A 144,179-nucleotide genomic window follows, 5' to 3' on the forward strand; every position below is an offset into this window, starting at 1 on the left:
GTTTGTCTGCATGGTTTATGTAAACCTGGTCAAAATGAGAATAAGCAAAAGAAGATTTCAACAAAGATAATTTACAGTTCTTTCATGTCTTGCAGAATGATTGAAGAAAATATATTTGATCGGTGGGATTAAAAGTCAACTTATATTTCCTTTCTATATGGAATATGATGAAATGCATGTTTGTTATTATTTTATTTTTTTTAATGAATTTTTTTTATATGCGTATGTTATGATTAACGATTAGTGTTAATCTTGATGCAAGAATCAATCGGTCACGATTTGAATGTGTATTTAGTCGTGTTTGTACGTGTTAAAAAGCTATATCACAAATACACGTAGGCATACTTATCGATTTCATACCAAATACATTTTCACAAAATAAATTTACTTTCATTACATAGCTATACCGATGGAAAGAAATGAGGGATCACACGACTGACAGCCGATAGTGACGGCAACCAATACCTTTATTCGTGATGTCAGGAAATTAACAGGCCCAATGGAACGATATCTGGAGAGGGGGCACATTTTCTTAAAGAGTTTATTCCATAAAAAATAATTGCCACATTTACATTTGCTTTATACTCACGTGGCTTGGAGTATAATTGGTAACATTTTAATACAGATTATTTTCTACAATCCTTTATGCAATTACAATGTAGAAACTAAAAATTCATGGAGGGTACACACTTTAGTCAGAAGTAAATAAATTTAGATATAAAACAGAAACCAGGAAGGTTTTCTAGGGTCTATCAGTGTTATAGTTTTGTAATAACAAAATAATATTTAATAGAATGGAATGGAATGGAATGGAATGGAATGGAATAGAACAGAATAGAATATATGTTTAACGACATACCAGCACGAAACATACATCGGCTATTGGGTGTCAGTAATATTTAAAACAAAAACAACCTATAAACTTAATGTGAGAGGACAATCTCTAGTCAGTGGGCCATAACCTTGGGATGGGGTGGGGGACACAGACCATATTTTTTTCTTTATTACTAGAGTAGGACAAAAAACCTACATTTTCGTCCTACAGGCGTGTACTCATTTCTATATTATAATTACTGACATTCAGCCGCGCATTACATCTACTGTACAAACATTACTATGCTGCTAGTCAATGTTGTCCAAACAAGTTCCCTTATTTATTCTCTCAGTATACTTTTCAATATGAACTTCATTCAACAATAATATCTCTTTTTCTCTATTTCCTGAACATTCACTACAACACGCCGTGCATTAAATATTTAAGCAATAGCAAATATAAATTAAATACGTTTCTATTTAGTTGGGCAGATAGAACATTTGAGTCGATATGTGCAGGATGTTAAGATAAAGAAAGAAAGAAATGTTTTATTTAACGACGCACTCAACACATTTTATTTACGGTTATATGGCGTCAGACATATGGTTAAGGACCACACAGATTTTGAGAGGAAACACGCTGTCGCCACTACATGGGCTACTCTTCCGATTAGCAGCAAGGGATCTTTTATTTGCGCTTCCCAGAGATAGGATAGCACAAACCATGGCCTTTGTTGAACCAGTTATGGATCACTGGTCGGTGCAAGTAGTTTACACCTACCCATTGAGCCTTGCGGAGCACTCACTCAGGGTTTGGAGTCGGTATCTGGATTAAAAATCCCATGCCTCGACTGGGATCCGAACCCAGTACCTACCAGCCTGTAGACCGATGGCCTGCCACGACGCCACCGAGGCCGGTAATGTTAAGATAACATACTGCATGTTTATATTGGGTGATTAAAGAAAAACTGTCCCACTTTTTCAAGCTGAGTAGTCAAAGAAAAAAAAGAGGTATATGAAGCAAAACATTGATATTTTGCACAAAAGCTGTTTGTTACAGTGTGAACTGTATTGATGGTGAAATTTTCATTTTGATACATGAATGGTTGACTTTTAAAATGACGCGCCATGCATCACGCAATGTCCAAAAATGCTATACCAGTGTGAACCTAAGAACTCCACATCTACAGTTTGTCCTATTTGTGCTATTTTTTCCCCAAACATTTCGAAATATCCTTTTTATGAGTGCAATCCATATATTTTCAAGATGAGATTGTAATCGTCTCTCCGAAAAAGTCGACATCAATCGTGCGGTCAATTTTACCTGTAGAAGTTCTTTAAAAGGAAATCACGACAGATTGGGGACTAAAATAAAACTGTAACATAACATACGTTTACAATTATTTAGAAGAAAATAAATGCCTGTACATGTACATAGTTCTTTGGGGGGGGGTGGAGTTATTCAATGAGGCTTATTGTATGAACTTGAAAATCGCCATGCGAATCAGACATTGGAGTACTCACAGTGCTAGCCTTGTGCTATTAGTGAAGTGGTAGACTGCTATGTAATATTAGTGTACCCTTTTATACAATATTGAAGCGGCTTAGCTTAAACCTGAGATGATAATAGTATTGTTTTAGAAACAATTAACCTCACTAAATATTCCTCATGGGGCTCATCTCAAACTGTATTATATAGTTTTAAACTATCTGTAGTTAGCAAATATTTTTTTTATGTATGTGAGAAATATTTGTTTTTTTATTTTGTTTAACGACACTACTAAAACACATTGAATTATTAGTCATCGGCTACTGGATGTAAAACATTTGATAAATTTGACATATAGATAGTTTTGAATAATGGACTGTCGCAGTTTCTGAGATGCTCCGAAGAAAATAGTGTACGGATCTACTTATAACCAACCAACCTATAGTTTCAGCGGGATCTTTCATTAGGCCTAAAACTCTAAACTATAGTCTGCCTATATTAATGACACCTAATATTCAGTGTTAAATATAGAATACTAAACGAGATTGCCTGTCATACCATTTTTATAAAATATATATTAAAATTGTCTTAAAAACTATCTAACAATCCCAACGTTTCGTTTAAAAACTTTAAACTTCCTCAGGGGAATAAAACACACACAATTTTTTATTTTTGAAAAATGAAATGAGTTAACAGTTTTGGTATCTGACGAGCGAAAGCGCGTCAGATACCAACACTGTTCACGAGTTTCATAAAAATGGTATAATAGGCAAGCTAGTTTAGTATTTTATTTATTACAAACCAACTGCAAACAAGCTGCAACGCAGACGTAAGTAGATGTCGAGACCTACTGCACGTTATTTGTCTACGAATTGGTTCAGCAAATGATCTACGTCACGCTCACGTCACGCCAATATTACACTAGTTAGATACTGAGCGATTGTTATGACATTAGCAATATCTTACACTGATATGTAATAATAAATAAATATACCCCCTCTCCCATTGCTGTCGAGTTTGTCTTCTCTTGGTTCGCCTATCATTGGAGGAAATCTGTTACAAACGTAAAACAATGGCAGCCTCCATGAAGTACATGATCTTGTACAGAGGTTGCAAACACACAAAACGATGGAACAACATGCTAAGGAATTGTCGTACATTTTGCATGACACATCGCAAGGTTAGCTGGCAGTATTTAAAAATAAAATTTAGTGGCATGTGCATTCACACGAGTTTAATCTTGATGAACTAGAATCTAGATGCATGCCAGTTGCTGAGTTGACAGTCACTGTTTGATGGTCTGAGTGTCAGTTGTCTGTCATGATTAACACTCAGTTGTTGACTAGTGCAGGATGCACATTAAGTTCCTACGTTTCTAAGTTGTTGACAAGACTTGACAATTGTCGAATTGACATTGACGATGGCAGTCACATTACAACGTGTAGTCCGTCCCGCGGGGAACGTTTTTTGGAAGGACTTTCCTTTGGCACTGTCACTAGCCCTAACCCCAACTATTGGGATAATATCCGCCCGCACCCCCCCCCCCACCCCACCAATAAAAGCACCGTATTGGAGGAAATTTTACAAAGAATAGTCAAAATGTCTAATTTTTCAAAGGCAGAATGTAGTGATACTAGATTACAAAATATAAATATTATGTTGCTTTTATAGAACAAAATGTTTAAAAAGGTATTGTATATAACTAACACTAACCTAGCCCGAGTACTCTGACTGTAAGAGAGCTAGACGGACATTTGGACATAAATACGCTCTCATTACAGTCAGAGACCAAGCTATGTATTTTTTTGGCAATTCCCGACAACCAAAAAGTTGGCAAAGATTTCCGCTCTAATAGTAATATCACAACAATCCTATGTTTGATGTTAAATACTTTTACATCGACCATTTTTGAGTTAATTGATTAAAAAAAATCCACATATTAATCACTAATACACACACTACAGAAAGAAACCCGACAGCACCCACATTCAGCTAAGCTTCGGCAAACTCCGGACAGCAGAATTCTAAGTTCGCCGACCTATATCGTGACGTTGCGTCACATGATCGCCCACTCAGCCATTCCGTCTACTAGGCAGAATTGCCCAGTGGGCGATCACATGATCTACGTCACGAAATAGGTCACCAAGCTTTGTAATTCTTGCGACGGAGTGTCACAAAGCGTAGCTGAATGTGTGTGCTGTCGGATTCCTTTCTATACTATGTGTATTAGTGATTAATATGTGGATTTTTTTTAATTAGTTAACTCAAAAATGATCGATGTAAAGGTATTTGACGTCAAACATAGGATTGTTGTGGTATTAGAGCGGAAATCTTTGCCAACTTTTTGTTGTCGGGAATTGCCAAAAAAATACATAGCTTGGTCTCTGACTGTAATGAGAGTGTAATGTCCGTCTAGCTCTCTTACAGTCAAAGTACTCGGGCTAGGTTAGCGTTAGTTATATACAATACCTTTTTAGACATTTTGTTCTATAAAAGCAACATAATATTTATATTTTGTAATCCAGTATCACTACGTTTTGCCTTTGAAAAATTAGACATTTTGACTATTCTTTGTAAAATTTCCTCCAATACGGTGCTTTTATTGGTGCTTTTGGTAGAAATATAGCACAGAAGACACAATGAGGCATTATGGGACTAAAGGTTCGTTTTATTCCGTAAACACTCAGTTCATTCCATCAAAATACATGCTATGAGATTTAAAAGTATTAAAATGCAGTCTCACTTGTTGATCCACTACGTGGCCGAGTGGATATCGCTAATTCAATACCCCAAATGGGGGGCTGCGGGCGGAAATCTTTCCGAAATTATAATTATTATTTACAAAACATATTTTAAAGGTAGGGTCAACTCAAACAAGAGCCTTATGTGTTGGAAAGATGCATACCCGGACCACCAATGCATACTGACACTTTAGCAAATGAAAAACGCGTAATTTTAGAGTTAATAAAAAACCATGATTATTCCTGCTAACTGGGGGCAGCCATTTTGTTTCGTTTTTGTGACGTCCGGTGGGATAGCTTGGGGCGAAGTGACATCAGCTCCTGACCATCTGTATGTACAGTGTAAACCAAAGCAGTAATTTTCAACAAGGCGCTTCTCTTTGATCAATCTGACTTGTAAAACAGCATAAATGACGTAATAATATAATAAACTATTTAACTAAATATATTTCAAGTTGCATTAACGGAACAAAATGGGGTTATAGTATTTTTCTCTGTTAAATAATCCAAAGGAAAAATGTACACTATTAGGCCTATTGATATGCTACGTTGGAGCAAAAACGACAACCCACGATACCCAAGTGATAATTTTCTTTTCTTTGGGACTACGTAATTGGTCAGTTCTGTAGTTTTAGATGGAAAAGTCTACTTACCGTAATCAATAGTTTTACAGAACTATACTCTTCAAAAAAAGAAACGCAAAAGGGTACAAATGGGTTATAACTCCGATTTTATGTTTCCTACCGGTTCATGCTTTGTGAATATAAGGTCATTGCATGTCCCAAACACATTCCCACGGTTACATTCGATAAAACGCATCTACTGTACAATAAAGTTCCAAAATGTGAATATTCGCAAAAATGCAGCCACGTGCAAACCATGTCACCACTGCACGTGCGTTGTCTGCACGTGCAACATGAACACCGACAGTATAAAAGTGCAGGGTGTTCGCTTGCCTGGCCTCTGTATCTGGCCGACAGTTGACAATCCAGGACATGCCACGTCTCCGTGAACCGCAGAGAAACAATGCCATCGGCCGACTAGACGCAGGCGAATCCAGAACGGCCGTTGCCAGGGCATTCCATGTGTCCCCAAGTACCATCTCCAGACTGTGGGACCGTTACCAGCAACATGGATCAACACGTGACCTCCCTAGATCCGGTCGACCACGGGTCACTACCCCCGGGCAGGACCGCTACATCCGGGTACGCCACCTTCGGGAACGATTGACTACTGCCACCTCCACAGCCGCAGCAATACCAGGTTTGCGCAGGATATCCGACCAGACCGTACGGAACCGCCTACGTGAGGTAGGAATTCGTGCCAGACGTCCAGTTCGAGGTGTCATCTTAACACCACAACACCGTCGACTCCGACTGCAGTGGTGCCAGATTCATCGACAATGGCCTCAACTGCGATGGAGACAGGTGTGGTTCAGTGACGAGTCCCGATTTCTGTTCCGACGTCATGATGGAAGATGTCGCGTGTATAGGCGTCGTGGTGAACGTTATGCGGCAAACTGCGTGCAGGAAGTGGACAGATTCGGCGGGGGTAGTGTCATGGTGTGGGCAGCCATCTCACACACTGGCAGAACTGACCTGGTCCACGTGCAGGGCAACCTGAATGCACAGGGCTACATTGACCAGATCCTACGGCCACACATCGTTCCAGTTATGGCCAACGCCAACGCAGTGTTCCAACATGACAACGCCAGGCCTCACACAGCACGTCTCACAACGGCTTTCCTACAGAACAACAACATTAATGTCCTTCCTTGGCCATCGATATCACCGGATTTGAACCCAATTGAGCATCTATGGGACGAGTTGGACCGACGCCTCCGACAGCGACAACCACAGCCCCAGACCCTGCCCGAGCTGGCAGCAGCCTTGCAGGCCGAGTGGGCCACCATCCCCCGGGATGTCATCCGTACTCTGGTTGCTTCAATGGGCAGGCGGTGCCAGGCAGTTGTCAACACACGCGGAGGCCACACCCAGTATTGACTCCAGATGACCTTGACCTTGGTGGTGTGTCCTATCACTTACTCACAATGGACTAGAGTGAATTGTGAACAATCCTGCAACATTTGGTAATTATCGGACTCACCATTCAATAATTAAATCAATTCTCCAAATGTTACGACAATGTGGTTTTGCGTTTCTTCTTTTGAAGAGTATATTTACAGCAATAAACCATGTCCATTACCATTTTAGGGGCGACAGGTAATATTCCACAATACCACTATGTATTTTTGTGTCTAGACAGCATCAATTAATTGGCTCGTCTGATTACCAATCAAATACACACCTGCCAATCAGGAATCACAGGTAGAAACAACTAACAGCATAGACCAATTAACTAAGAAAACACTCTGTGTATCATTTCAGTACGTAGGTTAATGAATGGACAAAACACTGTTAATTATTTCGACTTGTTGTGTAGCCACTTTGACAATGGTATTTTATTTTGTATTGAAAAAATAATATATATAGTGCTGGATATACTTATTGCAGACTTACTGGGATGTGTATTATTACAGAACATTGCAATGTATGACTATTTATCATCCCGCAAAAACCAGGTAGATTGTGTTTCTCTAGTTCTAAGGCTTATTCCTGACGTTACACGTTAAGTATTACGTAACCACTAGCTCGCCAGAGGACGTACTCACTGATATGGTACAAAATGGCTGCGCCCGTTATATATAATAGCCGTCACATTTAACCGTTTTATTAATTAACTATACGATTATACTTGTTGATATTAAGCAATAATGTGCATTATATATCGTTGAATATGCACACCAGGCCAAATGCCTTAATTGTCCCTTCCTTTAATAGAATGATGGGACAGACTATATTACTATAGGTGTTGCCAATGGTTCGTGGGATTGATGCCCTGCAGTGGATGGTTAAAATTCATGGGTTTTTTTTAACTACACCACTAGAGCACATTGGTATATTTATCATTGGCTGTTGAATATCAAACTTTTGGTAATTCTGACACAGTCTTAGAGGAAACCAACTACATTGTTCCAGTAGCAAGGGATATCTTATAATATGCACTTACCTACAGACATGACAGCACATACCAGTCATGGGACAAGGTTGGAATGGGAAAAAAGCCAGTCAGAGAATGGGTCCACTGTGGGGGTTTCATCCTGTGACCAAAGCACCTTAGGCAAACACTCTACCGACTGAGCTAGATCACACTCCCTGCTCCCTAAAGTTCTAGAGCTTGAGGTGAGCCATTCATCAAGATAAACAGTTCAGTCTGGTTCTTATTTTGACATTTATTGTGGTTGACATTAAGTGCATGTCAAAATATATACCTTTTTGAAAATCCAACAATGATAAATTAATAAATAAATAAAGTCTGAACATGATTGTTTACATCAACAGTGTTTTTGCCAAAGGGTATGGCGCACGTTTTTAGCAGATTTTATTTTTTAAAGTTAATATTTTGACAAAATTAATAACTCTTACCATTACTGTATGATTTTCTTAACCCTAATGCTAAATTTAACCCAATTTCTTTCTGGGGGAGACCTCCCCCCATACCCCTGCTGACTGTGATTGCATTCAATTCTCCATACCTAAAAATTTCTTTCTGGCAGAAACACTGATCAATACATATATGTCCCTCGATGAACTATTGAGGAAAAAAAGATTTGATATACATTGTACTTGTATACCTAAAAGAACCTTGGTATTTATCATCAAGGTTTTGTGTATGTGGTATTAAACCTCCCCATCTGGGCTCCAGGTGCACTCACTCTGGACTGGAGCCGGTACTGGAATGAAAAATCCAACATTTCCACAGACCTGCCTGTAGAACACCAACCCAGTATACTCACCTCAAGTCTGATGGCTCAAGCATAACACTAAGTACTGAGGACACATTTACATGTAGTCACATCATTTCATTACTTAGTTGAGTCTTTCCGGATGTACTTGTATGTACTGAGATAAGATCAGCAAGTAATCTACAGATCTATACATACATGTATGCCAGTCTGAAATATTCCACAGGGCTCAAAACGGGCTGTGGCCAGGTTGCCAAATGCGACTGATGTCCTGTTTGGATAACTTAAATGTTAAAAAAAATAATGGAGTTAGTCACCCAAATAATATGTGGGCGATCTTCTTTACAGCTATAACATATGAGCCACTATTAATATTTGTATTCCACATTAAAATTATGCTCGTGGGTCTCTTACCATAATTTGCCAGCATCCAGTATTATTTTTTTGGCCACCATATTTTTGGGCAAGTTTCGAGCCTGGATTCCATTTTTGTTTTTATATTTCAGAACAAAGGTTTGGTACTGGGTGTGTATGAACCAGCTTCAGAAAGTGAGCCCCTTGTGTTGACTCCAGCCGCACAGAGTATAAACAGCAGAACTGGGGGAAAACTTGTTGAACTTCTGGCAGTGTGAGTTTTCAGACCTCTCCGCTTCCTGCTCATTCTTCACAGCATAGATATGAAGGTTTTATAGATAAAAATTTGTGCATGGCAAGCAAAATACTTTGATCCTGAGTAATTTTTTTAGTCAATATTAAATTGCTTCAAATACATTTACCCTGTACCTATATGTACATACCAGAGGTGGGGAAAAATAAAATTGTCAATCGGTTCCACTTGATGTCGTCACTACCAGGGGGAGAGGGAGAAAGGAATTAAAAAAAAAAAAAAAAAAAGAAGATATTTGCCAAATAGTTTAAAAAAAAAAAAATCATAGTGATATTTGTATAGTTTTATCTTGAATCATGAACGCGAAACGATAAACATGAAAACATGAACAAAATTTAAAAATTAATCACATATGATCAGTGAAAACCCCCACAAATTGTATATATTTTACATAATAGAATAAATAATATAAAAAAGGAATAAAAGTTATGAATTTTAATTCCCATATATGTATAAAAAGTACGAAGCGTTTGACAGCCTGAGCTAGCACATGTTTAGACAAAGAGAGTAATAACATCATCACTGATTGGATGAAATTTGACTTCTACTAGCTCTTGAGATAACAGTACATGTAGCTGTTCTGCATACTCCCACTTGTTAAAAAAGGTGAAAACCTTTTGTTAATTTTAAAATCCTTTATAATTATTGGATACACTACATTAAATACATTTATAGATTATTTCATTATATTTTATGCTATTTTAAGCAGTTTGTATTGCACAAAAGCCTCTTGCTTCAGACTAGGACACTCGACCCGACATAGCTCCGTACATAGGTGTTGACAGGTGTTGATTGTAACCAGTTGCAAATTCTGGGTCCTTTGTTTTAATTGGAGTGTAATACCTTGATGGCTCTCTAAACCAAGAATGGTGCTATCGTTAATGTTTGTGTAATCTCTTGACCGGCTCAGCGACTTTGACAAATGTCTAGCCTAGTGGCAGTCGATTGACACTACTGTAGGTTCAACTTCAGTGACTGGCGATATACTTGGGCAGACTTTAAAATCACAAACGTCTGAAACACCAGCCATATTGACCACTATTTATTTATTATTTTAAATCATGCACGAGATACCGATGTCTGGGGCTGGCTGGTCCACTTGACCAATAGGAATTTGTTCCAAAAATAGAAATGGACAGGTGCTTCGGACCGGCAAGAATGACAAAAGTTTGACCGACAAACGCGCATTTAAAAAAAAAAAATTGGTCTCAGAGATCGAGAATCGGTCCCAGGCCGGGAAAAAAGGGCTTTTCCCCACCCCTGGTACATACACTTAATATTAAAGTTATCCTGAGTTTGCTTCCATTGTAAAATATTTATGAGTAATAGATCTTTTTTGATGACTAAAATTACATATTTAAGACTTTTTCTTGTTTAGAATATCATTATCTGTATAAGCAATATTTTTGTTGTCGCTTAATGTTTGTAGTAGCCCACACCATATGATATCTTCCAATAATTTTGTATATATGATGGGGGGAAGGGGCTATTATGGAAACATTTGAATGATGATTGCTACAAATATTAGCACATTAGATAATATAAACATTGGATATACAAACATAGTATTCGAAACCAGAAAATGTATTCAAAATATAATTTTAGTCGCCAAAAAGACTCTTAGTCAGAAATATCTTACAATGGCTGCAAAATCTGGACAGTCCCTTTGAAATGTTCGCTGATCAGTAATGTACTTGTATTTAATGTACATGTATTTGAAAAACACTAGTGTCAGTATAATACTAAAATGAGATTTCTGTTGGTTATACACTCGGTCTCATGTTACACTGATATTTGGAGAAGCTCAACACTAGTGTCAGTATAATACTAAAATGAGATTTCTGTTGGTTATACACTCGGTCTCTTGCTACACTGATATTTGGAGAAGCTCAACACTAGTGTCAGTATAATACTAAAATGAGATTTCTGTTGGTTATACATTCGGTCTCTTACTACACTGGTATTTGCAGAAGCTCAACACTAGTGTCAGTATAATACTAAAATGAGATTTCTGTTGGTTATACACTCGGTCTCTTGCTACACTGATATTTGGAGAACAACAACACTAGTGTCAGTATAATACTAAAATGAGATTTCTGTTGGTTATACACTCAGTCTCTTGCTACACTGATATTTGGAGAAGCTCAACACTAGTGTCAGTATAATACTAAAATGAGATTTCTGTTGGTTATACATTCGGTCTCTTACTACACTGGTATTTGGAGAAGCACAACACTAGTGTCAGTATAATACTAAAATGGGATTTCTGTTGGTTATACACTCGGTCTCATGTAACACTGATATTTGGAGAAGCACAACACTAGTGTCTGTATAATACTAAAATGAGATTCTGTTGGTTATACACTCGGTCTCTTGCTACACTGGTATTTGGAGAAGCACAACACTAGTGTCAGTATAATACTAAAATTAGATTTTTGTTGATTATACACTCGGTATCTTACTACACTGGTATTTGGAGAAGCTCAACACTAGTGTCAGTATAATACTAAAATGAGATTTCTGTTGGTTATACATTCGGTCTCTTACTACACTGGTATTTGGAGAAGCACAACACTAGTGTCAGTATAATACTAAAATGAGATTTCTGTTGGTTATACACTCGGTCTCATGTAACACTGATATTTGGAGAAGCACAACACTAGTGTCTGTATAATACTAAAATGAGATTCTGTTGGTTATACACTCGGTCTCTTGCTACACTGGTATTTGGAGAAGCACAACACTAGTGTCAGTATAATACTAAAATTAGATTTTTGTTGATTATACACTCGGTATCTTACTACACTGGTATTTGGAGAAGCTCAACACTAGTGTCAGTATAATACTAAAATGAGATTCTGTTGCCACTTGTCAACTACTGTTGTTACAGAGCTGGGAAGAAACTGAAGGCTGGACACACCAGAGTACTGCATGGAGTGGACAAAGAGTTCTCTTCCATTGCTGTTAGCTGTATTGGGAAGCAAGGTCAAGGCTACAATGAGCTGGAGGAGATTGACGAAAGTCGAGAAAGTGTCCGAACAGCTGTCGGAGGTTTGGATATTTTATTACCTACATGTATTCTTTTAAATTCATCCCTAAATTTTAAATTGTAATTGTTAATGCAAGTCAATACAGTGTTTTTATCACCTGTAAGTCTTTCAAAATCTGCCAGTATGAAACATTGCCTGCCAGACATGATAACATTAACATATAAAAATTTCAGTCAGTTCTAGTATATGGGGATTGTTAATATTATAGACCCCTGGAGATCTTCTGAATGTGGTGTAATTTGTTGTATTTTCATGATTTGTTTTTTTACCAGGTGGAGTTAAAGTAATGCGAGATTTGCATGAGTTGGATGTATCTGTGGATCCCTGTGGCCATCCAGAAGGTGGGTATAGATAGAGAAACTAAGACTCCATCATATGCGGTCATGTGGGATAGAAAATGTACACCCGAGGTGGTGGAAATTTCAACCTGGGGCAAGGTTTGCCAAGTCCCAGGATCGAAATTTTCACCACCTCAGGTGTACTTTTTCTTTCCCACATGACCGTATGCGATGGAGTCTTTTTCTCTCATTTGTTTGTTAAATAGACCATTATTTTACACGAACAGACAAAGATGGCTGAAAACGTTACTTTTTTATTTGACCATTTTATCATAAATAAATTATACTATCATATTTGTCGTGTTTGTTTCATGTGTTAAATAAAATTTAACACTACAAATTAACAAGAGAGCTTTTATAATGCAGGTTTTAATAATAAAATATTAATTTAAAACTCAGTCTAATGACCTCACATCACGACCTCGAATTAATATGACTTCATATATTACCAACGACGTCATTTTAAATGCAAGCGTGTGATATCCAGACCTGTCAACCTTTAGTCAAGAGAAAGCAGGAGGTGTGTGTTGAAAAAGCAGGAGATTTGGTCAAAAAGCAGGAGATTTTTTAAATTCACACAATTTAACCCAAAATCGCAAGATTTTAAAAAAACATTATTACAATAAGTTATATGAATACTTTATAATGTCATATATACTTCTTAACTTTAGATCTTGGCATTAAAAAAAAAAAAAAAAAAAAATTATTTTTTTGTTTTAAGTTTAAATATTATTATGATTTAATACATATTTAAAAAAAAAAAAATATTTTATCCAAAAATGTTAAGAACATGAACAAGAAATAAAAAATTTAATTAGTACATTTACGGTATTACACTTACAGCCTTACAGGTTGCGTTACATTATCATTTGTGGTTAGTGTACCTAAGTACCAAAGACAAATTTATATAAATCTTATAAATTAATATTCAGTTTTTACTATAATGAGGAACGGTGGCGTGGTACTGATTTAAAATCATTATAATGATGCAATAAACATTGTATTTTCATTAATCATAAGTAAAACCTCATTACGGACATCGTGTGAAATATACCGGAATTACACCCATTTCCGTGAGTAACTTTATGTCAATGTCAAACAACATTTTTTAATTGTACAAAAATAATTTCTTGAAGTGTACCCTTATAACCAACATTTTACCGCACAAACATACAAAATTAACTGACACAAGTATGTTTATACAGCTAATTGGTCTTTTCGTTGTCTTGCTGTGACATGTGATTTTAACATGCATCGTGTGTATCGCTGTCAACTCAGATTTGTCATAGTTGCATTATGTAATCCAGTGGGAAGACATTTTACAATTCAGAGGTGTTATTAAAAGTAAAGTTTGTTTTATTTAACGACGCCACTAGAGCACATTGATTTTTAATCTTATCATCGGCTATTGGAACTAAATTGGATAGTTTTTTTTTTTTTATATGGCAACACTGAATGTCAATACACAGCCTGTTTAATTAGCGGCAACACGCTTCGTAGCCATTACGATGACAACAAACATTATAATAACACATCATTTTATAAACTCCATGTGCTTTTTTAACAATATAAATAGGCTATCCCACAATTCTCACTTCGGCAAAGGTTAAACAGTCGGGACAATTCGGCCTGTTACATTCTCAGAAACCAAAAGTAGTCGACATTTTCCGAATGAGAAAAAAAGGCAGAGTTACTTCCCTTCTGTTATTTTGATAAAAGAGCATCGATTTTTTTTTTATGCTTACAAAAATGTCATTTAACAGGAGAAACTGTCTCCCGCACAGAGGAAAGGAGATTTGATCAAATACCGGGAGACTCCCGCGGAATCCGGGAGGGTTGACAGGTCTGGTGATATCCCATGTGAGATAGAAATTTCTTACATAGCTTTCTTTCATGGGCTAGCTGTGTCCTATGTGCCTGAGGATGAGAGAATAACTAGTTAATGACGTCGGATATCGGCTTTATCCTTTGAAGGTAAGTATGTGAAATTCTGCGAGACTCTGCCAAGTGGAATATCTCATTTGGCCTGAACAGGATAAAGCCAATATCTGACGTCATTAACTAGTTATTATCTTCATCCTAGTTATTATCTTCATCCTGCAGACCATACAAATTAATGGGAAAAGCTATTATTTCTGTTATTTCAGCTACATTGTACGATGATCTAGAGGTCAAATGATCGATTTTGTGTACGGAGGGCAGGATTTAGCTCAGTCAGTTGAGTGCTCGCTTGAGGTGCTTGCGTCGCAGGATTGAACCACCTCGGTGGATCCAGTCAGCTGATTTGTTTTTTTCTAGTTCCAACCAGTGCACCACAACATGTGCTTTTCTGTCTGTAGGAAAGTGCATATAAAAGATCCCTTTCTGCATTAGGAAAAATGTAGCGGGTTTCCTCTGATGACTACGTGTCAGAATTATATGCTTGACATCCAGTAGCCGATGATTAATTAATCAGTGTGCTCCAGTGGTGTCGTTAAAGAAAACAAACTTCTTCTATGCGTACACTGTGTATGACTTTGCTTTATCCGACATCATAATCTGTCTTTAGAAACGGTGGTTGCATGAGAAATCTGTATAGGTGGTTTATTGGGCTTTAGCATCAGCCATACCTTGTCTGTGCTAGTAATCTCAAATCTCTGTTGCTGCTTCCTGGGGGCAGGAAGTAGCCCAGTGGTAAAGCGTTCTCTTGATGTGCGATTGGTCTGGGATCGATCTCCATCGGTGGGCCCATTGGGCTATTTCTCACTCCAGCCAGTGCACCACGACTGGTATATCAGAGGCTGTGGTATGTACTACCCTGTCTGTGGGATGGTGCATATAAAAGATCCCTTGCTGCTAATCGAAAAGAGTAGCCCATGAAGTGGTGACAGCAGGTTTCCTCTCTCAATATCTCTGTGGTCCTTAACCATATGTCTGACGCCATATAACTGTAAATAAAATTCATTGATTTTGATTTTTGTTACATGTATGTATTATTGTTGAGAGACACTGATTTAAATTTGGATTGGAATACAGGGCTTCCACCGACTATGGCTAAGGAAGATGTAACACTGGGCGGTATATCCTGCCAGAAGAATGCTTAGAGTTATTTGTAAAAGTGCTCAGTTGGGTAGGCGGAATTTACTGAGAACTATTCTACAGTAAAAACCTCCCTAAACCGGACACCCTCAGGACAAAGTAAAATGTCCAGTTATAAGGGGTATCCAGTTTAGAGAGGTTCTTTTTTATACTAATATTTGAAAAGGGACTATGAATAACGTCCGGTTTGGAGAGAATTCTGGTTTACAGAGGGTCTGGTTTTGAGAGGTTTCACTGTACTTCAAAATTTCACCCATCGAACAAAACAAATGTCCTGTACTGGATTATGACAATATCTCTATGTATTTTTAAATACATTTTGTTTCTGGAATAGCTGCGGCTGAAGGAAGCAACCTTGCTTTGTTTGTTTATGATGAGCTGAAGGACAAAGACAAGCGGAAACCTCACGTTTGGCTGTCATGTTACACGGATCACATACGTGGCGATGCGTGAGTACAGATTAGAAAACAGCTACATGTGTTTATTGTAGATCTGGGCGGTATACCATATATACTGTTCGGTATCCGTATTATGTCAATACCGTTTTACCGTACCGAGAAAATGTCAAAATACCAAAATTTCGGTTTTGAAAAATATTTCCCGGAAAGCACTAATAATATATCTGACGAACGCAAAATGGATTGGTATAAATCATAGGAGGCCTTGTGTATGGAATTTAATTGTATTTAGATGAGATTAGCTGGTGAGCCATAACACAGGCATGCATTTAAAGCCGAGTATACCGAAAATAGCGCTCTATATCGGTATCATGTCAGTACCGAATACCGTACCGATACCGAGGTAAATCACCCCAAGAATACCGATACCGATACCAAACTTCAAATTTCAATACTGCCCAGCTCTAGTATATTGCTGTCCATCTATAATAGTCAGTACATGCTGTAGATGTAGATTATGTCACAGCCTTGGGTTCCTGTAGGACATAACGGGTTTTTTATTTCACATCGAATGCATTGGGGAGGAGGTGTGCACATAGGAGTACAGGCTCCCATTTTTAGTGTGGGGGGGGGGGGGGGGGGGGGGGGGGGGGGGGGGGGGGGGGGGTGTAGGGGTGCAGGCTGATTTTTATCCAAATTAAACAAAAATGCTAGAATCTGGATAACAACATTTATTCATGTTAGCATTACTGCCAAACAGCTACATGTATATAGGGTTGCAATAGAATCACTAGACATTGTTATATGGATTACAACTAATATTGTGGTAGATTGATGGAAATACATGGTGGAAAGATTTCAGGCCAGCTCATTTTGACCGAATATCTGTATCGTTGTTGCCCAAATTTGAGGATTTGTTCCAGCACTGGAGGGGGCAGTTGCCACCTCCGCCCGTCCCGTCCCCCCGCCCCCCCCCCCCCCCCCCCCCCCCCCGCCTGCAGTATGTAACCCAGTGGTACTGATGCCAAATTGATCTAGGAATAGGGTCGATCCATTTGGGGAATCCATTGGGCTATTCTCATTCAAGCCTGTAGGGGTGTAATCATTAATCCTGGTTCACGATATTCATTGTTTTAAGTGCACCATTTTTAAATTTGAATGCTGCAATTTATTTATTTATTTATTTATTTATTTAATTTTAATAGGAGATCAGGGTTGGGTAGAGCCAGACAAAAATTCAATTTATATGAACAGTTGCACATCTTGATCCTCAATATTAAAATTGTGGTCTCTGTGATTTAAAGGACTTGGTACTTTGCACTGGTGTAGTCTGGCTGTTTAACAGGGCTCGAACTTCAGAATGTGTTACTTGTGAAAAAGTTTTTATATTTTGCCTTTGGTAAAATACTCACCAGTGGTAATTTTAAAGGGACATTTCTGACTTTGCTGCAATTTTTAAGTTGTTGTTGACTAACAGAGACATTTTAGCAATTGTAATTATTTTTGTGCATACAATATTAGTGGCTGTATATTAAATGTTTTTCTGATCGTACTAATATTTGCACTGGGTTAAATGTAATCTTATTTCCTAAAATATAGTTTTTTCGTACATTCGAAATTATTTGAAGACAAAATCCAGTTTGGGCTTCTTACAAATATTAAGATGACCAGAAACACATTCAACACACAGACACTGTTATTCTAAAAAAGAAAATATATTTAATATGTAAGTTTAATTGGAGAAATATTTTATTAGTCGGAAATATCTTACAATGCAGCAAAGTCAGGAATGTTTTTTTTGCAAGAAATAAACACAGAATTAAAAATTAAAAATTATTCCTTCCACTGATGGCACTAATTGTTATCCAGTGATAAAAAAAAAACCGTCATGTGCAAAGGCCATCACCTACTTAACTTCATATTGCAGCTATGGCAGTTGTCATTCAGGTGCCATTTTTTAAGTTCGAGCCTTACATATAACATTCAGGTTCAAACATTCATTTACAGTCGATTCAGTGTCTTGAGAATCTAAAGTTACATTTATTTATTAAATAGACGCTACATGATATTGATGTTGGTTGTAGTGTCAGACCATTTGTGTTTTTATCAGAGAAAGTGCAACAGAAGGCTGGCGACAAGGCACGGTACAGGCAGAGGGACAGAATTTTGCACGGTTACTCATGGAAACACCAGCGAATCACATGACCCCAACCATTTTTGCAAACCGAGTGCTAGAAAAGCTTGGCATTTTAGAAGATTTTACAATAAATAGCAGGTAAGTGTTGAGTGGCTATTTCTGTTAATACATCAACTTGACTTCTTATATAACCGGCCTCGATGGCACAGTGGTTAAGCTATCGGACTACAGGCTTGAAGGTACCGTGAGTGAGTTCTTAAGGGCTCAATGGGTAGGTGTAAGGCCACTACACCCTCTTCTCTCTCACTAACCAACTAACAACTAACCCACTGTCCTGGATAGACAGCCTAGATAGCTGAGGTGTGTGCCCAGGACAGCATGCTTGAACCTTAATTGGATATAAGCACACAAATAAGTTGAAATAAAATGAAATTTCATATATCCTCCCCCGCCTCATGATATGGACTTGTCTGGATCTCCCAACAAACAATCGAATATCAATTATGATCCAGTTATAATTGTCTATTATGTAAAAATTAAATGTTCAGATCAGTCCATCAGGTGGAGGTAGGGATGTACATGTAGTGATGTAATAGGTCAGGTTAAGTGTTTATAACAAAAAACCTAAATAGCAAACAACATGATTAAAGTGTCTTCAATTAGGAGCTTTATATGCTTCACTAAAAACTGAGTGATCTCACAATAAATATGGTTTAATGTTGGAATAAATATTGTAGACAGTGTTTCACATTACAAGGCCGTACTCTCTGGGGAGGATGGGATGGGGGAGGGGAGGGGCAGTTGCCCCTCTGAGAATCTCACAATAAATATAGTTTAATATTGGAATAAATATTGTAGACAGTGTTTTACTTTACAGGGCAGTTTATCCCCCACTCCCCCGAGAATCTCACTTTTTTGTTTTTACTCCAGGAAATAGCATACACATCTCGTGGTTTAATTTGTATAGTGTTTCATTTGTTTATAAAAAGTAGTGTTCCCCCTAGGATTTTGATCAGAGTATGGCCCTGCATTATCAGGATTAATGTGAGTAATATGTGGGTAAATAAGAAGCAATAGAATATGGAATGATAATTTCATATAATTGCAGCCACATTGATTATAGAACTGACAATTGATTACATTATCTCAATTACCAAAAGAAAAATAGATGGCACTGTGCGATGTTGTGACCTGTTATTCTATACTAAAACATTGTTTTAAAAATAAGGGAGCATGTGGTATATGAGACCAAATTTAATTCACTATTAGAGTAATTATGCTTTTGTACTTAGATCTACATTTGTATGTAATGTGGTGTGTCATGTTAGTAACGTAAAAGTTTAGTTTCAAAGTGTCTATATTTTATATTTATATATATATATATGTGTGTGTGTGTGTGTGTGTATATATATATATATATATCTTTACACACTTGTTTTGGGATTGTTACAGGGACATGGCTTGGGCTGAACATCACAAGATGGGAGCGTTTTTATCGGTGACCCAGGGATCTGTGGAACCTCCATTGTTCTTGGAAATAGAATATCGTGGAGCACCAAAAGATAACTCTCTATTTGCTCTGGTGGGCAAAGGTGTTACATTTGACAGGTGACCTATGTTGAGATGGCATAACAAGCCGTAACAAGCCTTATTTTATAACATTTAGTGAAATATCTTAAAATATCAGAGAAATAAAAGTGTTATCAGTCAGTCAGTGACGATAACACATTTTAGAGTGAACATTTTACTATTTCACTCTAAAATGTGTTATCGTCACTGTAGAAAGTGTTGTTTTCACTGTAAGAAAGCCAGAAGTATTTTGCTGCTGGCATTTTAAAAATAAAGGTAAATTGCCAAAAGTTATATAATAAATAAAAACATGAAATTTTCTATTTATTATATAACTTTTGGCAATTTACCTTTATTTTTTAAATGCCAGTAGCAAAATAGTTCCAGCTTTTTTACAGTGAAGATAACACTTTCTACAGTGACGATAATACATTTTAGAGTGAAATAGTGAAATTTTCACTCTAAAATGTGTTAAAATTATTACTGTACCAGTCTATTTCAAAGTTATTATGTTTCCTTACAACAAATAAACTTTTTCCTCTGAAAAAAGGCAACTTCTTGATATTTACTATGTGTGGGGGTAGGGTGGGGGTTTGTATATAACAATAGGTTATCATATCCTCTATCTATCATCCAGTTTACAGCAGGGCTCAAACTTAAGAAATTGTTACCTACATGTACGACAATTGTGAAAGGTTTTGGATGCAAAATGCTCACCTACATGTATGTCAATTTTAAACCAGAAATCATACTTCTGTCCAGTGTTCTAAATCAGTGCAAATATTAAGAACAAATTGCAATTAGCATAGTGTTTTTTAGAACTGCTACACCTATGGGATGGTGCATATAAAAGATCTCTTTGTACTAGTGGAAAAATGTAGCGGGTTTCCTTTCTTAGGCTATACATGTATGTCACAAATACCAAATGTTTGATATCCAATAGCCGATGATTAATAATCAATGTTCTCTAGTGGTGTCGTTAAACAAAACCTTTTTTTTCCATGGCAATTTACCACTTTTTCAGTTATGTCCATTGAAAAGAAAGAAAAAATAAAATAAAAATTGAGACTTTTTTCTCTGAAAAAAGGCAACTTCTTGATATTTACTATGTGTAGGGGTAGGGTGGGGGTTTGTATATAACAATAGGTTATCATATCCTCTATCTATCATCCAGTTTACAGCAGGGCTCAAACTTAAGAAATTGTTACCTACATGTACGACAATTGTGAAAGATTTTGGATGCAAAATGCTCACCTACATGTATGTCAATTTTAAACCAGAAATCATACTTCTGTCCAGTGTTCTAAATCAGTGCAAATATTAAGAACAAATTGCAATTAGCATAGTGTTTTTTAGAACTGCTACACCTATGGGATGGTGCATATAAAAGATCTCTTTGTACTAGTGGAAAAATGTAGCGGGTTTCCTTTCTTAGGCTATACATGTATGTCACAAATACCAAATGTTTGATATCCAATAGCCGATGATTAATAATCAATGTTCTCTAGTGGTGTCGTTAAACAAAACCTTTTTTTTCCATGGCAATTTACCACTTTTTCAGTTATGTCCATTGAAAAGAAAGAAAAAAAAAAAATGTTTTTGAGACCTTTTTTCACAATGCCTTAAAATATTGAACTGAAATTTTGTGTATAGCTTTTGATACAGATCACATTTGACTTGTGTGACGATTTGCACATTTTTCACAGAGTTATGGCCCTTGAACTTATATTTGTTTAACCCAGCTAACGAATATCTATTTGACTTAAAGGGTGTGTTCTGAGTCTGTAGCCATTTTAAAAGGTCTATGGCAAATAAAATATATGTACATTACAAAAATTACAAGTTATTTACATTTTCCTTGCTTAGAATATGAATATTTGTATAACCAATGCATTTCTCTGGACATTGTAATGCTTTGTAGTATCTCAGTATCAATTTTTCTCAAAAATAATTTTGTATGTAGGCTGTAGATTTATGATTTCTTCTAATGGCCAAACAAAATTTTAAATAATTCTACCAAAGGTCAAAGCAGGAGAAAAGCTGGATGTGTGTTTATTATTTAGGACTGAAAACTCAAGATACATGTAGTCCCTGTAAGTAGCATTGTTTTTAGCAACAACTGCATTTTAGGTAAATAATGACTTGATGATGACAATTTTTTCAGTGGTGGAATATCTCTGAAGCCAGGGACCAATATGGATAAGATGAGAGCAGATATGGGTGGTGCCGCTTGTGTGGTCGGCGCACTCCTTGCGATTGGTCAACTTAAGTTACCAATTAATATCAGAGGTATGAATCATAATCTCTTCTTCTTACCGGCGTCATGGTTAGGCCGTTGGTCTACAGGCTGGTAGGTACTGGATTCGGATCCCAGTCGAGGCATGGGATTTTTAATCCATATACCGACTCCAAGTGAGTGCTCCGCAAGGCTCAATGGGTAGGTGTAAACCACTTGCACCGACCAGTGATCCATAACTGGTTCAACAAAGGCCATGGTTTGTGCTATCCTGCCTGTGGGAAGCGCAAATAAAAGATCCCTTGCTGCTAATCGGAAAGAGTAGTCCATGTAGTGGTGACAGCGGGTTTCCTCTCAAAATCTGTGTGGTCCTTAACCACATATGTCTGACGCCATATAACCGTAATTAAATGTGTTGAGTGCGTCGTTAAATAAAACATTTCTTTCTTTCGAGTGCGTCGTTAAATAAAACATTTCTTTTTCTTTCTCTTTTTCTTGTGTGTGCTTGTACATTGTAATTAAAGGCGTAGACCCTAGTTTCAACCTGTAAAAATGGACGCTAAGTTTGGTTAAGTTACAAATCTGTAACACATTTGTATAACGTTACAAGAGAGAGCAACAAGTGTATGTTACGTTGAAACAGTAAAATATCGTTAAACATAGACTAAAACCAACTCCATAACTGTTATTTCTCAGACGCACGTGTGTTTTAAACATATGAAAAATGCATTTTATGGAATTAGAAACACCAGGATGACCAGAAACACTTCGGATGTATGGAAATGAATAATCTAAACAATAAAATATATGTAATGTTTGATTTTAGCGATCATAAATGGTTCTAATAGTGAAAAATATGCCTTAGTGTTTAAAAACTAGGGTATGTCCCTTTAATTTCCCAAGATTATTTTGTTTCCATCCTATATTGACAGACCCATAGATACATGTATATCCAGAAGTTGTTATTTTCAGAAGTGATAATATAAATCGTATGGTATTATCTGTTTGTCTCAAGTCTTGTTGTTAACCAAAGTTACACTAGTAATAGCCATTAAAATAAGCTATAGTTGTGGTAAATGATTAATATTATATGTCCGGGCTCCAACTTAAGAATTTATCTCCCACTGCAATTTTGAGCCTGTCTATGGCATTTTTTTTTAAAGTAACTTTTGCAGCAAATAAACTTGATAGAAAGGTTATTTTGTTTATGCAGACATATTTCAAATGTGCAAATGTTAAATACCTGCAGATAATGTACACCAGGTGTATACATTTTGTCATTGTTGAGAAACTTTGCCTACAACACAAAAGTGCCATCAGTGATGCTCCCTGCAATTCAGCAATTCACGACTAGCTCTGACACTCGCCAAATTCACCAATTGCGAATTTTGAAAGCAGTTGACAAATTTTATTTTAATTTAAATTTAAATTTAATTTAAAATAATATCAGGTAATAATTGACATTTTAAAGAAAATATCTGTTGATTTCTGCAATTTTTGAAGTTTAATAGACAATTTGGCGAAATGTTTTTCTCACCCAGAGCTAGCCCTGAAATTTATATTCTAACAATAGCAATTGCCGTCGGTGCTGTCATTAAGTTCGAGCCCTGATATGTGGTATTTCTCAATCATAACCGATTAGCATTTGCCTGAGAAAATCATAAAAACAATGCATTATTAAAAAATAAGTATCTCTTATGGAAAAACAGCATGTCCTGACTGACACGAGACCTGATTGATCGTTAGTCACTTATTTCAAGGGCTGTAGAAATCTAGTTAGAAGTCATGAAATACAGTACAATTCCTAGTACTTCTCACATTCTAGTATTTGCTTCCATAATAAAATTTGATGAGCAAATATTGCTTTCCATTTCACAAAATTAATTTCAAACCTTGATGATCATTGTACTTTTTCAGAAACGCAAATAATTTTTTTCGTAAGTTATATCGAAAGAAATGTTTTCTTTAACGACGCACTCAGCACATTTTATTTATGGTTATATGGCATCAGACATATGGTTAAGGACCACACAGATATCGAGAGAGGAAACCCGCTGTCGCCATATCATGGACTACTCTTTTCAATTAGCAGCAAGGGATCTATTATATGCACCATCCCATAGACAGGATAGCACATACCACAACCATTGATGTACCAGTCGTGGTGCACTGGCTGGAGCAAGAAATAGTGCAATGGACTTACTGATGGGGATCGATCCCAAAAAAGGTATTTCTTCAATTCTCAAAGTCCTATTACATGCAGTGAACTGGAAATATAAAATACATAACATATGAACAATACTCATTTTTTTATCATGGAAGCATGCTCGTCCCTTGTCTTAGACGTGTGATCAGGATGGGAAAGATTCTGTGATCTAGTTTAATAATTGACACATCAGCTGAAAATTCCAATTTTTTATCATGTATTTTTTCAAATTGTTGTATCGAAGTAAAAATATTCTATTTGCATGTAGGTTTCATTCCTCTGTGTGAGAACATGCCGAGTGGGAAGGCTACGAAGCCTGGCGACGTCGTCACCGCCATGAACGGGAAAACAATACAGGTAAGTCTGGATTAGTGAATGTTTAGTGAATGTTATTATGCTCTTACTGTATTCAAGCCATTTGTGAGGTACATGTACTTCATGTTTAACTAAATGTCTGTATTATTGTTAATACTTGAATCACTAGACTTGTGAAAATTATCTGTATTAAATTGCCTCAAGTCTGAAGAGGTCACATCTGTATATTCACTGATAAATACAATGTTCAAATGTTTTAACTGTTTGACTGTAAACTTTTGTTTTCAATATTTTAAAACTTAAATTCTTTGCTGCATTAAAAAAAAAAATTGAATAAAAGATTAAATTATTTCCATAATTCATTAAAGTTTACTTGATAGTTTACACCCGTTTTTCATTTGTGGTGATAAAAATTGTTGTTGGACCCCATCACTTTTCACTGTTTCTACTGGCTGATTATGTTGACCGATTAAAACAAAGACAAATGTATACGAGCAGATTATGACTTGGAATGTCACAGGCATATATACTTTACAAAATTGTTCATTTGACAATGTAGCCGAAATAAAGAAATATAATAGTTTTTTCTTTTAATTTTTTTATGGATAAAAGTAATAACTAGCTAATGACGTATGTGTAGGATATCGGCTTTATCCTTTTCAGGCTGAATTCGAAAATCCACTTGGCAAGTCTCATGGAATTTCCCATTCTTACCTTCACAGGATAAAACTGATTTATTCCACCTCATTAACTAGTTATTCGCTATACATTGCCATAAAGACTGCTATAAGTCCCCAGGTGCAGATTTGGAATTTGGAGAAGTAAAGGAGACTTTTAACATCTGTGTATGCTTGCAGATTCACATATCTCACTGAGCATTCTTACATTGTATACAGCATTCTTTCATGAGTTGTATTATGATATGGTGTGATCCGTTTGTCCATCCGTCCGTAAATGTTTCATTTCCGGGCCATATCTTCCTTATCAATTCATATAGAATCATCAAACCTTGTTTGCAAGTAGAACTTGGAATGATGGTTTGTCGCATACCATAACTAGGTCACAGCGACCTACTTTTGACAGGCATGTCATGTACCTCTTGTTTTACTTGGATCTGCCACTGGACCCTGTGCCCAGCTCAGTGCTGAGGTGTTGTGCCACTGTACCAAGTTCACTGCTAAAACACTGACATTAATCAGATGTTGTTTTATTTCCAGGTGGACAATACTGATGCTGAAGGCAGATTGATTCTAGCCGATGCTCTGTGTTATGCTGAGACCTTCAAACCCAGTCACATCCTCGACATCGCCACATTGACTGGTATGGATGTAAGGGTCTCAACCCAGGAAATAAATAAATATAAATTACACCTAACAGTTTGATTGCTTATCTGAAAACTGAATTAGCATTATGATAACCTATTATAACATACAAACCCCCACCCTACCCCCAGACATAGTAAAATATCAAGAAGTTGCCTTTTTTTCAGAGGAAAAAGTTTATTTGTTGTAAGCAAACATGGTAACTTTGAAATAGACTGGTACAGTAATAATTTTTTTGAATCGTCTTTAAAAGGTAATTTTTGATGTCCATTATGTCTGTTGTTTATATTAAGTTTTGCATTCCAGAACCTTTCATGAAGGAAGGAAGGAAATGTTTTATGTAATGAAGCACTTGACACATTTTATTTACGGTTATATGGCATCGGACATATGGTTAAGGACCACACAGATATTGTGAGAGGAAACCCACTGTCACCACTTCATGGGCCACTGTTTTCAATTAGCAGCAAGGGATCTTTTATATGCACTATCCCACAGACAGGATAGTACATACCATGGCCTTTGTTACAGCAGTTGTGGAGCACTGGCTGGAATGAGAAATAGCCCAATGGGCCCACTGACAGGAATCGATCCTAGATCGGTAGAACCTTTCATTAATCATAATATATAATAAGCAAAACATGGATGAATATAATTTTGATTAGGACTTCAATGCAAACCCTTAGAATGGCTAATGAAAAAAGATTATAGCCCTTTAGTAAAATCAAAAGACGAGATAGGTATTGTTTCTGAAGGTGAAAGTGATGGTGTCGGTTCTTGCTTTTAGCTTCAGTGTTACGCATTTGCATTTTGTTCCATTTCTCACAAACTATAAGTTTCAGATCAATGAAGCTTGGTTTATAAAACTTTGCATCTGTGAATGTTCATCTCAAAGCATGATAAAAAAAAGTTATTACATTTTTGTTTTTAAATTTTAACATTTCATTTGTTTTAAAAATTAAATCAATTCGGAGTGTTACATTATTAATTATTTCTTTATTTATTGAATCAGTTTATCGTCAGTGAGACATTTAATTCCAAGGAATTATTGTGATAATTTTTATGTAACTTTGGATATTGTAGTTGTCTCCCTTGCTCAATCACTTAACATGATTGTACTCGGTTATGTTAAGACTTTATTTTTATGGCTGGTGGATAGTTGTTTCTTTCTTTTCTTTTTTCTTGTAGCATCTCTGAACTAGAATAAATGTAATGATAAGTAGGAATGTGTATTTATAATAAAAAAAAAACCTAAATGTCCTGGATAGTCTGTACCAATTGTTAAAAAGAACACTTGGGATTTCAATCAAAATTGGGTATAATTACTTTTATAATGAATTTAGCATTTTATGATCACCAAATGGATGTCTGTAAGTTTCGTATTACATGAATGAACGAACATGAATAAACAGCTGTATGGCTGTCCTAGAAATTAAACTGCTGTGTTTCTTTTTGCAGGTGCAATGGCGGTTTCCCTGGGGTCTGGTGTGACTGGTGTGTTCTCCAACTCTACACCGACCTGGGACATACTACACAAGGTACATAAGTCTGAACTAACCCTGTTAGTGCTCGTCTGATGTTCAGTGGTCGATGACAGTCACTTTTCACACCCTTGTTTTTGCTTCGTTCACAATAAATGTAGCGCATCTTACCGTAATTTCACTTAAAATCCATATTTCGTATAAGGTATAATTTTTTAATTACAAGATTGTCTTCAAACACATCTTGACCGGCCTCGGTGGCGTCGTGGCAGGCCATCGGTCTACAGGCTGGTAGGTACTGGGTTCGGATCCCAGTCGAGGCATGGGATTTTTAATCCAGATACCGACTCCAAACCCTGAGTGAGTGCTCCGCAAGGCTCAGTGGGTAGGTGTAAACCACTTGCACCGACCAGTGATCCATAACTGGTTCAACAAAGGCCATGGTTTGTGCTATCCTGCCTGTGGGGAGCGCAAATAAAAGATCCCTTGCTGCCAATCGGAAGAGTAGCCCATGTAATGGCGACAGCGGGTTTCCTCTCAAAATCTGTGTGGTCCTTAACCATATGTCTGACGCCATATAACCGTAAATAAAATGTGTTGAGTGCGTCGTTAAATAAAACACTTCTTTCAAACACATCTTGGTGCATTAATAATATTCAAACAAAAACACATTCTGAAAAGGGAAACGTCATGTACCCAGTTTAGTGTTATTGTAAGGAGATGTAAAGTGACGTCATTGGAATACTAATGTCATTCAAATTCAAAATTAGTTTTATTATTACAATGCTTTGCCACATTAAAATAAAAACTGGTCTGCTAACCGTGACCCCTGTTAAAAAAATTCTATAACCAACAGACGATAGTGTTTACATGTCAGTATGTTTTTATTTTTCATAATTCTAGACAAAATATTAAGTTTAAATTTTAAAAGATGAAAGAAATAAAAAGGACTTTTTGTCAAATGTATCATATATCAAAAAATTACCATTGGATATGTTATATTTATTAAACAAGTGTGCAAAGAATGACTGTCATGGATCCTAAGGTCGATTACGATCAGTGGGCCTACTGAGCTATTTCTCATTCAAGCCAAGGTGCAGGATTTAACTCTGTCGGTTTTTACTCATTCCAACCAGTGTACTGCAACTGATCAAAGTAAAGTTTGTTTCATTTAACGATGCCACTAGTCCCACAACTGATCAAAGGCTGTGGTGTGTGCTTTCCTGTCTGTGGGAAAGATCCCTTGCTGTTAATGGAAACATGTAGCATGCTTCCTCTGATGACTGCGAGTCAGAATTACCAAATGTTTGACATCCAAAAAAATTATTAATTAATCAGTGTGCTCTAGTGTTGTTAAATAAAACAAACTTTAATGTTCCAGCCAGTGCTTCACAACTGGTGTAACAAAGACTGTGGTATGTACTGTCCTGTCTGTGAGATGATGTATATAAAAGATCACTTGCTGTTCATTGTAAAGAGTGATTTACCCATTTTTGACAGAGTTACGGCCCTTGAACTAAGGATATACAGAAATTTGTTTTCTGGACTTGCACAATGAGCAAAAATTTTGTGTATAGCTTTATCATTTACTGTAACAGGTAAAGTTTAACTTTAATGGCGATTTACCCATTTTTTTTTTTATTAAGTTAAAAAATACGAAAATGTGTTGGGCCCGGTATAGGGCATGTATTGCTTTAGCTGGTTTATAAAATAATTGTTCAATAGTTAAAGCAAATAAACATATGTAAACTTTTTATGACAGGAGAGAAGTTTTATTGTTTCAAAAAGTTGCTCCATCAAATCCGACATTTACTTTATAGTATTTTCAACAGTTGATGCAAATTATTCTACTGGTAAGTCGTCATAAGTGTTATTAAATTCCTCAGGCTTTCGTTTTTTATTTTTAAAGCTGATTTTACTAGTGCTCATGTTCAGATATACTCTTCAAAAAAAGAAACGCAAAAGGGTACAAATGGGTTATAACTCCGATTTTATGTTTCCTACCGGTTCATGCTTTGTGAATATACGGTCATTGCATGTCCCAAACACATTCCCACGGTTATATTCGATAAAACGCAGCTACTGTACAATAAAGTTCCAAAATGTGAATATTCGCAAAAACGCAGCCACATGCAAACCATGTCACCACTGCACGTGCGTTGTCTGCACATGCAACATGAACACCGACAGTATAAAAGTGCAGGGTGTTCGCTTGCCTGGCCTCTGTATCTGGCCGACAGTTGACAATCCAGGACATGCCACGTCTCAGTGAACCGCAGAGAAACAATGCCATCGGCCGACTAGACGCAGGCGAATCCAGAACGGCCGTTGCCAGGGCATTCCATGTGTCCCCAAGCACCATCTCCAGACTGTGGGACCGTTACCAGCAACATGGATCAACACGTGACCTCCCTAGATCCGGTCGACCACGGGTCACTACCCCCGGGCAGGACCGCTACATCCGGGTACGCCACCTTCGGAAACGATTGACTACTGCCACCTCCACAGCCGCAGCAATACCAGGTTTGCGCAGGATATCCGACCAGACCGTACGGAACCGCCTACGTGAGGTAGGAGTTCGTGCCAGACGTCCAGTTCGAGGTGTCATCTTAACACCACAACACCGTCGACTCCGACTGCAGTGGTGCCAGATTCATCGACAATGGCCTCAACTGCGATGGAGACAGGTGTGGTTCAGTGACGAGTCCCGATTTCTGCTCCGACGTCATGATGGAAGATGTCGCGTGTATAGGCGTCGTGGTGAACGTTATGCGGCAAACTGCGTGCAGGAAGTGGACAGATTTGGCGGGGATAGTGTCATGGTGTGGGCAGCCATCTCACACACTGGCAGAACTGACCTGGTCCACGTTCAGGGCAACCTGAATGCACAGGGCTACATTGACCAGATCCTCCAGCCACACATCGTTCCAGTTATGGCCAACGCCAACGCAGTGTTCCAACATGACAATGCCAGGCCTCACACAGCACGTCTCACAACGGCTTTCCTACAGAACAACAACATTAATGTCCTTCCTTGGCCATCGATATCACCGGATTTGAACCCAATTGAGCATCTATGGGACGAGTTGGACCGACGCCTCCGACAGCGACAACCACAGCCCCAGGCCCTGCCCGAGCTGGCAGCAGCCTTGCAGGCCGAGTGGGCCACCATCCCCCGGGACGTCATCCGTACTCTGGTTGCTTCAATGGGCAGGCGGTGCCAGGCAGTTGTCAACACACGCGGTGCCAGGCAGTTGTCAACACACGCGGAGACCACACCCGGTATTGACTCCAGATGACCTTGACCTTGGTGGTGTGTCCTATCACTTACTCACAATGGACTAGAGTGAATTGTGAACAATCCTGCAACATTTGGTAATTATCGGACTCACCATTCAGTAGTTAAATCAATTCTCCAAATGTTACGACAATGTGGTTTTGCGTTTCTTCTTTTGAAGAGTATATATAGTCTTTTCTGTAGTATCCTCATGTTAATTGTTTACGGGCTTTACTTGATTGTTCAGGCTGGAGCTCGGACGGGGGACAGAGTCTGGAGGATGCCACTCATGAAACACTACTCTAAACAAGTGACCAAGTCTGACCTCGCCGATGTCAACAACATCGGCACACAAAGTCGAGAAGGGGGATCGTGCACTGCAGCTGCTTTTCTTAAGGTTGTAGGAATTATTATTTTAGGCTTGACTTTCGTTTAGTGTGGTTTTACCTGTGCAACTACATGTATAGTCCGTCCCACAGGGAATGCCTTTTTTATACACTGGAATTTACTACACATTATTTATTTGTAAGCCGATTTTTTTCTAAATTGCACATAAGTATTTTTGTGTTATTTCCAAATCATTTTTACTTTTCTTCTTGTGTCAAAGCAAATTGATGATGGGATGCAATCTAGCTGTGTCACCAGGCGGTAAAAATTTAATCAGTTGATTTACATTGATAATGATATGTTTTTCTACAGACTGTGTAACTATGTGGGTGCTAGGGAAATCCATGGGATACCATTTGTGGAATTGCCCATGATTACTCACAGAAAAACATGGCCATTTCTCTGAATTAATTAATGACATCACATTGATGGAACTGCATCATAAAAGTGCCTCAATGGAAATGTTTTAGTTGTGTGGGTAGAAACCACTAGGTGGCTAGGCATGCAGTGAAAACCACCTTATGGAAAGGCAGGCTTAAGAGAGTTGTAAACTGTGAGAGTGTTCACTTGAGATGTAAATAAATAAATAATGGTGACATGGCATTGGTAAATAGTCAGTCATCAAACAAATGCAGGATTTAAGCAGTCATTCGCCAAATGTGAATTAAAAGTTGAATTTGGCAAATATATTTCATTATTATTCACCAAAAAGGCTCATTTGAAAATCGCTTGCCTTTGCAGATCACTCGCCATTTAGGAATTCTGAAACATAAATAAGGCTACAGATATTCTGACCAAATTGCTAATAATTCTAAGGATTCGGGTTGAAAACTTAAATAGATTACCCATAGATTTTGTCTCTGTCTGTCCATCTGTCCCACAGATAGTTTAGTGAACTCAGATATTGAGGTGAAATTTTGTGTAAATATGTATATATATATAGTTCATGTAAAGTTATAGATCAACTGACTTTTATGGGGATTTTCCCCAACTGTAATAGAGTTATGGCCCTTGAACTTAACCTTTTCGTGTCTGTGCTCAAATGACGTGTGGACCGAGCCTTATGACATCCTGAAGCAGTGTTACTTTATTTATGTTGTTATGGCATGCGATTACCCTATCATAGAATGTCTTTATAACTCATAAAGAGAGTGAAAGCATGTATCTAAAGTGTTTTCTCTCTCTTAAACTAGGCCTACTGCGTGTAAAGCAAAGAAATTGAGTTCATATGTAATTTATAATTTCATTGTGTATATTTTTTTAGTGGGGATGATTCCTAGGCCTAACCTGTTTTAAGGTATTGGTATGTAGGCCTACTATACATGTATCTAAAATATAGTTTCCTATATCTGATGCCACAGATTGTTAGATGGATTTCGTTTTAGTTAACTTGTGGCATAAAACTTATATGATGTTGACTAGTACAAATGCTACAGGAAGAAACCTGATGTACCTATCTGAAAGACTGTGAAAAGATCCCCACTGGAGTACATCTATAAATACGTCATATATAAACTGATTACATCATGGTGTATGTACAGTATACAGTTGGGGGTGTTTACACAACAGACTGGGGCAGCTATAGTAGGTATATTAATAGCAGCACATGGCGAATTATCACATCCATGACATTATTTTATTAACGAGGCACACAGTCATGTTAATAAAAGATTAAGAGATTTGTTGGACCAAATGGGGGGAGGGAGGCAGGGATGTATTGCTTAAGCAGTACTCTCAGAATGCTTGTTTCATTTACAGGAATTTGTCACCAATAAGAACTGGCTTCACTTGGACATTGCTGGTGTTATGATGAACAAAGCAGAAGTGCCGTACCTTGGCAAAGGCATGTCAGGTTAGTGATAGCAGAAACAGTTTTAATTTTTTATCACAGAAATGCAAGTCGAATAGAAGCAAAATAACACAGGGCTTGTATTTATCATAAATCAGGTAATTTTCACAGGTCTTTGGTTTTCACAGAATACAGCACATATATGCAAAGAAATTATTTGGGGGATCTCTGGTTATGAGTGAATGGATTTGTTTCAGTAATTAATAAACTGGTTGAAAAAGAAAGAAGATATTTTATAGGAGTTAACCATTTAGAACATATCATCTACAATAATTGTTTCCTGAAATATGAAATACATCTATGCTTTTTTTGGCTGTATTATTCACCATTTCATCAGTTAAATGACAGGATGTTTTCACCATTGTATAGTGGTACAAAGTGTTAAACAAAATGATGACAGAAATGTACATTGCAATGGAAAAAAAAAACCCCAAACCTACAAGTTTTTAAAAGCTTCACATATTTTTATGTATTACTAATTATTTTTGTTATAAGATGAGGAAGTGAGATTGTTTTAATTAATAATAACTTAGAAATTTTAATTGAAAGACATTTTGTTATATTCAGTAGGATTATAATTAGTTTAATAAGGACAAATGACATCTGAAAGCTAGATACATTAATTCATTTCAACTTATTTTCGTGCTTATATGCAAGCACAATGTCCTGGGCACACACCTCAACTATCTGGGCTGTCTATCTAGGACAGTGGGTTAGTTGTTAGCGGTTAGTGAGAGAAGAGGGTGTAGTGGTCTTACACCTATCCATTGAGTTGTTAAAACTCGCTCTGGGTGGGAGCTGGTACTGCGAACCCAGTACCTACCAGCCTTATGTCCGATGGCTTAACCACGACACCACCAAGGCCGGTAGCTAGACACAGTATTTGTTGAGTTATTGATAGCATTCACATGTTTAGCAATGCACTCAGTCATTAAACCATTTTTTTTTACAGGTCGGCCAACTCGAACTTTGGTTGAATTTCTTAGACAACTTTCAAAAATGAATTCCTGAAATGAAGGACCTGTTACAATTTTCATGCTGTCTGGGAAGACTTCATGAATGCTATGACATTGTTTACAAAGATAAATAAATATTGTAATATCCAAAAGCTATCAAGGACATTATATTACAGGGTTTTATTTCTGAAATTTGACTTGACGCCCATGGCTTTGACTTTAGGAATTTTAGCGTCGTTTTACTAAAAAAAAAAATCAGTGGCAAAACGTATTAAACTACCTCTGTAAGTTAGAATTTTTAAAACAGTAATATTGTGCATGTACTTGTACTTATTCAAATTAATGTATCTGTTTGTCAGATATATTAAATTACTTTAAAATACTATTAAAGGCATATTGTCAGATCACTGACCTATTTAATGACCTAACATAAGTATTACCTGAACAAAAATAATTTGATTTGTCCCTAAATGTACTTTATTCAACCATCTTCATAACCACTATACTCCATTTATTAATGATATTTTGTAAAAATAATTGAATTATGGCAATGGTCCATAATTCAAAAACTTTTTTATTTATTATCCATTTTTAGAGAAATAAGGTCCTTAAATCTGTGACAGTATGCCTTTAAAACTGTAACTGTTGGTATTTGTGCTCTAATAAAACCAGTTATATTACCTTGTTGACGTTCTGTTGTTTGTTATGTTATTCTGCCTTTCACTGTGAAAGCAGAATTTGCCTGACATGACGATTTTTCAGAATGTTAATGGACTTTTCAAAATTTCTATCTCGACAAAATGTGGGTAAATACTAACAAAAATTAAAGGTAGGAGAGCAATTTATTGTAGTTGTTAATAATTTCATTCAGACTTTAAGTCAATTATGACATGATTTCATCGCAATAAACACAGATTTCCGTCTATAATAACTATAATAAAGACAAGATAAAGTGATAGTAATTTCATTTATTAACAACTATTATAATAATATTTTGAATGTCGCTACATGCGATCATGTTGGCAGCCTGGAAGTTACAAGTGATCCCGAATGAATGTTTTGGAACTACTGACTGAAGTGTTCCGATTGCCATAGCAGCAGCGAGTATAATGAACAGGTTTTCCGTAATGAAAGCTGTCGATCATTTGATCAGTAGTAATAGAAAGTAGCGAGGGAGAAGGAAAATTAAATGTTTGTTATCTAGCATTGTCAATATGAGTGCACGTTAATTAATTCCAAAATATGTGTATTTAATTTAAAACACTGGGAATTTTTACTCCAAAATTGGGAATAAAAGACGACATAGCCTTTGGGTAATGGTGCCGATTATCAGTCTAGCAACATAGGTGATAAAACCGGGTATTATAACTTCCCTTTTCAGCTTTCTGCATCGGTTATTTTTCTCAGAGCTGACTGGATTCGATCGAAAATACTAAAAAATGACTTAAGTTTATTTAAACATTGTCTAGAATTTCCAGCATTTTAAAGATCATTTCAGCTTTTTCTTTAAATGTGTATCGCATCCCTGCAAAGTATACATTAGCAATAAGCAAGACAAACAATTTACTGAATATTTTTAAACATACACCTGACTTATTCATTTGGTAACATGGACTGTCAAATGGGATATGACTAAGCAAAGTGAAATTCTAATTTGTTAAATATTTTTAAACAATGCCTCACTTATTCATTTTCAATTTGGACTGTAAAATGGGATATGTCTGAGCAAAGTGAAATTCAAAAGTTGAAAAGGCAAGCCATGGAATTTCAGTCATGGGGCCTTCTTGTAGCATTGTACCTATTTTATTTTTTCTTCAACAAAAGGAGTGAATGTTTGCCATTATCAACCTCTTCAGCAGACAGGCACACGCACTCCATTTCATTTCAACATATTTTTGTGCTTGTATCCAATTAAGGTTTTGCTAAATACAACAAGCATTCTGAGAGAACTGCTAAAGCAATACACAGGGTATGCACTTGGGATTTTTTTTTGACTGGCCAATCGGGCTACTCACAGAAACACTTTGACTCGCCCGTGTAACTTCTGAATGGCCAGCGACTGAATTTCGTTTAAAAAAAAAAAGAACTTACTTAAATTGCACTTTAAAAACATGTTATCATATCATACAAACAATAATAACAACACAAAAGAAGGAAACAGAACTTGTTTTAGTTATATTACAAACTGTAGTAATTAAATTATATTACAAACTGTAGTAATTAAATTATAATTATTATGTTGTCACGGGACCCACACAATCAAACATCTGCAATGTTTTACCAAGGCTTGGTCTTGAAATGAATACAACCGTGTCCGGTGTATCGGTGCGTCCGGTGATTCGGCGCACTTGATATTTTGTTGAAGTATGCTTAGGAAGGTGTCATGTTGTCAGTGTTTTTAACGAATTAAAGTTCAATTTCTTTTTTAATGGTTAATTAAGTATCAACATATTTATTGTTATGGGTGCAATTAATTTTTTTTTTATAGAATTATCAATAATTATATCTTAATTTCAAAATAAATCATTCACCTGTTTTCGTGTTTATAAACACGTAGTATTAAGAATATTAATAAGAATAAGAATATTATTGATATTAAGAATATTAAAACCAGTCTGAAATCACCTTTCCCGCATTTTTTTTAAATTATAGCAAACAGTATAAATGTAATTATTTGTATTCGGTTATTTTTATTTAAATTGAAAAGGAAAACACAGACAAAAGCAAACAAAACGAAAAAATTTCACCTTAATTGACCGTCATTCCAGTTCACAAATGTCACATAATGACACATTGTAAAAAATCAAAGCGAAATAAGATCCACGTGTGTGTACAATACCTGAGAAAAATAAAATCCATGTAGGCATCTTAGCCATGCATGACAATGAACATGTATGCATCTGCAGTACTGTGCCACTCAAGAAAACGTTTCCGAAACTGATCACGAGATGGGTCGTGTATGATCGTTCATTTTTATAGTAATATTTTTAACAAGACAAAATTTTAAAAAGTACTAAAATAATTTTGGGACAATAGTGTAGCCTTTATGAGCTAAAAATAAGGTCATAGGCAGTCTATAAATAGCGGGGTCAACTATCCACATCTACTGCGCCGAATCACCGGATATGCAAATCGTTTTGGACACAAGGGGGTGCCTATATTTATGCACCATTTTAAAATGTTAATTTACTACAGACATAAAACAATTTGTAGTGTATTTCAGATTATGTACTGCTTCACTGGTGAGAGAGACATTTTATTAAGTATTTCACAGTGTTCACATAGAAAATGGTCGTTGAATGCTTAGGTGCGCCGATACACAGGACAGCACTGTACGGTGCTTTTATGGCCTTATGACGAGGAATTAAAAAAAAAAGCTAAGCTGACAGCAGTCTATGTTGACATCGTTCGCAGTGACAGTTGGGTGTTTGGTATAGTAGACTCGGTATATTCCATAAGAAATGAAAACGTTCCAGCACAATGTAACTTCGGAAAACCTCAGGCTCGTAAACAAAATCTTTCTGTGAAACATAGCAGACGGACATGGCCGAGGTGTTCCGATTGAACCTACGAATACATTTACGTGGTCGACGTTTTCCGAATACATAATCAAAACCAGCCGAGGTATTCCAAATGGTTTTAGACTTCGATAGATTGTTCGCTATTATGTCCTATATGGGTTTGGTTGTGCAGATACTAATAGGAAACCAGTTGAAAACAATAAATAAAAATAACTTCAGATCTCTTACAAACATTAGATATTTGCATTTTGATACATAATACAGAAATTGATGGGTCGCCAGATGGGAAACATGTGATACGGTTTTGACTTGCCTGACGCTATTTTGACTCACCATGGGCAATCGGGCGACCGCAAAGTGCACACCCTGAATACATGTCCAGAAAATGTTCACATATCCTAAGTTCAAGAGTCATAACTCTACCAAATATGGATACATTGCCATTAAAGTCAAACTTGATTTGTAACGGTGCATGATAAAGGTGTACACCAAATTTCAGCTCAATATCTTGAGGCATTCCAAAGTTCAAAGGCCATAACTCTGTCAAAAATGGGTACAAAATATTGCCATGAAAGTCGGTTTTGATTAGCATTCTGTACTTGATAAAGATATACACACTACAAAAAATTTCAGATCTACAACAAATTTCAGATCAATATCTTGAGGCATTATGGGAAAAAAACCGTCTGGAAAACTCGTCACTGGTTTACTTCAGTGTAGTTTTGACTTGTATCTACAAAAGTTGTTACGATATTGGGGTACACATGTTACGATTTGAGTCTACTACAAGTTATGACAAAAATTGTATGTTGAGAACACCCCTTTATTTAACAATTGAAAAGATTTGTACAGCGATTGTATGATTCTAATCAAAATATAAACAAGTTGTACAAATATATATTCAGCTAATATATACATTGTGCTACATACATGTAGATGCATTTCTATATTTTTAAATGTATATTTATTCACACTATGGGATTAAAAGTTGGCAGTGCAACATTTGTAAAAAAACAAAAAAAACAAAAAAACAAAATATATATATATATATATATATATATATATATATATATATAATATTCGAGGGGTTAGTGCCAGAACCCATTATATGGTGAATTATACAAAAATGAGTTAAACACTTTGTCAACCCTGATATAAGTAAAAGTATTGCCCGAGTATTTCAGACACTATCTGATATAAGTAAAAGTATTGCCCGCGTAGACACTATCTGGTCATGTGTATGCACAGCAAAACTTGCTTACCTGAGCAAATCTGTTCAACTATTTCTGTAATGGTTGAAATGAGATTATACTTGGGCCATCTTCCTATTTATACAGTAGACATGTAAATACTAAGCAAATATAGTTTTGCACACGTGTGTAAAATATGCATATAATAAAAACGTATATTTACTCATGTGAGTGTGTAAATTTTGGTCATGTGAATGTGCTTAATAGATCTACTCAACTCATTTCAACAAACATACTGTTATTTCATGAGTCCATTCAGAAAGAAGTAAAATGTCCTCTATACTTGTAGAAGTTGAATGCAATGAATACATATTTCATATAAAATACTCTACAACTGTCATTACCATGTTAAATTGTTACACTGCATCTTTTGCCAACTGTTTTTCCTGTAATGAAAGCGAATCTAGTTTGTCCACCACATCCTTCGAATGTTCTGTCTTCTGCTTTGGTTTGTCTGGGTAGGATCGTGCTCCGAATATTGTGCTGCCTACCCGAACACTAGTACTGCCTTGTTCTATCTGCAATGACAACACATTTCGGTTATGTAAGAAGTGCCTGTACATTATTGTAGTAGGAACATTTATGATATAAACCCATGTGAAAATTTAGTGTATTAACCCAGTTAATAATGGTGTGCAAATTTAAAGGTATATGTAAATTTTAAAGGTATATGTAAATTTTCAAGGTCTCTGTAATAATGTGTTGCTGTGAATAGGTTATTTGTTTACATCCCATCAAGTGTGTGACGTCAAAGTAAATTATCCTAATCGTGATGATGTCATATTACCTACCGACTGAGGCGACTTTAGTACTGTAATTTACTAAATATCAAAATGAAATGTTATTTTAGAAGTGTTATAGGATAAATAGACTTTGTTACACATGTTTTTTAATGTGTAAAATATCAAACTTGTCTAGTTAATCAGTATTTGTCTTGGCTGAGCCTCGACAAATATCAATTAACATAGACTCTGTTGATATTTTCCATATTAAAAAACACTTAAAATCCTCTATTTATCATCTAATAGGTAGCATATCCAATGTAATCAAAGTATGTGATAGTTTTCATAATCACATACATTCCTGGGGCGTAGCCAGAGAGGAAAAAAACACTGAGGCAAATTCAGACCTGTAAAATAAATATCAGTGTCATGGGAAAAATAAAATAAATCTGAGGAAATTCCAGAAGAGGCAAGCACCTCGTCTGCCTCATGCTGGCTACGCCATTGCATTCAGAATTTGATATGTTTTCAAATTAGATGTAAATTAATCAGGTCATGACACTATGTTTATTAACATTTAAGATGATCTCAATTTTAAGTGCTGAACCAGTATAGTGAGATCAGTAAACTATTCCTGGTATGCTACAATTCATATTAACTGTTTGTTGTAATGACACTCACTGCATGTTCGAAGTCCCCTGACATTCCCATACTAAGTTCAACACTCTGGTTATCGAGCTCAAGTTCTCGGCAGACGTCATCCTTACACTGAACCAGAGCCTGCAACAAAGTAATGTCTTGGAGGAAAGACTATTTATCACATTATAAAACAGCCACTGAGGAACTCTCAGTAAAGTTATTTAAATTAAAATTTAATAAAAACAGTTTCGTTTGCAATACAGTGAAACCTCTCTAAACCGGACACCCTGGGAACCAAGACAAATGTCCGGTTTAAGAGGAATCTGGTTTAGAGAGGTTAAGTTCTGTCCTGGTTTTTAAAAAGGGACTGTAGAATGTCCGGTTTTGAGAGAATTCCAGTTTACAGAGGGTCTGCTCTTGAGAGGTTTCACTGTAGTATGAATCTCAAGTGAATTGGTTACTTGTTGTCTGCTCATAATATATTAGAAATCTGAGACCATTTCTAAAATATGAAAAGTTCCACCTCACACAACTACATGTATATATTACTGTGACAAAAAAACACTAATAGTATCTCCATTTTAATTTTTTTTACAAATTCACCCATTTTTCAAAAGACATAAATTATTAAAAATAAAAGTTTGTTAATTCTGACACATAGTCATCAGAGGAAATCTGCTACATTTTCCCTAATTTATGTCTATTATGTCATAGACAGGAAAGCACATACCACAGCCTTTGACCAGTTGTGGTGCACTGATTGGAAAGAGAAAAAACCCAATCAGTTTAATGGATCCACTGAGATGGTTCAATCATGCAATGCATGCAAACACCTCAGGCATGCACTCAAATGACTGAGCTAAATCCAGCCCCTATATTAAAAATAAATTCATAAAGCCATTTATAACATCCATACCGGTTCCATTACCAATGTGTTACTAGCATTGCTCCATTCCGACCTCGGGGCGGGACGTAGCCCAGTCGTACAGTGTTCGCTCGATGCACAATCGGTGTGGGATCGATCCCCGTCAGTGGGCCCATTGGGCTATTTTTCATTCCATCCAGTGCACCATGACTGGTATGTCAAAGGCCGTGGTATGTACTACCCTGTCTGTGGGATGGTGCATATAAAAGATCCCTTGCTGCTAATCGGAAAGAGTAGCCCATGAAGTGGCGACAGCGGGATTCGTCTCTCAATATCTGTGTGGTCCTTGTAACCATATGTCTGACGCCATATAACTATAAATAAAATGTGTTGAGTGTGTCATTAAATAAAAACATGTCTTATGTCGATTCTGACCTTGAAATCTGGATTTGGACCATCCTTCAGATTATGATCGAGGGATCCTATTGTCATCAATCCCATGAACTGCAGCTGGGAACATTTCTCAATCACGTATTTCACAAGACGCGATGCATCACACTTAGAACAGCCACTTTTACCTGAAAATATAAATTACAATAATTATACGAATGATAATAATTTTAAGGTCATAAGAAAAACATCTCTTTCCTTTGTACTAGGTATTATTATTGATTTGTCATTTTACACTAAATTTTTACTTATAAAATTAATACAGTCATCTCATTTTGAAATGGAAGTACAAGATGAATAAAATCAAACACCAAATAGAGAATAGCTGGTTCCTGTCTTAAGATACCAGCTTTATCCTCTGAATATTAAAATGGCAAATGCTGCAAGGCTCTTAAGTATGACTGTAATCATTTCCCAATCAATGTTAATAAAATTCAACAATGTCAGTTACAATGATGTTGAATAATGTCAATTTCACAAACTATGACTGCTGCAAGTTTGCATATGCTATAATACTGACTAGTGATGTCAAAAGTGTGCCATAACAGTACTGGTATGACCCATACCATAAGGATAGTGTGGAAACTACAATATTTACATAACCGTTTATTATAGACCATATGGGTAATAATTAATATCTATACATGCAGTCCATCCCATGGGGAACATATTTTTTAATACTATGGAATTTACTACAAGTTATTTATTTCTGAGCCGATTGTTTTATAAATTACACACAAAAATAGTATATTTTTGTTATTTCCAAAACACTTTTACTTTTCTTTTTAGATCAAACCAAACTGAAATTATTTACAAAAAAAACATTTTTGTAGGGGGATGGCACGGACTATAGTAATTATGTACATACTTTCCTCTTCACTTGTGTTTATCTGAACCATCACTTTCAAATGATCTGTTTTCTTCCGTCTTCCCCACGAAGAGTTGACTGCTTCGGCTAGTTTCTCCGAATCGATCGTCTCAACCAAATACAAGTTGGGCACATCTGAAACAGCACACACTATGTATCAAAACGTACAGGCAGGCTCAGTATTTGAATTACAGAAATGGTTTACCACTAAAACACTCAGACTGGTAAAATTAAGATTAAGATTCAAAGTAACGGTGTAAAAAAAATTAAGTTTGTTTTGTTTAGCAGCACCAAAAGAGCATATTGATTGTGATGCAACACTTAAAGCACTAGCAAAATTAGAACTGAGATTTAAAGTAACTGTCGCCAAAAATAGCACCTGAGCCCATGCTTAATTATTATCCATTATTATCCATGCTACATATAATTATCCATGCCAAAGAGCAGCAAAGATGACAATCAGGATGACATTTTACTATCATTTTGTGGCTTACATTTCCAGTATCAGTTTAACACACAGACACACATGTAGAAGTATCTGTTCTTAAGTCAAGGCAAAATAAGGGGGTGGGGTAGTGGGTTGAAAACATTTTAGTGTTTGCCTTCAAACCAGCAAATAATGTTATTTTATTTTAATTGAATATATATTATTTCTTTTATTATCATAATTTACTTTATATTTATTATGTCAACATTCTATTAGTTCTGTGCTTGACCTTACATGGGAGTTGCGCTGCATGCCTTAACTGGTAAATTTCATCACTGCCTGCTTATTCTTATTCTAAAATCTGTCTGACCCTAGGGCTAGATAAATCTTTCTGACCCGAGGGCTAGATGATTTCTACACATGCATGACATCATAACTCATGTTTTATGTTGACGTCATAACTCATGGTTTTCAAAATCACTTGCCATTTCACGTTGTATCATTGTTTTAAAAATATTTAAACAAATTAATATTTTCAACTTTATATTTATTGTTAAGTTGTTGCATTTTTATGTCGTTGCATAAGTTGGAGTACATGTACATTTTTCAGCATATGATTAAATGAGTTTCATTGTTTGTAGGTGACATGTTTACGAATCGTTCAGGAAGAAACAAACCGTACGTAGCTTACAAAATTAATGTTTTGTTACTGTAATTAAATGGGCAAGAAAAAGAATCAATCACCATTGCGAGGTATAGATAAGGCAATTTCAACCCTTGGGACAAAACGTTTTTGTCCCTCAGGTTGGAATTTCCTTATCTATACCTCACAACAGTGATAGATTCTATTATTCTGACAAACCTGGATGTAGGCCTATCGTGCATGCAATCTTAAAAATATCAGGTCAGTGATAAATATAGGCTACAGAACTATGTTGTTTTCATTTCCTATTTATTGCATGTTTATTTTGTGCAAGAAGATATTATTACTGTGTAGGGCCTAGCTGTCTCATGGTATGTTCTTGCGCAAAATAAGCGAGTGCAATAAATTGGGGGGGGGGGGGGGGGGGGGGGAAATTAGGTGAAGTACCTTGGTTTATTTTGTTTACATAATTTTTTATTTTATTTAATGTCATAACTAGGGGTGTAATGATATACTCGAATACTCGGTGCACCGAACAGTGATCTGTATTGTAGCTGCATTTGTATTCGTCACCATGCTGAACTGAATACACGAATACATAATTATATGTAATGCTAACTGTACAATATAGTTTTCTATAATTCACATTAACCAAAGGGCAATACCGATTTTGATAATGTCCGAAACGGTTTTGTAGTAGATCAAGCTTATAGACCAATCCTTTTTTTATTCAACACATTGGACTGGTACCTGCACCTTACATGTACCTTGATTTCACTTCTGTAAACAAAAAAACCATGATTATTAATCAGTTTTCAATGAAACCAAAATAAATTAAATACCTTTCTGCAAACCTTTTCACGTTAGTATTCATGGACATGAATATATAGTCATATTCGTTACCTCGTATTCATGATATATATATGTATTATATTCGCCACCATGTTTATTCGTTACACCCCTAGTCATAACCACACTTCCTTTAATTATCTATGATCAATACACCTTTCATGGATTTACTTAACATTAAGAATCATACTCTGCGGCAATTATGTATAATGTTTGAAATGCGATGTGAACTAATTTCTAAATCATATATGACATAAGTACATTTAACAAAAAGGCGCGGACTCCAGTAAAAAAATAAAAAGGGAATTCCCCATTTATAAGTTCTAGATAGCACATGTGTATGTGTGATACAAGACAAATTTATCACATATGGTTTGAAAATGTCTTTATCACTTAGTAAGATTGAATACTGGTAGGTATGTAATAAATAACTTCCCTCATAAGGGCCTAATTGACAAAGCTCTCTTAGGCTTTACTTGACAACAAAGCATTCTCTTTGCAAGTATTTTTGTATTGCACTGCGAGATCGCAAAGTTGGGAGAGTTTAGTGAATTAGATCCCAGGTGAATAATTTGCATTCCGTAGAAAAGATATTGAGTAAAGCTTTCATATATTGACAAAAAGAAGTTTTGAATAGCACACATTGAACAATCACAGAATTAATGTAATGATACTAAAGGTTTTGCCACACATCGCCAATATTCCTTTCTGCCAAACTTGTTAAATGACTCTTAATTTTACACATAAACTACAAGACATCCATGGATCAGTTATTGTGCTTCCTAAGTAGGTTTGACTCTATAGTATATACAAATTACCAAGAACCTTGTTAACTTTGTTTCTTTGAAGATGTCCTATAAAATGCCACTTGATATCTGGACACTTCTCCAGTATCTGAAATGACCAATGGAGATAATTAACCAAAATCACGATCGACTGAAATTTAATAGTAGATAATGACAGAATTTTTTTTCATACACATAATGATGAAGAATATGACCCAATTTTGGGAACAATTAACAGTCAGCTGTGAGAGCGGCCTTAGTCAAGGCATGTGTTTAACTATAAGACAATTAACAGTCAGCTGTGAGAGCGGTCTAATCAAGGCATGCGTTTAACTATAAGACAATTAACAGTCAGCTGTGAGAGCGGTCTAATCAAGGCATGCGTTTAACTATAAGACAATTAACAGTCAGCTGTGAGAGCGGTCTAATCAAGGCATGTGTTTAACTATAAGACAATTAACAGTCAGCTGTGAGAGCGGTCTAATCAAGGCATGCGTTTAACTGTAAGACAATTAACAGTCAGCTGTGAGAGCGGTCTAATCAAGGCATGCGTTTAACTGTAAGACAATTAACAGTCAGCTGTGAGAGCGGTCTAATCAAGGCATGCGTTTAACTATAAGACAATTAACAGTCAGCTGTGAGAGCGGTCTAATCAAGGCATGCGTTTAACTATAAGACAATTAACAGTCAGCTGTGAGAGCGGTCTAATCAAGGCATGCGTTTAACTATAAGACAATTAACAGTCAGCTGTGAGAGCGGTCTAATCAAGGCATGCGTTTAACTATAAGACAATTAACAGTCAGCTGTGAGAGCGGTCTAATCAAGGCATGCGTTTAACTATAAGACAATTAACAGTCAGCTGTGAGAGCGGTCTAATCAAGGCATGCGTTTAACTATAAGACAATTAACAGTCAGCTGTGAGAGCGGTCTAATCAAGGCATGCGTTTAACTATAAGACAATTAACAGTCAGCTGTGAGAGCGGTCTAATCAAGGCATGCGTTTAACTATAAGACAATTAACAGTCAGCTGTGAGAGCGGTCTAATCAAGGCATGCGTTTAACTATAAGACAATTAACAGTCAGCTGTGAGAGCGGTCTAATCAAGGCATGTGTTTAACTATAAGACAATTAACAGTCAGCTGTGAGAGCGGTCTAATCAAGGCATGTGTTTAACTATAAGACAATTAACAGTCAGCTGTGAGAGCGGTCTAATCAAGGCATGTGTTTAACTATAAGACAATTAACAGTCAGCTGTGAGAGCGGTCTAATCAAGGCATGTGTTTAACTATAAGACAATTAACAGTCAGCTGTGAGAGCGGTCTAATCAAGGCATGTGTTTAACTATAAGACAATTAAAGCTTGTTTTTGTTTAAAGACACCACTAAATTAAGAGGGGTGGGATGTAGCTCTGTGGTACAGCACTCGCCCGATACGTGGTCTGTTTAGGACTGATCCCCATTGGTGGGCCCATTGAGAGATTTCTCGCTCCAGAACAGGTGTAACAAAGGCTGTGGTATGTATTCCTTGCTTAGAGTAGTCCGACCATTGCGTGGCGGCAGCAGGTTTTCACTGTCATTATCTCTATGGTCCTTTTAAACCATATTTCCTATGCCATATAACCGTAACTGATATGTAGATTGCGCCGTTAAATAAAACATTCCTTCCTTCTACTAGATTAAAGTACATTGATTTATTAATCATCAGCTATTGATATCAAACATTTGGTAATTCTGACACGCATGTTATATATACAACCCCTGCATTTAAGAAAATATCCTTAGCAATTTAAAAAAAAAAATAGTCCGCAGAGAATTAAAACCTGCAGCAATATATCCACAACATGCCAATTATCTGCTGTGGGCAAATGAAGGGGTTGCATATACATGTCGTCTCAGAGGAAACCCACTACATTTTTAACTTAACAGCAAGAGATCTTTTATATGCATTTTTCCTGACAGCCAAGACAGCAAATACATGTACCATAGCCGTTGATATATACCAGTCATACAGAGCACTGGTTGTTTAATATTGAGTCACAGAGAGTATGTACAAGGTTTTTATAGTATTACAAATGAACATTTCCTTCACTTGGCATGATTTCCTCAATTTGTGGCAGAGGAAATTCTATATACAGGTATGTGATATTCTAGCTTATTTTACATCACTTGAAATGAACAGTGTACATTTCTCTTCAGCTAATGGTAGCTACTGTATATATCTGCCCTACGGTATTTCATAAACATCTATATAAACAGCTGCTGAGCAAGAAGATATAGCCATTAATAGAATATATTGGCAGTTATTTTTTAATTTACATGTAGTTATATCCAATGTACCAATAAATTTCTAATATGTGGGTTATTATCATTATGTCCCTACATGTACTATACAACTCATTGAATATATAAAGTAGGTTTTGGGAAATGTTTAATGTTTACTCACCAAACTTAACTAAAGGCCTTTACATATTTTCAGTACTTTCCTTTAAATAAAATAAACAAAACACCCAGATTAATTCATTTTGTGTGAGGTGTCAGTATTGTGGCATGTTCTTAAACTTATGATTTAAGTAACAATTTACAGCAAACAAAATAAAAATGATTGTCAGGAACCAACATCCAATTAACATTCAACGAACCTACTGTAGCTGAATGCCATTTCAGTATGCACATGTACATGTATATCCAAGTTTTCATAAATGCTGAAGAAGAAAAAACATCTTGTTAAACAATGTTTAGAAGTGATCTGTGATCAAACCTTGCTAAAATGATAATTAAGCCATTAATGGCAAAAGTCTGCTGGCCCTCAATTAATTTTGTTAAGCATGTTTATTAATATATATTGTGAGGCAATATTTTGATGTGCAATTTATAGTAGGCCATGCCCAAAATGCAATATAAACCAATTTCCAAATTTATAATTAGCAGTGAAGGTATACTGATGTTAGTACAATTCGGTAATATTTAACAATAGAGTTTCCGTCCAATCACGACCCATTAAAAAGAACCTAAAAACTGTGCTTTGGGTGTTGTATGCTACATATATGCCACGTTGCAGCAAAATCATGGGTGTTTTTTTTTAATTGGTGTAAATGGATATACATGTATTTCATCCTGGAAAAATGAACTCTTCATATAAATATGTCTGTACTCTTCGAGTATTTTTTCTGTATTAGTATTAGTATTAGTGTTTTGCAGGCATGGTGAAAGCAAGCAGACATTGGGGGAGGGGCTGATGGAGATTGTGTTACTGACCGAGATATTACGGGCACAAAGCAAAGTTTCTAGGGGACTCGGGGGTAAAAAAATTAAAACTAGATGTCCTGAAATGCAATTTCTTGCATTTCACAAGTAAAATTCATCTTTACCGTAATATTTACTACCAATAATTATTTTGATGCCGTGCCTGTTTTGCTAGCTTGTTTTAGCATGGTGCAGCACCTGAAAATAGTGGAAATGCCCCAAAAGTAGTTACTCTACCATGCATTGCCAACATTTCTAGGAAAAATATGAGTTATCCAATACCAATTATTTTATTTGGGTGCCTATTTCAGGTGTTGGTCTATGCGTCTTTTTGCCCTTTGTCACCTCCTGAAACATTTCAGATAAACACATGTAGCCTTGCCTAAATGTGTAAGCAGTGATCTTTTATTAGTCCAGTCTGAAGCTACCAGTAACTTTTTAATACATGTGTATATACATTCTACATGCATGTTAATTCATGATATTAAATTGGCATGCATACTTAAACCACAACTAAGAAACTGGGGTACATGAAACAGATGTAACTGGTATACCAATTGTAATGATTACAGTAAAATTATGCACTTTGAATATGAACATATTTTAATATAAATACATGATATATATATATTAAAACAAGAGTACTGGTGAGGTACACATGTACATGATACGCCCATCACAAAAGGAAAGGAAATGTTTTATTTAACGACGCACTCAACACATTTTTTATTTATGGTTATATGGCATCAGACCACAGAGATATTGAGAGAGGAAAGCCACTGTTGCCACTTCATGGGCTATTCTTTTCAATTAGCAGCAAGGGATCTTTTATATGCACCATCCCACAGACAGGATAACACATACTACGGCCTTTGATATACATGTACCAGTCGTGGTGAACTGGCTGGAACGAAAATTAGCCCAATGGGCCCACTGATGGGGATCAATCCCATATCGACTGTGCATCAAGCGAACTAAATTAATGAATGTTACAGGTATGATTCAATTCTAATTATGTGAAATTTTTGCAATGAGATGGATGAACAGTTGTTTTGAACATGTGGTTTGATGGTCCTGTATGCATCTGTATGCAAGATATGATCTGGAAAAGGATTTACTGTTATGTGCAGTACACCGTGAAAAGTACATGTAGGTCACAGTGATCTAGTAATAGAATGTTGTTCCTACGTGTGAGGTTTCATGGTCCTGTATTCATCTGTATGCACGATATGGTCTGGACAAGGATTTACTGTTATGTGCAGTACACTGTGAAACGTAGGTCACAGTGACTTAGTAATAATACGAGACACACCACCATCCCAAGTTATTCCTACGTTATAGGTTTGATAGTCCTGTATGCAAGATATGGTCCAGACAAAGTTAACAGACAGACGTATGTAACTGCCATACAAACAAATACAGTAACTTTAGTTCATATGGTTATGCTGCATTTGAAATTTTTTATTTAGGCCACAAAAAGTAATAATTAAACCGTTGTATGCAATTGCTTTGGAATATAGCATTTTCACTTTTTCTTATTTTTCACCCCAAAAGTATGTTTTTGAACCCAAATTTCTCAGCCCACACTAATTTGCCACAATGTCAACATATTGGTCTCCTGAATCCTGACCCCAAGACAAACATTTTAATATATCTCAACATGTGTTGAACTCCAGGTTAGACTATCTCAAAAATTGGTGGTCTCTGCTGCTCCACAATAACTAGCAGAATGACAGTGATGTGCCATCACTAACGATAGGTTTAGTGCTGAAACATACACAGTGACGAAGAAAAAAAAGCGATATCTCCCAGAAGAATATCACAGCAGATATCACAACTTATTATTATTTTTAAAAACCTATTATTGGCAGATACAGATAATGTTGAACATAAATAACATTAAATATATAATATATATATATATAAAATACATAAAGAGTAAATATGTTCAGATTGATTGTACTTTTTTTTCATAGAAAGAGGGGGGGGGGAGAGAGAGAGACAGAGAGACAGAGAGAGAGAGACACACACACACACACACACAGATGAAATAAAACAGAACAGCAAGACAGTGATATCGCAAATTATAGTGCCAGCAATATCTCCTATGAAGGTATTTAGCGGATGATAAATCTCAACATCTACCTAACACAAGGATGGGAACCAATCTACTAATCAATAAATGGTTATACCGTGGACCCAGTTCAACTGGCAATTCTCTTGATGTTTCAAATCTTTATTCCTCGAGTCTTTGAACTTTACAGTTTATTCATGGCAAGGAAAAACCTTGAACAATATGTAGTTTCACCACTCTCTAGTGACAGGGTCTTATTCCTTGTAAGTCGATTACAATGATCACCTGTTCTGACCACATGGGCTTTATATAACATCGATTAGTAGCATGAGATCTGTTATATGAGCTCTCCCACAAAGAATATATCCTGGCCATGGGTAACATTTACAAAAACATAACATAAGAAAACATAACAAAAATTTATAGACTGACAGCAATCTAAGACTAGCCATGCTCAAAATTAAAGTTTGTTTTGTTAAACGATACCACTAGAGCACACTGATTTGTTAATCATTGGCTATTGGATGTCAAACATTTGGTAATTTTGACATGTGAAGAGTTTCATCGTAAAATGCGATAAACGCCATATTAAAAACCATATTGTGCGAACACCAGACACTGATCACATGCAGACAAACACAAGTTCAAATTAAGTTTTCAGCAAAATGCAACACGATTGTCTGAGGATATGTCACAGATTGCAGAGAAACTGGCGTAGTGTTTATGGTGGTTTGGAATAAAACTTCTTAGGATTGGGTGTGTATATATAGTGGTGTTTATCGCATTTTGTGATGAAACTCTTCATATAGTCTTAGATAGGAAACCAGCTACATTTTTCCATTAGTATGCACCCTCCTACAAACAGGATAGCACATACCATATGGCCTTTGTATACCAGTCGTGGTGCACTGGCTGGAAAGTAAGACAGATTCATTACTGCCAACAGTTTCTAGCATGGGAGTTACTCACAGGGCTTGAAATTAATAGCGGCCTGTGACAAACAAGCAGCAGTCCATGTACATGTATAAGACCTGGCAGGTGAAAGAGAAATTCACCTGTTCAAACCACCAACAAATCACAGATAAGACACAGATATATCGATGTACATTTGTATGTACGATCATCTCGTCTGCTATTTCGCTTGTGATTCTGTTATTTTACTTCTGTAATGCTCTAAAATACATCTAAGAGGTGCTACACTTTCACACACTAGCTGAAACCCTTCCTTAATTGAACCCATGTTATCTTTATTTCCTGTAGGCCACATTTTTGTTCCTAAGCTTAGCAGAACATATTTCTTTTGGTCTGCAATTAAAAAACTAAATAGCAGAAGATCATAAAATACTTTCAATTTTGAGCCTCATATACTTATAGCATATAGCAACTTGGCAAATTTAGTCAGAAAGTCTGTAGCCAAATTCATTATTCAAATATGAGGTTGCTGGATCGAAGCAGCAATGTTGGGATCCAAGACTCAATTTGTCATCTTTTACATTAGGCAGGAGCAATCTCACATCTTCACAACAAACTGGCCTTAACAAAAAACATAGACATGTACATGCATGTAGGTACACATTTTTGCCACAATCATTCATATTGTTCCTGAACTTATTTTTCATTGGTTAAAAACAGCCATCTTGTTTTTTTTCAGTTATCCCAAACGTTTTTAGTGCATTTGAATAAGCTTTCTTACTTTTTAAAACTTATTTATACCATGTTTTCCTTTCATCACCTCATTAGTTTTGGAGAAATTAAATGTGGCTGACATAAATCCATAGGATTTCAAATTTAATGGGAAAAATGTTTTCGGTTTTTTGCCTTGTGATCATGGGAACCGATCGGAAACTGTCTTTAGGTTCTGTGAAAACAAGTCATGGGAACCCATTTTTAATACCACTGATTTATATTATTGCAAAAATCTGTGCAAAGAGACATGTTTTCAAACTCAATATAAAGTTGATTGACATCGACTTTAATTTATCGACTTCAGTGACAATTATAGTCAGGAGGTTAAATATTTTCTACCAAATTATATATGAATTTAAATACTAGTTCTTGACCCCTATATTTAAGAGATACACTACAAATAATTAGTGCCAGTGAGTTTGGTTCACATTTGATTTGACCGCATGTTGGAACTCTGATTCAGGTTTACCTGAACCATAACACTGTGAATTAATGTTCGGTTAAAACAACAATCTGAAAATCGGGCCTTGTGATTGTGTCAAACACACTCTTTCAAGTTTAGTAGTGTGATAGTTGTATTCGATATAATAATCATAGGAAACAAAATTTTGGTTCTGTGATTTTACTGACACGGCACCGGAAACAGTTGTTACCGAGAAATCCGAAGGCTTGAAGATGGTCACCATATGACGCTGACCTGTTCAAGAAATATGATTGGCCCCTAAAACCCATCATATCTGTAACATTTTGATTCAGTTAGCATTCCCGGAGAAAACCAATTTCAAGAATGCTTAAAATAATTTTAAATCCACCATGGTCATCTCATATTTAAATCTCCTATGCAATTACAAATAAATGGAATGAATTGGGCATTCTGAGAACATATAGGTCCACAGAAATCCATATTGATCTATGTGCTCAGTTTGATTGGTCAAAGGCAGCCACAAACCACATCAACTTTTTCAACTTCAGTGGATGCAGAAATACAAACGACACAACCATCTCCACCTTCCATGGATGTTGTAATACAAATGGAACACACTAAACATATTCTAGTAGTTGTAGAGAGCAGAAATGTCAGTGTGTTGCATACAGACAAAAACAAATCAACAGATACTGAACACATCATTAACAATGATTTGGACACAAAGTCTACAACTTCTGACAAGGATTATAAAAGGAAAGGCAAAAACACTTTGATAATAGGATCCTCCATTTTAAAAGGAATAAAACCTAGAGGCCTGAGTGATACCGACGTATTAACCATCATGGGTGCAACAATTGACAGAATAGCTGGTGAGTTAATGAAACGGGACCTGTCAAGCTACAAGAACATCATCCTCCAGGTAGGAGGGAATGATATTGCAAGATACAGAAGTCTACAGAAGTTTGAAGAAGACTACGAGAGTTTATTGTATGCAGCTAGGGCATTTGCAAACAAGGATGCCAATATCATTGTATCAGGACTCTTACCAAGGTCAGACATTTGTGTGCATGATGCAAATATTGTACTAGAAAATCTGTGCAACTTTTTGTGTATAATGTTCATTCCCCAGTTTGTAACTATTGCAGAGAGTGAGTACAGCATGTATTTTGTAAGAGATGGAATACATCTGAATAGAAAGGGCACATCGAGGTATTTGAAGAACATCAGTAACATTATTGGAATTATGAAAACTGCTACTGCAACAAAGACCTGCATGAACTGTGGGGAACATAATCATGACACTGGATCATGTAGGTTTGGGCGAAAATTAAAATGTTATCATTGTGGTTTGTTTGGACATAAAAGAAAATTTTGTCGACACTTCTGAAGCTTTGGCAAGGAAGAGCAAGCCAAAAACAAAACTGTCACAAACAGATGTAATACCCCAGTGAACTGTTCTGACTAATCTGTTTAGATGTACATGTATTGCTAATGCAAACCATGTTTTGGGGCCTGTTTCAGGTCAGAGGGATATAATATCATCGGACTCAACAAGTGACTTTAATTTGATTAGTATGAAGTGTGTGGTGAGCAGATTAGTAAGTGCATCCAGCGTGGTTAATGAAGATGGTGCTCTTCATTTATCATTAAAAAACAGATTCAACACACTGAGTTCTCTGTGTCAAGAATGTAATAATTGTATTTGTTATTCCCCTGATTTGCCAGTAACACTGGAAGAAAACAGCTGTTGTTCTTTAACTCCAATTAATGCCAGTTGTGTAATTAAGAGATTAGTAGAGGTGACTACCAGATTACATACCTCACTCCTGTCCTCCGTTTATACTATTAGTGATCCTGCTGATACAAACTGTGACACTTCACACCCTGGGTGTTTAGTAACTTCCTCTGTGGACTGTGTAAATAACACTCTCTGTTAAAGGGATCAAACCCTTCCTCAGTCTCACCATGACTTTAGTGTCAGTCACAGATTAGCATGTGTGTGTATATATTTATTGTTACTTATCTCTTGTACATCCCAAACAAAAATACATGCTTGCGGCTAGGTTGTTGCAAGGTAGTTACAAGGTTGTTACAAGGTAGTACAAGCAATGCAAGCTATTTGCAAGCTAATATTTAGCTCGCGTAAGGTAGTCAGTATATTTGCAAGCTTGCCGCATGCATGTTTTCATTTGTGAAAGCTTGCTGCATGCATATCTTCAACTGTGCAAGCTTCCCACAAGCATGTTTTCATTTTTGCTAGCTTGCTGCAAGCATATCTTCAAATGTGCAAGCTTCCCGCAAGCATGTTTTTATTTTGCAAGCTTGCTGCATGCATATCTTCAACTGTGCAAGCTTCCCACAAGCATGTTTTCATTTTTGAAAGCTTGCTGCATGTATATCTTCAACTGTGAAAGCATGTCCACACTTGTGGAGAAAAAGCTACGTCCAAATCATTTTCATGGTTATTTGTTTTTTACTTCATAACTTCTCATATGATTTATCAAATTCAGTGGGAACAGTGGCTAAACAACCAAACATACATGTAACAGATTTAGATAGTACTGACAATAATAATGAAAACAAAATTAATATTAATACATATGAATGATAATACAATATGGTTAAAACAGAATCATCTTGTAATGAATGGATTTTCAATTGGCCCCAAAAATAATAACATATGCATGGCCATGAGAGGATGACATGGGCCATGTTTGGTTGAAATTAGCCTGATGGAATTTGAGAAGATGTTGAAAATGTCTGAGCCAATCAGAGGCCAGGGTGGCCATCTTGGATTTTGAATCAGCCACAAAAATAACAACACTTAGTAAGTCATGAGAGAATCATTTGGACTAAGTTTGATTGAAACCTGCCTGGTGGACCTTGAGATGAAGCAAAAAAATGTCTCTGTCAATCAGGGGCCAGGGCAGCTTGATTTTAAATCTGCCCGAAAAATAACAAACTTGGTCAGGGCCATGTGAGGATCATTAGGAATACATATGGTTTAAATTTGCATGGTGGAACTTGAGTAAAAGTTAAAAATGTCTCAGTTATTCAGAGGCCAGGGCGGCCATCTTGGAATTTTTATTGGCCTGAAAAATAACAACACTTGGTCAGGTCTATAAGAGGATCATTTGGACCAAGTTTGGTTGAATCCTGCTTGATGGAACAGGAGAACAAAGAAAAGAAGAAGAAACTTCTTTACTTCTTGTATTGAAAATTTTAGAACTAATTCTGGATGTGATATGCCAAATCTCGAGAAAGTGGAATGTTTTGTAAAGGAGAGACTCCCTAATGAGGAAAAGTTTAAAATAAATTATCTTTATAATGAGCTTAAGAACTTAAATGTCAATAAATCATCCGGAGATGACAACTTAGGTCCGCGAATACTTAAGTTAGGTGCCTTGGCAATTGCTTCTTCGTTAACATTTATGTTTAACAAAATAATAGACAGTGGTATTTATACACAATGTTTTAAAAATGCTAAAGTTACTCCAATTTTCAAGTCTGGTGACAAAACTGAAGCTACAAATTATAGGTCAATATCTGTATTGCCAACGCTGTCCAAATTAATAGAAAAACATATCTCCAAGCAATTTTATGATTACTTAACAAAATTTAACCTTTTACAGTCATCTCAATCAGGTTTTAGACCAAAACACTCATGCCAAACAGCACTTATTGATATAACTGATAAATGGTTACATGAAATGAATGAAGGAAATCTAAATGGAGTCATATTTCTTGATTTTAAAAAAGCTTTTGATGTTGTAGACCATTCAATTCTTATTCAAAAGTTAAACATTTATGGCTGCAAAGGGAATTCTCTTAACTTGTTCCAATCTTATTTAACTAACAGGACACAGCAAGTCACTATAGGAATGGCAACATCAGAACCTAAATCCATTATTTATGGTGTTCCACAGGGTTCCATACAAGGACCTCTTCTCTTTATACTGTACATAAATGATCTTCCACTATACATTGAACATTGTATCACAAGTATGTATGCAGATGATTCAACACTGTTCATGTCAGGGAAAACTGTTACTCAAATTCAAGATAAACTACAGCAAGATCTGAATAGTGTAGAAAAATGGTGCTCCTATAATAAAATGTTCATAAACACAAAAAAGACTAAATATATGACTATAGGAACAAGACAAAAAGTTAAAATCCAAAATGATATTTCTCTTATAATAAATTCAGAACGTCTGCAACACACTGATTGTGAAAAACTTTTAGGAATTAAAGTTGATAATAATTTAAAATGGACAAATCAGGTTAAACATGTGTGTTCCTTGATCTCTAAACGTCTGTATCCGTTATCGAAAATCATTAGGTATTTAAATTTAGATGCAAGAAAACTTTTCTACAATGGGTATATTTTACCACTCATCGATTACTGCTGTGTAATTTGGGGAAACTGTAATCAGGATGGATTAGAACGTTTACTAAAACTGCAAAAGAGAGCTACAAGGATGATATTAGATGTAGATCCTATTACTCCATCTGCCCCACTATTTAAACAGTTAAAATGGATGACAATGGAAACACGAATCCACTATCACAAACGTTTACAAATTTATAAATGTCTATACAATGAAGCCCCAAACTATCTTTCAAACTTATTAATATATGTTGGAGAAAACAATCCCTACAACCTTCAAAATGTAGAGGATAGAAATCTATTAATTCCAAAACCAAAAATGTCTTTACTTAAACATGCTTTCAGTTACTCTGGACCAGTAATTTGGAATCAATTACCTAAAGCTATCCGATCATCGCCAAATACTGCTGTTTTTAAATATAGAAAAAAGAAATATTTTCTAAAATAATATCATTTGTACATATATGTTTATTGCCATATATGTATTTTCTATTTGTTCATAAATGTATGTATTGTAATTCTGAATTGTTTGTACCCGAGGGCCTCAGGGAAGATTAGCTTTTGCTATCTGTGTAATCCTCACTAAATAAAGAATTTATTATTATTATTAGTATTATTATTATCTTGTTTCGTGTATTTCACCAAGTTTTGCTATGACTTACTTGTTCTTGAAAGCGAAATCAAATAGTATATATACATATATATACACACCAAGTTTTGTTTTACTTACTCAGCATTTCCAAAAAACCACAATTTTCCTAAATGTTTAAAATATTTTTAAATCCAAGATGGCCGACGTGTATAAATCATTTAAAATGGTATGAATGAAATGGGCCTACTGAAAAACATCTAGGTACACATTTTACACTCAATTTTGTTTGATCAAATTAAGGCAACAATCTGATTTCAGGTATCCCAAAAGTCTTTAGTGCATTCAGATGAACTCTCTTGCATGTACCTTATAACCTTTTCTAAGTTTTGTTTTGATCACCATCTATTTTGGAGATTATAGGCTTGTACATGTCAAATCCAATTTGGCCTTTCTAAATCCAATATGGCCACCATATCATATGAAAGTTACCTTTTGAACAAATATGAATGTGTGCATGGAATGTTGGAATACAATGTAAAAAGTCGGATTTTATAAATTGTCTAAAAAAAAGAGAGAATTTTCTGTTAATTTTGAAATGCAGCAGTCTAAGAAGAAGATAATAACAGTACCTATATACATGTACCTTTAAATGCTATTGCAATTAAAACAATTCTGAGTGTTCTAGTACCTTCTGTGACACTCAGGACTGCCGGCTGTCAATCAGAACATAGAAACTGAGCAATAACCATGATACCACTTGTAAGTTTAGGTGGTAACAAGCTACAATTATGATATCAAGTTTTCTCAATATATGGCAACACTTGTTTGTATTTTTATTGCTAAAAAAAGAGAAAACATTCTCACTTACCCGTGATGAATGCCCCTTTTCTTCTAATTCTTTAATCTGCATGCAAAACATATTAAAGCAAATAAAATGTAATATTACAATACTCGGTATATAATCAATTACTACATTATCTACAACATATTAACTACAAAAATACACAGTTTAGTGTGTGAAAGAATGAAAACAAAAGGCATACCAGGTTGAGCAAATCGGGCATAAAAATAAGTCGAGAACAGCCAAGCTACCCATGTCAAGTCTCACGTATTCGGCGTGAGACTCACGCATTTGAACGTCCTGTCACTCTCTCATGCTGGTACATGATTTTCTCACGCATTTTAAACATTATAGCAAAACAAAAATTATACCTATATATTTTTTGTTGTTAAGTCTATCTCGACGACTGACAAACAAGCCTGCGACTGCCAGCCGGCCCAGTTAAACATATCATATAATAGGTGTCCACATTGTTTATTGGTCAGAATCTCGAACCTTGATCTATTGTCAGCGCGCTTATTCACTGTGCTGGTTTATTCGGATTCACGATGTCGGACAAAATCTCACTCCTTGCGAAAGTGGGGAGGAGGGGGGCTGTGAATCCATACCTACCAACCTTATATATATAATCAGATGGCTTAACCACGACACCACCAAGGCCGGTGATATCAAGCTGAAATATTTTTTATACATGTAGCTTTATCATGTACAGTTAAAAATCAAGTCACACTTGCATGAAAATTAATTCAAGGGGCATAAAGTGTCCAAAAATGAAATTGATCCATGTTTCAAAGTGTTATATTTGCTCTTTGAACTTTGGGGCCCGGTATAGGGGACATGTATTGTTTGAGTAGTACTCTCAGAATACTTCTTTTTAAATGGGTGTCGGTCACACCCTGGTTGTTGTCTACATCACTCCACTACTATAAAATGGGTCAATTAAGTTACACAGCAAGCCAATATATGTTTCTAAAAGGTGGCCCAACATATTTCTGACCCCAAAGCCATAATTAAAGATGTGTGTTACAGTACCAGCAATAATCAACATTTGATGCAGGTGGCCCAACATATTTCTGACCCCAACGCCATAATTAAAGATGTGTGCTACAGTACCAGCAATAATCAACATTTGATGCAGGTGGCCCAACATATTTCTGACCCCAACGCCATAATTAAAGATGTGTGCTACAGTACCAGCAATAATCAACATTTGATGCAGGTGGCCCAACATATTTCTGACCCCAACGCCATAATTAAAGATGTGTGTTACAGTACCAGCAATAATCAACATTTGATGCAGGTGGCCCAACATATTTCTGACCCCAACGCCATAATTAAAGATGTGTGTTACAGTACCAGCAATAATCAACATTTGATGCAGGTGGCCCAACATATTTCTGACCCCAACGCCATAATTAAAGATGTGTGTTACAGTACCAGCAATAATCAACATTTGATGCAGGTGGCCCAACATATTTCTGACCCCAACGCCATAATTAAAGATGTGTGTTACAGTACCAGCAATAATCAACATTTGATGCAGGTGGCCCAACATATTTCTGACCCCAACGCCATAATTAAAAATGTGTGTTACAGTACCAGCAATAATCAACATTTGATGCAGTTGGCCCAACATATTTCTGACCCCAACGCCATAATTAAAGATGTGTGTTACAGTACCAGCAATAATCAACATTTGATGCAGTTGGCCCAACATATTTCTGACCCCAACGCCATAATTAAAGATGTGTGTTACAGTACCAGCAATAATCAACATTTGATGCAGGTGGCCCAACATATTTCTGACCCCAACGCCATAATTAAAGATGTGTGTTACAGTACCAGCAATAATCAACATTTGATGCAGGTGGCCCAACATATTTCTGACCCCAACGCCATAATTAAAGATGTGTGTTACAGTACCAGCAATAATCAACATTTGATGCAGACTCATCTGGCCGATTTCACGTCTGGGTTTCATAACACCAGGTTATATAAAAACCTAGGTTTAACACTGGTTTACGTAAAACGCAGAAAAACATGACCAAGACCTAAAACCGTGGTGCATGTCACATGTGTGTGTTTTACCCGTGTTTACAAAACCACGCTTTTTACATGGGTTACCCGCAGATCTAAAAAGGGACATAAGCGAGGGATAGCTTACACTTCATTACTTTGTAGTTCAAACTTGTTGATAGTATATTATTAGCATTCGCATACAAGATTGGGGGGGGGGGGGGGGGGTATGTCAGCTATCTCCTCCCACTTCCCCCCCCCAGTCTGGGGTAAACCATGTTCGAGCAAAAATTATGGAGATGTTTGACCAAAATAAGTTGGCTTGAAAATGTTTCACTGTGTATTTCCATCATTCTACTCACAATATTAGTTATAATCCACATAAAATGCATACAGAACCCTTCATAGCTCTTGGTAATAATGCTCAGATGAATAAACGTTGCCAGAATTGGGCATTTCCCTTTAATTGGGGCAAAAACCTCCCACTCCAAAATAAAAAAGGGACCTGTACGCCTGAGGGTAACGAGAAAACGTTTTGTTAAATTTTCAAACCTGTAGGCCTATCTCGCCTTTTTTTCCCCTTTATCAAGATGAGAAAGCATGTCATTATAAGACTGCAGTCTGTGATAGACGTTTAAAGAATTTGCATTCATGACTGTTTTTAGTGTTAAAATTATAACAAAATGTCATTTTAATGCAATTCATTATATATATTTTTAGCACAATAAAGATAACTTTTGTTTTTGAAAATTATCTGCGAGTGTGATTAAAATACAAAGCAATAGCAATACTCAGAACAGTGTGTAAAGTGGTTTATATCGTTTTTATACATGTACGTCTAAAATAAAGGCGTTTAAAGAAAAATAGCTGGGGTAATAAATACAATAATAAATGAGATACATGTACCAGTTATGACAACTAAAAATTATTTCATTCATGAATTAAAAAAAAATAAAAAACTGGTATCTTGTTTATCATCATCTATATATCTCAGGTGCTTTGTTGTTCATTTGCCACGAACATAGTGAATAATTGTTGTGTGAAGGGGTGGATCTAATTTTCTTACTTTCTTACACACCCATTGGTGAGAACATGATTTGTTATTTTTGATAACACATACATGTACTTGTTAACAATTTCAGGACATATGACTGGCTGCTCCTAGGTGATGTCCAGGTCACCAATACCATTCATCCAATGAAAAAACAGCACAGTTGAAATCGATTACACTGTGATGTATAGTTAACCTGACAATCATTTGTCTGTGACGCGTAACTTAGCTACAAGCGGAAGGGCTGTAAATAACATTTAGCTGAAAAAGATATTAAAATTTGCTTAAAACCTGATTTTTGAGGATATGTAAGAAATAAAATAATGCGTTTGTGTCCGTGATACCATTTACCTTACAACTTGCTGATTAAAAACGTATCCAACTCGCTTTCGCTCGTAAGATACCTTTTAAAACAACTTGTTGTAAGATAAATGGTATCCGACGGCCACTCATGTATTATTTTCTATATATATAGTAGTGCCAAAAGAAAATTAAAGAAGACAAAAGGGCATCTTGTCTAAAAAAGGGGGGGGGTGAACCCCTGACCCCCCCCCCCCTTATCTGCTACTGTAGTGGGTTAAAATGGTCTCTAAAAATACGTTCACATTTAATGGCTCTGCGATACTGATGTAAAACACCATTTTGCTGGCAACATTATCTATGAAGAAAAGTTACTCTGAGCAAACCCAGTGAAAAAACACCTCAAGGGCAGGTTTAAACAAGCAATACAATTGTAACCCAGTGTTAAACTAGGGTTATTGAAAACCAGACATGTGAAATGCACAGTAAACATGACCCAGGGTTTAACCTAGGTTTAACCCATATGTTTACAAAACCCACCGGTAACCCAGATATATGAAATCGGCCCATCGGGTCTAGAACATTAAAATGTGTACATTTCCATCACCTGGACAAATTTGCACAGCACCAAGGACAAAATTGTATATATTTGCATGCAGGGCCAGCTATATGGGTGATCAGAACATATCGCCAAATCATCTTAAAGGAATGCTTAGGCAAGGCTTTTGGACTGGTATGCAAATTCAATGATATATAATGCACACTGTTGCTTAATATCAACAACTATTTTATTATATTTAATTAATAAAACAGTTAAATGTGACAGGCACTGACAGCTAAAGCATTTTGTTCCATTCCAGTGAATACACTTTCTGGCGAGCTGGTGGTTACGTAATACTTAACGCATAACATCAGGAATGAGTCTTAGAACTAGAGAAACAAATCTACCTGGTTTTTGCGGGATGATAAAATAGTCATGCATTGCAATGTTCTGTAATATGCTTTTGTTTACACTGTGCATACAGGAGTTGGTCAGGAGCTGAAGTCACTCCGCCCTAAGCTAGCTGTACCGGACGCCTCGAAAAGAAAAGAAAATGGCTGGAATAGCAAATGTTTTATTTTTATTTTTTATTTAAAGACGCACTCAACACATTTTATTTACGGTTATATGGCGTCAGATATATGGTTAAGGACCACACAGATTTTGAGAGGAAACCCGCTGTCGCCACAACATGGGCTACTCTTCCGATTAGCAGCAAGGGATCTTTTATTTGCGCTTCCCACAGACAGGATAGCACAAACCATGGCCTTTGTTGAACCAGTTATGGATCACTGGTCGGTGCAAGTGGTTTACACCTACCCATTGAGCCTTGCGGAGCACTCACTCAGGGTTTGGAGTCGGTATCTGGATTAAAAGTCCCATGCCTCGACTGGGATCCGAACCCAGTACCTACCAGCCTGTAGACCGATGGCCTACCACGACGCCACTAAGGCCGGTAGCTGGAATAGCAGGAATAATCATGTTTTTTTATTAACACTAAAATTATACATTTTTCGTTTGTTGAAGTGTCAGTTTGTGTTGGTGGTCTGGGTATGCATCTTTCCAAAAACATAAGGCTCATGTTTTAGTTTACTCTCCCTTTAAATGCTTGTGTAACACTAACAGTAAGGCAAGCAAAACACCCAAGGTCTTAAAAATTATCAGTCGATGTGAGATTCCCTTCTCTCATGTACCTGTATGCATGGTCCCAGTTTATCTAAGTAAATGTCAATTTAAGTGATTTTTTTTTCATTTTGAATCAGGATCTTATGCAACATAGGTTACATAAGCTTTTAAGTATGCATGAGCTCATATTTTGAGGTGATTTTGAGGATCCACATATACTATAGTACATTCAACAAGACAAGAAATTATGACACACCTTCATCCCTGAGATCTATGTTACATGTATGGTAAAAAACAAATGTATGCAATATTTTTAAATAACTTTCATGTATAGTGAAACTGATTATTGGTTTTAACTCCATTATTAGTGCGAAAACAGCAATTGACATTACAGAAATGCAGGGTTTTTTATGTGACATTAAGAAATGTTCACACAATACTCATAATTTACCTCAAATACATGTAGTTGAATACAGAAACTGCGTTAATCTATACATTTTAATAAGACATAGAATTTTTTTTTTTACATAATTTTCTCCGAAGTTTCTTTGTCCAAGTTCATAAGCTGTAACAATCATGTCAATGGGCTTCGTTTTGCTTACAGCAACCAACCTCACTGTTCTCTGAAAACAGACGAAACAACATGTATTAATCGCTGTCACAGTGATCACACATTTTGTATTCTAATAGGTTGCTGGGCTATACATGTAGCCCTGCCACTCACCAATTTGTGAATTTTAAGACAAACTGACAAATTTTATTTTAATCTGGTGAAATTTTTTTTTTTTTTAAATTGATATTTTGTTGGAAAACAACTGTGGGTTTTGCATTTTTGGAGATAATTTGGCAAAATATTCTACTCATCCAAAGCTAGCCTTGCATGGGTTTCTTTGAAGGTTGCATTTTCCTTACATGTATCTTTCAAGATTATGTGAGATTTTGCATACATCTAGGCAACACGCCATAGTGACGGGCCACGCAGAAGCAAAGCAACAACATTTTGTGCTGCGGCCATCTGCGACAGCCCAAAGTACTAATTAATGCCACCAAATGTTGCTTGCCTAGGATGGCAGGGGACAATATTTCGAAATTTGAGGTAACCGGAAGTCAGTTCACATGGTTTTCACCTAGGTAACCAATTGTTCGGTTACGTGAATTATATTTGCGTAACCCGTGGGTTATCTGATCGGTTACCTCAAAATTATGTTGAAATTATATTTTAAATACATAGTTTTTAGCTCAAACATAAAGTTAAAACAAATACAAAAGAAAACATTTAAAAAAAAAAGAAAAAAAAAGAAATGTCTTTAAATGCTTGCTAAAGTTAACAATATTATAAAAGAACTGAATATCAGCCCCAGTACTGAAACAAAATACAGGGGCATAACCAGACATGTTTTTAGCCAAAGGCGTGCCCGAGCCGGTGGATTGGAGAGGCCTCCATCTGTGAAGATCTTGACACTCGGGACCGCTGTAGATGCATTCTGAGCCTTTTCTATCTTTTTTCGAGTCAATTTTATAGAACAATTACATACAGCCTCCACCTATTACCGGATTATGTTTTTGCATTACGCACATGCGTACTGTGCGTAATGGGCGCTACACCTTTGAAATAGATGCATAATCATTTGAAGAGATTCCTTTTTTCGTTTTGCGCTGGTTACGCTACTTTCACTTTATCGATGGTACTTCTATACTACAGTGACGTTCCAAATGTTTGTTTTTTAAAGCTCATTATGCGATGTTAGTATTTTTCATATTTTGTGACACTTTTGGATTCCTGTTTACGTTAAAACTGTTTTTAACATATGTAAAAATATAGACAATCCAATATTATGTCTACATATATTCCTTTAGAAATAAAATAGCAGCAGATAATTTAGCCGTCCCTAGAGGTCCAAGCACATTTCTTTCAAATATTTTTAAAAGTTTAGACTGGTCGCAAGTTACAACTGTTGCAATATAACGTTGTCTACTGGTTTGCTGCGCATCAAGTATCTAAAATTCAGCCTAAAACATTTGTCGGAATATTAGTAGTATGTCTGCATGAATAAACTTCCTGTAATCGTGAAGTTTGCAAGTTTTAATTTCTGAATATTTACAGGTCATGACGTAACCAATTTGCGGTTCACGTAAATTTAATTTTGCGTAACCGACACGCGAACAGAACGGCGGTTCGGGTGAAATATTGTGCCCTGGGATGGCAGCAGGCAATGTGTGTGGAACACAACAGAACCAGTTCTATTTCGTGTGACATGCAGGTTTGTAGTGTTTAATGCAATATTCAGTTGGTAACCCTAATTCAATTTCCAATACTTTTCAGCCACACTGCATGTATATTGTGGAATAACTAATAGTTGCGCCCGTCACATTTTTTCTAAAACTTGCGAGCACCAGTGACATCACATTTATCAGAAAATTAAGAAAAACTTCGAAGCAGACAAGACTTTGACAATGACAGCGGTGTACAACTTGTTTATTTAGGTTTGTTTAATATTACATGCCATTTAATGATAATGTAGTGTGCAAAATTATCCAGGCTATAGGAATAAATGCTGACATCCCTAACTTGAAGCAACAAAAATTCCTTTAGTTCCTTTAGAAAATTTTAATGTAGAAAACTGCTTACTCCTGCTATAGCTGAGACGGTGCTTATTCTACTCAAAACACTAGCTAACGAAGAGGACAAATCTGTGTTTACTGCCATTTTCATAGTACTATCCGGTCATACTAATTACCGACAACAACCGACAAATACCGACAACAACCGACAAGTACCGACAAATACCGACAACCGCCTCAGAATTTACCGAAAACAAACCCAGAATTACTACACTCCTCACAGACATCAGCTATCACAATTATTGAAATATAATGTGGACAACTTAATTTTGTTTAGATGAAAATACACGAATCGTAGTCATAACGGCCCTAGTACTAAACGGCCCTAACAATAATTGGCCAAAACGGCCAAAGTGAAAAAGTTAAAACGGCCCTTAAGAAAAGTTAAAACGGCCAAAGTGAAAAAGTCATAACGGCCCTTTGAAAAAAGTCAAGACGGCCTTAGATATTATACTTTAAAATTGTATTTCATCTACACTAGTGTCAAGAAAGATAACTGTGCAAAGACAGTTTTTATAGTAAGATCTCAATACGCCTTTTTTATGGTTGAATAAACAACAGTTTAAAATCTACATATGTGGTAGTATACTAGTAGCCTACATATGTGCTAATATGTAGATTTTAAGTACAGTTAAGTTTTGGAGAAACATTATAAATAGTTATTATTATAACCATTCTAAACACACATCGCCCGAGCCATTATACAAGAGATTGCACCAAGCAAAGGGCGCCCCACCTCAACCCTACCTTGCAGCCCAAACCAAAAAAATACCTTTACGATGAAAACTATTTATTATAAACTATGGTTGCATTAAACCAGTATTTTATTGATATTAAAGGAAGAGCTATTTTATTTTTAACCCAGGGCAGAGGACAAGTTCAATAAAAGCTCTCTAGATCCAGGTTGGATTCTTTTTTAGCGAGATTCCTTGCCTACACGTCATTTCTCCGTCTGACTGTCGACTTGGGTTTTTTCGTGACTCGTGTGACGACCATTCTGCAGAACGCCACGGTTGTTCGCGTTTAGTCTCTACATGTCCGAGCCTGTCCTAGCTGCACTGGAAGATTGACCGCCCCACTCTTAGAAGAAATATGAAGCGGGGTCGGCCCCTACTACTCTTTTTCTAGACTTTACCTTGCTTTATAGTGATACCATCTCGTATCCTCCGGAGTCGGGCCCGTCCGCACCACTATACCAACTCATGACGACTGGACTATACCCTAGTCTGATACTCTCTCTCGTTCAGACGGATCCGGCTTCTCAAGATCTGTATTTCAGCACAGCACTACACCTTCAACGTCTGTCAACTGTCAATCTAGGGGTTTTCTTGACAGGATGCAACCCATCTCGTCCCTTTAAGCTGTGCAAACAAACGGCCTTAACGAGGCCACTCACGTGGACATATCGATCGGACTTTAAACTTTTAGATCTGCGTTCAAAATTTTATGTCGAAATTACTTCTTTTTTTTTTTAATATTATTAAATAGTCCGATCCTCTCTTCTTTCTCTTATTTCATTTTGGACTGTCCTTCTAACATGCTCCAAATTATATAAATATTCGGCCGAGCAGTCAATTCTTTTTTATTTTTTGGCTTGTAACCTTTTTATTTTTTTTATTTATTCTATTAACGTTTTTACTAATTGCTATTTTAAAAATTCTGCCCATTTTCAACCCCCTCCCCCCCCCCCCCCCCCCCATCCCGAGTCAGGCCACCGATCTTATCGGAGGTCGGACTCGGGATGGGCGTGTTCAAAACCCTAGTGGTATATGGGCACTTTAAACTAGTTGTCATCATCTAGATAAGATCAATCCATCATTAAAAAGATAAGGTTGATCGGTCAAAGGCCTAGTGCAAAAATGGCAGAATTTCGAAAATAGCAATTAGTAAAAAAAATTAATAGAAATTTTTTTTAAAAAGAAGAAGAAGTTACAAGCCAAAAATAAAAAGAATTGACTGCTCGGTCGAATATTTATATAATTTGGAGCATTTTAGAAGGACGGTCTAAAAATAAATAACAGAAAGAAGACAGGATCGGACTATTTAATAATATTGAAAAAAGAAATTAATTTCGACATAAATTTTTGAACGAAGGTCTAAAAGTTTAAAGTGCGATCTATATGTCCACATGAGTGGCCTCGTTAAGACCGTTAGGGTGCAGAGGTTGGCCTACGGCGAACTGACGAGCGGAGAACCGGCAATGAATGAATGAATGTTTAACGACACCCAGCGCGAAAAATACATCGGCTATTGGGTGTCAAACTGGTAATGGAAAAACAATGTGATGATCAACATCAATATAAACATTCAACAGTTAAATTAAAACACAGTGTAAAAAAAAAACTGTGCAAAAATACAAATATCACAGATATATAAAATTAAAATTTAGAGTAAAAATCAACATCGCATAAACATTGTAATACAAATTCTGGATGGAATCGAAATGATTCCATCACATTTGTTTCTCCAAATATATCTTTTCGAGTCTCTTTGACATGAGGACACTTCATCAAAATATGGCGTACCGTCAGAGTACACAGACAGCGCTCACACCGAGGTGGAGGATCCTTCTTCAAAATAAATGAATGGGTCAAGTATGTATGACCGATGCGAGCACGACACAAAACTATTTCATCCTTCCTGTACTGTCGATAGGAGGACTGCCACTCTCCCAAGACTGGCTTGATAGAATGAAGCTTGTTCGCAATCGCACCGTCCCAATCATGTTGCCAAGTCGAAAAGATAAATTGGCATGAGGCAAATCCAAAGCACTTGGCAGCCGAATCTGCCTTTTCTTACCCCTGATGCCAACATGGCTGGGCACCCAACAAAATACAACATCTTTATTGGCAATAGATAAAAAGACACACTTTCGTATCACATCCCAATTAAGGAATGGTCCAGCTTCATATTGTGTAAAGCTTGGAGACACGAAAGTGAGTTGGTAAAAATAATAAATTTGGATGCAATCGAATCCTTGATTTCTTCTAAAACTTTAATGACTGCCCAAGCTTCAGCACTAAATATTGATGCCGAGTCAGGCAGTCTCATGGAAAGGATTGTGTCTGATGGAAAAACTGTAGCACAAGCCACAGAATTCCCATCCCGTGATCCATCTGTATACACAGGAATGGAATCACGGTACTTGTCTTGAATTTCCATGAACAATTGTTTATAAACTACAGCATCTGTACGATCTTTCTTCAGATGCACCAGATCAAATACCATTTTAGGTGGTTTAATACACTAAGGTGGTAAAACAAAATATGAAGGAGTTTCCAAAGTGTCAGTTAAATCAGTTGCGGAAAGCAACAAAAAGCGCTTAATGCGAAGACCAAATGTACGAATAGCATTTGGCCTTGCATCAAACAACTTCATATATTTGTTATCAAAAACCGAATCATGTGTTGGATGTTTTGGTAATGATTTAACCTTGTGGCATACTGCAGAGAAAACTTTGCAAGTCTAGCACCCAAACAAGGTTCGTGTGCATCAACGTACAAGCTCTCTACAGGAGATGTTCTAAATGCACCAAGACAAAGCCCAAGTCCCTGGTTGTGTATAGGATGTAGCATCTGCAAGTAAGACTTGCGTGCTGACCCATATACAATGCATCCATAGTCAAGTTTTGACGTTACAAGAGATCTATACAGACGGAGCATAACCTTGAGGTCTGCTCCCCATTCCGTATTACCAATAACTTTTAAAATATTAAGAACTTTTAGGCCCTTCTTTTTAACATATTTAAGATGGGGCACAAAAGATAGCCTCCTGTCAAATATAATCCCCAGAAATTTAGTCTCCTCCACAACTGGAATTGAATTTTTGTCCAAAAACAACTGTGGATCTAAGTGGAGACCTCTTTTCTGGCAGATATGCATACAAACCGTTTTTGCCTTTGAGAATCGAAAGCCATTGATGAAGTTTATTCAAACAAAGCTGCAACTTACGTTCAATGATACTCATATTGGACGATCTATAGCAAATCTGAAAATCATCGACTTATAACGAGCAATCCACACCAGGTGTGAAACAGGATACTACCTTGAGGCAATATTATTAAATAGTCCGATCCTCTCTTCTTTCTCTTATTTATTTTTGGACTGTCATTCTAAAATACTCCAAATTATATAAATATTCGACCGAGCAGTCAATTCTTTTTATTTTTGGCTTGTAACTTTTTTTTTCTTTTTTTTTTTAAAATTCTATTAACTTTTTTACTAATTGCTATTTTCATAATTCTTCCCATTTTCAACTCTACCCCCCACCCTCCACCCGTCCATCCCGAGTCAGGCCACCGATCCTATCTAAAAAAAAATTGAACACCCGATCTAATCTAGCGACCAAATTTAATGAGTAGAATTTTCTTTATTAATTATATTAATTAGAGATGCGCATCAAAATGTTAAAGGCCCACTATTTAATTTTTGGATGTAAATTTCAAAATTGTCCGCTTAATTTTTTTCTGTCCCGGGACAAGCTCTGGCTATCCAGAGACAAGCCCCGGGACGGACATGGTCGAAACTCTAGTGGTATATGAGCATGTAAAAATTATTCGCACTCGCACTCGCAAAATCTGGAAAACTATATGTGGGACTGACAGACGGGCGGGCGGACAGACAGACAGACAGACAGACAGACAGACAGACAGACAGACAGACAGACAGACAGACAGACAGACAGACAGACGGACGGACGGATATGAAACCTATATTCCCTCTAGATGGACCGGTAGGGGACTAAAAATGCTTTCGTTAGTTATTAAGTAGTCTGTTCATCCAGTTGCCTACTTCACGTGATTTTTATTCGCACAATGGTTACCTATAAAGATTCATTAGTTTGTCATCCACTAGCTGATGATAAAAAAATCATTGTGCTCTAGTGGTGTTCTTAAAACAGAAACTTTAATTTTTTGTTGATGATGATGATGATGATAACTAGTTTAACGTGCCCATATACCACTAGGGTTTCGAACACGCCCATCCCGAGTCCGACCTCCGATAAGATCGGTGGCCTGACTCGGGATGGAGGGGGGGGGGTTGAAAATGAGCAGAATTTTTAAAATAGCAATTAGTAAAGAAGTTAATAGATTTAATAAAAAAGAGAAAAAGGTTACAAGCCAAAAATAAAAAAGAATTGACTGCTCGGCCGAACATTGATATAATTTGGAGCATTTTAGAAGGACAGTCCAAAATTAAATAAGAGAAAGAAGAGAGGATCGGACTATTTAATAATAATAATAAAAAAAGAAGTAATTTCGACATAAAATGTTGAACGCAGATCTAAAAGTTTAAAGTCCGATCGATATGTCCATGCGAGTGGCCTCGTTAAGGCCGTTTGGGTGCACAGCTTAAAGGGACGAGATGGGTTGCATCCTGTCAAGAAAACCCCTAGATTGACAGTCGATAGACGTTGAAGGTGTAGTGCTGTGCTGAAATACAGATCTTGAGAAGCCGGATCCGTCTGAACGAGAGAGAGTATCAGACTAGGGTATAGTCCAGTCGTCATGGGTTGGTATAGTGGTGCGGACGGGCCCGACTCCGGAGGATACGAGATGGTATCACTATAAAGCAAGGTAAAGTCTAGAAAAAGAGTAGTAGGGGCCGACCCCGCTTCCTATTTCTTCTTAGAGTGGGGCGGTCAATCTTCCAGTGCTGCTAGGACAGGTTCGGACATGTAGAGACTAAACGCGAACAACCGTGGCGTTCTGCAGAATGGCCGTCATACGAGTCACGAAAAAAGCAAGTCGACAGTCAGACGGAGAAATGACGTGGAGGCAAGGAATCTCGCTAAAAAAGAATCCAACCTGGTGGTTCATGCTGTCGAAACGAGAAGCGTTCCAGCGTTCAATCAGTTTTTGTTGATGATGATGATGATAACTAGTTTAACGTGCCCATATACCACTAGGGTTTCGAACACGCCCATCCCGAGTCCGACCTCCGATAAGATCGGTGGCCCGACTCGGGATGGGGGGGGGGGGGGGGGGGGGGGTTGAAAATGGGCAGAATTTTGAAAATAGCAATTAGTAAAAACGTTAATAGAATAAATAAAAAAAGAAAAAGGTTACAAGCCAAAAATAAAAAAGAATTGACTGCTCGGCCGAATATTTATATAATTTGGAGCATTTTAGAAGGACAGTCCAAAATTAAATAAGAGAAAGAAGAGAGGATCGGACTATTTAATAATATTACAAAAAAGAAGTAATTTCGACATAAAATTTTGAACGCAGATCTAAACGTTTAAAGTCCGATCGATATGTCCACGCGAGTGGCCTCGTTAAGGCCGTTTGGGTGCACAGCTTAAAGGGACGAGATGGGTTGCATCCCGTCAAGAAAACCCCTAGATTGACAGTCGATAGACGTTGAAGGTGTAGTGCTGTACTGAAATACAGATCTTGAGAAGCCGGATCCGTCTGAACGAGTAGAGTATCAGACTAGGGTATAGTCCAGTCGTCATGGGTTGGTATAGTGGTGCGGACGGGCCCGACTCCGGAGGATACGAGATGGTATCATTATAAAGCAATGTAAAGTCTAGAAAAAGAGTAGTAGGGGCCGACCCCGCTTCCTATTTCTTCTTAGAGTGGGGCGGTCAATCTTCCAGAGCTGGTAGGACAGGCTCGGACATGTAGAGACTAAACGCGAACAACCGTGGCGTTCTGCAGAATGGTCGTCATACGAGTCACGAAAAAACAAGTCAACATAGTCAGACGGAGAAATGACGTGGAGGCGAGGAATCTCGCTGAAAAAGAATCCAACCTGGTGGTGCAGACTGTCGAAACGAGAAGCGTTCCAGCGTTCAATCAGTTCCAATGGCCGCATACATCCCAGTAGAAAACTTCATTTCGCTGACAAAAACAACGAAATGAAGGACCCCCAAGTCGAGCACACGAAAGCACGTGCAGTGTGCACAAGCGAAACAAACACGTCTTACTGCGTGGAGCTCCAGACTGGGAATGAGTTTTTGTTGACGGTAATTCTGAGGCTATTGTCGGTATTTGGCGGTTGTTGTCGGTAATTGTCGGTTGTTGTCGGTAATTGTCGGTTGTTGTCGGTAATTGTCGGGTGTTGTCGGTAATTAGTAGGACCCGTACGATCTTCTGTACACTATTTGTTACCCTAGTCTGTGGCGCACTAACGTGGTCTATATTCATATTAAACTATTGTCATTTTGATTTTAATTTTGATTGGTTTTCCTTCCAGAGAGACATCTGCACAGTTATTTTTCTCCAGTAATGAATATGTGACCAACAAAGACGAGGACGGCGGTCATTAACGACGGAACTTTGAACTTAGGTGCGTCTGAATAAAGGAGTGGAAATGTCAAATTACATTTCTGACCCAACGCGTGATGTTTTTGGTCTTTCAGGAAATGTAATTGATTGTAATATATTATATTTATTATATATTTATTATTTTGATGTACTCCTAGTATGAGAATAACTTACACGAAAAGGTGATTTTAATGTAGGCCAAAGCCTACAGACACAGTGGTCGAAACTCTTCACTCGTTAGCAACACGATTCACGAAGTGATCGTCGGCGTCTATGAATCTGATGTCACTGGTTATTGAATTGTGTTTAGTTTTCATCACGTTTTTTGGTATAAGTCAACAGGCAAGCATCGTTTGTTGATAATATACAATATTAATATTGTAAACATGTTAAAGATAGAGATGATCTTGTTCAATGAGTATTTATTTAAAAAAATTTAATGGGGGGGGGGGGGTCAACTCGCCCCAAAAGTTGCTCCAAACCAGTTCACCTCAGCAGTTGCTCCCAACCAGTTCACCCCAGCAGTTGGTCAACTCCCCCCCATTGGTCTGTCAACTGACCCCAATCATACTTTACTGTCCGTAATTGTAAACTCATTAAAACTTGATGTCTACGACTACTAGCCTACTACTTTGGTGTGATGGAATTGCAGTATATTTCATGCCAGAACATACACTCGGTAACACTGGGGGTATAAAGGGGTGAATTGTCATAATAGTAAAATGAGCAGTGAATAATTGTTAAACTACTTTCATCTGATGTAACCATGCAGACCAGATATAGCGACGAGCAAGCAAAGGGCCGCTACTCTAAACGCATTTTTCCATTTTGCCAAAATCGCGTCTAAGATTACATGCATTTTTCTCCAGCCTTACGTACATTAACGACTGGGGTAATTATGGGAATTGTGCCGAATATGTAAACTAGGGTGATGAATGCATTAAATCACGTGACTCTGCCATTTTAGTGCGAAGTAGATATTGACGAATTAAAGGCATTTAAACATCCAGACGCAACTTCATATGTTTATAATATGATGGGAAATACTTTTAACAAATGATATTCGCCAGTGACATATTTTAAAACAACTGTATTCATAGTTTGTTTATTTATGAAACGTTGGTACCGAGTAGTTATGGTGACTGGAAAAATACCTTGCAAGGGACGTAACTTCTCTAAAATACCTTGCAAGGGTAACTTATCTGGACGTACACGTCACTAATGGTAGTTGTGTTTCTTTATAATAGTGCGCATACTTCCGTAAATGATATATAAATAACGTGGTAGACGTTCAATAAAGCTTTTATAGGTTTAATTAATACCAAATTAGTTTGTTTTTGAAGAATAAATCACATTGAGAAAGTATTGAGTCACTGAGGACCAAAATATTTTTGTAGTGTTCAACAGAAATAAAAACATATATAATATACAGCCATTAGCCAAAAGTTTTCAGTGATACAGTTGTAGAACACAATTGCACACTTCTAGTTCAAAGTTTACTCCTTTATTTTTTTCTTCTTTATTTTTTTTATTTGGTGTGTGGGGGGGGGGGTGTTTGTGGTGGTTCTTTGGAAAATATTTAATAACCCAGTGTGAATAAAAGAAATTGTAGATTTCTTTACATAAATTAAAATAGAATATAGTAATTGGCCAAAAAGTTCAGTGTTACAGTCATTTTTGTTGCATTTGTATACACTGACAAATTATTGAGTGACAGTCAGTGTGGCAAAAACATGTATAGTGTTTCAGAAATTGATATGTAATACACCAACATGACCAAATGTATGTCTTTTATCATACTGTACTCATTTATTGTGAGATACTCTTATGATTTGTGGTTGCAACAGAATGATATGAACATTTTGATATTGATCATGAGGGATTCACTGCAAATTTCTCAAGCAACTAATAATTAAACAAAATATTTCTGTATTCAAGATTACCTTGTATTATTTTGTTGACATCATTGTTGTACCTGCACTTGTATGTATTGAGCAAAATACAAATTGGTGCTTTTCAAACAAACTAAGTTACGAACATCAGGAATATAATCATGATATTTAGTGGTACGTTCAAGACAAACGTTTCACATCTATTATTTACAATGACCAATCAAAACCAATTGTTCATACATAATGTTCGCCAATACTAACAAAACTGTGATTCCAACTGACATCTGCATTTTAACAACACCAATCATGTTTTTTGTTTCATTTAGTAATAATACTAAAAACATGCTTATTTTATTTAGGTATTGAAACTATTTCCTCGTTCCAGCCAGTGCACTACGACTGGTATATTAAAGGTTGTGTATGTGCTATCCTGTCTGTTGGAAAGTGCATATAAAAGATCCCTTGCTGCTTATGGAAACATGTAGCGGGTTTTTTCTCTAAGACTATATTACAAAATTACCATATGTCTGAAATCTAATAGCCGATGATTAATAAATCAGTGTGCTCGAGTGATGTCATTAACCAAAACAAACTTTGAAACCATTTTTGTTTGTTCATCCAGTAATGTTGTTTTAAGTCATAATAACTTGGACTTTAAAATAATTCTGATATCAAAACTCGATTCATAATCTTGTAACAAGATGCTTTCAAAATCAACTGCTGCTTGTAAACGGTCTTTCAGCAAACTGAACCAGCTAAAAACACTGCAAAGAAATAGAATGTCACAGGAAACTCTTCAGTCTGTACTGTGCATTATGCATCTTGGCCCTAAAATAGAAAGTTTTGATCCAGAAGAAAGTATTCAACACTAGATTGAGTGTGCAAAAGGTACACACCATGTAAATGAACACAGTCTTCCTACTGTGAATTCCTGTGGTAGCCATGTGGAAGAGGTGGTGGAACTTGATTAATAATTCTTGACCTTTGGACAAATTTAATGACATGGTTTATATTCTTGTGTGTTTTATGCTCTTGCTTGTCTGGCCTAAAATGAAAGTTACAACATGATTTAATTGTTTGTTTCATTTTACTGTTATATTGTAAATTTGTAATGTTACAAATTATATAAAAATTCCAGTTATAATTGATCAGGAATTTGGGCTAGTGCTTTCTCCTGGCTAGTGACCTTTCAAAACATTTATCATATTCTGTCTTTTTGTTTAGTGCATATTTTATCTGTGTGTGTGAATAGCTATATATAAATTACTGTATGCAACTGAATTGCAAATACATGTAATGTTGTAAAATGTTGGTGATGGGAAAGCCTTTCAGCTCAATAAATACATACATAAACGTTTTGTTTTTTCCATAGACATATATACCAATAAATAAACACTGTTTAGTAAATTTGTATGAGTAATAGTAAATTTTATCACCAATTATGTATATATCCTTAGTAGAAATAATATATATAATTTGATTATTAATATGTAGCAACACTATAAGAAGTTTTCACATTTTGACATTTCACAGACACAATTTTGGCAGACAGGTCACATGTTTGACAGGCAGCTAAAAATACAGGGAGTGACTAAACATATTGAAATTGTGAGGATAGTTTGATGTGATAACAAGTAAAATTGTCATATTTTTTCTTTTTTGTTATACTGCTTCATTTTAGTGTGGTATGGTGAAGACGCATTTTTGCCAAAACCAGGAAATTAGCCTCTGCAATACCTGTGAAATCGTAATTTTTTCGACTATAAAAAAGAGGTTTTTCTATGAAAATTTTTAACTTTTTTTTAATTTTCCTTCTAATTAGGTCCATTTGCTTCATTTTACATAAAAAAAATTTTTTTTAAAGTTTTAAAAAAATGCTTGCTCTAAGCTACCAGATATGGTGGCCCACCCTGCTGTTGCATTTTGTCATCCCGCTATTGCATTTTGCTGCCCCTCGTTATTTTCCCACTTCCTACTATATTTTAAAGCACCCAGCTCCGCTGCATACTTTTTGTTAACACTAAAACAAATAATTTAATCACACCTTGTCTTTTAAGGTGCTCAGGTGCGATCTCGCTGGTACAGCGCACATAATTTCAATCTGGCGAATGTGAAAAATAACGCACGTTACACTTAACAAACAGCGTATGTAAAATAATTTTGTATATTGATTACCATTATTTATCTTATGTAGCTGATAGAAAGATCTGTTTAATAATAATAATGCCGGAATTTTTTTTTTTAAATATCAGAAAAAAATAATGTCATGAGAACGGTAGCATCCATGCAAGATTTTAATATATAACTGGTACTTATCTTAAATTTGCTATACAGTATCAGGGCTTCTAGAATTTTGATAAAATCCACTAGCCATGGGATCAGTAATTTTAAACATTTACTAGCCACGATTAAAAATTCACTAGCCCTACTTTACTTAAAGTTAATGCAATTTTACTAAATACTAGTAATAATCAAATAATATGTTATCTAAAGAGGGAGACAGAGCTTAAAACACTAACATTGAAGGGTTGGGTGTGGGCAGGATATTTATATTTACAAAATAGACTTAACTGCAACATTTGACCAAAATCTTTTACTAGCCGTCAGGCATGGCAATAGTATTGATTTACTATCCCAACATTGAATATCACTAGCCATGGGAGTAGAGCTACCATAATCTAGAATCCCTGCTATACAAATAGAAAAACACTGGTTTAATAGACATCTTCGAAGACGTACCAATCCGATCAAAACCTCTTTGCCTATTTAATTTATTATTAATTAGAAACATTCCACTTTTGTATGGTAAAAGATCACACCTTTGATAAGGATAACTCATGTATACTGTTAATATAGTTGAGACAAAAAGAGAAAAGGGAATTAAATAGTGGCTTCTGTAGCCTACACAAATGAACTCGTTATGGAAATCAGTGATGTCGGTAAAATTGTCTCGATTAGTTCATAACTGTTAGCCTACAAAGATTATATTAAGTCTCTAAAATGGCAATTGTGTAACTTTCTACTTTCTTTAAAAAAAGAAATTAAATTTAGACTAAGAAAATTCAAAAGTAGATGGAATAATAAAGAGAAGAAACAGAAATGATAATAAGTATGTAGGAAGGAATAAGCCTAGGTAATTTTTTTACGTCTATTATTTTACTTTGTTATCTTTTAATTTTTTTTTAAATCAAATAAAATTTCATTTAAATATTGGTATTTCAGCCAGAGGTTAATGAATGTACGTATGTTATTTATATATGTATATATGCACACAATATGGTAACAGTAGTCAATAATCATTGCCGACTATTTAATTTTTGTTTGTTACAAAGTCACAGACCATGTGACTGGAACATGATTTGATGGCGCAGTACTCTTTGGCATGTTGACCAATCGGAGCTGACGGGGTCAGATTATTTTTAAACTCTTGGAACTACACACACACGCTGGTCTACCTGACAACTTAAACTATTTGTAGGCCTACATTTCACGAGTTATTTAAAAAAATGTTTTAATAATATGAGTCGGTAGTGCACACCTGAGATGCTTGGGTCGTAGTTCATGAACCACCTCCTCGGAACCATGCATTGGTGGTCTTTTTCCATCCCAGTTTACTATCCTAATCATGTTCGTTGTACATAATAATGAAATTCAAGACATGTTGATTCCTACACACGTTTAGCTGCACGTTTATCAAACCATCTAACATTGAAAAGGTATATATAATTGTGTGCATCAAATTTTTCGAATAGTACAATGTATTGTAATTAAAAACAACATAAAATTTGAAGAAAACATTATTGGTTTATTGGTTCATTTTTTGCAACATATGTCTCTGCATTTACTTCATAAATTAATAATGCTTGCATGGTTTTCACTCGCCTTAGCATTTTGATGAGTGTGATTTTTCACTTACCTAAGCATTTTGAGGTGTGCAATTTTTCACTCGCCTTTGTTTCTCAAAACCCAAAGACTGTTTAATCTGTCGTCACAGTCACACATTGGGCATTAAGAAAAAGAAGCGGCAGTGTATTTTGTCATCCATTGCATATTAAATTGGTATAAGCGATGTTTACTTTCTACCATTTATATATTCAGCAATTTTTAATTAGAAACCTTTAAAACAATTTTAGGGATATCACCGCTTATAAAAACATTATCATTATGTTCATCATTACTGGTATCTTGAAATCTTTATTAAAATAATAATGCGTAAACTTTGATCGGTTCAGCAAAAAAGAATGCCAATGATGTCAGACTGACAATATCTCTGATTCAACAAATGGTACTGGTGGGCAAAATAAGGAATACATCTTTCCACAAAGTCCACACATACACATAACGATACATGGTAACCATGCAAGCTTTCCTCTTCTTTATTTTTCTCTATCATTATTCCCTGTGTTTTTTTTGTTTTTTTTTTTTTTTTTAAAGGCAGCTGCCCTCCTTTGATTTTTACCCAACTAGAACACATACTACTGATTATCTGTCAGTGAACCCAAGGTATTTAACTACTTGTCTGGCAATACTTTCATTTGTCCAAATAAGTTGTGAGTTTTATTCAGGTGCAAGGACATTAGTTTTGATTGTTCAAAATGAAACTGCATTGAACATTTTCACTTGTCCACTGGACAACCATGGAGGTACATTTGCTTGTCCGAGCAGATTTTCACTTGTCAGGACAAACAAACAAGTGCTTATATTGAACACTGCATGAATATCCTCTGTATTTGGTGATCTCTAGTTAACAGTCCAGGCAAATATAGATATCATTTTTGAAATCAATTCAGGACTTTATTGCAAGCAGTATTAGTTTTGAAACTTATTGCTGTTTCTTTCTTTCTTTCTTTCTTTCTCTGTCAGTCTGTATCCTGTCTATCCTCTTTTATGTTTCTTCATCTACATCTGTATATACATGTAGATCTTTGTTTTTGATGTTTCATTAATCTGCGTTGAATTTTGTATCATAACTGGTTACTTTATGTTCAGTTATTCACTATTGTTGTTACTACTTCTATCAGTTATGTGTATGCTCTTATACTGTCCATCATCTTGTTTATATGAATGTATCTTTTTTCTAATTTGTGGGGAAAGGTCCTAATATAATCTTAAACCTGTCAATCAATACCACCATTAAAAAAAACCCCACAAAATAAATATACTGTTTAAAACAATGATGTCTGAAATGTTCACCAGTAATCATCTATCTATAGACTGTTCAATCATGATTGTAGATTAATTACGGTAACTACAGACTATAAAGTAGGCTTTAGGGTTCATTGTAATACATCAAGTTAGTAATTTAATGCCGATATTAGGACCACCCCAATAAAGGTGTATGTGCAGGGGTGGGACGTCTAGACTGTACGACGTGGCAAGCAAAGTTTTTAGTAGGTTCAGTTAATTCATACCCACAAAATATATTAAAAAAAAAAAAATTCACTTGGAGCTGGGAGGGTTCCACCCCAAAAACCCTTCCTGCACGTACATGTATGCCTTCAATATAAGACCAGTGTTAATAAGACCCACAAGTGGTTGAAATAGTGAAGTTTCAAGTGAACTGTAATATTAGTACATACAATGACACATTAAAGTACATACATATATATATATATATATATATATATATATATATATATATATATATATATATATATATATAGACCATTGATTTTTAATGAATTATCACAATTATGGACAGTAATATGGGATTGGGGTGAGTTAACCAACTGCAGGGGTGAGTTGACCAACTGCAGGGGTGAGTTGACCAACTGCAGGGGTGAGTTGACCAACTGCAGGGGTGAGTTGACCAACTGCAAGGGTGAGTTGACCAACTGCAGGGGTGAGTTGACCAACTGCAGGGGTGAGTTGACCAACCGCAAGGGTGAGTTGATCAACCGCAGGGGTGAGTTGACCAACTGCAGGGGTGAGTTGATCAACCGCAGGGGTGAGTTGACCAACTGCAGGGGTGAGTTGACCAACTGCAGGGGTGAGTTGACCAACTGCAGGGGTGAGTTGACCAACCGCAGGGGTGAGTTGATCAACTGCAGGGGTGAGTTGACCAACTGCAGGGGTGAGTTGACCAACCGCAGGGGTGAGTTGACCAACTGCAAGGGTGAGTTGACCAACTGCAGGGGTGAGTTGACCAACCGCAGGGGTGAGTTGATCAACCGCAAGGGTGAGTTAACTAACTGCAGGGGTGAGTTAACTAACTGCAGGGGTGAGCTGACCAACCGCAAGGGTGAGCTGACCAACCGCAGGGGTGAGCTGACCAACTGCAGGGGTGAGTTAACTAACCGCAGGGGTGAGCTGACCAACTGCAGGGGTGAGTTAACTAACCGCAGGGGTGAGCTGACCAACCGCAAGGGTGAGCTGACCAACCGCAAGGGTGAGCTGACCAACCGCAGGGGTGAGCTGACCAACTGCAAGGTCGAGTTAACCAATTGCAGGGGCGAGTTGACCAACCGCAATGATGAGTTGACCAACCGCAAGGGCGAGTTGACCAAACACTGGGACGAGTTGATTTGGGGTCGAGTTACCAGCATTTGTATAATGGATCCATTTAAATTACTGGTTTTGGATGAAGCTACATGTATAGGAACTATCCCATGCATGCTCTTGTGTCCAAGACAGGTGTGCGCTACAACAGCTTGTTCAGAACTCATGTTAAATCATTTCCTCCTCCATTAGTCATTTATTGTTTGCATGACATATGCTGATGTACGTTTACAATCGTGCACCATTAAAATAAGAGACACATAAGGTGTTGCATATATTTGTATGTAAGTTAGCTATGATGCTAAAATTAGTATTAACAAGTCAACCTCTTGACATTTGTTATGTGATTTTTTTTTTTTAATTAGATCAGGTCCAAAATGTTATGGTGACTTATATTCCACTTCTCATTTCTGCTGACAACTTAGTGACTTGGGTCAACTTTCGGTCAGTAAAACACTATTCACCGACTACATGTAGATTTGTGCCTGTAATTAATTAAGTTGGTTGGCTGTTTTTCCCGTCTACATACATGTACATGTAGTTTTTTCATTATTTATAGACCTTATAGTTTTCAAGGACGTATAAGTGCATGTGTCACTGTGTTATCATATGTTTGTTCTAGTTGAATGGTAACCCAGCTGTCAATACCGTTGACCTAATTTACAAGACTGACTGAATACATACTCATCCTATCAGACTGGTTATTGATGATCCGGGTCCGGGCGTAGCTGGTGTTTTCACTCAGTGTTTTCAATACCTGTCTGGTTTCTCCTCTGTGCAATGAGTATAAGTCACTCTCAACAGGTTGCATCAGAAGTCTTGACCAATGGAGTCGATTATCCTGGTAAGTAGTCTTTTTTTTACTGTAATTTCTGTGTTTGTTTTATGGATTTAAAAAAAAAAAAAAGTTGTTGGAAGCATAAAATTATAAAATTGAATCTCAACATGTATCAATTAAACATGATATTTATCATTCTGGCAGAATCCTAAAAACCAAAACCTCAAATACAATGCATGGTTTCACCCTTACAGATCATGTATATTTTAAACTATAATTAATCAGGAGTCGAAATACATGTACTGTCATCCTAACAGGTTTCAAATTTGGCCTGGAGATATTTATTTTGCATATATATTTTTTTTATGATGTTTGATCCAGCATATTTTGATTTGCTCTAGATAGTAGAATTTTTGTAGCTTACTGGATTAAATGTCCGGCAGGAATTGCAGCCAATTCTTTTTTTTATCCCACTGCTCCCTTTCCTTTTACTCTGAATTCCATCTCATTTCTTCCCGATCTGGCAACTCATCCTATCTTTCAACTTCTTTCACTGTCCACCTCTACATCCCAGTCCTTGTCTCTCCAACCGCAACAGGTATGTTGGTACACATGTAGCTTATTGGTAAAATCGTGGAACCAAAAGTTTGTTATCCATTAACATGTAAACTAATCCAAGATTTCAATGATTACTGAAAAAGAGTTTACAACAGTGCCCTAGTGTGAAATGAATATATATAATATTTTATATATATATATATATATATATATATATATATATATATATATATATATATATATATATATATATATATATATATATATAATAATTATATATATAAGAAACCTTTGCAAATCTTATATAGACCTACTTTGAACAGTATGTGACATAATTTAACTTCAGCAATTCCATGGTGTGAAATGGATATATATATATATATATATATATATATATATATATATACTACTCAAAAGAATTTAAGGGTCAGACGATATTTTCGACATTATTTTCTGAATGTCAATTATATTAGCTAGACCATAATGTCATGCATGGTATTGTTCCATTTTGACGAAAGTGGGTCTACGCAACCCATAAATGAATTAAAATCTACTGTCATTGACACTGTCGACTAGTTCTAATGGCGAAAACATGCTTACATTTCCACGTAAATTAGGGCGAAAGCCAAAGGTCTGCTAAGTGCCCATAACTAGTTTTTTCACAAAGCGCTTCATTTGCACGCTTTGCATGTGTATTCCATGTTCCCAATGCTGAATTTCCGTATAATTGGAGCTTGCGTTCGTGTACAGTGCACACTCCAAATTCGACAATGGTACGACTTCAACTGACTATCGAAGATCGAGGAAGGGCTATTGCTTGGCTTCAGGATGGCAATACGCAAAGAAATGTTCCTCTGAGACTTGGTGTCAGTCAGAGTGTCGTTGGCCGACTGTGGCAACGGTACCAAGCAACGAATTCTGTTCGAAATGTTCCATGTTCGGGAAGACCTCGAAGCACTACAAATAGAGAGGACCGCTACATCACCAATATGGCTCTACGTCAATGCACAACCACTGCACGCCGATTACGTGACAATCTGCGGACTGCGACTGGAACTCGGGTGTCTGATCAAACCATACGCAATCGTCTGAGAGCCAATAATCTATGCTGCCGTCGCCAGGCTGTTCGACCACCACTCCTACCATGTCACAGAACGGCCAGACGTCACTGGTGCACGCTTCATCTGCGGTGGCAACGTGTTCAGTGGGGTCGAGTGATGTTCAGTGATGAGTCCAGGTTTAGTCGCCAGTTCAACGACGGTCGGGTTCGTGTCTACAGACGTCCTGGGGAGCGCTTCGCTGACGTTAACATTAGACAGTGTCACCGGTTCGGTGGTGGCAGCGTCATGGTGTGGGGCGGCATCTCTATCCACCACAGGACCCCCCCCTCTATGTGGTGGATGGCAATCTGAATGGAATCCGCTATCCGGCCATTGGTTCTCCCAGGCCTTCAGCAGATTGGCGGCGGGGCAGTTCTGCAGGATGATAATGCCAGACCCCACCGCGCCAGGGTGGTAACGGACTTTCTCAGACAACAAGGTATCGCCAGGATGGATTGGCCAACATATTCGCCTGACTTGGCCCCAATAGAGCGCGCCTGGGACGAATTAGGCAGGAGAGTTCGGGATAACCATGCCCCTCCGGCCAACCTTCATGATCTGGGTCAACTTCTTATGGCAGAGTGGCAGGCCATTCCCCAAAAGTTCTTCAGACGTCTGATCAACAGCATGAGGCAACGATGTGTCGAGTGTATTCGCGCCAGGGGTGGATTCACACACTATTAAACGAATGTTCTAATGTGTAAAATCCATGTTTGACAACCTTCAACTTTGACAGCATGTCATGTGACTTTCTTGTATACAGTGACGTTTATTTGTGGTTTTTTGTAAATATGGAACAATAAATAAAACTTTTGGTGTAGTTTACATCATCAATCTAATACACTCTGAAACGTATTTGGTTATACATTTTTGACCCTTAAATTCTTTTGAGTAGTATATATATATATATATATATATATATATATATATATATATATATACCTATATAGTGTTTTACCTTATAGTGTTTTCCCTAGCTTGTTTTAGCATGGTACAGCTTCCCTAGCTTGTTTTAGCATGGTACAGCACCATGCCTCAATAGTCTAGCACCATCTTGCCTTAATCAGCACCATGCTGCCCTGAGATTAAACAAGCCTTTTTCAGTAATTAATTTTAAAATTGCCTTTATAAAACACCCAAAAAGGTATTATTAATTAATCAAATATGCCTTTTATATCTTTTGTCATTCATTTATTAAAGCAAGCACATAAATTACATTAATGTTTATTTCAATTAATGTTTGTGTATTTTTAATGAAAAACAAGTGCCCCGAAAATGGTGAAAATGCCCCCAAAGTGTTTTGCCTTGCCAAATTTCTAGGGAAATCACTTCCCTTTACAAATTTTATGTACTTCAAACAGTAACATAATTATTTAATTTCAGCAGCTGACCATGTAGTGTGCTGGTGGAAAGAATAAGGAAAAATAAATACATACATGTACATGTAGTAATAAAAGAATCATGCATTCATACATGTGTATGTGTCCATGTGAGACAAGGCTATTCCACCCTTGGGTACATAATTTGTTGTCAGGGACGAGGCTTGCCAAGTCCCTGACATCATATTATGTACCCGAGGGTGGAATAGCCTGTCCCACATGGATACATAATGGAGGATTATTTTTCTCCCATCCAGTAGATGAAAAACAAGCTCTTTGGGAAAAACGTGAAAAACCTACATTTTTTATTTTTTATCTTACAATAAAATAATCATAACCATTGAAAAGATCGCACCCAAAAATGGTTTATACTAAAAGTATAAACCAAAAATGATAGTATAATTTCATTATGACAGCAGGTTTCCTTGTTTTTATGAAATATAAAAAGCATTTTGCCGTTTATGTGACGTCACCCAATGTTAATATATAAGCTCAAACAATAGAAGTCCTGTGATCATGCAAGACCGATTTATTCTGCATAGGCTGTCTTGCATGGCTAGGGATGGGAGAACAACAAATACGGAATGCTACTAGAACCCTCATCCATATACATGTAGTTGGGTTTGAAATACATATTGCCTGGTGTTGGTTTGTAAAATAGCAGCCAAATGTCCTGCTTTTAAAAAAAATGGCTTGCTTGGGGCAAAGAGACAGGTTAAGGAGAGGGTTTGGGATGGTATGTGAATTTCAGAGACTATGTTTAAAATTCTTGTATTTACTTTGAACTGCAACATACTTTAATTTCAGCATTGCCCTGGTTTGGAATAGATATTGATGGAAAACTCACAAAGCTTGTGTACTTTGAACAGTAACATATATTACTTTCATTTCAGCAATGCCCTGGTTTGGATTGGATATTGGTGAAAAACTCACAAAGCTTGTGTACTTTGAACAGTAACATATATTACTTTCATTTCAGCAATGCCCTGGTTTGGATTGGATATTGGTGAAAAACTCACAAAGCTTGTCTACTTTGAACTGTAACATAATGCTTTCATTTCAGCAATGCCCTGGTTTGGAATGGATATTGGTGGAAAACTCACAAATCTTGTGTACTTTGAACTGTAACATAATGCTTTCATTTCAGCAATGCCCTGGTTTGGAATGGATATTGGTGGAAAACTCACAAATCTTGTGTACTTTGAACTGTAACTTATACTTTCATTTCAGCAATGCCCTGGTTTGGAATGGATATTGGTGGAACACTCACAAAGCTTGTGTACTTTGAACTGTAACATAGTTTAATTTCAGCAATGCCCTGGTTTGGAATGGATATTGGTGGGACACTCACAAAGCTTGTGTACTTTGAGCCAGCAGACATATCGGAGACCGAAGAATTGCAAGAGGTGGAGACATTACGCACCATCCGGCATTACTTGACGGGAAATGTTGCCTACGGCGACACAGGAATCCGAGATGTGCACTTGGAGATGAAGAATACAGTCCTCGGCAGTAGAAGAGGAACAATGCATTTCATTCGTTTCCCAACCAGCCAGATGTATCAGTTTATTGATCTGGCAAAATCAAAAAACTTTTCCAGTCTTTCCAGTGCAATATGTGCAACAGGGGGTGGTGCTTACAAGTTTGAAGAGGATTTTTTCAAGGTAATATATTGTAGGGCAGAACTCATACTGGAAAATGTTTTGGTTCAGCCAAATTTTTTAAGTTTTAGAGTATTTCTTTGAAAATTATCTAAATTGTGGTTAACTTAAAAGATATTAAATAATATTTTATTAGGCAATTTCTACATTTTGTAGCCATTTTGTATTGGGCTATTTCTCATTCCAACCAGTGCACCACAACTGGTATATCAAAGGCTGTGGTATGTGCTATCCTGTCTGTGGGATGGTGCATATAAAAGATCCCTTGCTGCTAATCGAATAGCGTCAACAGCGGGTTTCATCTCAATATCTGTGTGGTCCTTATAATCCATATAATGACGCCATATAATCGTGAATAAAATGTGTTGAGTGCATCATTAAATAAAACATTTCCTTCCTTGCTCTGGGTGAGCAAAACATGTCACCAAATTGTCTATTAAACTTCCAAAATTGCAGGAATCAACATATATTTTCTTTAAAATGTCAATTATTACCTGAAATTATTTCGCCAAATTAAAATAAAATTCGCCAACTGCTTTAAAAATGTGCAATTGGTGAATTTGGCGAGTGCCAGAGTTAGCCCTGCTTTCTTCGTTTGCCACTGCATCTGCGTTAGATATGTTACATGTTCATGTACCAGTTTATGTGTGTGTTTTCACACAAACATGTTCCTTCATTATGTTACAAAGTGTTTGCCACTGCATCTGCATTAGATATGTTACATGTTCATGTACCAGTTTATGTGTGTGTTTTCACACAAACATGTTCCTTCATTATGTTACAAAGTGTTTGCCACTGCATCTGCATTAGATATGTTACATGTTCATGTACCAGTTTATGTGTGTGTTTTCACACAAACATGTTCCTTCATTATGTTACAAAGTGTTTGCCACTGCATCTGCATTAGATATGTTACATGTTCATGTACCAGTTTATGTGTGTGTTTTCACACAAACATGTTCCTTCATTATGTTACAAAGTGTTTGACGGAAAAAAAACCTCAATTATTTTTTTTGGTGTATGATAGTTTTGGTGTACAGATAGGTTCATGTAAAATTAAAATCTGAAGTGTTTTAGTAATATAACAGAAATATTTTATGTCGATATTGTAAAAAAACCCAAGTCAAGATGCACATGAATCCAAATAAAACAGCAATATTTTTTCATTAGTGAAAAATCTTCTTTGCTCCAAGGAGTTTGAAACTATATTTTCTCAGTTTTGTTTATCATATGTACATAACAAAATTTATCCCTTCTAGTACAGATAGATTAACAAACTAACACACATAGAAATTTAAAATTTAGTAGCATGCCATTAAAGAGTGAGTATGGTTGGTTTTGCAGATTGTATCTCTACAACTACACAAGTATGATGAACTGGACTGTTTGTTGAAAGGCATTCACTACATAGACCGCAGCAACCCACAGTCAGAATGCTACTACTGGAAAAACCCACAGGAACACGACAAATGTGAAAAAGTACCATTTGACTTTCGAGACCCCTATCCCTATTTAGTTGTTAATATTGGATCTGGTGTTAGCATACTAGCAGTTGTCTCCCCTACAGAATATAGAAGAGTCAGTGGTACCAGGTGAGGTCCCTATACTTATTTTTAAACCAGCCTCAGTGGTGTAGTGGTTAAGTCATTGGACTTGAGGCTGGTAGGTACTGGGTTCGCTTCTCGGTACCTCCTCCACCTTAGAAAGAGTTTATTGACTCGATGGGTAGGTGTAAGGCCACTACACTGACTTCTCTCTCACCAATAAACTAAATGTCAAAATTACCAAATGTTTGACATCCTGTAGCTGACGATTACCTGTAGTAATCAATGTGTTCTAGTAGTGTCGTTAAACACAAAAAAAAAAAACCCACACAAAAAAACATCTCTCCAATAATTAACCACTAACCCATGTGCACTGTCCTGAGATGAGGTGTGCACCTAAAAATGGCATGCTTGCGTCTTACTTGGATATAAGCACGGAGATATCTATAAATGGCATGCTTGCGTCTTACTTGGATATAAGCACGGATATATCTATAAATGAAATCAACCACTTATTTTCAGCTGGGAACATTTTGTTCAATATCGCTTCGCCATTCGCTACGCAAATTTCAGAGATCAGTACGCAATTCTAAAATGTTAAATTATAGTAGTTGCTATTCAATTTCCTACTGATTAACAACCTTCATTACATTATATATGTATACTTTCAGGCTGTATTTGGAATAAACATCTGAAATTTACTTACAGAACAAGGGGTTTTTTTTGGAGGGGGGGGGGGGGGATTTTTTTTTTTTTTTTTTTTTTTACTGGGAATCTGAAAATGAGATTCTAGCAATATTTCTATAATGAAAATTGCACAAACCCAGTTATATTTCCATAACATCAGTCGTAGAAGATTGCACCTATCAACCCATGCATTTGCCCATGGCAATCAACAATGCCATGGACATTGTTGCATAGTTTTTAATTCTCTGCAACACCTTTTTTAACATGGACTACATGTATATTCAGGGCTTTTTGTTGTAGACGTTTTTCTTAATTGCAGGGTCCTGGGATTGTGCATACCCCATCCCATTTTTGTTGCATGTTTGTAAATACATGAACAAAACAGCAATATTTACCCATGATGAAGAGTTTTATCCTACTGATTAACATAGTTCAAAACCATGCATATAATTATGTCCATTCATATTATATTTGATTATTATTTGTGACAGCTCAACTAATTCTTCATTGTGTTAAATGGTAGTTTTGAATTTAACCATGTAAATAACTTACTGGGTTTTTTTTGTTGTTGTTTTTTTTTTTGTTTTTTTTAATAAAGTTTATTGACCACAGAAAAGAAAATAGTAGTGCCAGGATTGGTGCCCTGGTATCGCTACTTTACAATCATTTAATATGTATATGTGTATGTGTATGTGTATGTGTAATTGTATGTGTATGTGTATGTGTATGTGTATATGTATATGTATATGTATGTATGTATATGTATGTGTATACACACACACACACACACACACACACACACACTCAAGCAGTCAGACCTTGTTACATTTACACCATCCGACTACAAATTTTTGGGAACAAAAACATATCAGTGTTATTCTGTTCGTTAAACCAGAATTCACACCTTCTGACACCAACAGAGCAAATTAGGAACAAACGTGCATCCAATGTCTGAAAACACATCTTTACAACAACATTACATAATCAGGTTGGTAGTACACACACAGCCACTTAGAATCCTTTATCTTGTAGTTAGCCGACGGTGTCACATACTGTCCGAGCTACTGATATCTGCTAAATCTGTAGAGGTGTATTGCTTTTGAAAATAAGCCTTTAGTCAACCAATTAAGGATTAACTTCGCACAATCAAATATTCTATTTTCATGATATTTTGTAAACGAAACAGGTACCAATGGTAGCTGTCTTTAACCAAGGAATGATTAGACTGATGGGGAATGCACCTTGTTTAATATAATTAATGATTTTTTTTAAAACACATTTAATATATGTACGTGTATTTGTTGTTTTTATGAATGATTGCAATGCATTAATTATTTAAATGCTATTCAGTCATCAGATAATATTAATTAGTATTTGTTGGTACGTCATTTTGGCAAAGGAGATAACTCATGACAATTCGATAAGCTAGAAATAAAGATAAGAAAGGAGAGAAAGAAAGAAAGATTGCAGCAAAGAAAAAGTAAATTAATTTAGACAGTAAATTTCGAAATAGAAAATAGTACATCTATCATTATTATTATCATCATCACTTATAAATAATTTTGGCACTGTTCTATTTGGGCATCTGTTCATGTATCAAAATAGACTTTAAAACAATGTTAATATTTGTAATTTGTTTTGTTCTTTCAGTTTGGGAGGAGGGACCTTTCTAGGACTGTGCTGTTTGTTAACTGGTTGTGAGACCTTTGAAGAGGCGATCGAGCTGGCTTCAACGGGAGATTCAACAAGTATTGATAAACTAGTGCGAGACATTTATGGGGGAGACTATGAGAAGTTCAATTTGAAAGGACACACTGTGGCCAGCAGGTATGATGTGTTATTGTTTCCCAAGAATTGTTGTTTTTTTCTCTTACAAGGCAAAGTTAATACAGGTCCTGTAAATCATTGAATTTGCAAATGTCATTTTGCAGATCTGGAAAATCATGTAATTTTTTATTGAATCACGGAAAGATATGGAAAGTGATATTGTGTTGATAATTCAGGGCTCAAACTTAAGAAAATCTGCTACGGCATCATCCATATTCTCGACTATCACAAACCATTTATTTCGACAAGTTAAAGTATTGGTGGACAAGTACATGTAGATTTTTAGATGCGTTTGTCCAGTGGACTAGTGAAACATTCTGCTTATTTCTATCACTGTGTACCCCATTTAAATTTGCACACACAAAGATGGAAAATGATGTAGAAAAATATCCTGGAAGAAAGATGTGGAAAATATCTTCAAAAGTCATGTCCATAAATATTATTTGTATGCTGAAATATCTCGAAAGTTGAAATTAAGATTAGTTTAATTTGCACGTCTTAAAATTGAAAATGACTACCTCAAAATAAATTTTAATAAACACAGTTGTGATAAAAGCAAAAAGTATATGTAAACTAATATAATTATATTAGATAATTTTCAGGGTCACTTTAGAATATGCCTCTGTGAAAATGTGCCATTATGTACATGTACCTTCATGTACATATGTACCAGTTACGCACATTAAAGATATGTAGGCAACACTGTGATTCACGCTCAAAGACAGATGGGCACGTACATCATTACTATACTAATGTGCCTCCAGTTATATCCAAATGAAAGAAGCACCTCATTTAGCTTCAGGTGTAACATTCTTGATGAGAAATCATTTTGAAAAAGTGACTTGAGAATACAAGAAAATGTCAAATATACAGTGTCATCTTTGGATATATACCATGCAAACCGACAGCCATTGAATATCAAATACTCTCACACACTTCACTGCTTCCTGTAGTTTGTCATGTTGACCATCCTGTTGCCATGATCAGCAATAATGCAGTTTACCATTAAAACAAAGTATATATGTATGTACATGTATATATATCCAAAATCAGAACAAAAAAAACAAGCAAAAAAGAAAAAAACAAGAACAAAAAACAAGAAACAAAAACACACAAAACAAATGAAAACAAATAAAAACAAAAACAAACGTTTGTTTGCTTATTGACACCACTGAAGCGTGGTGTGCATGGTGAGGTGAGGATCACATCATGGTGGGTTCGACTCCGCAATCAGTCACTGTGATGGATCTCGGTTACTGCGTGGGCTTCACTCCAGGCTCTTGGGCTACACGGAAAGCTTTGCGCAATATGAAGCTGGACCATCCCTTATTTGGGATGGTGATACAAAAATGTGTCTTTTTATCTCTTGCCAATAAAGACATTGTATTTCGTTGGGTGCCCAGCCATGTTGGCATCAGGGGTAATGAAAAGGCAGATTCAGCTGCCAAGTTTGCTTTGAATTTACCTCATGCCAGGGTTGGTGTGCCTTATACTGATTTTAAATTAGTATTAACCATATATCTTTTTGACGTGGCAAAAAAAACAAAAAAAAACATGATTGAGATGGTGCGGTTGTAAACAGGCTTCATGCCATCAAGCTGGTCTTGGGAGAGTGGCAGTCCTCCTATAGACAGTGCAGGAAAGATGAAATAGTCTTGTGTCGTGCTCGCATCGGTCATACATATTTGACCCATTCATTTATCTTGAAGAAAGATCCTCCACCTCAGTGTGACCACTGTCAGTGTACTCTGACGGTACGCCACATTTTGGTGGAGTGTAAGCAATTGTCAGCAACTCGAAAAGATTTATTTGGACAAAGAAATGTGGTGGAATCATTTCGATTCCATCCAGAACTTTTATTGCAGTTTTTATGTGACACTGACATTTATTCTAAATTTTAATTTAATTTTAATTTCAAGTTAAAGGAAGAAAGTCTTGGGGAGGAGGGGGGTTAAATCATCATGTTCACGTGTTCCGGCGAAAGTTGCTACCTTTTCTTGCTGACGAGGTTTCTAACCCTGGTAAAATCTCAACCGGTTGTTATAAAATAAAAATTTATTGGTGAAATGCAAGTTGAAAATAGAATACTCAATTACCCGACTCGACTTTATCCTTCATCAAATAAATTTAAGATAAATGAACACAAAATTGATTTAACTATTTTTATTGTAGGTTATAATGTATATTATGTATTTATGCAAAATGGTAGAGCCGTATAAACATTACATTTCGCAGATCCAACCACAAATAATACAGTTGAAATTTGTCGTTACCATTTTTATAGATACCATTTGGGTCACTTCGGCAATTTTTGTAGCATAAGGTATGTGTATGTTTGTTTATAATTGATTACCAGAAATTGTAATCGATTAGTTGGAATTTGGATTTTACCAACAAATCTTCAATTATTCCAATTAATCGGACCACCACTAGCGATGACACAACCGAAGTCGTCTTGGTAGAGGCTGGAGTAGGGGTGGTGGACAGTTCCAACATTGCATCTTGATCCTAGCAGCCTTGGCTGGTTCGATCCTCTTTGCTGGCTTGGTATAGGCTGGGGGCCAGCGGCGCAGAAGGAGCCGCCACTGGCAGTTGACCTGCCAGCTTAACCCCCCTCCCCCCTCCCCCCCCGTGCCACCCCAGGTGTACATGTCCTCTTCCTGATCGTCTTCTTCCTCGTCACTGTGTCGCCATACATCAAAGTCACGGTCTTCCGTGATGCAGAACTAATAACGCACCAAACTAATCAATACCCCCAGTGGGGGGGGGGGGGGGGGGGGGGGTTTAAATCGGGAGCACCTGACAAGACGTCTAGCTTCATCGCTGTATGACTTGGTAGTGACATATTTTGGACAGAATCCCCAAATTTCTTCTTTTCTTTTTTTTTCTTTATGACATTCATTTTGAATAAAGTATCAAATAAAGAATATTTTTAATTGTTTTGTATGAAATAAATCAATAAATTATAATATAGCAGATGCAGATTCAGAAGTTTGTGAAGGGAGGAGGTAAGTGGGATGCTGGGCATGGTAATAGGTGCTTGAATGGACTGTTATTATTTTTTCTGACAGCGAAAAAAGGGGGTGCATGACCCTCGGCACCCCCACTCCTGGATCCGCACCTGAATAGAAAACCTTGTGCCCAAATAAGGTACAGCATTGAACAATGTACAATGTTATTGATGTACATGACATAACATTACATAACATTACATATTAGTTAAATGGTTTATGTGCAGCTATTGTATAAAAAGGCATATTATTAATCCCATGTTAACGAACATCAAATTTAAGCCAATTTTTTCAATTCTCATTTCTTAAAATCAATATCTTAAACATTGTTCAGAAATTTACTGTATGGATGTATGTGAAAAGTTAGAAGTACATTGTATACGCATATGATCATTACTGTTGTTAATACACTATCTCAAATTTAAAGATTTGATATGAGTTTTATGAAAATATTATGGGAAACGTATGCCTATGGTGGGAGGTTCATACATTCCTATGCACTATCTGTATTTTAAAAATTATTTGTTATCACACGAAAGGTTCAGGTATAGAGACTGATACTGTGGAATGAATCACTTTTATTTGTGGTGGTAAAATATTCAAGTAATTCGTGGATCGGTGCAGTCAACTAGTAATATGAAGTTATGGTACTATCTTTTAAATCAACAAATGTAAATTCCCAACGAAATGTGTATTTTAAGGAAATCACAAAAATTAAAGTTCACAAAAATAAAGGATTTCAAAATTTTCATGGTATGTTTCCTCTTGTAGCTGCTGATCAGGTATTGGCAGGAAACCAATAAACCAGAGAAATGAGAGGTCATACACTAACATCTCAAGCACTCCAGCATTTAATCTGTTTGTAATTAATTAGTTTTATAGAACAGAAATACAGAAACCTTCAACAAAGACTTGATTAAAATAAAAACTCGAATGACAGTGGCATTTTTATTTCTGTGGTCCAAGGTGACAATTTCTTAAGTTACTTAAAAGAATTTAAATGTTGATAGTTTGATGAGTGGTTACAGTGCTTCTCATGTGTTCACAACGTTGAGCAGTGGGTGATGATCACCGGGATTAGTACCTGTACTCATACTGGGACATGTTGCTATGGTTTAATAGATCACATGAACTACAGTTGTTGTTGTACTGTCTGACATGTGGATGCTCATCGGTTGCCACATGGAATCCTTCACGAATGTTTATAGCTTAAAAGGTTGGTGTAGTCTAACATGTGGATGCTCATCGGTTGCCACATGGAATCCTTCACAAATGTTTATAGGTTAAAAGGTTGGTGTAGTCTAACATGTGGATGCTCATCGGTTGCCACATGGAATCCATCACAAATGTTTCTAGGTTAAAAGGTTGGTGTACTGTCTAACATGTGGATGCTCATCAGTTGTCACGTGGAATCCTTCACAAATGTTTATAGGTTTAAAGGTCCAAAGCACAACAATTCAATCAATTAGAATCAGATCAGGTCATAGGTTTTAATGTGAACATTCAGAACAAGCTGTTGTAGCACACGCCTGTCATGGGCGCAGGTATCAACTTTCATCGGCTCCTCCGTCCAGGACAGAAAACGGTTTGGGGTGGGTGGAAGAGGTGGTCGCCCACACTGGCATGTGCAAGGAGCACAAGCAGCCCGACCAGGGTCGGAAGCGGACGAGGGTTGGTTTTGGTGCTAATGTCCTGCAGGATTGAAGTCAAATAGAAAGTGTTTTAATTTCTTGAAAGTAATTTTGACGAATATATTGTAATTTAGAAAGGTTCGTCGGAACTGAAAATGGAAGAATAGGGTACACTCCTTGAACATAATAAAGCATGCTGCAGACATGCAACTTACAGCATTCAACTTTGGCCAGGAAGTGAATATTTATTTTTGCTGATCATAAATAATGAATTGCTACCCGTATCAATACCCATTGTTGAAATGCAAGCGAGACCCAAAGGTAACCGTAAAATTACTTGGCAAGTCAGTCTAGCTTGATTGTCGACGAACAGGTATTGGATCAAAGTCTGAAACACAAAGGGAACAAAATGTTTGACAAATATGCTGACAATCAGACATGTACATGTATTTGATCGCTACAAGTCTCTGTTAACCACACTATGCAAAAGAAGTAAATGCACAAGTTAGAGATAAACAAACTTGTGAAAAGGGTGCCAATGCCTCATAATTTGTTGAACAGAAAGTAATTTTAAATTAGCTAATTTCCGCTTTGAATTTTTTTTTTAGATTCTGCCTTGAATACAAAATTGGTGGGGGTTTGAGTAGGTTTCAGAGGACAGTGCAGTGTACAGTAGTCAGGGCTCACACTGGAACAAATTTTTGTTCAGCCAATTTTCTGAAATTAAGAGTATTTCCTTAAAATTTATTAAAAAGTGGTTAATTTGAGGAATATTGTATTAGCCAATGACTAAATGTTTTAGCCATTTTGTATAAAAATTAGCAATTGGCTAATTTGGCACTGTACAGGGTGAGCCCTGGTAGTAACTCTGAGTTAAATGTTGAACAACCAAAGACCAATAACAAGGAATCTGATGTCTGAATAGAAATTCATGCAATTCACTGATCAAAACTATCTGACTAAATAGTGTTGTACATATTAGTAAGACACTGATGTCTTGTTGGTTTTTGCAGAAACTGAAAGGTCCAGTGGTCCAGTATGTAATGTTCGCAGATGACACTTTTGGTAGACCATGGTTTATGATATCCTGCCTGTGGGATGGTGCTTATAAAAGATATATATATAGTACCTATTTTTTTATTTTAACAGTTCATGTTTTTCACTTAAAAACCATGCATTACAATCATTGTTGGATTTTCAAACAGACAAAATGGCGGCATTCCTTTGTCTGATAAATTCTCTTTATTTATGTTAATGCATGTGCATAGACATTTCATTTAGTGAATACAACTATACTAAAAGTTCAAACTAGTGCTGATTATAGTTATTTTGTCACACAAAGGTTTGGTGGTGTTGTTTACATTTAAATATTATTAATTAGTAGTAATTAATTAAAATATACTTGTGGTTTCCCTCTGTTACCAACACACAAGATTTATCTTAATTTTTTTAAGTCACGGCAAATTTTAAACTTTTTAAATCCATATGATCAATTAATAGCTTGGAAGTATTAGTAAGTTATAATTTTTAATTATATAATTTTGATCATTGTGACCTGTCCCTCCATTTCCGGTAATACCGTAATGGAGGAACATTTGTGCCATTGTACATTAAAACAGTTTATGTGATAAAACCAACTTGACAAGCATCATATATATATATATATATATATATATATATATATATATATATATATATATTTATTTATTTATTTTGATTAAATGAACTAAAATAAGTTATGTAATGTTCATCAACTTCTGCAATTCACAAACACTGGAAGTCTTTAGATATCACCTTACAAAGGGATTACATAGCTCCACTAATTGGGGCAATAAAATGTCTATAGGAGAATGGGAGTTGTCACCTGATCAGTTTGTACCTGTCTTATCAAAAGGATGTATATCTCTACTTCTGGCAGACTGGGAGTAATTAATTTACTTCACACTGCTAATTAAAAGCCCAAGGGAAATGGGGGCAGTTGTAATGACTGACATTTTAAACGGTAACATAAAAAATATTTGTTAGCTTTTATGTTTGCTTAATACACGTACCGTATTAATTTTTATAAGCCCAATCATTGCATGTTAATATCATTTACATTAAACTTTTCGAAAGTCAGAATACCTATTGTTTGTTCAGAAAAATAAAGATGCTACAGAGAATACCAAAAGAAAAACCTAGTGTCATCATATTTTTTACAAAATGCACAATTAAAATGGATGTTTTCATTTATTCACCAGTTATCTCCAGATACATACATGTTGTAATAGTTCATGTACTGAACAAATCAGTCTGACTGATGTTTTATTAAAGTTGATCATCCCAGCTTTAATATCCTCAACATGTACATACAAATCGAGGGGTTAGTGCAAGAACCCATTATATGGTAAATTATACACAAATTAGTTAATCACCATGTCAGCATCATGGGAAGGTGTACTATCATTTCACAATGTCTCATTCAAACCAATAATTTATTTATGCTTTTATAGAACAGACCCCAAACCAATTATCTTTTATGTCCATATCCACAAAAGGCAAAAACCATATTTTTAGCACTACCTTATTCTGTCTCTAGAATTTTGTAGTATCACCCATAACTGACAGACATAACGCGTTAGCTTATAACACTGGATTGTGGTGGGCTGTAAACTGTCTGAGAAGATTGAATCCTAGGTGCCATACCGCATGACAGGCTAATGACATATGCTAGCTCTAAGTGTTTACATCCTGCGAATGTGTTTTATGTAAACTATCTCTGGCTGGGTGTTTTGGCTTGCAAAGAAATAACAACTCTGGCTGAGGTAGCTAGAATTGACTGTTTACGCATCACGATGACCGGTCCGTTTGTGATAATCTGAGATGGACTGCAGACAATGGGGGGGCATGGGGGCTGGGGGGGGGGGGGCTGGAAGTGTTTAGTTCTTAGACATCTGGAATGTGGTAAAATGTGTGTGTTGTTAACTAGTTGCTGAATAATTGCCGGTTATGTAAATAGTTTAATAAGAAGTGCTTGCAGAGAAAATATTAACTGAACAGAGACAGAGAAACTAGTTAAACAGGAAAGCTGTTTTCCCTTATTTTAGTCTGAATAGTTACTATGTGTATTAGAGGAAAAAAATAATATAATTAAATTAATTTTCCGGGGGCAGAACGTAGCCCAGTAGTAAAGTGCTGGTCTGGTGTTGGTCAGTCTAGGATTGATCCCTGTTAGTGTAATCATTGGACTATTTCTCGTTCAAGCCAGTGCTTCACAACTGGTGTTACAGACCATGATATGTAGGCCTACTATCCTGTCTGTGGGATGATGCATATATTAAAGATCCCTTGGTGCTAATAAAAAAATAGTTGCCCATAGTTTCTTCTCTAAAATATATTTGTGATCATTAATCACATGTCTGACACCAAATACCTGTAGTTGTGTTGAGTGTGTCATTAAATATAAAATTCCTTTCTTTCTTTCTTTTTTTAAACATGGCTCCCATATGCAACATCCTTAGTTAAAAATTATGATCTAGCTATGTCTATATTTTGTAGACAATTTGAATATTATATAAAAAATAAATTTAAATTGCAATTTAAAATGAAAATGCCTGGGAATTGTTTATTGTAAAAAGGATACCGGGGCAAAGATGATAAATGTTTTATGACCATACGCAATAAAATATTTTAATTTACTTAGCATAGAGGGAAATTAGTTTATATTATTTCAAAGGCATCATCACAGGATTGTAACTTTTCTAGTCATTATATATTTTATAGACATTATATAATATATGACATATAGTTGAACATGAATTAGTAGATACAGGTCAAGTATTTTTCTTTAAATCGGAGTCCGTTCATGGTAGTTCATATTATAACTAATTGGTTAGAAGAAGCAACCCCCTTTATATAAATGGCATAAAATAAATATGCATACTACTAATAAATATTGTTCATTGTAGTAATTGAAATGTATGCACATTCATATTTTCTGGGCTAAAATATCTAGATATTACTACATTAACTGGAATAATTGTAGCATTTCAGATGTTCCAATGATGAGATATCTCTGGTCATTATAACAAAGTGGTTACTGCTATAGTGTGTTTAAATAAAATGTGTGTGTACATGTATATCATTCTATGAGCGCATTAGACAGACATTATACTTAATCACGCACTAGATCAGTGCTGACGACGAATGCATTAAACTGTATTTAGATATGTTTTACACCTGGCCAATGGGGGAAATGCATATAAATGATACATTGTCGCTCTTTTGTATCTTTATGCTAAATATGAACAGTATACATCTCGGCATTAGCATCCGGGTTTTGGTTTTGTCTCCGGGTTACTTTTGGGCTCCGGGCTGTAAAGTTGTCGACCGGTCTGGTCTGGCACCATTGGTTTCTCCACCCTCCGACTCGCTATCCGTTTTTTCTTAAGTATCACTGTTGTAAGTAAATGTGTGTCTTTGTTCATTTACTAACAGCTCAAATTGATACGGCAAAACTTTTGCGAACGAACACTCTGTGCAAGTCTTAGATTCTTTATGAATGGTACGGACTAATGCTTTTAAGTGTAAGGCTTCAGATCAAGCGACGCATCTCTGATGTCACGGACCTCGTGATTGCCCTGCTCATTAAAGATCGGCAATTTCCACTAAGAGTTCATATCTCAGGGTTTTTTACGGAGATATTTTAAGTAATTAATTTTTTTTTTTTTTTTTTTTTAGCTGATTCAATTTATAATTAATTGTACATGGTTGGTGCCAAATATAGGTCACGTGACATGTTTCCTTTAAGGATTTAAAAAAACATGGAACAATTCACTAGCCATATATATATATATGTATGTATGTATGTATGTATGTATGTATGTATGTATGTATATATGTATGTATATATGTGTATATATATATATATATATATATATATATATATATATATACATATTAGGGTAGCCAGGATTGTTTATTGGGGGTGGAGTGGAGATAGAGGGTACTGCTTTTACACATTTTATGGGGTGACATGCATTATAAAAGTTGGTATTGTGAAAAAAGAGGTATATTCGAGAAGGCAAGGTCCTCTTGTGCCCAATCCCTGGCTACCCGGATACGCCAGTGCATATATGTGCAATTTAAAGTATATCAATCAATAGATTTTGGTTTCAACACAGGTACCTTTAGTAGTATTACTTGCATGGACAGTAGAATTGTGGTAATTATTTGCTAATGTCATATTATTTTAGTAAGTTTTAATCACATATAACTTCTAAACATTGTTTTAGTAACATCTGACCCATGTTGCATGCAAACATCTTACACACACTGAGATTTTTGTGCATTTTTGTAAAACCTACGAAAATGCGCATTCTGCTAGGAATCATTACACGTTGATTGTAAATATATTTGTCATTTTATTCTCTCTAAATTGCTGTTTAAATCATTAAGTTGAAGAACATAATTTTGTTTTAGAACATGTTAAAACGTAGACACTTTAGAACGAGTAAAAACTTTAAAAAAAAAAATGCTGAATATAGTTACTGGCCCTGTATTCATTTTGTTTCGTTAAATTACTGTGTATTAAAAATCATTAAACGTATTAACTTATCTTAACGGTTGATTATTAATTCAGTCAGTAGCTCAACACTACAGGTGGTGCAGTTTACTCTGATAGCTTACATTTCGTGTTTAATTAGTGTAATAAATATATCTGTTATAACTGGTATGATAGCTTAAATTTCATGTAATAATTAGTATAACAAATATTTCTGTTATAACTGGTTTTAAGGCTTTGCTTTGTTTGACAAATTGTTTTTCTAAAGTTGTTAAGAGCTTCTAACAACCTGCTACAATACCAGGGAGCACAATTTACCATCTCAGTGTAGGATAAGGTTACTGTGCACACAGCTGGAAACACCCATGACCCTTTCCAGTGTCTGCCATCCAAAGATAATGTGTTATTGTTTACAATTACTTCCTGCCGCCAGTACATTTTAAAAGTATTAACAACACAGATCCAATTAGGTGTCTCAGAAGCTGCTGCGAAATTAAACCTTTACTGTATGCCACTTGGACTGGCTGCAAGATAACATTATTCTTGACTTGAGATTCACACAATTTGTCACATATGCTGGACTGTAAGAAAAACTTTTTATAAAATAGCTTGCTCTTGCATGCTGGTTGGAGCTGTTTGTGTTCAAGTTTCAGGAGCCAGAATAAATTAAAGAGTTCTTCATCTAATTACATCATGATTTATTATTATTAGCAGACAAAACTTTTAAGGTTTATACTAAAACAAATAAGGGACAACCTAGTAAATTTCCAGTAGTAAGAATCTCATGGTAGTACAAACTCAACTCCGTTACATGTTCAAAATTCAAGAAAATAAATCTTCTAATTTGTAAAAAAGTTCTAAGTAATTGATTACCTTGAAGCAAATTTAGTTAGGATATCAAGTTGCTACCATGAACTGATCTTAATGGATGTACTAGTGATGTAAGGAATGTTTTTTTCTTGCAAAGAGAAAAAAAGTGGCGGTATGGCTTACTGTTGTTTCTTATAAGAGTACAAACAGGCACATTTTAACTTTTATATTATTAAAAAATGGAACAGTTTTTTAAGTGCATGGTAGTGGGCAGGGGGTCTTATTGTGAAGTCATCATTATTTCATGGGAAATGGCATGTTTTAATTTTGAACAATGTTGAGTTCATAATAAATTTTATAACGGAGGTGAGGATATTTTGCATGCTATATCTTGTTTGGGATACATCTTTTCAGTTTATGAAAACAAAATGTCTGATATGTTTTAAAAACACGAGCCATTATTATAAGGTGGAACACAGTTCTCCAGATTAATAATAACACAAGTATCTCACTTTCTTTGAATATTGAAGTTGATTATGTTCAAGAATAGCTCATCATCTCTTGTACTGCATATTGTATAATCATGGCTACTATCAGATGTCTTTGATCTTTGAAACACTAATTCAAAACAGCGAACAACCTTATTAAACAACAACACAAGAACATCAAAATCCGGTAAATGATAGAACATGTGAACTTTTAACAAACTAAATTTAACAAGAACATATTGAATTCAGCAACATGTAACAAGCAAATTTTATAAACAGTCAATCCTCTCGTGAACCGCTTTCCAAATGTTTTTCGGCACTTGGTAGACGTCCCGTCTTGAGCTTATTTTCTCTATGGAATCCAGGAGGGTAATCACGTTTTCATAACTATACCAAATCTTATCTTCTCATTGTGGCCATATAAACCTGTTTTCCCCGATACTCTGCATAGTTGTCACCTCAATTCCATCTGCATCAGCTTGCAGCATCCGTCCTGGGTACAGCTTTCTGTCATAAGAAACGATGACCAGTTGTCCCTTTATTTCTGAGGGACTGACATCAGGATTCAAAGATTTCAATAGCATACAGTTAATTTGCACACTAGTTGTGGAACTAAGCTGACTGCAGTGTTGTGAGACTGGATTTACTGATTTACTGAAACAAGAGCACAGTTCTGGCAGTTGGCAATAGCAAGATAATATCCTTGTGGTGATCTGTGCTTCTTCATTTGTAAAAGCCTGGTGCATTTGCATGGTTTGCATAACTGGTTTTATAGTTGGTGGAATAAGTGCATCGCATTCAGCTAACTCTGATTCAGGTACGTAGAATAACTTTGTTGAAAGCCTTTCGGTTTCAAGAATGTGAAAAAAAGACTGCATCAGGAATATCCTTTCCAATAAGGACTTTGGCATCTGCTGTCCTCTTTAGCAGTGCTCCAACACCATCCGGGGCACCTTTACCATGGCCGGCCTCCCAGAAGTTCCAAGTTACATCGTGGAAATCTAATTTGAAAGGCACAGTTGACATAAGCATGAAGTTCGATATTGAGTTGTGGGCCCATCGCTTTGAAAGTGGACGTGGCACACATCTTTATGATGCATCTTTAAATATTGCAACACTGGATGCAGGTAACCCCATATGGCAGCCGGATCATGTCGCATGGAATCGGATATAGTGCAAAATGGTGTACACATGTTCTTTGTGTACAATACACCAGTATGAAGAGTGACTTGCTTGTGTGAAGCACCAAAATGAGCTGACTGGATTTCTGTAGCGTGCTTGCACAAATAGTTATCTGCAAAGTCAATGTGAAGAAGCACATGGCCTGTTGGTAGATTCTTCTTCAACAGTGAACTGGTCTCATACTGATGTCTGACATTGAAAACATGTTTACAGAATTTGGTAAGTTGCTGATTTAGAGAAATGAATGCATCAGAAATAGTGCCTTCCCGTTTCGTTTTAACAGTCTTTTTCACTTGCTTTACTGTTCCACTTGAATCTGTATACGTGCTGCTTTCCACAGTCCATTCCATCCAAGTGATATGCTCTTGAGGGTTTATACCATCCGGTACCTTCAGAGCATTTGCTTTGCAAGTCTGGCACTGTCTATACATACAGTCCCTATATTTTTCATCACATGTTATTTTCATAGGTAGATTGTTTATATCTTTCATGTCATCGGTGAAAAGGCTTTTGGACATAAGACTGTTATGTAGAAGCTTGATGTTTTCATGTAACTTACAAAGACAGGTATCTCTGTCTCTTGAAGTAGGTGTCACTATCCAGAATGGTTTCATCTTACGAAAAGATGACAGTGATATTTTCAAGTATGGGGTCTCAAAAAGACATTTTGAGTGAAGACGCTTGACCATATCAAGAAGAATTCGCTTTTGTTTTTTCACTTTGTGTAACATAATTGTGTCTTTTTTTTCCCGCTGTCATCCTTCTGTTGTCATCTCTCTGGTAAAATCTTTGTACACTCTGCATTACAGTGTTCCCCAATCGACTTTTCCTCTTTAGTTTTCCTCTTTGTGAGTTTTTCATCTGTTTCTGTGTTAATAAAACTTCATGTGCTACACATTTCTTCAGCCTGTATTTATTCACAATTTTTCCAGATATCAGATTTGCTACTGTTCTACGATCTTCATGTTTACTAAGCTTTAATTTTTCCCTCAGTTCATGTACAATGCTAAACTGGGTTAGCAGCTCCCTATGAGCAATTGGAGGTATCTTATTTTCTCTAATAATTTTATCTACTCTACTCCTTGGACTGTTTGTTACTGTATCATTTTCTCCTGTGATGGGTTTGGTTTTTTTTTTTTTTTAGTCTGTGTAATTGTTTCCTGTATTTTTCTGTGAGGGCTTTTTGTTTTTTAAATTCAAATTTAATTTTTACTAGATCTCTATATGCTTTCGCTCTATCCCTACGGACTCGACTTCCATCTAAATGTGTCCTAGCAATTACATTGTCATGAGGAGACTCTGGTGGTGAGCTGGCCACAATAAATGCTGTCACTTTCATTTGGTGCAGTTTTTTTGCTTTGTGAAGGTGATAAGCATTCCTCCATTTCTTTCGTTGTTCTTTTTTATCCCTCTCTGTCAAGTCATTTATTGTTTTCACTTTCTTTTGTTCAGTTCTCTTCTTCCATCTTTCTCTTTCCTTATTCAAATATTCAGCATGTTTTTCTTCGTTATTTTGTATTTTTTGACGATATCGCCTCATTCTCTCCTTGGCTGAGAGTGGCATTGTTTAATGTTGTCACACAGAATGGGCCTAAAATATTTACGTTTTCTCATTACAAGGTCTGTAAAATGTTTATTTAGTAGATAGTACCTATTCTAAAATAACTGGTATAGTAACAAAATTATTCTGGGTACACAAATTGTCTAAATTATGGTAGGCGAAGCTTGAAAACAAGAAGCACAACAGACGCTTAGTTCGTGGTGAGTTGTCAGGACTCGTCCTGCACTAATTGTTCCTTTAGTGCAGTACAGCATATTTTCAGGTCAGCAATGTCAGGGCTCGAAACGGCCTGTGGCCAGGTTGCCAAATGCGACCAAAGTCCCGTTTGGGCGACTTAAATATTAAAAAATAATGGCATTAGTCGCCCAAATAATATTATTTGGGCGATCTTTTCTCTGTAATATATGAGCCACTATTAATAATTGTATGGCATTTTGGTTCGCAAAACTGAACGTATATCGGCTTACCGTAATTTGCCAACATTCATTTATATTAATTATAAACATTGATGTTGTAGACCGAATGCAGTTAGGTGTAATTTTTATAAAACAAAGACATTCGGATCCAGTTCATAACCATTCAGAAAATCTCGGGCAGAACATTCACGAATGCTGTCTTAGTTTTATTCATCTACTTCATGGTGTTCTGAGTTCTGTTTTTTAAAAATCTTGTTTTAATTGGGGGTTTTGATTGGCCAGTCAATTTGGTGCCCATTGAATTGACTAAAGATATGATTACAAGTAAAATCACAATCATGATGTCATCCGGCGGATGACATTTTCTTAAACACACATCAAGAACCAAAGGGAAAAAGCAAGCATACCAAGGAAGTTTACTTTGCTTTCAGTTCTGTCTAGCGCAAATGAAGGTAGGTTATGTTAGGATAAGGAGAACTTTACCCCCACTTGGTTTGTATCTATTTCTTACAAATACTTATACTATTAAACACTGAACACGTGAACAACACTTTGCTAACATATGAACAGTTATGTAGCCCAGTTGGTTGTACATTATGTTTTTGTATTATATGTAAGCTACTCCTGGGAGACGAGTCACGCCATGCAATTTTGTGTTAACAATGTAAACAAAAAATTATTAAGTTCAGACATTTTGTAAAATTGTACAAAATAAGTAAATAATTTGCTCAAGTCGTGTTTTCTTTTAATTTTTCATTTCAATACTATGTATGTTGGTATCTTTGCTATGTAGAAAGGGTTCTTCAAATCAATATTATTTTATTGAAGCCCATTTCAAATGCTTACTTAAATATTTGGCTTAAAACCTGAAATATGAATATTTCATGTTTGGGCTACCTAAAGCAAGTTTGGGCCACTGAAAATTAAATTTTAGTGGCCCAGATATTTGTTTTTGGGCCACCATATTTTTTGACGAGTTTCGAGCCCTGAATGTGTAAAATAACTTACTGGTCATGACTAGATACATTAATTTTATCAAATAAAGATATGTGTTTTCAGTTATGTCAACTCAACACTGTTACGGTATGCACAAGAGTAACGGTGTTGAGGTAACGGAGTTGAGGGACATCAAGTAAGGGGAATAACTGTCTCTGTTTTTCATTTCACACTACCTCTTCAGGTGGTTTAATTAACAAAATGACTACACATGTGTTGTAAAATTCTGTACCTTAAAGCCGCACACCCTAGTTCCAGCCACCGAAAATAAATTATAATTTGGTTAATCTACGAACCTGTAACACACTTAGATCACGTTTTTATCAAATGGAGTGAAAAAGCAGGTTTTATATCGATAAATACCATGGGAATCCCCATGTCCCAATTGCTTGAAATAATTTTGAAAGTTAGTATTCTGATGTCACCGGTAGATATCGCTCGAAGCACAACAATGCCTACGTCACGACAAATTTCACAGAGTGCGCACAGACTTGGGGTGCGTTCTTTTCACCTCTCCTGGACATGTTCCAACTGTTCTGTCCTGGTTGTATCCCCTCTCCAGATATTGTAAGACTTAGCAAAATTATTGGTTTTAAGGGTTTGTAACGTTTTGTATTGAGACACTTACTTGTCTGAACTTTATTGTTACTGAAAATGTTCACGAACTGTGAAGAAAAATCTCACAAATGAACAACAACAAATCGGATGTTGATTGCGCGAACCGTGCACAAGAAAACAAACCGAACCAAAATGATAACGGTCACGTGGTATACCAACATCTGTGACATTTACACAGGAAGATTCCCTCTAAAAATAGATTGGACCTCGCTTGCTTAACGTTTTTTTCTCGACAGCACGTCTTGTGAACAAATGCAAAAAATGCATTTCGTGGTTTTACAAACATCAGGATTACCAAAAAGCACTTCAGGTGAATGGAAATGTGTATTCTAAATAATAAAATGTAAGTAAAGTACAATTTTATTTGTGAAAAATGGGGTTTAATAGCGAAAAACAACGCCGTAAAGGTCAACAAATAGCTGTAACTAGGGTGTGTCCCTTTAAGAAAAGCATATCTATTGTATTACAGCCTGAACGGTGTTGAGGATGAGAAAACCTACTTATTCACTCTATATTTGTATAGTACAGCTAACTTACCTCCATAGAAGAAATCTGTAGCAAAAATGCCACCATCATAACTTTCCCGCCAAAACACATGTAATGACATCATTTCCTCTGACATCAGACTAATAGACTTGCTAATGGTTAAAACATGTTAATGTAACGGAGTTGAGTGGAAATCGTGTGACACCCTTTTAAGTTGTTAATTTTAAAACTATTGGGAGTGTCATTGTTAAGAAAAAGTGTTCTGATAAGGGTTTTGATTACTAGGATATATATTGGGTATTTGTTTTCATTTTAAAACTACTAATTTAATCTCTTTAGTTCTTTGGTTATTACGGTATCACTTTGGGACATGCTTAAAAAGTAGTTTTTTCATGGATGTTAATAATTTATTTGGCTTTTATTTATGGTTAAATAGATATTTTAGAGAATTTTTATTGTGCAATAAATCAAATAATTACCAGTTTACAGGTTTTAAGTCAGTTTGGTGAAAACCAAGCTGTAGTTTGTTTTAAAATTATCAGTAGGACAGATTTGTGATCAAAATATACGTTTTAAAAAAATTAACCCATATATCAAGATGGCACTAAACAGGACATAACTGAAAAAAAGCGATGTGAGAGAATCCAATCTAACATTTAAAAATAAATATACATTTAATTTTATATTATTTATCAAATATTTCTTTGCATATACTGTTCAGATGTATTAGTGGATCACTTCCGGAAAAATGAAACACCACTTTGTTAAGACTATTGTGCTTCAATTTTTATGTCTTGCTGACAATTTACAGATAGGGTGTGGAAGTGATGTACCGGTGACATACTGGTAAGAACAATAACTTTTTAAAACAATTATTTGAATTAAATGGGTCCTGGGAATTCTCATGGTATTCATGGATTTTGAACCTGTTGTTTCACTCTTCTTTTTTCTTTTCTTTTTCTTTTTCTTGACAAAACATTTGTTACCAGTTGGTAGCTTGACCAAAATTGGTGTCCATTTCCGTGGGTGGAGATGGGGTCAGTCGCATTAATACAGAAATTACCTGAGAATATTGAAATTTGGCCTCCAAGGACTGATTGCTGCCTAATTTCATTTGTTTAATTATGTCACCAGAGCACTGATTAGTTCATCACTGGCTACTGGATGTAAAAAATTAAATTGATAATTAATTCTGACCCATAGTCTTCAGAGGAAGCTCTCTACATGTTTCAAAAGCAGCAAGTCATCTTTTATATGATCTTACCTCAGACAGAATAGAACATACCACAGCCTTTGATATTCATTTATATTTCACTTATACTTCACTTATACAGCATTTTTGTAAAATATCAGTGAATCACTAATTCTTCACTTATACAGCAATGTTTGTAAATATCAGTGAATCACTCATACTTCACTTATATTTCACTTATACAGCATTTTTTGTAAAATATCAGTGAATGACTTATACATCACTTATACAGCAGTGTTTGTAAATATCAGTGAATCACTCATACTTCACTTATATTTCACTTATACTTCACTTATACAGCATTTTCTGTAAAATATCAGTGAATCACTTATACTTCACTCATACAGCAATGTTTGTAAATATCAGTGAATGACTTATACATGTACATCACTTATACAGCAGTGTTTGTAAATATCAGTGAATCACTCATACTTCACTTATATTTCACTTATACTTCACTTATACAGCATTTTCTGTAAAATATCAGTGAATCACTTATACTTCACTCATACAGCAATGTTTGTAAATATCAGTGAATCACTTATACTTCACCTATACTTCACTTATATATATCTAACACTTCTATTAAATATAAGCGAATGACTTACACTTCACATATATATATGGTTAACACTTCACTTATATGTCATATATACTTTGTATAAGTAATACCTCATTTGCATACAAAATCGTAATCGTTTACTTATAAGTCACTTATACTTCAAAAGTATTAACGACTTATACTTCACTTATAAATGAAAATATAAGTCATTTCGGTAAGGGATACCAGCTTGCTACTAATAGAAAAGTTTAGCAGGTTTCCTCTCTAAGTATACGTCAAAATTACCAAATATATGATACCCAATAACCGATGATCAATACATCAATGTGCTCTAGTGGTGTTGTTAACCAAAACCAACTATAAATGATATTGTGTAGCATTTATGGCAGCAAATAATGCCTTTAATAAGACGAAGTCACTTGGATGTCGATTTTATAAATTTTGTGACAAATAGTCCAGGGCTCACGTGACCGGGCGAAGTGAGCCCAAACTTCGCTCTGACCAGCCTGACTTCGCCGTGCCAGTCACAATAAGGTGAAGTCTGTGTCACCTTTTTAAAAACAGTCATCACTTCCAATGTACACAATCACAGGTAAATTGTGAAGAACTTGAGGAACACCTATTCATAGATAATAATTAAGAGTGAAGTGTCTGAGAGTTTGAAGAGAGACTGGCGCCACAAAATCATGCGACAGTCTCACAGATAGACGGTCTAGCTCAGACAACACCCGTGTCTGGCACTAGTAGTTGGCCTAACCATGCTACTGATTGTTGTAGCATATTGTCAAGCGAACGTACTGGAAATTGTACAAGGGTGGGGATCTAGATTATGGCTAGTGAATTTGTTTAGGGAGTTCGGGTCTCCATCAGAAAATACATTGAAAAAGAAATTGTTTGGAGCAGCAGAGCTCGACGAGAAAAAAATGTGAGGAGTAATTAACTACATAGACTTTGTCATAATTAATAAATTCAACATATGAAACAGATGTCGAAATTGTAAAATAATACAGGCAAACCTGTCCTAGCGGATTTTCAATGTAGATGCACTTATAATAAGTGGTCACCTGTCTTACACACCCAGCGGCCACATAAACTGGATCCCAGAGTCGCTAAAATGCCCGTGTTAAGAGGCCACTGTAAATTATATATATATATATATATATATTTTTTTTTAAACAACGGTGACAAGGTGTAGCAGATAAGCAATTTTCACACCTTCACGGATACTAGTACCCATTCAGTCTAACAACTCCACAGTGTATCAATTAAGAAACTGTGACTGTGGAATGCACTTAATTGCCACTGTGTAATCTAAGCTTGACCGTGGTAGATGAATCTACTAGGACACTACTCGGCATGGTGAAGTTATTAAATGAAATGAGAAGACAAACTTGCAAGAGAATGAATTCTAAATGGTTAAATTAGTGCTTTTCAATTACATTTCATTATTTCTAAAGAAGGCGACATGTGGAAAGGTGATTTTAAAAACAACAACCTATAGAGCACATATCCAGCAATTAGCAGTACAGACTGTTAAAAAAAAAAATATAATAAAAAAAAAATTAATAATTAAAATACAGATTGTAAAAGTTGCACCTGTATTAAGATAATTATTTTTGCAGGGTTTTTTTGTTGTGGTTTTTTTTTTTGCATTAAAATTTCAAGTCTCCCTGCTGTTAAAAACTTTGCCCTCTCTAAATTTTGAGAGAGAAGTGACTTCACTCTATGATTTTGACCTCGTGTGAGGCCTGTAGCCACCATCTTGTTTTCTGCCATCTTGTTTTTCATTATTCAAACACATGGTGATGTTTGGGGTCTGCAAGTAGAAATAGCTCTGAGGACAGTGAGTTGGAGGGAAGTATTAGTACAGTAAAGTACACTTATAACGAACATGCTTATAGAATAAACTACTGCATAGAACGAACTGATCGTAAAATCCCGTTTTATCTCTCAATATGTAGGAGATAACCAGATGTAATTTTTAGATTTGCGGGTGTTATTGTCTATTTGATCCCATAAATGTCATTTTTGTCCGAAGGCGTTAATAGCCTGAGGTGAAAAATTAAACATTTGCAGGCATCACTTGGTTCAATTGTTAATGACGTCACTTCCTAATGACGTCATTAGCTTTCCGGGTGTTGTTTTCATTTGATCCCGGAAAAAGGATGTAACTAACCAATCACAATACAGAACACACTCGCCATCAATTTACAAATATTATTGAACGACTTATGCAAATGTGTACAACGAACTACTGCTATAACGAACTACATTGTAACTATCATGGTTCCTTCCGGTTTGTTGTAACAGTAATTTACTGTACTAGTAGAAATTTGACACCTAGAACTGATTCTTTCCTGTATGCAGCAGACTTTGCACGCGGCAGACGAGTCTACCAAATCACTACTGCTGCCTTATACATTCTGCAGCACCAGGCCTGGTGCTTATAAAACTTTTAAGAGTATAGACTCGAGACTCTAATAGAGTCTGAGACAGTAATGCTATACAAATTGCATGTGTGTGACATCACTTGAGATTGAGTCTGAACATTTTATAAGCACGGGGCCCAGGCCTATGACAGTTCCATAATTGCGGATGCAAACAACGTGCAACCTTTGTTTGGATTTAAATTCTGGTATTATGCATGAATGACACCCCAGCAAAAATACACATTGGGTATTGGACTTTTATTAAACACAGAAACATTGACTCGACAAAGTGTCTGTGTGACTGAACTACTCATTGTCAATATAATGAGTTCTGATTAACTATTTATTGAGAATAAATAGTTTGTTTTGTTTACCAACACCACTAGAATATATTGATTTATTAATCATTGACTATTGGATGTATAACATTTAATAATTTTTACATATAGTCTTAGGGATGAAACCCACTATATTTTTCCATTAGTTGCAAGGGATCTTTTATATGCACCATCCCACAGACAGGATAGTACCTACCATTGTCTTTGAGATATGGTACCAGTCACGGTGCACTGGCTAGGATGAAAAATAGCCCAACTGATGGAGATCTGAACTACATCCCACTCCCATTTATTGAGAAATATGTGTATGTTGATGACAGGAGTTTTGCTATTTCTCTTTAATACAATTTGCTATTACAAGCATTGATTCTGGGGCTATATGATATTATGCATTGATTTAAAAAATATATATATCATTTTGATTGTCTTCTAGTTTTGGCCAGATGATGTCTAAAGAGAAACGAGCTATGGCATCGAAGGCAGATTTGGCGAAAGCAACACTTGTTACGATAACCAACAACATTGGATCTATAGCCCGGATGTGTGCCATTACGGAGGTGAAGTTTTAAATATATTTTTAGTATTTATGCACATTAATTTTCTTTCAGAGATACACCCCTGCGCGTGCTGTAACCTCATCGTGGTGCAGGGGTGTAACATTTTCTTTGAGAATGGCCAATACAGCACAAAATTGAAGTTTTGAGTAAAATTCAGTATCTATCTGTGATATTTGTGTTTTTGCACAGTTCTTTACACTGTTTTTGTTTAAATCTTGAATTTTTATATTGATGTTGATCATCACTTTATTTATTTGCATTACCATAGTTTGACACCCAATAGCCGATGTATTTTTCAAGCTAGGTTGTCGTTAAATATTCAATCATTCATTAAATATTCAATCATTCAGATACATCATTCTTCATTTGTTAACCTGGGTCATGTAAAACAGTCTTATTTGCCATTTCTTCACTTAAAAGTCATGCTATATATTGTATACTGTTTAGCACTGGCACATGTTGTTTCTTTTTTAAATGACACTTGTGAATTAAAACTAGCCATGTTTGTATTTGGCATTCATAAATTAGTATACAGGATTGCAGTTTTAATTCATAGAGGATGTTTCATGTTTTTTGTCAAATACGATTTATATCTCATTGAGTGAAGTTTGCAATGCGCGCAACGGGTGTGATATGATTGTAAACTTCACTCGATGAGATATAAATCACATTTTACAAAAAACATGAAATTTTCTATTTTTTATATAACTTTTGGCAACTTACCTTTATTTTTTAAATGCCAGCAGCAAAATAGTTCTCGCTTTCTTACAGTGAAGATAACACTTTCTACAGTGACGATAACATATTTTAGAGTGAAAATTTCACTATTTCATTCTAAAATGTGTTATCATGACTGATAACACTTTTATTTCACTGATATTTTAAGATATTTCACTAAATGTTATATAATAAAAATCAATATCTATAGGTCATGTTACCAGATATGAACGTTTTGTGGATTTATCTGGAATTCTTGATTTTTAATCATGGGTACAATGTTTACAGGTATTTCACTGTTTGTCCAAACGTGTTCTCCAACTTACATATACATGTACCTGTTCTACAATGCTGTAAAACATTTTAATTCCTGTTTTCTTGATTTCTCACAAAATTATGCTAGCTGAGTTTTAAAAAAACATCAACTAACTAAATGGTATTTCTATTAACAAACATGTTTTTGTACTTTATAAAATGCATGAATTAATTCTTTGTTTTCTTCAGAAAATTGAGCGAGTTGTTTTCGTTGGAAACTTCTTGCGTGTGAATACGGTATCCATGAAGCTGCTGTCATATGCAATGGAATTTTGGTCTAAGGGAGCAACAAAAGCCTTGTTCTTGGAACATGAGGTCAGAAATTTTACTTTTATTCCACAATTTTACATTAGCTACCACAATCATGTGTTAAGACATAACAACAATCCTTCAAATTACTGTATATTGCCGTGTATTAGCCGGCTCCTTGTATAAGCCGACCTCTTAGTTTGACCCTAATTTATCAAGTACAAAATCATCAGACTCATGTATAAGCCGAAGTCATCTTTTGCCCAGTTGTACATTGTATTAATTTCAATAATACTGTCATCAAATAGACTTGTGCTTCTCTTTTGCATTATATTTTTCCCCCTTTAATTATTATAGACACGGTAATCATTATGGCAATGCTAACATCTTCCATGCTGTGCAAAAATAATTTAGCACTGGTAAATCATAACAGGAAAATAAACAATTCAAGCTGTAACAACATATCACTGCACTTAAGTAATTAAATTATTCACTGGACAGCAAATAATAAATGCATTAAGGCATGTTTAATCCCTGTTTTCCCCAAACACAGAAACAAATGATCTGTGGTCCATCCATGGCTGTTGTTCATACTGGTGTAGGTGGCAAAATTGTGTGATCCAATCAAATAAGAGCTTACAAAATGATATAGACAGAGGTGTCAGTGAAAGACTGGTCCGGTCAAACAAAGATGGCAGACAGTTGGAAAGAACATGTTTTTACCATGAAATGACAATAAAATAAGTAATTTTTATTATTATTCATCAAACTATTAATGCATTCAAGAACAAAAAACTACATAATATTGCATGATGGGGTGTTTTATTTATACTCCGCCCAAATTATTGTTACATAAGGAGTGAAAGGCTGTAAGGATCTGATCAAAATGTGTAAGTCACGATCAGGAGTGTTTCCGATTGGAATTTTATGAACCAAATGTTTTGCCTCCGTGTATAAGCCGACTCTCTTCTTTTGAAAAGTATTTCTAGACTTCAAAAGTCTGCTAATACACGGCAGTATACAGTATTAATGACATTTCTAATTTTACTCATTTATTGGTCTCCTAAATTCACTTTAACCAGAGCCATCTCTGGCACTCGCCAAATTCACTAATTGCGAATGTTTAAAACAATTGGCGAATTTTATTTTAATTTGGCAAAATAATTTCATGAAATAATTGATACTTTATTAGAAAATAATTGGGTTTTCTGCAATTTCTTTTTTCATTTTAATAGATAATTTGGCGAAATTTTCTGCTGACCCAAAGCTAACCCTGTTAACCATTTTAATACAGGTTTTGTGTCAAAATATATTGTGTAAACAAATGGAGCAATATTGAGAGGGCTCGAGACTGCTATTTTTTAGGAAGTACAGTCGTTTGGTAACTAAGAGGTTAACCACACAAATTTGACTGACCACCCTAAGCCAGAGCACTGTCTCATTTTGCTGTTAATATGTTATATAAGTAGTAGCATACCACACTGTACTAACAAGTGAACTTCTTCAAACCAGTTGGTTGTTTAATTACTATTGAGGTCAACTTACATGGAATCATCAGAGAGAGATTTCATTTTTTAAATTTTTTATTTATTTATTTTATAATAAAGACCTATTTCCTAACTTGGACTATATTAAATTGAAAATCATACAAAGTAACAATCCGGGTAATGATGGTGTGTGCCAAAAGTGCATTTCAGGACAAATTAGATGTACATATTTTTTTCAACACTATTTTGTTGAGACATTTAGTACTAATAGTATCCTGTCTTTACTATTTTAATTTATTATCCCAGCCATGACTGGTATATCAAAGGTTGTGGTATAAAAGATTCCTTGCTACTAATGCCAAAATGTAGCCGGTTTCCTCTCTAAGACTATATGTCAAAATTACCAAATGTTTGACATCCAATAGCCGATAATTAATAAATGAATGTGCTCTGGTGGTTTTGTTAAACAAAACAAAGTGTAACTTTTATTACCCCAGCGGACACAAAACTTGTACATACATGTAAAAAGCACAATTTCTCCCTGAAAAATTATTATGCGTTGGTTTAACAAGCCATTTGATTGGGTAGTTCAGTTCACTGCGACCAATGAATGAACATGTACTAAATCATATCGTACACTGACCATGACCAACCTCTAGTAGTAATTTTAAAGAATTGCCGGATTATTTGTCAATATAAACAAAATCTTGACAAACAAAGGATGATGATTACATGAACTCATCTGACAAAGAAAACTTATTTCACTCATGACGTAAACTTGATAGTCCATGGTAGCTTGTTTAATATTCTCTACATGTATCTAATTTATGCACTGTAATAATATAATTGTCTTGTTTTGCAGGGTTATTTCGGCGCTGTCGGATGTTTGATGGAATATCTGAAGTTAGGACATCCTTGCCATGACCTTTGAAATCCTGATCAAGTCTAATTGGTGCTGGGACCACTACTAATACTATACTGTTGTTATTTATACAGAGCTATATATTTTCTTATGATTATCAGAGTGTAGTTTACACGCATATAATAGGGTTTGCACATCGATATATGAACCATATAGTTTTTGTTACAAAGACATAGAAAATGTGATATTAAGTGGATAGGAATTGACCAGTGGATATAAACTGACAATCATGTTTAGCATTTATTAAATTTAAACTGTGATGCTTTCTTTTAATGATCCTTAAAAAAACCCTTTATAAACAATCAAACTTCATTATGATCTCAATACTGAAGTGACAGAATCGACAATCGACTCCGATATTCATTTGGTGACTTAATACAGGCACTAATCTAGGATTGAAAAGTAGGGGTGCATCGATACGGTCAAAACCGTATTGCGATATATTGCGATACAACAAACCGTATTGCAGTATGTATTGTGATATATCTGATATTATTTAAATTTAATATTTGTGGATTTTTTTAATGAAGCCAGAAGTGAAACAAATCCAATTGTGTACATTTAACATAATCAAATAAATAATAAATGAAAGGAATAAAATGTATGAGTTTTAACTACCATATATATGTATATAACGTATGAGTATTCAGTACTGTGTCGAGAAAATTAATAACAGATAACACCGTCGGGATATTTGACAGCTTGAGCTAGCTCCAGGGAGCATTTTTGTACTTTTCTAGGACCTAGCTGTAATTACCGGTAGATTTCCCCCAAGTTTTGTCTGGACAAAAATCATGGGAAAAAAACAAAAAACATTACAATGACAAACATTCCACATACTAGATGGTCACCTGTATCGACTTCTATATTTCCCAGGCTAAAAAGCATGAGATTTTTCGCCTGCTGCCTTTTCGTGTCATCGCTAAGTTAAAGTTAACCACATAAACAGACGAGTGGTATGCATGGTTATTTGCACACTTTCGATATTTTAATTGACAGCTGATAGTCCCGAGTGCACAGCGTGGTACAATTAATAAAATGCTAAGTTTTTTATTTGTTTGTTTGTCAAATAAGATACAAGAAAACAATATCGTGTAAAAATCGCGATACACAATACTGTACTGCGGTTCATATCAAGCTGATGAAACATGGGCCCATTGGGCTATTTTTCATTCCAGCCAGTGCACCACGACTGGTATATCAAAGGCTGTGGTATGTACTATCCTGTCTGTGGGATGGTGCATATAAAAGATCCCTTTCTGATAATCGAAAAGAGTAGCCCATGAAGTGGCGACAGTGGGTTTCCTCTCTCAATATCTGCGTGGTTCTTAACCATGTCTGACGCCATATAACCGTAAATAAAATGTGTTTTGTGCGTCATTAAATCAAATATTTCCTTCCTTCCTTCCATCTGAGAAGTGGGTGTTACATGGTAGCAATAAACAAGTTGGTGTCTTGATAAATATTATGTGATTTTGTTTTTGAAATCAGGTTACATGTAGGTCCAAAATATTATGGCGACTTCTTTCTTCACCAAGAAATGCAAGTTATCATTCCTGCTTCCATCCACACTTGCGTGGAAAGATTTTAGGAGAGCAGTATATGATCGCCTTGCACAAATTATGTTAGTAAATTTTACTTAAAACTTTATGTGTTTGCTTTCTAAAATTAACATCATTTTAGGAGAGTGGCCGTTTGCTTGCCTTGATTTTCCTTATGATGAAGACGATTGAACTTCAACTTCTTACTAAATAGCTAATAACTTGAGTCAGTTTTTGATAACAAAAGTTCTATAAAGTATTTTTGCCAGCTAGATTTGTGCCTGATAATATTTGTTGTAAAAAGTAACCTATAGAACAATTTCTTGCCTCGAGATATCTTTGGGCCCGTATTTATAATACTTAAAGTCTAGACTCACTTCTCTAATGATGTCACACACATACCATTTGAATGGCATAGCCATGGTGCTAAAGTCTCAGACTCTGAGTGTTGAGACTAGACTCTAAATGTTTTATAAGCACGGGCCCAGGCCTCATGCTTTTTGAGTCCAGACTCGATCTCTAATGACGTCACAGACATATACTTTGTATGGCATTGCCATGACGTTCATGTCTAGGACTCTTTTAGAGTCTCGAGTCTAAACTCTAAATGTTTTGTAAGCATGAGGCTTGGTCTCTAAAGTAAAGATGACAAGATAATGATGTTTGACTGCTAAGTAAAATTGGGTTTGACAACACATGCGCTCACATACAGCACATTTTAAACTACAGCTATTAATGGTCTTTATATTTACAGATTTTGCAACACTTGCTCTAGATCGTAAGAATAGAATTCTGTTATTGTCACACAGACTGATACTGAGTGATAATAGCAAATGAAAATAAAATAATTCTAATTGCTTTGATTTGATTTCATTATAATTTCTTTGAAGTTGTTTTCGTGGGGTTTTTTAATACTGGAATATTTTAATTTTATTTTTTAAAATATTTTTTTATATTTTTTTTTTTTAAATTGATATTTGAGTTTCTGTCCAGTTTTCTTTGATCAGCTGATTTAGCTAAACAAACATTTATGTTTTTTGTCCAAAATTTATTTGAAATCAAAAGAATTATATTTTGTATCAAATGTATAATTTGTACATCAACATGTAATCGGACATTCTTGACATTAACTACATATGAAATCCTCTCATTTGTTATCTCCATTTTAAATTAATGGGCATTAATTATTTAATAATGTTTTATTTCAGTAAAATCATTTCTCATTCAAAGGTTGCTAAAAACTATATTCATTATATATATATATATATATATATATATATGCTTCAATAGAATCGGCGCAGTCAATATTCTAGAATAACATAACAAGTATTTCAGTTACTTTGAAATGCTTTTCAGAAATAGCATATATATGCTACATGAACTCCACATGCCTTGAAGTGCAATACTTTTGAAGTAACACATGCATGTACATAGACTTAAGGATTCGTTTGCTTTGAAGTGCATTAAGTTTTGTGAAATAACATGTATACATGTAGGCTGATATAGTGTGCTGTAAAGATTTCTCATGCCTTGAGGTGCAATAATTGTGAAATAACACCGATACATGTAAGCATGTTTGACTTTTATGTTGATTTATTCATTTTTTCCAATAGGGGACATGTATTGCTTTAGCAGTATACTCTCAGAATGCTTGTTTATCATTTAGAACAATAAACACTTCCTAGTTATTTTAAATTAATGAATGCATGCATTTCTCTTCAAAACAACCCTCTCCCCATGGACATATATAAGAAATTTAATGCAATAAAACAATTACTTCTTAAAAGAGAAAAAAAAATATTCTTCAATTTATAAAACTGTTTCCATTTGTCTCAAAATTGTAAACACAATGCATTTACAGTCAGAACATAATGAATGGCAGACATGATTGTAACATGTTGCAGTATGCAGAGTACTTTGTATTGTTTATTAATCATATGAGTGATTTGCAGTATACAACATTGTATTGTTTGTTTGATAAATATATCATTGTGACATGCCAGTATACAACACTCTAGGGTTTATTTATTAAGCATATGAACGTAACATACCAGTATAGGTCATTGCATTGTTTATTTACAATATAATACAATACCAGGTCATTGCATTGTGTATTTACAATATCATACAATACCATTATAGGTCATTGCATTATTTACAATATAATACAATACCAGTATAGGTCATTGCATTGTTTATTTACAATATAATACAATACCAGTATAGGTCAGTGTATTGAGTGTGACATGCTGGTATATTGTGTTTATTTATTGAGTATATGATTGTGACATACTGCTATACAACATTGTACTGTTTGTTTATTAAGCCTATATTTTTTGTGACATACTTGTAACAACACTGCAGTATTTACTTATTAAGCATATTATTGTGCTCACTGGTATATGATACTGTAGTGTTTGTTAATTAAGCATAATTACATGTATTCATGTAAGAGTGACATACCGGTATAGGACATTATATTTTGTTTGTTATTATGCGTGATTGGGATATACATTTTTGTACTAAAGTCTGAACCACATTGTTAACAACTATAAGAAATTACTCTCCTACCTTTATTTAATGATAGATTTCCTTTACATTTGAAATCTTGAAAAAAAAAACCCACCATTACAATGACACAGATTCCACATACTAGATGTTAACCATGTCAGCTATATCGACTTCGATTTTGTGCCGGCTGCCATTTTGCCCTTTTATGGAATACTCTCCAAGAGGGCTGAAAGGATATGACGTAATGTAACAACATAATAATATGTTATGATATAAAATCAAATGTGATGACGTCATATTAATTATGTCACGTACTTCTTGAGGAGTATTTCATAAAGAAGCAAAATAACAGATGTCGAAAGATTGCATACTTTTTATCCTAGGAGATCTAGGTGATATGTTTATCATCTAGCATGTGGAATTGGTATCATTGTAATAGTTTTTCTGTTTGGAAAAAAAAATGTGGGGAAATCTAACAGTAATTAAAGGTAGGAAAATAATGTATCATACATGTACATGTAGTTGTTAAAGGGACAGTCCTGACTTTGATGCTAATAAAATACACAATAATATAAATTAATGTACTCACCTGTAATATATTTGTATAAAACAAAATCAGTAAAAAGTGTGAAATAGAACTAAATAATTATGTCTAAAATACATGATGTCAAAGGGAATATATCGTCTAAATATAGACTTCATTTGATGATTGAAGGAAAAAATAAACTGATACTTACAAAACAATATTTGGCACAAAATCCATATTGTGCAACTACAAACATTTGGGGAACCAAAACCACATTGGATATAATATACAGATATGGATATTCTGAATGAGAAAATTTAAGTAAATTTTCATTCTAACAATTCAAAAGGTTTTATTAGCCGGAAACTTGATACAATGGCAACAAAGTCAGGACTGTCACTTTAACAATGTGGTTCAGACTCTTCTTTTTTTTTTCTCTCTTTTTTTTCTTCTTTTTTCTTTTTCTTTTTTCTTTTTTTGGTATATAAGTTGCATTGCTTGTTTATTCAGCAAATGACATTGTTTATTAAGCATACAATTGGGATATAGTGTATAGAGGTCATTGTAGTGATTGTTTATTTAATTGTTTTATGACTGCTCAGGAGTGTCGCCACCAGGATAGTGGGAGCCAGTTAAGGTTTTATTGACAAGTGGGGCAATACGTAGCCCGGTAGTAAAGTGCTATCTTGATGCATAGTCAGTCTATGATCAATCTCTGTTGACTGGTATAAAAGGCCATGGAATGTGCTATCCTGTCTGTGGAATGGTGTATAATATAAAAGATCCTTTGCTACTACCGGTAGCAGATTTTGTCAAAATGTACAAATGTTTGAAATCCAATAGCCAATGATTAATACATCAGTGTGCACTAGTGGTGTAGTTGAACAGACCAAATTTTAACTTTAAGATAACATCAGGCTAAGTTGACGTCTTTCCCATTCAAAAAGACAAATTGTCACATATTCATGTGCTCTATTGGTGTCGTTAACCAAAATAAACTTTTACCTCTTGTTATAATTTTAACTCATGTTATACTTTTATTATTGATATACATATGAAAAAATATACATGTATTATATTTTTTCATACATATATTTATTAAATAATAAATTTTAAACCCTTCCCTCCCCAAAAATAACAACAAAAAATACATTCATAAAGAAGAAAGAAAATAAATCAGTAGTGATGTATTGTTAACCTAGAACCTTAAGGAAAGTCTTAGTGGAAGCCTGCTACATTTTTCGATTAGCAGCAAGCAATATTTCATTTGCACTTGGAGCACAGACATCCTCAAACAACTCTGGGTTATTATGTTTACATATCATCTCTCTCTCTCTCTCTCTCTCTCTCTCTCTCTCTCTCTCTCTCTCTCTCTCCGTTCCCCCCCCCCCCCCCCCTTCCTGTTTTTGTTGTTTTGGGATACCTATGTTCTGGAGCATCACAATTTCAAATAATGAAAATGAAGTACTGCATCAGAGCAAGCTTAATATAACGTGATCAAACTTTGTGTGGACTAATTTGCTTGGGTTCGATAGCGGTAAGTGACCAATGGGAACTATAGGTGCTATAGGACAGATATGCAGCATAGAGTAATATTTATTACATATTAACAATACACATATTGGAAAATATACACGAGAGAAAGATTTTACTTTGGTGAGACTGTATTTGAAGCAAAATGTTTCAGGGTTGAAAATTAGCAGTGACTTTTATTGGCTAAGGGCGACTAAGAATTTTTTTACAGAGGTAGTCCGGTGGGCGACCATTGATTTTAGAGTGGCGAGAATGGTACCAGTTAAAAAAGAAACGCACTGAAAGTGAATCGAATGTGACGAAACACATTGCGTCTGTGCTGGAGCGAACTACAGATCTGGCCGCAGACAATATTATAGAACATGCTCTATATTTTGACTGGGTCAGACTGACCAGACCCAATCTCAGCTTCTGCGATTTTGGTTTGGGCCTGTAACCAAATATAGATCAAAACATATTGTAGACGCTGCATGTTTTTTCTTTAAAGTCGTCGGCTTATTGGAATGGACTGGGTACATCATAATTATCTAGTAGACCTACTTTTTGTCATTATTAAATTTTATGGTACAAATTAGTCCTATTTAATTAGCTTACTAGTATTTTATTCTGGGACAAAAATCTAAATTTATCATGTAGTTTTAACTGACACTAACAATGGAATTTTCCTTAACTACAGGAATTATTCCAAAAGTCAGTGCATTGGAATGTAAAGATAATATTCATATAAAAACATATTAAGTTATTAAATTGTAAACCCATACCATCTGAAATAAAAAAAATTGGAAGTTCAGTGTAAATAATTTTAAAAAAACCAATTGATGAAACCTCCAAAGTAATCTGAACGACAAAACCGGAGTACGAGATCAGGGCCGTATCTTGCACAATGCAGAGTCGAATGGGTATTTGGCAAAATAGTGGATGATTCCATCAACCTTTATCTAGTGCCTTGTCTATAGGAGGACAACCACTCCCGAGGAAATCCTTTACCGGAAAGTTCATCCCTCTTGCGTCGCCATAAAGAGGTCTGCCACTCAGACTAATTTACTAAAACATGCCCAGTTCTACCTTTAGTCTCTTTGTACTGCATTATCGATTACTTCAGAGACCATGCAAGTGAAGCTGCATACCTTGGCTGTTCTAGCATTTTTCTTTACTCCTGTATTAAAAATTATATTTAATCTGTTTCATTTAATGGTAACTTGTAAATGAACGTTTTTATTTATACTGGATTATGTTTTTTCTTTAAATGTCATTTGGGTTGGTATGGGTTTAAAACTTAATGATATGTTTTTTAATATGAATTTTAACTTTATTTATTATGAAGTTGCATGCCAATTCATCGTTTTTCTTTTGACGCAAACGGACTATATACATGGTCATTATTCAGCAAAGAAAATTCTAGTTTTGATTTGGGCTGTGCAGTTAAATTGGAGGGTTAGTTGAATTTGAGAAGGGCCAGTAAGCTTTTTCTTCAACTGGCCCTGCTGGCGACCATGGTTTTGATGTTAATTTTCAACCCTGATATTTAGACATTTTTTAGTTTATTAAAGCCATACTGTCACGGATTTAAGTACCTTATTTCTCTAAAAAAAAAAGAATAATAAATTAAAATTACATTAATTGTTGGAAACCAAATCTAGCTATCGCATCACCTTAACTGAACCATGATGGAGTAAAATCCATGTCAACCCTTTCGTCAATTTTAGTTTTTGAATTATGAACCATTGCCATAATTCAATTATTTTTACAAATACCATTAATAAATGGAGTATGGTGGTTATGAAGATGGTTAAATAAAGTACATTTAGGAACAAATCAAATTATTTTTGTTCCTGTAATACTTTGTTAGACCATTAAATAGGTCAGTGATCTGTGACAATATGCCTTTAAATCCGTGACAGTATGCCTTTGAATGAGAAAATTTATTTGAATTGTTTTAAGTATTGACTGAATCGTGTTGTAATATTGCAGAAATATTGTGACATGCTGAGTTACTGATTAATGGTTAAATCCGTTACATCGCCATGGTAATTAAAATTAATAACATCTTAGCATATTATACTCTGCGGTATATATTAATCAGTATGGTTTTTGTGACACTTACACTTGTAAATATATATAGAGAATTGTATTTATTTTAATCGTGAATTGTTTTGTTTTTAACAAAACCATTTTATTGTAGACCATACATTTAACACTGAAGTGGTTTTCTGTCTGATTACTGCTGTCAACTATTTCACATACATTGTCCAGAAATAACCACTGTTGAGGTGAGGACAATGCACCATCGTGTAACTCACACAGAGGTCTCCACGAAGTATTAGCAGAGCCGCTGTACGTCAAACGAAAACCCACTGAACTGCCGAAGTATTGCAACTATTTTAACATATAATATACAACGATACTTCTCCAAACTGGACACCCTTGGGGCCAAGACCAATGTCCGGTTTAGAGAGGTTAAGTTATGTCCTGGTTTTTAAAAAGAGACTGTAAAACGTCCTGTTTTGATGGAATTCTGGTTTACAGAGGGTCCAGTCTTGAGAGGTTTCACTGTGTATATATTTTTCTTATGATGCAGTTAATTCAGTAAACAGACTGTGAAAATGGGCCTGAAATTTTCACAAGCAATTGATAAGTTTAATAAACACCAAAATATTCATGTTTCTTTTTTTGTTCAGTATATATCGTATATTTAAATGCATTTGTTCAGACAGCTCAATTGTTTTGTTTTTTGTTTGTTAACAATGCAGGTACTGAGGTACTTAGACAATACTCAACAAGCTACGTGGCAATACCGTTTATCTTGCATTCGTGAATTGATGTTTTTCTTTCCGCGTAATTGAAAAAGAGTAGCCCATCAAGTGGCGACAGCGGGTGTCTTCTCTATATCCGTGTGTTCCTTAACCATGTGTCAGACGCCATAGAATAGTGGGCGAGATGTAGCCCAGTGGTAAAATGCCTGCTTGATGCGCGGTCAGTTTGGGATCGATCCCTGTCAGTGGGCTCCATTGGGCTATTTCTCGCTCCAGCCAGTGCATCATGACTGGTACATCAAAGGCCATGGTATGTGCTATCCTGTCTATGGGATGGTGCATAGAAAAGATCCCTTGCTGCTAATCGAAGAGTAGCCCATGAAGTGACGACAGCGGGTTTCCTCCCTCAGTATCCCTGTGGTCCGACGCCATATAACGTAAATAAAATGTGTTGAGTGCGTCGTTAAATAAAACATTCCCAAAGGCTCGGGAAGGACAACAACAGTTTACGAGTGCAAGATAAACGGTATTGCCGAGTAGCGAGTTGGGTATTCTATTTATTACCCATTATCAATACTTATCATTTTATGAAAGATTTTCAAACGATACTGTGACGTACGTATCGCTGATGACTTAATTTAGTTGTTGACATGACTGCCACCATGGGAACTGTGTGTGTTCTTACAGTCTATAGTGAAGCACTGTTTATGACGTCAAAACTAAAATATAGGGGAAGAAATGTTTTGGGTGTTTTTTCTTTCTTTCCCCGCTTCTCTCTGCTCATATGGGTAATTTAATGTACGTTATCAGAATGTCTGGTCAGTTTAAAATCCACCTTGACAGTTCAATTACTATAATCACTATTTTAATGTGATGCACAATCAATTGGGATCAAACATTATTCATATACAGTTTTTAGTTTTCATATGTCCAGTAGGATGGGTTTTTTTTATTAGTTTCGTCTTCTTTTTTAAAGCATGATCACATGGCAGCTGATCTACTTTAGACATTTACACGTGATTACTTTACAGGCCCGTAGGAAACATCTGCAGTGCTTGGGGAGGGAGGGGGGAGGGTTCCACTTGCAGGCGCGTGGAATTTTAGCACGTGGGTCTAGATATGGTGGCGTTTTATATATATAAGTGTAGCTTTATCACGAACTTATAATACACACATCACTTAGCTTTTGGCGTCGCGGGCTTTTTATTTTTTTATTTTTTTTTACTTCTAATTTTGAATCGGTTGCTGTTTTAACAATGTTTGACCTAAGGGCCTACAATGTTCAATGAATGTGGCAAATATTCATATAGTAATGAGAAGGAAATATTAAACCTGATGTATAAGCGTACGAGGGGGGCGGGAGGGCAGTTGCTGGAGCAAAACCTCAAATTCGGGCAAAAATTATAGAGATATTCAGGGAAAATGTTATAACTTGAGACCTTTTTACCGTGTACATGTATTTCCATCATTCTACCCTCACAATTAGTTGTATGCAAGATTGCGTAGTGATTCGTTTGCAACCCAATATAGTTGTTTGGTAGTAATGCTAATTTGAATAAATGTTGTTTTCCAGATTCGGCAATTTTCGTTTACTTTGGGAAAAAGCCAGCCTGCCCCAATTAGTTGTAGGCCTAATCCATGTAAGAATGCGTTGTACTTCGTTTGCAACCCATTATAGCTGTTTAGTGGTAATGTTAATATGAATAAATTTTGTTATTCAGATTCGCGCAAAAGCTACAAAAATGGAAGCCCATACGCCTATGACCAGATGGTCGAATAACATACTTTTCAGAACAAGTTTTAAAGGTATATATTTTCAGGCAGATTTTTGTGGGGCCATTTTTTACGTCAACTGCAATGTCATCGTGCATTTAAAGGTTACATTGAAATCTTCATGTTGGGTACATGGACCAAATGTTCTCTTCTTTTTGTTCTTTATATATATATATATATATATTACAGTTGTTTTGTTGCTACATGTTTTACAAGGTCCATCATTGTAATAGTTGCGTAATAACTATATTTCTAATTGTAGCAATTTACTGGTTTATTTACTGAAAACTGCTTGTGGGGTTTGGTATTTTTCGGAGGGGATGAGTATTTTGTCTTTGGCGCATTTATAGAAACTGGCCTTAAGCATTAATTGGCTCAATAGTCAGCAAAATGCTACTAAGTCTCCAACAAGCGGGTCTTGTATAGACGCATCTGTCATTGATTCAAGTAGGGGAGCGGGACGTAGCCCAGTGGTAAAGCGCTCGCTTGATGCACGGTCGGTTTGGGATCGATCCCCGTCGGTGGACCCATTGAGCTATTTCTGGTTTCAGCTAGTGCACCACGACTGGTATATCGAAGGCCGTGGGATGGTGCGTATACAGAAAGAAGGAAAGAAAGAAGTGTTTTATTTAATGACGCACTCAACACATTTTATTTACGGTTATATGGCGTCAGACATATGGTTAAGGACCACACAGATTTATTTAGAGGAAACCCGCTGTCGCCACATAGGCTACTCTTTTACGACAGGCAGCAAGGGATCTTTTATTTGCGCTTCCCACAGGCAGGATAGCACAAACCATGGCCTTTGTTGAACCAGTTCTGGATCACTAGTCGGTGCAAGTGGTTTACATCTACCCATTGAGCCTTGCGGAGCACTCACTCAAGGTTGGAGTCGGTATCTGGATTAAAACTTTCATGCCTCGACTGGGATCCGAACCCAGTACCTACCAGCCTGTAGACCGATGGCCTGCCACGACGCCACCGAGGCCGGTGGTGCGTATAAAAGACTCCTTGCTACTAAAGGGAAAATGAAGCGGGTTTCGTCTCTAAGACTATATGTCAAAATGAACAAATGTTTGACATCCAATAGCCGATTATTAATAAATCAATGTGCTCTAGTGGTGTCGTTAAACAAAACAAACGTCTTTTTTTATCCAAGTATTCACCTGTTTGCTAATCAGTTTTTATGGTGGGGGAGTATTATACACATAAAAAAGGAAGAAAAAACGCAGGTAAATGTGTAAATATATAGTCCCTAGTTGCAACCACACCGTGGATGTTTTTTGCCAGCAGTACCACTTACTACTATATGTATTGTATGTGGTCCTATCTGCATTGATTAGCATTCGTTGGACTAACTTATAGTTCCGGTGGTACGGAGGTGAAGCATGTAGGTATCGCTGTATAAAGCCGGTAATGAAGTCTTGTGAATATGAATAAAATATTTTATTTAAAATAGTGTCACTTGTTTGTTGTTATTTTTGTTTTTTTTAAGGTTTTTTAAAGCATAAGATCCATTAGAGGAGCGAAACATTATCTCAGAATGCTGTAGATGGTTTCGGGTAAATTTACAACAATTCAGGCCAATCTCTCCCCCCCCCCCCACCCCCCCCCCCCCCCCCCCCCCCCCCCCCCCCGTCCTCCTTCCAGGACACAACCGTAAATAGAAGGGCCAAACACTATTCAGATATGGAAGTTTTCCAGAATTTCGGAGTTTTAATCGTCTGTGTAGTGTTTCCAGGTTTTCCGGTGTTTGGCCTCAATTTTCCAAGATTCTCCGTCATAAGCGTACGAGATGTGTGTGGGGTGGGAGGGCAGTTTGCGCCTAAGTGCTGAATCAAATCAATTCTGGCAAAATGAGCTGGCCTGAAGCCCTTTCACCGTGTATTTCAATCGTTCTACCCACAATATTAGTTGTAATCCATGTAAAAAGGTGTGGCGATTCGTTTGCACTTTCTTGTTTCTTCTTTCGTTTTTTGTAGCTGTTTGTCAGTAATGCTAATATGAATAAATGCTGTTATTCAGATTTGGACATTTTAGTTTAATACTGACAAAAATCAGCCGCCCCCACCCCCTACAAATAAGGGAGCCTGTACGCTTATGTTCTCCGCCCAGTACTTATGATATGGTTTCGGCTGATGCTTTGCATACATTCTAAATGAAGGTCGTCATTTTAGACCATGGTGCAACGTCATAATCCTAGCCACTCTCAATACCCTACCACCTGTATTAAAATGTCCGTTACCGACTTTCATCTCTGTCTATTACTGTGCCCAGATCTTTTTATGCCCTCCACCCTCTGCTAGTTATTCTAGGGTCTATTTAAGAGTCTTTGCTGCACATGGTGTAATAATTCGTGAGAGGGACACGAGACAATGTTCAGATACGTCTGTTGTCCCTCTCACGGGGACGGGGGGGGGGGGGGGGGGTTAAAAACTTGTACATTAAATGTGTAGACTCTATTTGGTGATTCCAGCTATTTCCTTTATCATATGTACCGCATGCTGCAGTTCGAGGGTGTTGAAGGTACGCACCTCTTCCAAAATTCGAAGAGCCCAGACAAATCCTGTTTAGCAGATAAACATAGTACATTTATTTTTTTAGTGGGGAACATGTTTACAATGGTGAGCTTGATATTCCTGTGGAAGATTACCATATGGATAACATGTTACCACCATATTGTTCATGTACTTCTGAATACCGTTAGTATGTGCTCCTTTTAAGCATTTCACCTCCTCGCTGGAAATATCCTGCATACGCCCCTGCCTGTTATGACTATATTTTAAAAAGCAATATTACTACCATCCACCCTTCCCCATCCGCCGCCTTGTGACCCCAAGCTCGATTTGACACTGCATCACTTCTATGTTGGTCATTCGTTTTGAAAACTTGATCCAAGACTGCCCAAGTAGCCTTTCTCAGTTTGAGTTCTTCAAATGCAATGCAAGATTAACTGAATTCTTCAGATGGTTTTGCATGTGGTGGTCTATTGTTCAAAGGCCAGGGTGCGACACTTGACCTTATGCACAACCCGTAGCCCAGTGGTAAAGCGCTCGCTCGATGCGCGGTCGGTTTGGAATCGATCCCCATCGGTGGGCGCATTGGGCTATTTCTCGTTCCAGCTAGTGCACCACGACTGGTATATCAAAGGCCGTGGTATATACTACTCTATCTGTGGGATGGTGCATATAAAAGATCCCTTGTTGCTAATCGAAAAAGAGTAGCCCATGAAGTGGCGATAGCGAGTTTCCTCTCTCAATATCTGTGTGGTCCTTAACCATATGTCAGACGCCATATAACCGTAATTAAAATGTGACGAGTGCGTCGTTAAAGGGACACACCCTAGTTACGGCTAGTTGTTTTTCGCTATTAAACCCATTTTTTCACAAATAAAATTGAACTTTACTTACCGTTTATTATTTAGAATATACATTTCCATTCACCTGAAGTGTTTTTTGGTAATCCTGGTAATCCTGGTGTTTGTAATACCACAAAATGCATTTTTCGTATTTCTGAAAAACTCACGCGCGTCTGAGAAAAAACCGTTGAGCAGACGAGGTCTAATCTATTTTTAGAGGGGATATTTCCATTTCAATGTCACAGACGTTGGTATACCACGTGGCCGTTATCATTTTGGTTCGGTTTGTTTTCTCGTGCACGGTTCACGCAATCAACATCCGATTTGTTGTTGTTCATTTGTGAGATTTTTCTTCACAGTTCGTGAACATTTTCAGTAACAATAAAGTTCAGACAAGTAAGTATCGCAATACAAAACGTTACAAACCCTTAAAACCAATAATTTTGCTAAGTTCTACGATATCTGGAGAGGGGATACAACCAGGACAGAACAGTTGGAACATGTCCAGGAGAGGTGAAAAGAACGCACCCCAAGTCTGTGAAATTTGTCGTGACGTAGGCATTGTTGTGCTTCGAGCGACATCTACCGGTGACATCAGAATACAAACTTTCAAAATTATTTCAAGCAATTGGGACATGGTGATTCCCATGGTATTTATCGATATAAAACCTGCTTTTTCACTCCATTTGATAAAAACGTGATCTAAGTGTGTTACAGGTTTGTAGATTAACCAAATTATAATTTGTTTTCGCTGGATGGAACTAGGGTATGCGGCTTTAAATAAAACATTTCTTTCTTTCTTGCACAGCCACAAAAAAAACATATATGTTCTAATATAGGTCATCGGGTCATTCTCTTCAAAGGATGTTTTCCATTTCTATGACCATTTAATTGTTTTGTTGTGCAATCTGTAATGCTCATGCTAGGCTTTGTGCTACCTACTTCTCCATTTAGTCATGGCAAATATCAATCCATCAATAAAATATTTACATGCTCCTATACCACGAAGGTTTCGAGCATGTCTATCCCAGGTTAGGCCACCGGATGCCAGTAGTCCAACCTGGGACAGAACAATTACTGGGGCAATTTTGATATTTAAACAAACAGGGAAAAAGGACTTTACAATAAATAATTTTGTGCGTTATTTTCCCAAACAATATTTAATATACAGCAAACAACTAACAATTTGTAACGCAAATTTAGATCGGGCAGTCCTAAATATAAATATATTTTAATTTGTTTTTTAAATATATTAATTAGCCCTCAAAATAGGGGTGCCAGGTGACTAGGAGGTTAGGCTTCAGCCACAAGAGGTTTTGTTAATAGGGGGATATGTTTCATGGCAACTTCATTGTTTTCTAGTTGAAACCAATACGATTATCAGTGTTGGTTTAATAACATATTCGGCCCTTCAGATTTTGAATCAGCTAGATAGTTAAGCACCTTCGAATTATCTCCCAGGTTGCAAAATACTAGATAATTTGCCAGTCGATCACCTAAATGACAGTTTAGGTTAGGAGAAGAAAACAAAATGTAATTACTAGAAAGTATAAAAGTATTTCTCAGTAACATTGCTAGGGACGTCAGTCTCTTTAATGCAAAATATTAAATTAATTTGATTTAAACAATATTTATTTCTGTTTATATATTAACAGATGGGATTGGTCAACAGGCATAGTCTATATCAAGACCTTACTCTACATTACCCAATTGAAATATTAACTGGTCAACATGAACATTTTGAAGTAAAAAAATCCAGTTTAGTGTTGAAAAAAGTTAAACTATTATATTTTAAACCTGTCAAAATATAAATATTTGTACCGGTATATAGATTAGAACAGGGAGACAAGAAACATGAAGGAGAAGATGGACGGTTTTATCAGTCAAAACGTTTGCTTTCAACAATAAAATTGTGGATTGCTTTGAAGATGAGACTATTTTTTGTAGTGTTAAGTTGGGATCGCCATATACCAATGTGTTAATATGTAAATTTAACTAATTTAACCTGGATAAGTACGTCTGGCAGTCTCTATGGTATAGGGAGCAAAATAACAGTAAATGTTCTGAATCTTCAACGTTGTGACCACAGGTACCATATTGATTTTCTCCAATGAAGCGTGTAAATGTGTGTCCATTTAGACCACTTATTCCTAATCGAAGTCTGCAGTGCAGTATTTGTAGCTTTCTTTCGCCCTCATAAAAATGTGCAGAAAGAACTGATAGATTTTATGATTTTATAAAATTTAATACAGTTTAAATGAGTTATATATAATAAAAAAGAGGTTTGATTGAGGGGCGAGCACTAGGAGAGATGCACCTTAAACAAAATATTTGTATTTAAAATATGACTTAATACATAAATAAATACAACATGTATATAATATAATAAAATAAATAAAATAAATAAATAAATAAATAAATAATACATACATACACAAACAACCACTCAGTGGCTCACGCCAAACAAACTTGAACATTTACTTAAACTTTACTAACATCTTATAAAGTCTGAGGGATATTGACTGCTAATAATAATTTTCAAGAGGATATTTAAAGATTACTACATCACCATATATATATTTGTTAATAAAAACAGAAAGTTTATTTTAAAACGATATAATAATAATAATAATAATAATAATAATAATAATAATAGATTTTTATTTCAGATCAATGATCCATAGAACATATTTAAACATCACATACAAAAGTGGTTACATAATATACAGTAGCTTGTGCAAGCGATTTACACATTACATACAGATTTGACGTACACATTTGTCCACCGCAGGTGGGCAAGTAGGTCGTTTGAGGTTGTTTCGATTCTGCTCTTGAGCGAATATAAGTAATCCAAAGAACAGAAATTACGTATACACGTCTTTTAAAATCTGCTAATACAAGGTCTGTAAATGGATAACATAATATTAAAACAATTATTTCGGACAATGTTGTATTCTAACATAACCAAATACTAAAGGGACATTCCTGAGTTTTTAAGATGTTATCGACTAACAAAGACTTTTTGACGACTGTAATTACTTATCAAATATATTTTTCTGCATAAAATATTAGTGGCTGTATATTAAACGTGTTTCTGATCGTTCTAATATTTGTACTAGGTTACATTTCACTTTATTTCCTAAAAACTATTTTTTCGTACGTACGAAATTATCTGAAGACAAAATCCAGTTTGGGCTTCTTACAAATATTAAGATGACCAGAAACACGTTGAATATACAGACACTGATATTCTTAACAAGAACATATATTTAATATGTAAGTTTAATCGTATAAATATTTTATTAGTCGGAAACATCTTACAATGCGGCAAACTCGGGAATGCCCCTTTAATAATGTGTGTAACTATTGTAAAGAACACCGTGTTAAAGGGACTGTCCTGAGTTTCCTGCATTGTAATATTTTTCCAACTAATAAACTCTTTCAACGTCTAAAAATACGCATTAAATATATTTTCTTGTTTAGAATATCCCCATATTTATACAATTTACAATATGTAAAAATAATATTATGCTGTAATCAAATCCAAATCAATGAATTTAGGAGATTTATCACAATAATGAATGGATTTCTAGCTTCCATGATACATAAAAACTTAAATTAGTCCATTTTTCTAAAAATGTAGGTAATTAGAAATTTTGAGCAATTACAATTTAATATATTAGTTATCAGAAGGAAATTTTTATTTAACGACACACTCATCACATTTTATTTACGGTTATATGGCGTCGGTAGTTATTAGAAAGATACAGGTTTATTATCACTAATAACAAGGGTTTTCCATTCATCTGGAAGCGAGTTAACAATAACATTATAAGCAAACGAAATATGTGCTTTATTTCAGGACATTTTCCCTGAATATTTTCTACAACAGTGAAAACGGAACACCCCCCCCCCCCCCCCCCCAGGTATTACTATAACTTCATAAACAATATCAGCCAATAACCGTACCACTTTCAATAAAATAACTAAAAAAAAACACACAAAAAAACAACAAAAAAAACAACCCGCCATCCCCCCCCCCCCCCCAAAAAAAAAAAAAAAAAAACCACACCCCCAACAACAACAACAAAACAAATAAACAAACAAACACAAAAACAAACCAACCAAAAAAAAACAACAACAAAAAAAGCACATAAAAAAACAAAAACATAACAGACCCTCCCGTAACTATGACGTTTTCCTGAACGCAGGTGTCTGAATATCGAGATGTCATTGACACCTTGTCGGCCATCTGACCTGTAAAGTGAGAACTAGGACTCGTCAGTGAATAACACACGTCTTCAGTGGGCCAAGTGAAACCAATTTGAAGCATGTGCACACAGCCATTGCAATCAACGTTGACGTCGCCTGGGTCCAAGTTGCGGACCAACGTAGGGACGTCGTGGCCTTAAGTTGAACTCCCGCAACCGATTCCTAACCGTTCGTGGAGACACTGGGCGCACAACATACCTCACAAACAAAACACAAAACACAAAAAAGTATAGGGGCCTAGTGTCGCATGTTTTGCCGTCCACAGGTTGGCTTAATTATTACTTAACACAGATGAATCAAGTTCTACGTGCATGGACAAGTTCAGCCTGCCGTTTGTGCGTGTGAGCACGCACGTTAATTTTGCATTTTTATAGCCCCCCCCCCCCCGATAAAACAACTCTCCCTCCACCCCCAAAAAGGTAGTAGTAGGCTAATAATACAGGCTCGTAGCACGGTGGACATTATTGGGGGGGGGGGGGGGTAATGGAACGAGCGGATTTGGGGGATCCGGGGGCATGATTCAAAGGTCATTTGCTCGTTACTGTAACTCTCTCCGTTAATCGATCCGTTAGTCTCGCTACAACTTTTACATTCAGTCGAGATGTAAAGGTTATTAAAAAAAAGAAGAAAAAAAGGCCAAAGTTATTGGGGGCGGGCCCCTCTGCTACGGGCCTGTATTATTTAATAATAATAATAACAATAATAATAATAACAAGACACTATTATTATTATTATTATTATTATTATTATTACATGTATTATCATGTTGGTAAAATCACGTCATGGTGGGGTGGGTGGGGGCGGTTGTTACAGAAACATTACATAATTTTAGAAGGGGAACCGGGAGTGGTCTCAGCGTTACTGGTCACAGTAACAAAAAAATATGTATTTTGAGTTTTATTGCCCCTTGCAATTTTGCACATTTGAAATACGACTAAATACAGCAAAATAACCTTTTAGTCATATTTATTTGCGGTAAAATTAACTTTAATTTTTTTTTACGTCAGGAGCCTCAAAATTACAATTAGTGAAAAATTATTAAGTTCAAGCCCTGTTGTTAGTTTGTGTACTGTCCGAAGTTAGTTTCTCTTTCAGATAATCTACGTCAGCAGCTGATAATTTGTAATTTTTATTTTTATTTATTTATTTATTTATTTATCTATTTATTTAGTATCAATTTTTTGTTAGTACTGTAGGGGCAATATTACGCTATTCATGTCTATGGAAAACGTAAAAAAAAAGGGCCCGCTAGATTCATATAGGCCTCCTCCCCCCTCCCCTCCCCCCTCCGATGACTGATGGCCTAACCACGACGCCACCGAGGCCGGTATCCCAAGTTAGCTGTTAATGGCATATTTTGCATAAAATGAATTTGAGAAGGTGGAAAATGAAGGTGTTTGTGATTCAGATGTTTAGAGTTTTTTTGCGTACGACTAACGATAAATTTACCTATAGAAAGAAAGAAAGAAATGTTTTATTTAACGACGCACTCAACACATTTTATTTACGGTTATATGGCGTCAGACATATGGTTAAGGACCACACAGATTTTGAGAGGGAACCCGCTGTCGCCACTACATGGGCTACTCTTCCGATTAGCAGCAATGGATCTTTTATTTGCGCTTCCCACAGGCAGGATAGCACAAACCATGGCCTTTGTTGAACCAGTTATGGATCACTGGTCGGTGCAAGTGGTAATTTACCTATAGATGCAAAGGCCTAACTAGTCGGGATTGTCGACGTTTAACATGCTTCTTTTACTAAAATAAATTAATGTATAAGCTTATGTTTTTATTAATTTTTAATAACTTATTTTCATTATTGTTTTTTTTTTTCTATTTACCATACGTTGCAGAGAGCGGTCAAGTGATAAAAATATATCTTCCAAAGGAAAAAATTACAATATTATTAAAGATAATCTTAGCTTAGAAAAATATTTTAACATTTTACCCGAACATATCTGGTCCAACCTTATTAAATACAGAACTGCGAACCATTACCTACCAATTGAAACCGGACGATGGAATAATATCCCTTTAGAATACAGACTTTGCACACTTTGTGAAACGAACGACATAGATGACGAATATCATTACCTGTTTATATGTAATTTTTGCACAGATATCCGCAAACTACTTTTGAAACCATATTTCTATGTTAAACCAAGTACATTGAAGTATAATGAAATAATAATAGTTATTTAAAAAACACGTGCAAACTTATAAAAGAAATCATGAATATATTTAAGAAACCGTAAGTTTATATGTAGCAAACATATTACATATTATTATTATTATTTACTACATTATAAGCTATATTTATATACCACTGATAAAATATCTCATTTACTGATTTTTGCATTTGTATTATATCTGTACTACTACCAATATTATAAATATACTATTTTTGCCCTGTAAACCATTGAACACATGTCCTCATATGCCGCAGAATACGGCCCGAGTGTAATAAATTCTTGTCTTGTCTTGTTACACGAGCTTGGTAAATCGTTTTGACACTGCGGTTATTCGGGGGGGGAGGGGGGGGATGTGCCCGTCACGTGACTCAAAATAATACGTCACACCTCTCCTTTCCAAATAGCCGTTATTTTTCTCTGAATTATGGACCGTCGACATAATTCAATTACTTTTATAAAATATCAATAATAAGTGGAATATGCTTGTTATGTAGATGGTTCAATAAAGTACTTTTACGTACATATCGAATGTATATATTGTCATATAATACTTTGTTGGTCAATAATTAGGTCAACCATCCGTGATTGAGCGCCTTTAACACCCCAACGCCATTTTCGCCGATACATTGAAATGCCAATAAACAATAATAATTAATATATTGTTCTACAGTCTGGCGGACTATTATCTTGTGCAATTATTTAGACCCAAAATTTTTTCCAAATGTTACGTTTATTTCCTATTCGATATTTGTTTTCTTTGCATTTACATGAAAAAAAACCCAAACCCCGACAGGTTTTATATACAAATCATCATATAAAATGCACGAAGTTGACTTAATTCCACTTTTTTAAAATCTCTGTGTCGTTTGAATGCACGTTATTTCGCCTATAAATAACTAAGGTCATTTGCATATCAAAAGCATCATTCTATAGTGCGTTTCAAACTAATGTTCGGTTCTACCGTCCTATCCGCACAAATCGTAGTATGACCTATATTTAAGAAAATATCTGTAAACATGAAGCAGGCGCAGATTCAGGTTCAATTGACAAAACCTCAGTTTGAAAAATAAATATGTATCAAATATTATAATTATATTGTGGAATACACAAGCGCGCGCGCTGAAGGGAGAGAGAGAGAGAGAGAGAGAGAGAGAGAGAGAGAGAGAGAGAGAGAGAGAGAGAGAGAGAGAGAGAGAGAGAGAGAGAGAGACGTCATTTATGTACCGACGCACTCAACTGATTTTAATCTATGGTTATAGGGAGAGAGAGAGAGAGAGAGAAGAATATGGTATGCATGCGATTGGTGGAGGTGTAACCCTCTGCACAACCCCAACCCCACTTAAGGCTTCTTTTGTATATGGAGCGGGACGTAGCTCAGAGGTAAAACGTTCGCTCATGGTAGGTCGACTGATCGATCCCACATGGTGGACCCATTGGGTTGTGTCTAGTTCCAGCCTGTGCACCACAACTGATGTATCAAGGCTGTGGTATGTGCTATCCTGTCTATGGGATGGTGCATATAAAACGCCCCTTGTTGCTTATCAAAATTGCTTATCGGAAACAGTGGCCCATGTGGCGGTAGCGAGTTTCTTTCTCACTGTCATAATGTTCCTTAACCGTTTTGTCTGACGCCACATAAACGTATATAAAATGCGTTTAGTGTGTCGTTAAATAAACATTTTTCTCGTATGTATTTGTAGTCTATATGCATTTCTAGTCGATTAGTTTATAGGTTGTTAGGTTGTTTGATAGTGAATGATATGGAAATAAATAGTTTTTGGTGTTAAAGAGTTCATGCATACATTAAAGTAATACTCCTGATGGGTATGGAGAAATAACTTAATCAGTCGACGAACTCATTTCTTCATCACTATCTTCGTTAAGGGGGACTATCACAGGGGGTATTTTATTTCTTATAAAACTATTTTGTTTTCTAAAATCTTCTTCGATCTTTATTACATGTTTAACTGCGTCAGAGAAGTGTGTAGGTGTGACAGAGTTCAATGCATGTGCAAGTTCTCTCCGCACCGTGGTCATTTAACCATCATTATGACGAGCTATGTGCCCTTTGACTTGACTCCAGATTAGTTCTATCGGATTGAGTTCAGAATGTCTTGGCGGCAGTCTTAGACACAAGTGCCCATGGCGTTCAGCAATATCATCAGTAACAAATTGCTTTGCACATTTGTTACTTTTCACAAGTTCATAAAGAACTGTCTTTGTCATGTTACTCTCAAAAGGTATATTTTTGTTTCGTAGCCACGACTGAATTTCTTCCTTTTTAGCGTTTAGTGCAGGACATCGTGTAATCTCAGTTAATTTGTTGTGGTAGCTTGCGTTATCCATGACGATAACAGAAGGTTCTGGTAGAGAAGGCATAAGTTGTTCTTCAAACCATTTGATGAAATTGTCATGATTCATCTCACCATGATAGTCTCCGTCTGTTTTTTTAGCCTCAAAGATCAATTCACAGCCATCTATCAATCCATATTTATCACAGCCAGCATGACAATTATTAAGTCTTTTTCCCTTCCCAGTCACCGAACAGAGTTTAGGAACTCGATCAGCAGCGTCTGATTTCGGCAGGTGATTGGCGGTACTTGTGCCCGGGTGGATATCTGTCCAGTGGTGGGATGTTGTGTGGTTGACATTCACCCAGGTCTCATCTTGATACACTATTAAATACCCCTGTTCTCGTAAACTGGATATTTCATGGAGATAGGACAGTCTCCTGTCTGATATATTGGCGTCCTCAAAAATCACTTTTCCGGTTGTAGACATATGTTGGTATTTAAACTCGAGGTCATGGAGTGTTCTTCGTAAAGTTGATATGGATATGTTGATTCCACATTCCTCCCTTAAAGCCACGTTAATCTTATGTAATTGTGACGGTACATGCTCTTAATTTCTTTTCGCCTGTGGCGATATTGTTTTAGAGGACCGTGTGCAGTTCCAAATGCATTTAGCCCAGATGGGCAACTTGTTACGTGATACCTTTGCGCGACGGTCGTCGAGCTTTTCTAGTACACACCTAGCGCAGGTGTGGAGGCCATGTGACCAGTAGTTACGTAATAACACCGCTAGTACTGTTTATGACCAGGGGATTGCTCGCGGAATGGCGACAGCCAGTCTGACGATCAGAAAAAAAAATGCCGGCGCGGTGGCTGTGGAAAATCCACATGATACGTGAGGTACCGCCTTGTACCCCCAGGCGATATTCGCTGTCTCTGAGAGTTTTGAATAAATAGCTAGGATTTTAGATATATCAGGGAGAAACATATTGGAAGGCACCAGGGAACGTTAGTCCGTCCGGACTTGGTAAATATCATTTCTGCTCTGTTGTGACTTTAAATATTTAATACTGTATTATACCAATATTATTTAGACGGTGCTGCCGGTCATCTGACGCAGTAAACTGTAGGCTCGCTGTCTAAATAAATATATAAAGCTTATCCAGTCATCATAGAGGACCTAGGTAAACTGTAGGTTATTGTCATTATTGTGATAGGTACCAATATTAAGTCTGTATTACAAGGTTATTGAATGAGTAGTTAGGGTTAATTAAAAATTAACCAGTTAGGAATAGAGTTGTAATTCCTTTATTAATTAAGTTCCCCTTACACGATTTTACATCAACTGAAGTGTTTTTCGATTTACCCATATTTTTCCTCAAATAACAATAACAAGAATGTCGACTAATACATTTTCAATGAATTTATATACCCTACCTAATTTGTATTTTACGTGGTTTAAACATTGCTACAATAGCACGTGCAGTCATAGATCGAAATAATGATGTTATTGACCAAGCAATGCTATCGTATTTTGAACATTCAGGGCTGTGTCTGCGGGATGAAAAAGTGGTTGAACCCATACGAGTCCGAACAATAGCCCTTTGGTTTTTCGCATTACAAATGTAACATCCCGCCCCCAAACCCCAGCCCCTAAATAATATATATATATATATATATATATATATATATATATATATATATATATATACGTATGAGTTCCCAATTTAGAGGCAAATTAAATAACATTTGTATTATTATTTGATGTTGGTGGTCTTCTCGGTCCGGCCCTGCATTAAATTTATTTATAAATTTGGAAGGCACATTCCTGCGGTGTGTGAGGTGATTTGTGTTTATTACTGTGCTACACCTCAGTTGTGTTAGGTTAGGCTAATGCTAATGCTATGGTATGCTAATATATAATTGTTATAATAAAATAAAAATACATAATACATTAGCTAAATTTATTAAATATAATGCACCTACAAGAAAGGGTTACATGTTCTGTTTGTTTACATCTATGTTTAACGGAAAGATTAGACAATGCTGTTACACACTGCAAAACAATAATAACCTTGATTTAGTGAAACAAGCTATAATGGCCTTCACGTAGCCTCAGATCCCAATGTTTTGATATGCAAATGACCTTAGTTATTTATAGGCGAAATAACGTGCATTCAAACGACACAGAGATTTTTAAAAAGTGGAATTAAGTCAACTTCGTGCATTTTATATGATGATTTGTATATAAAACCTGTAGGGGTTTGGGTTTGTTTTCATGTAAATGCAAAGAAAACAAATATCGAATAGGAAATAAACGTAACATTTGCAAAAAACTTTGGGTCTAAATAATTGAACAGGATAATAGTAGAAATGCTGGCGGGCTAGTGGTTTCGGTCCGGTGGGTTAGTGAAATATTTTCCATTTCTGCATCCCTGAGTAGTAAATATGTATACATGTAATTGGCTCGATCTGAGATTTTATAATGAAAAGAGAGAAAAAAATAGAAAAAAAATAGAAGGAAGAAGTAGAAGACGAGACATGTTTACAAGCCAGGTGTATGTTTCTTTTTCTTGTTTTCCGCCATCTGCAAACAAGCCATAAAAACAAAGAAATTGAGCTAGCATCATATATTCGGTTATTGGTTATCATTAAATATATTAACCCATGGAGCCCATTGTTTGTTTATTAAACATTTCGTACTTGCAATCTTTATATAGAATAAATCTTTCTATTTCAAACTTTTGTTGCAACCCATAAATTTCGAACCGTATTGCATTCGCAAAGTAGATGTGGTATGGTTTCTGGATGGATGCTACAAAAACTATACCTGACTCAACATAATGAATAATATATAAGAAAGTGTTAGTAGCTAAAATTCGGTGAATTAGTCTGTATTGATACCATACTAAGGTTGAATCCTTAATGCACAGAAACGGTAATACACAACATTTGGCCCATTCACTTGATGAACACATAAAACCTTGATTGGTGTGTTGTGATTGCGATTTGTTTTTAATTCAGGATTTAGAGTTTAATGAGTTGTACATATCCTTGCATACTCTTTGACGTTCTTTCAAGTTATCTAAACCATATAAATATGTTTTACTTCATTTGTCAACAAAGCATAGCTAGTACGACGTTGGTGGATATGTTGTATTTTAATTAACGGATTATATGTTAAAATATCACCTTTTTCGTCATTAAGATAGTTTTTAAAAATATTTTTATATAGAAATGACTTACGATCAATGAGTATTCTATCATTCAGCCAAATGTATAAAATATCGTCTCTGTTTTAGCCAGCTAAGTAGGGTATCTATTTAAAACCTATTCGCAATATCTTTATTATTTGTTACATAATAGTCTTCATATTTTAATATCTCATTTGTTGAACAGCAGTAACCGAATTAAATAGGTTTCCCACTGTGAATTATTTATAAATAATCGTCTTAGCCATGGGCATTTTAAGGCAGTAATAAAATTGTTTAACTTTATCATTTTGAGACCTACTGCTTTACAGTCATGAGTTATTAAATCACGTTTTAATTTATCAGGCTTATTCTGCTATATACATTTATAAAATAACGTATTTTCCCAGGACTGTGTGATTATATTGACAGAAGTGTTATTTTAGATATTATTAATGTTTTAAGAACAAGTATTCTTCATATGACTCTTAGTTTTCTCGTAGACCATAGTTTCACTGAGTTTTGCATTCTTTTATTTTAGATTCATAATTAATTGCAGTAATATCTTCCAAGTCTATTGAAAACTTGATGCCAAGTAAATTGAATTGTGTTCCGCCCCAGTCTAATTTTCATCGTGTATGGTGGTAAAAATCTCTAGAAACCGATTTGCTTCCTATCCATATAGCATTTGATTTAGAATAATTTATTTTTAGGACTGAAATCTGTTCATAATAGTCTAATTTTGTTAGTGTACTCTTTATGGACTCAGTAGATCCATCTATAATGAAACGTGTCGTCAGCATATTACGATATTAAATATTCTTCATCATCTATATTTATGCCTTTAATAGTTGAGTTATTTCTAATAATAATTGCAAGAATTTCAGGACATATAATAAAGATGTATGGCGATAGTGGGACGTCTTGTCTGAATCCCCGTTTTAAAGTGATTTGTTCAGATAAAAATTCATTTTGTATTACTCTTGACATAAAATTATTATACATTTTTGTATCCATATATTTTATTGATGATTTAAAATTTAAATTATCAAGTGCTTTATCTTTAAATAACCACGATAATGAATCAAATACATTTTCGAAGTCTATAAGCAGTAATAATCCAGGAATATTATTCAGTCCGGTACATTGCATAATATCATATATTAGTCGTATGTTTTCGCCAATAAACCTTCCTTTTACAAAACCAGTTTGGTCATTATCTATTACTTTGAGCAACATTTGCTTTATTCGGTTAGGGATGCACCCTGAAGCCATTTTATAATGCAATTTAGTAGTTACGGGTCTCCAGTTCTTATGAAATCCTTTTGGTTTATTTAATTTATTATTAATTTATTTAGCTTCTTTTTCTATATTTACATTTTCCTGTGTACACAATTTGGAAAAATTGTATATTTTTTTTTTTTAGACAA

At 35.9% G+C, this 144,179-nt stretch overlaps 4 protein-coding genes across 9 annotated transcripts; 3 read left to right on the forward strand and 1 right to left on the reverse strand.

Annotated features, from left to right (window-relative positions):
• The first annotated feature begins 3,367 nt into the window (after nt 1-3,367).
• LOC121383925 (cytosol aminopeptidase-like) lies at nt 3,368-34,591 on the forward strand. Of its 2 annotated transcripts, none has more exons than XM_041514022.1 (14): nt 3,368-3,482; nt 9,355-9,476; nt 12,406-12,566; nt 12,838-12,906; nt 16,316-16,430; nt 18,490-18,654; nt 19,969-20,124; nt 22,250-22,374; nt 24,796-24,884; nt 26,060-26,162; nt 27,623-27,702; nt 31,170-31,319; nt 33,068-33,161; nt 34,111-34,591. In XM_041514022.1, exons 1-14 carry the CDS (start codon nt 3,375-3,377, stop codon nt 34,167-34,169), a joined length of 1,596 nt encoding a protein of 531 aa, XP_041369956.1. In that variant the 5' UTR covers nt 3,368-3,374; the 3' UTR covers nt 34,170-34,591. The 2 variants fall into 2 exon arrangements, with proteins under 2 accessions (XP_041369956.1, XP_041369957.1); XM_041514023.1 differs by lacking the exon at nt 3,368-3,482 and adding an exon at nt 4,839-4,963.
• A 4,241-nt stretch (nt 34,592-38,832) lies between these two features.
• On the reverse strand, nt 38,833-66,143 carry LOC121383362 (pyridoxal phosphate homeostasis protein-like). Of its 4 annotated transcripts, none has more exons than XM_041513345.1 (9): nt 66,048-66,143; nt 63,946-64,041; nt 58,413-58,448; nt 47,776-47,834; nt 45,167-45,242; nt 42,430-42,564; nt 41,547-41,689; nt 40,289-40,387; nt 38,833-39,403 (listed from the first exon to the last, which is right to left on the reverse strand). In XM_041513345.1, exons 4-9 carry the CDS (start codon nt 47,827-47,829, stop codon nt 39,242-39,244), a joined length of 669 nt encoding a protein of 222 aa, XP_041369279.1. In that variant the 5' UTR covers nt 47,830-47,834; nt 58,413-58,448; nt 63,946-64,041; nt 66,048-66,143; the 3' UTR covers nt 38,833-39,241. The 4 variants fall into 4 exon arrangements, with proteins under 4 accessions (XP_041369279.1, XP_041369278.1, XP_041369276.1 ...); XM_041513344.1 differs by lacking the exon at nt 47,776-47,834 and adding an exon at nt 62,701-62,850; XM_041513342.1 differs by lacking the exon at nt 47,776-47,834 and having other exon boundaries at nt 66,048-66,137.
• Nucleotides 58,464-61,141, forward strand: LOC121383359. The gene is made up of 2 exons (XM_041513341.1): nt 58,464-60,252; nt 60,334-61,141. Exons 1-2 carry the CDS (start codon nt 59,437-59,439, stop codon nt 60,427-60,429), a joined length of 912 nt encoding a protein of 303 aa, XP_041369275.1. The 5' UTR covers nt 58,464-59,436; the 3' UTR covers nt 60,430-61,141.
• A 16,195-nt stretch (nt 66,144-82,338) lies between the features above and the next one.
• Nucleotides 82,339-118,069, forward strand: LOC121383116 (pantothenate kinase 3-like). Of its 2 annotated transcripts, none has more exons than XM_041512907.1 (7): nt 82,339-82,544; nt 86,827-87,179; nt 88,521-88,768; nt 91,058-91,234; nt 112,990-113,113; nt 114,335-114,460; nt 116,744-118,069. In XM_041512907.1, exons 1-7 carry the CDS (start codon nt 82,481-82,483, stop codon nt 116,810-116,812), a joined length of 1,161 nt encoding a protein of 386 aa, XP_041368841.1. In that variant the 5' UTR covers nt 82,339-82,480; the 3' UTR covers nt 116,813-118,069. The 2 variants fall into 2 exon arrangements, with proteins under 2 accessions (XP_041368841.1, XP_041368842.1); XM_041512908.1 differs by lacking the exon at nt 82,339-82,544 and adding an exon at nt 86,167-86,251.
• The last annotated feature ends 26,110 nt before the right edge of the window (nt 118,070-144,179 follow it).

The sequence above is a fragment of the Gigantopelta aegis genome, chromosome 10, assembly GCF_016097555.1.
Source record: "Gigantopelta aegis isolate Gae_Host chromosome 10, Gae_host_genome, whole genome shotgun sequence".
NCBI classification, from domain to species: domain Eukaryota; kingdom Metazoa; phylum Mollusca; class Gastropoda; order Neomphalida; family Peltospiridae; genus Gigantopelta; species Gigantopelta aegis.

Coding starts and splice junctions, on each gene's coding strand:
- LOC121383925 (XM_041514022.1), top strand. CDS start 3,375: ATGGCAGCCTCCATGAAGTACATGATCTTGTACAGAGGTTGCAAACAC. Junction 12,907..16,315: donor TCCCTGTGGCCATCCAGAAG/GTGGGTATAGAT, acceptor TTTCTGGAATAG/CTGCGGCTGAAGGAAGCAAC. Junction 26,163..27,622: donor CGACATCGCCACATTGACTG/GTATGGATGTAA, acceptor TTCTTTTTGCAG/GTGCAATGGCGGTTTCCCTG.
- LOC121383362 (XM_041513342.1), bottom strand. CDS start 66,131: ATGAAAATGGCAGTAAACACAGATTTGTCCTCTTCGTTAGCTAGTGTT. Junction 64,042..66,047: donor CCGTCTCAGCTATAGCAGGA/GTAAGCAGTTTT, acceptor GTCTGTTTTCAG/AGAACAGTGAGGTTGGTTGC. Junction 45,243..58,412: donor AAAAGGGGCATTCATCACGG/GTAAGTGAGAAT, acceptor TGGTCATTTCAG/ATACTGGAGAAGTGTCCAGA.
- LOC121383116 (XM_041512907.1), top strand. CDS start 82,481: ATGAGTATAAGTCACTCTCAACAGGTTGCATCAGAAGTCTTGACCAAT. Junction 82,545..86,826: donor CAATGGAGTCGATTATCCTG/GTAAGTAGTCTT, acceptor GTTTAATTTCAG/CAATGCCCTGGTTTGGAATG. Junction 114,461..116,743: donor CCTTGTTCTTGGAACATGAG/GTCAGAAATTTT, acceptor CTTGTTTTGCAG/GGTTATTTCGGCGCTGTCGG.
- LOC121383359 (XM_041513341.1), top strand. CDS start 59,437: ATGCAGGTGGCCCAACATATTTCTGACCCCAACGCCATAATTAAAGAT. Junction 60,253..60,333: donor ATAATCAACATTTGATGCAG/GTGGCCCAACAT, acceptor CATTTGATGCAG/ACTCATCTGGCCGATTTCAC.